This window comes from Somniosus microcephalus, chromosome 20 (assembly GCF_052327205.1).
Source record: "Somniosus microcephalus isolate GS21.2 chromosome 20, FLI_Smic_1.0, whole genome shotgun sequence".
Classification (NCBI taxonomy): domain Eukaryota; kingdom Metazoa; phylum Chordata; class Chondrichthyes; order Squaliformes; family Somniosidae; genus Somniosus; species Somniosus microcephalus.
In genome coordinates, this window is record NC_141006.1 from 65,698,027 (window position 1) to 65,813,529 (window position 115,503).

General features: G+C 46.1%; 1 protein-coding gene across 1 annotated transcript; it reads right to left on the minus strand.

Moving 5' to 3' along the window:
* Positions 1 to 7,103: 7,103 nt before the first annotated feature.
* On the minus strand, positions 7,104 to 74,863 carry LOC147103363 (transmembrane protein 200A-like). The gene is made up of 2 exons (XM_085962882.1): positions 74,480 to 74,863; positions 7,104 to 11,054 (listed from the first exon to the last, which is right to left on the minus strand). Exon 2 carries the CDS (start codon positions 11,033 to 11,035, stop codon positions 9,695 to 9,697), a length of 1,341 nt encoding a protein of 446 aa, XP_085819008.1. The 5' UTR covers positions 11,036 to 11,054; positions 74,480 to 74,863; the 3' UTR covers positions 7,104 to 9,694.
* Positions 74,864 to 115,503: the final 40,640 nt, after the last annotated feature.

Sequence of the window (115,503 nt, forward strand, 5' to 3'; positions counted from 1 at the left end):
AAATGCCATCCCTGTTGGAAAGCATTAAAATGATTTGATGCCAAAATGTTGGCATTATGGCATCTGTTCTTTCGCCATAGGCAGCTCCACAGTGCGGGCTCCGCCACACTTGCGTTGTCAGGTTGGTGGCCTGAGTGAAAGGTGGCCAGAGAGTCATGTCCATTGTCAATGATGTCTTAGGATGAAGCCAAGGACATGTGCCAACTTGGACAACCTATGCAAATCTGGCCAGGATAAGTTCATCCCTTGCATCCCAGGCAGCCATGTGCTCGCGTGCTGCTGCTGCTGGTCGATACACTGGCGCTCTGACCTCCTGCTCCTCCTCCACCTCCTCCTCTTCAGCCTCTTCCTTCTTCTCCTCATCTGAGGAGGGCTGTAACTGAGTCACTTGCTCCTCGGGAAGCTGCAAGCCACAATGCTGTGCGATGTTGTGCAGTACACAGCAGACCACGACCATTCTGGAGACCCTGTACGGTATATACTGCAGGGCTCCACCTGGTTGGTCAAGGCAACGGAAGCGCATCTTCAACAACCCAATGGTTTGCTCGATGATGGCCCTGGTCGAAGTGTGGCTGGCGTTCAGCCTCATTAGCTGGCCTCCTGATCGGCGTCATTAGCCACTTCTTCAGGGAGTAGCCTTTGTCACCAAGGAGCCATCTGTTAAGTTGGTTTGGCGGATTGAAAAGCGGAGGAACACTAGAGTGCCGCAGGATGAAAGAGTCATTGCAACTACCTTCCCTTCTTCTTGGGTAGTCCCTCGGAACCGAGGATGACTTGCTTCCATATTAAAAATGAATTCTCAGGTGACTGATGAGTCCAATGCGGAACCTATAGTCTCTGTCAAAGGTGGGGCAGATGGTGGTTGAAGGGGCGGGAGGGTGGGGTGCTTGGGTTGACTTGCGCTTGGCTTCCGCTTTCTCCCGGTGAAGAGACTCGGTATTCGGTGCCTTCCCGGATGCTTCTCCTCCACTTTGTGCGGTGTTGGGCCAGGGATTCCCAGGTGTCAGTGGGGATGTTGCACTTTTTCAAAGAGGCTTTGAGGGTGTCCTTGAAGCATTTCCTCTGCCCCCTTAGGGCTCTCTTGCCGTGTCGGAGCTCCGAGTAGGCACCACAGAACTTAACGCAAACATGCAAGAACGCCTCCTTGTGGTTACACACCAGCTGTACGTTAAGGGAGTGGAAGCCCTTTTGGTTGACAAAGATAGCTGGATTGTGATGGGGTGCCTGAAGGGCCACGTGTGCAATCTATGATGCCCTGCACCATTGGCATGCCTGCCATATTAACAAAGCCAACCACACACGCGGTTACGCTTGCTTGATCCCTTGAGAACTGGATGTAATTGTGGGCCTTTGCAAAAAGGGCATCGATAACCTGCCTGATGCAACTGTGGGCGGCCGACTGGGAGATGCCATTGATGTCTGCTGATGATCCCTGGAAGGAGCCTGAAGCAAAGAAGTTGAGTGCGGTGGTGACTGACGGCCACTGGCAAGGGGTGTCCACCCGTTCCTCTGGGCGCCAGGTCCTTCTGCAGCAGTCCGCAGATCCCTCAGACAACCTCTCGTGAAAGTCTCAGCCTCCTTTGGCACTGCTGCTCACTCATGTTGAGGTAGCTCATCCTCTGTAAACCCTCTGTCGGGGGTATCTCCTGCGGCGAGGTGCCTCGATGCGCTGGCGCCTTCTGCCCTGTGCAGCATCAGGTGGGAGAGCAGGAGGTTGGGGCTCCTGCTGCTGTTGCTGCTGAGCTGCCTGGTTCTGCTGCTGCCGTGGATGCTCCTCATCCTCATCTGAGGTCCACGGTGACAGAAATCGAATGGTTCCCATGCTGCTTGCAGATGCCTCCGTTGGGGAAGCGCACATAACAAATGGGGAGAGGGTCTTCCAAGGAGGTCCCACAGTTGATAGCTTCAAGCTGCAGCAGCTCTGACTTCGGAAGGCCTTCTAAAAGTGCTCAAACACCTTTTAAAGCAAAGATCTGCCACCTGCAACTAATCCCTGATGAAATAACCAATTTAATGTTGGACTTGCAGCTCTGAGGAGGCAACCCACTTGTCAACCTGCCAGGTTTAGCTGGCGTGGTTTAGAAGGGCAGTGGAACATGCTGAAATGGTCGAAAAATCACAAGGGCCTCGCAAAATAGGCTTCGAGAGGCCCTTAACGAGCATTTAATTATGTTGACTAGTGCTATGGCCAACTGGAGGCGGGACTTTTCCCCGACCTCCAAAACCGGCACCGGCAAAATCCCGTGGAGGCGGGTTCCAAACCTGCCCTCATTGATTCTGATTTTCCCGCCTCCTCCGACGTCAGAAAATCGCCTCCGTTGGGGTTGATTTGTGGTGTACATGGGAAGCGTAATTGCCTGGGCAACTGCTCCACCTGCCAAATCATATCAGCGGGAGGCCTGATCAGGTTCCATGGTTGGGCCCATTTAAATAGAACCAATGAGCTGCCAGCACTAATTGCCATTTGGAAAGGCGGGAAATTGCATTTGCAACTTAAAAGAAAGAACTTGCATTTATGTAGTGGTTTCTCACATCTCTCAGGAATGTCCCGAGCTGCTATACATAGAATTAATTGCTTTTAAGTAGAGTCACTGTTGTTTCACAGGTGAATGTGAGAGCCATTTTGTGCACAGCATAGACCCAAAAAAAGCAATGAGGTGAATGATCTATTTTTGTTGATGTTTGTTAATGGTTGGACACTGGGAGAACTCTCTGCTCTTCAAATAGTGTCATGTGATTTTTTAACATCCACCTGAACCACCATAACAAGAGATAGAGCCTTGGTTTAATGGTTCATCTAAAGGATGACACCTCAGGCAATGCAGCATTCTCCAGTAGTGCACTGAAGTGTCAGCCTGGATTCTGTGTTCAACTAAAACCAATACCCAAACTGTTGGGCAGTGCACCAGCTGGTACGCAACAGGCAACTTGACATTGATCTCTTCACTCAGGTGAGCTATCTGGAGGCAGGACCAGCGCTGGCAGTAAGCTGATGAGGCCCGAGGACCAATTTCCATCGATTCTTGGGTCCTGGTTTGGGCGCACGCTTGTCGCGGGGCCCAGACCAAAATCTACCCCAACATATCAGGTGATGCTATCCAAAAGTCTCCATTGCAACAATGGGATTCAAGGATGAAAAACTGCTTTTTATCGTGAATTCTAGCTGGTGAGCAAGGTCCCTTGTGCAAGGCACCACCCAAGTTGAAGAGAAGAGGAGGGACGATGAGAGAAATTGAGAAATAGTGGTTAGCTGTGCAAAGCCTATAGAGTGCCCAAGAACTCCACAGTATTTAGAAAGAGTTGGAATAGGAGATGGTACGAATAGCACTGATTTCATCACCGTGGGGATACAGGAGTTCGGAGCATGTGTAGAGTCATAGTTATACAGCACAGAAAGAGGCTCTTCGGCCCATCGTGTCCGTGCCGGCCATCAAGCCCTGTCTACTCTAATCCTGTTTTCCAGCACTTGGTCTGTAACCTTGTATGCTATGGTGTTTCAAGTGCTCATCTAAATGCTTCTTGAATGTTGTGAGGGTTCCTGCCTCTACCACCCTTTCAGGCAGTGAGTTCCAGATTCCAACCACCCTCTGGGTGAAAAAGTTTTTTCTCAAATCCCCTCTAAACCTCCTGCCCCTTACCTTGAAACTATGCCCCCTGGTTATTGATCCCTCTACTAAGGGGAAAAGTTCCTTTCTATCTACCCTATCTATGCCCCTCATAATTTTGTACGCCTCAATCAGGTTCCCCCTCAGCCTTCTCTGCTCTAAGGAAAACAACCCCAGCCTGTCCAGTCTCTCTTCATAGCTGAAACGCTGCAGCCCAGGTAACATCCTGGTAAATCTCCTCTGCACCCTCTCCAATGCAATCACGTCCTTCCTATAGTGTGGTGACCAAAACTGCACACAGTATTCCAGCTGTGGCCTAACTAGCATTTTGTACAACTCTATCATAACCTCCCTGCTCTTATATTTTATGCCTCGGCTAATGAAGGCAAGTATCCCATATGCCTTTTTAACCAATTTATCTACCTGTCCTGCCTTCAGGAATCTATGTACATGCACAGAAAGGTCCCTCTGATCCTCTGTCTTTCCTAGGATCCTACCATTCATTGTGTATTCCCTTGCCTTGTTTGTCTTCCCAAAATGCATCACCTCATACTTTTCAGGGTTAAATTCCATTTGCCACGGTTCTGCCCATCTAACCATCCCGTTATATCGTCCTGTAGCCTAAGGCTTCCCTCCTCGCTATTTACCACTCCACCAATTTTCGTGTCATCTGCGAACTTACTGATCATACCTCCTACATTCATATCTAAATCATTAATGTACACTACAAACAGCAAAGGACCCAGCACTGATCCCTGCGGTACACCACTAGTCACAGGCTTCCAGTCACAAAAACAACCTTCGACCATCACCCTCTGCCTCCTGCCATTAAGCCAATTTTGGATCCAATGTGCCAAATTGCCCTGGATCCCATGGGCTCTTACCTTCTTGACTAGTCTCCCATGCGGGACTTTGTCAAAAGCCTTACTGAAGTCCATGTAGACTACATCAACTGCACTACCCTCATCCACACACCTAGTCACCCCCTCTCAAAATTCAATCAAATTGGTCAGACATGATCTCCCCCTGACAAAGCTATGCTGACTATCCCTGATTAATCCCTGCCTCTCCAAGTGGAGACTAATTCTGTCCCTCAGAATTTTTTCCAATAATTTCCCTACCACTGATGTTAGGCTCACTGGCCTGTAATTCTCTGGTTTATCCCTACTACCCTTCTTGAATAATGGTACTACGTTAGTTGTTCTCCAGTCCTCTGACACCTCCCCTGTGGCCAGAGAGATTCTGAAAATTTGTGTCGGAGCCCCTGCAATCTCCTCCCTTGCCTCACACAGCAGCCTGGGATACATCCCGTCAGGGCCTGGGGATTTATCCTCTTTTAATCTCGCTAAAACCACTAGTACCTCCTCCCCCTCAATACTTATTTGTTCAAGTATATCACAATCCCCCAGGCTGATTTCTAAGCCTATATCGCCCTTCTCCATAGTGAACACAGATGCAAAATATTCATTTAAAACCTACATCTTCCGGCTCTACACACAGATTGCTACTTTGGTCCCTAATGAGCCCTACTCTTTCCCTGGTTATCCTCTTGCCCTTAATATACTTATAAAACACCTTGGGATTTTCCTTTATTTTGCCCGCCAGTGTTTTTTCATGCCCCCTCTTCGCTCTCCTAATTTATTTTATTAAGTACCCCCCTGCACTTTCTATACTCCTCTAGGGCTTCCACTGTTTTTAGTCCTTTGTATCTGCCAAAAGCCTCCCTTTTTTTCCTAATGTGTAATGTGCCATATTTGGAGTCTGGGAGGAACAAGAACAGAAAGCTCAGGAGTAATGACCACTTTCGTAATCAGTAAAATAACGAGAGACAGGAAAGGTTGCAAAAACTTTGTCTGTCAGTTGAACACCCCTGCTTGATTTTTTTTTAATAATTCAGATTATTACCTCAAAGACATTCAAGAAATTTGAACCGCAGGATATAAATGAAAATTAATGAAAATAAATTTAAAACAGATATCAGTAAGAACTTCTTTACTCAGAGGGATAAATTCTTGTAGATTATATCAGACGTAGTAGTAGAAGCAGAAATACAGTTGGATGTAATAACTAGAAGTATAGATACGAGAGAAGTGAGCTTCGATGGCCAAATGGTCTTTTCTCACCCCTATTAGTGGCCATTCTTATGTTATTATTTGTGGTCACAGTTTCTACCCCCCCACCCCAATTCCACCATGTACCATTTTACAAGCCATGGAGGCTGTCTAGTAACTTGCTGCTAGGTCTCTGCCATTTCATATTCACCCACTTGCAGATGCATGGGAATAATCTGTGTTGACTCACAGATTTTTCTCCCTCCAAGTTGAGGAGGCTTCTGACCTTTGCTGGGTACTTCCTCTTTACAGGGTTGGCTCACAATGATGGAGAGTTCATTCCCAATTCTGGGCCAGTCCAAGATTCCCGTATTTTAAGCTGGACTGTAGAGTTTGCATTGCCACTTTAAGAACAATAACAGCAACGTATCATTCTGGCCAGATTCCAAAAAGAACATGATAGCAAAATACTGCGGATGCTGGAAATCCAAAATGACAACAGAAAACGCTGGAAAAACTCAGCAGGCCAGGCAACATCCGTGGAGAGAGAAACAGAGTTAACGTTTCAGGTCGAAACCCTTCTTCAGAACTGAGAAAAAAGCAGGAAATGAAACAGATTAAAAGGCCAGTTTGGGGGCTGGGAAATGGTGGAGGGGATGAAAGACAAAAGGGACGGTCTGAGAGGTGAAGAGACATTAAGAGATATTCAAGGCGAGACGAGATGGTAATAGGACAGGTAAAAAGAGATCCCGTCAAAGAGAAGAGCAGAACTTCTTCAAGGTGGGCATTCCGGGTTGTTCTAAACTCATGTGTTAAACTCACGTGTGGGTTCAACTATATAGGTCATCCCAAATAGCTTAAGTCAGCCTTGCTGAGTCGGAAATTCCTATAGGACCGAGTACAGTTTCATCAAACCAGCTCTGAACAACTGGGCAAATTAGGGTGCGACAGGTTTTCACCCGCAATGATCAAAAATTAAATCACGTGCTCAAAACTCCACAGGACCATTCTTCCAGCATAAATGGTGGGGAACGCCCACCCGAAACCTCGGCCAAAGGGGTTGGGGTCGGGGTGGGGTCCCTAATTAACATATCGCTAGTGGGTGCCCGTGCTACTACAGGTGTAACTTGGGTACCGAGAGGGACAGAAAACATGTACATGGCCAAATGCTCAGTGATACCAACAGCCTAATAAGTTTTTCATCTGGCCTCTCGGCTCTCTGTCCGGCAGGTACACTGACGGTGCACCTAAAAACCCTAAAAGATTTTCGGGGCCTTTATATTTAAAGCAAGTGATTTGGAATAGTGCCATATCCCACAAGAAGTTTCTACACTTAATGCATGCAGTACCATTTTGCCCAGTGCCACAATTTTGCATCAAAAGTCCCAAAGGGAGTGAACATGTTGACCAAATCTTAGCGATAATAAATCAGTTGGTGCAACATATCTCTCGCTTCTAGTTTTATTAGGTACTCAGAATAACAGTAATGTAGCTAAATAAAAACAGGTTACAACTATTCGGGCCTGCTACCCATTGTCAGATTTTCTGCTGAGTAGCACATAACAGGATATTGAAAAGCTGACAGAAGGTTGGATCTGTAACTAGAACTTTTATTTGATCATTTCTCACACTCTGTATTGTGGTTCTCTCTTTCAAATACTGTAGCTGAAAACATAAACTTAAAAGTATACTTTTCCTGTCCTTCACACTCTCAGTACGCAGTACTATGGGCCCAAACAATATTCAGTCTGGCAATAATTTGAAGCAGGTATCGGGATCGGCTCACTTGTACCAGATGTTGAGTAAAACTGCTGGAATTTGTTTTAAAGGTGGTGTTTTTGAGCTGTGTCCAAATTGCAATAAATAACCAAGAGATTGAGTAGCGGTAGTTTACCTGATTAGATACAGGATCAAGATTTTCCAGTATATTACAGAAGGATATTGTGTATTGTTCCAAATATTAGAATGTGATTGGTTGAAAGATATCATCAATTTTCAGTTGCGTAAATGGCTATATACCATCATAATGCAATCGTTTTACTCAACTACAGGCTAAAGGGCATAAGGCTATATAAAAAGACCAATATTTGATGAAGGAGCACTGAAAGATATGGAATTAAAATATACAAGTTTTTAAGGTGTACTCAAATAACAATAACTTACAACTAACTGAGTTGACATTTAGCCTTTCAAAAATTTGGCAAGTGAATCCACAAATGTAACCACCAATACGTGAGTAAAGAAGTCCTTCCCTTTTAAGCTGAAGAACATTTTATGGTTAAAGTTATTTTATTTTTTTGCAGAATGTACCAGTTTGGATGCTGGATTTGTACTCCTCAGGTCATGGTACCATGCCCCAGTACAGGTGAACTTTAGACTTTGCACCGTAGACAAGTTCTGTCACATTTTTGACCAGGACTTCCATGCAGAACATTCTACTACAAGTGGGAGTCCCCTCCATCTCTAGAAAGAACGTAAACCCATCTGTCTTATTTCAGTTAACTACCCAAAATCGAGACAAACTGAAAATAGCACTAATGCCAGGGACCACTGAGGAGCCTGTGATCTGTTTGCTCATCCACCCATCCAGCTGAAGGAACTACCAGAAGTGACAACATGACAAAGAAGCAAAAACAAATGAATGAGTTTTCATTAGTGCTATAATCAGGCACTTTTGCTCCTGTAACAACAATTTGTTTTTATCTAGTGCCTTTTAAAGTGGTAAAATACCCCAACTAGGGTAGGTTTTGGGAAGGTTTTAGAAAGTGGGAGAAAGATGGCAAGGAAGAGGTGTTTAGGATACTAGTTCCAGAATATGGCGCCAAGACAGCTCGAGGACCTGCTATCAAAGATGGAGCGAAAGGAGGGGGCTGCTGAGGAAGCCAGTGTTAGAAGAGCAGAGGGCAGATGTAGACACAGTGCTGCAGGAGGTTACAGATGTTGGGAGGGGCAAGGCTGCAGACGACTCTAAATGAGGATGATGATGATTTAAAATTCAATGTGTTGGGGAATGAAGGGCCAATGGATGTTCGTAAGAAAAGGGTGCTAGAGAAGTTGGACATGGTGTGAGAAAGGATGTGGTTGCAGAATGTTAGACTACTTGAGGTCTTTGTAGGATGGAGTTCAGGAAGCCATTGAGCAGAGTATTAATCAAGCTTGGAGGTGACAAAGGCAGAAATGAGACTTTCGATGTTGATGGAGATGAGGTAAGGGCACAATCAGACAATATAGTAGAAGTGGAAATAATTGATTTTAGTAGTGGATGGAATTTAGGAGGTTGAAGGTCAGTTTGGAGTCAAATAGGACACGAGGTCATGCACAGGCTGATTGAGCAGCTGGGGAGGGGCAACATATTATTGGGCTAAGGTATGTCGTCTTTGGGAGGAGCCAAATAGTATGGCTTCAGTCTTGACAATGTGAAAGTTTTTACTTATTCATGACTTGATCTTGAATAAGCAGTTGGAGAGCACAGTGATGTTCGAGAAGTCAAAGGAGATGGCATAGAGGCAAGTCTTGTCAGCATACCAGTATGGCAGCTGACCGCATTCATATGGAAATGTTACCAAGAGGTAGCATGTGGACTAAGGAAAGGACGCAGCCTTGGTCCACTCCTGAGATGACCATGTGGGATAGGAGAAAAATCCACTGCAGGAGAGGTACTGACTACATCGACACAAGTATGAGTGTAGGAAAACTTTTATTCATTTGAGCTATAGGTAGTAGTGTTATTTTCCTAGGAAATCTTTCAGAATCATTTAAGTCCCTCCAGCAGGTCAGAAATGGGTAAGAGTTGTAGTGGTGCAAGGGCTGACACCACTTGCTACAATTGCTTACCTGAACCCCAAAGTCTGTGGAGATAAAACAGTCAGCTTATAGTCAACCAAATATAAGGTGGCCTAATTACTACAACAACCAAAACAGGGGCATTATTTTTGTAAATAATTTCCTGTCAGCTAACAATATTTTCAATTGTCCCCCACCGCAGGTTTTACAGAATGGATAAATCTTGCTTCCAATTTACAACCATCTTTATTTTTTTCATTCCTTTGGGGTGTTGTGCTCCTGAATGTTCAGTTCTTCACTTGCATACTCGCGTTCAATCTTTTCCAGTAATCTGTCCACAGAGTCTTCTCTGTTTTCCAGTTTCAGATACTTTTTTATATAACTGCAATCCAAACGTGGCCAGCTCCTGTGCTTTCTTTCTCCTTTTTGTTCACTGAGTTTACTTGCATCCTTCCCAAGGTCAAATGACTTGGAGTAACCACATGTTGTGTGAAGTTGCATGTCTGAACCATACACTTTCCTGGCAATGCCTGGAGACAGCAACCTTCCAATAAATCTGGTGGAAAATGAATTGCTGGGCAAGGAATAGTCCATGTCCACAACCCTAGTAGCATCATCAGCGCTGCGAATGCTGCTAGACCGAATGTATCCATGGTCCTGCAGCTGGCTTAAGTCTTCAGTGGAAGCTATGACCACTGTCTGGTCCAGTTCAATGTCTTCCACCACAGCAGTAATATCAGGAGTGTTAATGATGCAGTTGTTGAGTTTAATAACGGGTAATAGTACTGATGTGGAAACTGAGGAGTCAGCACTATAGTTCAAAGGGACATTGAGGTTTCTTTCGTTGAAGTTGCAAGAGTCTGACTGTACACTATGAAGAGAGATGGATGGGGAAGGCCTTTTGTGATGCAGCAGTTGGGCAGTCATTTTATGTTTAGCAGACCTGTGACAATCAGCCCATATATCTGTACTTTGAGGGCTTACGCGACCATGTGTTGCCGTGCAGGCTTTTTCAACAGCACAGCACTGTTCTAAACATCTAAAATTGGCATCTATGGAGGAAGGACTGGAACCATGTTGAATCTGTTTTGGTTCTTTATTCTGTCCATTACAAACCTGACCAGCCATAGAATAAATATTTCTTTGTGCTAAAAGTTTTGTTTCCCTGTCCCGATTTTCATGTAACACCGTGTTTGCACAGATGAATATGAACAATCCAATGCCCATAATCAGTGGTCCTATCAACTTCAGCTTCTCATTCTTCAGCACAGGTTGAGATTGAAGCTTTACCTTTACATGTTGAGTCACAACACTCGATTCACTAGAGTTTGTTCCTTGGCGATTCACTGACACCTGAGAATTCTGCTTATGTGGCCAATAGCCAACAACTGCTATAGCGATCCCCACCAGGACAATTAACAGCCCTAATATAATGAAAAGCCCAGAAGAAGAACGCATCTTGATTTTTCCTTTGGCACCTTTATCATCTCTGGATATGCATTTTGGCCTTGGGGCTTTAGGAGGCGAGGGTATACTTGATTGGCAACTGAAGCTTTCGTGGCTCTTTATAGCTGGGTCTTCTTCTGTGGTCGTCATGTTGGCGGTTCTAGTTTCACTTAAAATAAAAGGGGAAAAAGTTACTTTAAAAAGAGAAACTTGTCCACCCAGAGAGACAAGCACACACATTTACAAGCAAAACATTTCTTTCCCATTTAAGATGGAAGCGGGATCATTCTTTCTTCGATGTGGCAGTGTTTACAATCTTAAAATGCTCACCTTGTGCCAACCGTGAAACTAGGAACACACATGGTAGATGAAAAGCATCACCTATGGAGAACCAAGCTACAAGTATCTTAAAGCGAAATAACTGTCAAATGTGACTTTGTGAAAGAGAAAATGGGGAGAACATAACAGAAAAATGAAGATATATTGGATGAATAATGTAAATGCAGAGTTTTGTATGAGCTCAACTTTACAGAGGATGCAAGGTGGGAGGGCAGTCCAAGAAAACAACTCGTGACTTTGACACAACTTTGTAATTGGCCCTGAGCGGATGCCTTGCAGATGTTACAAAGTACATAGCATTTTTTTAAAATTCCTACATGTGTACAAATACTAAAATCTTTGTGTCTGTTTAGGAGTCTGTACATTAAAAACTGACTATTCTAAGAATTTGTTTAGATTTTGTAAAAGCTGGAAAATGTACAAACAGCTTTGGGCGAGATTCTCAAAATGCGTTTTGGAAATGATTGCTAATGGTTACCGCTGTGCGGTTATTTGAGAACGTATTTGCACGGTGTTTTAAAACCAAAATTCAGAGTATGTTTGACAGTTGCACTGTTTTGCTTGATTATTGATCCGATCACCTAGCTGTAAGGCAGGCAATGACTGTATCAAGATCAAAACATTATGAAACAGTCTTCATAACAATAGTGCAGCCAAAATAATCATCAATAATGACGCAATTAGTTAATGTGGGGGGGAAATGTTTGCAGATGTTTTTGAGAGTCTAACGGCAGAACTTTGTGCCCTAGGAAAAGTCTTTGGAATAAAACTCACTTGTTTTTAAATTAGAAACAACAATATTAGAGGTTGCCGGGTAAATATTGTTCTTCTGCTCGGCCAGTGCACGCTGGCAGCACATTCCACGGACGGAAAAATCATGGGCTGAGGGTATTCAATTTCACGAGGTGCGCTCCCACAGTGAGCCAGGGAAGTAGAAGCAGAATTTCTACCACCTCCGCTTCTTCTCTGAGGAAAGAAGGGACTTGCATTATGCCTTATCGTGTCTCTCAGGAAAGTCCCAAAAAACTTTATGTATAGTGAATTACTTTGAAATGCAGCCACTGTTATGTAGGTGAACGTGGCAGCCATTTTGAGTGAAGCAATGCCCCACAAATAGCAACAAGTTGAATCACAGAAACCCCAGAGTGCAGATAGAGGCCATTTCGGCCCATCGAGCCTGCACCGACACGTATCCCACCCGATCCCCGTAACCCCTACACCAACACATATCCCACCCTATCCCCCTAACACTAAGGGTCAATTTATCATAGCCAATCAACCTAACCTGCACATCCAGTTAATCTTGGTCAAGCCTATTGATACAAAAATGGATTCTTTCAAAGCCACTCCTTATCGACTAATTTCAAAGGCACAATTGGAGGCACGCTATCAGAGATGGGCAATGTCTGTGTAATTATAAACCAACAATAAGTCAATGTCTTCAGCAGAAAAAAGGGGAGGGGAAGCAAATTAGTAGAAATAGGATGGAGAAAAATAAAATTGACAAGCTAAGAGAATGAGTTATAAAAAGGATAAAGGTGAAGAAAGAAGTACAGCAACTACACTGAAAGGACAGGGGTATTCTGTATATATTCTGAATATATTTCTATAATGACCTGCACCTAACTTCCATATGAGGCAAAGTGATGGAAACCATTCTATGGAGTAAGTCAGCAACCTAATAAATAGCCAACATTTTTGAAAGGGCAAGATCAAGTCTGACCAGCCCTTTTGACTTTTTGTATGATGTTAGGAAAGGTAAATCTAGAATGTGGTTTTAGAATAAGCCAGGTTAATAGGACCCAGAGATCATAAACATAAATTAACGAAAAGTAAGTCTAACTCGGATAAGAAAGAACTTGTATTTAATAGCGCCATATGTCCCAAAGTGCTAAAATGAATTAGAAGTGTAGTTGCTGTTGTTATGTGGATAAATGCAGCAGCCATTTTGCACAGTGCATGGTCCCAGCAATGAGATGAATGACCAGTTAAGCTGTTTTGGTTGTGTTGATTGGAGGAAGGAGATATTAGAGAGATCTTCTTTACAAAAGGCTGATAGAGTTTGCTAGCAGTGGAGTAGAGACAGGAGCCCCAAAAATTCCACTCCTCCTTGGGGAAGAATTCAGGTGTAGGGGCAGTGGTAATGTGGTATTGATCCCATCCCAGGGATTTGGGAAAGAGTAATAGTGAGATTATGGAATGCATTCGAGACAGATTCCTAGAATACATCATGGAACAGGCTATTTTAGACCTTGTTTTGTGTAATGAGTATTCGTAATCTTATAGTAAAGGATCCTCTAGGGAAGAGTGATCATAATATATGATAGAATTTCACATTGAATTTGAGTGTGACATTCTTAAGTACAAAACTAGAGTCTTAAACTTAAACAAAGCCAATTACATAGTATGAGGGGTGAGCTGGCTAAGGTAGATTGGGAAAAGAGATTAGAAGGTATTAAGGTCACATAAGCAGTGGCAAACATTTAAAGAAATATTCCAAAATTCTCAACGAATATACATTCCATTGAGAAATAAAAACTCCCTGCGAGAAGTGATCCATCCATGGCTAAAGAAGTTAAGGATAGTATTCGATTAAAAGAAGAGGCTTATAATGTTGCAAAGAATAATAGTAAGCCTGAGGATTGGGAGAGCTTTAGAAACCAGCAAAGGATGACCAAAATTTGATGATAAGGGCGAAAATAGAATGAGAGTAAATTAACAAGAAACATAAAAGCAGATTGTAAGAGCTTCTACAAGTATGTAAAAAGGAAGAGAGTAGCAAAAGCAAGCATTGGACCTTTAGGGCTGAGACAGGGGAAATTATATTGGGGAACAAGGAAATGGCAGAGACTTTAAACAAATATTTTGTATCTGTCTTCACAGTAGAAGACACAAAAAGTATACCAAAAATAATGGGGCACCAAAGGGCTTATGAGGGTGAGGAACTTAAAGTAATCAGCAGAAAAAAAGTACTTGAGAAACTAATAGGACTAAAATCCCCTGGCCCCGACAGCCTACATCCTAGGGTCTAAAAGAGGTGGCTGCAGAGACAGTGGATGCATTGGTTGTGATCTTCCAAAATTCCCTAGATTCAGGAACAGTCCCAGCAGATTGGAAGGTAGCAAATATAACCCCATAGTTCAAGAAAGGAGGGATAGAGAAAACCGGGAACTACAGGCCAGTTAGTCTAAATCAGTCATCGGGAAAATGCTGGAATCCATTATTAAGGAAGTGGTAATGGCACTTAGGAAATCATAATATGATTAGGCAGAGTCAACATGAAAAGGAAATTGTGGTTGACAAATTTATAGAAATTTTTTGAGGATGTAATTAGCAGGGTAGATAAAGGGGATCCAGTGGCTGTAGTATATTTGGATTTCCAAAAGGCATTCGATAAGGTGCCACATAAAAGGTTGTTATGCAAGATAAGGGCACATAGGGTTGGGGGTAATGTATTCGCATGGATAGAGGATTGGTTAACGCACAGAAAACAGAGAGTAGGGATAAACGGGTCATTTTCCGATTGGCAGGCTGTAACTAGTGTGGTGCCGCAAGGATCAGTGTTGGGGCCTCAGCTAGTTACAATCTATATTAATGACTTAGATGAAGGGACCAGGGCCTAGAAATTCAGTTGCGTTCGCCAGCCGTTAGCGCCTTAGGAGGAGTAGATCTCGAGCGCTAGGCACTTAGCGGCCGGGCGCAGAACGATTTGCGCCTACGCCCAACTTCAGTAGACATTTAGCGCCGGCGCAAAGTGTTTGCGCGTGCTCAGCTGCGCGCGCAACTTATGACGTCATTTTGTCGTGCAACGCCCTTTGTGCGCCCCAAACCGGAACTTCAGTCGCGCCCGCCCAATGTGGGCGTGGCGGTGTTAAGAACTGTGAAGTGGAACGCAGCAGAGGCCCTGCGTGCCTCGGGGAGCGCTAATCAAAGGGCACTTAGACTGAACTATAAAGGCCAGCCATTTTGCTGCAATGACTTTAGTGCAACGGATTTCTGGACAGAGACCAAGGAAGACACCTTACTGATTTGGCCCAACATAGGAGGTATTTTTGGCTTCTGGCCAGAGCTTGGAAATTTGACTCATTGTGATTTCACTGTTTGCAAGTATATTATGGGGGCTGCATGGGGTTCCAACCCTCAGTTCCAGCATTATGTGCGAAGGGCTCGCAGACGCTGTGTGAGAGGGGCAGCCATGCCTAGACGCAGAGGGGGCATCAGGCGTCGGCAACGTAGGCCTTACCCACTCAGGGAATACCGCCAGCAGGTGTCCTATCTCACCATGACTGCCGCGCAGTGTGTTAAGAGGCTGCGCTTCAGAAGGGAGGTGGTTGCAGAGATCTGCCAGCTGCTTCACAGAGATCTGCGTCCACAGCTGATGTGCAGGACGTCTCTGTCGGTGGAAGTGAAGGTCACGGTGGCTCTGAACTTTTATGCAAGCGGCTCCTTCCAAGCCGCTGCTGGGGACATAGCTAACATCTCCCAGTTCGCCGTGCATCGCTGCATCCGGCAGGTCACCGATGCCCTTTTCACAAGGAGACACCAATTCATCTCCTTCCCCATGACCCTAGAGAGGCAGGAGCAGCGTGCAGTCGGATTTGCGAGGATCGCCGACTTCCCCATGGTGCAGGGCGCCATTGACTGCATGCATGTGGCTTTGCGGGCACCTATCGACAATGCCGAGGATTACCGCAACCGGAAGGGCTACCATTCCCTCAATGTACAGCTGGTGTGTGACCACAGGCAGTGCATCCTAGCTGTCAATGCCCGCTTTCCAGGCAGCAGCCACGATGCATTTATCCTGCGACAGACTACTGTGGCTGACATGTGCCAGGCACAGCCTCCCCCAAGAGGATGGCTTATCGGGGACAAAGGCTATCCTTTGTGTACATGGCTCATGACCCCACTCCGCGCGCCCAGGACCCTTGCTGAGGAGGCATACAATGAAAGCCATCAAGCCACAAGGAACATCATAGAGCAAGCGATTGGCGTCCTCAAGCAACGGTTCCGCTGCCTGGATCGCTCCGGTGGATCTCTGCAGTATTCGCCGGATAGAGCCCCCCAGTTCGTCGTCGTTTGCTGCATGCTGCACAACCTGGCTATCCGCAGGACTCCGGCACTGCCACCTCATGTTGGACCACCACCTCAGGAGGACGAGCAGGAGGACCATGAGGAGGAGGAGTACTAGCCCAGGAGGGAGCCCCAAGGGCCGTCCGGCGGCGGCTTATTGAACGACACTTCTAGGCCCCCTGTCAGGGAATGGCTTGCGGCAATGAACACACATGAATGCAGCCGCTCCGCAAGCCCTCAGCCGGTTAACGCAACAACCACTTGAAACATGACACATAGACAAGCTGAATAAATAAAAAGCTTTATTTAACAAACTCCGGGCCCTTCCCACATGAAACCCAAAAACAGACAACACCCCCAAAAAACACTCAAATACATATCTCACTCCCACAACCTGGGGAGGAATAACAAAACTTGTCCATCCAAATGGCCTTCATCCTCGGCCTTACCAAAAGAACCCCCCCCATAGCCAACACAACCACCCCCATATAAAAAAACATTTGCCAACACACTCTACTTTGTGTGTCGAGAGGGCGAGTCCTTGTCCAGGCTTTTCCGGCCCCTGGCCGACCTGCTGCTCCGCCTCAACCTGGGCCCTGTGGGTGCTGCAAGGCTGGGGGAAGGCTCCTGAGGGGCACATTGCGTGACGGCAGATGCCCTTGGGGGTCGGCCTAGACGAGCTCTGGCCCTCGAGGGGCCGGCTGCTGACTGCTGCAGCTGTGGCTGTGCAGCATCAGTCCCTCCAGCAGCTCGTCGCAGCTTCGCTGGGGGAGTGGCAGTGGCGGCTGCAGCAATGGGGGCAAGCTGGCTGATGCCAGGCGCTCGCTGCTCGCCTGAGACACTGGCATTCGGACGGGCTGGCACTGCAGCAAGCGCAGCAATCTGGTGAAGGCCAGACCGCTGTGCTGCTGCAGCGCGGCGGGTGCCCTGGCGATGCCTGCCTGACACAGCGAGTGTGGCAGCAGTGAGTGCCCGTATTGCCCTGGTCTGTGCCCGCATCAGACCAGCCAGCGACTGCACGGCACCACTGATCAACTGTCCACTCGCTGCCTGTGCTGCCCTGAATTCGTCCCGACTCACGTCCTGTGCTGCCCTGAATTCGTCCCGACTCGCGACCTGTGCTGCCCTCAATTCGTCCCGACTCGCGTCCTGTGATGCCCCGAATTGTTCGAGACCCCTGGCCTGTGCTGCCACGAGTTGTTCGAAACCCCTGGCCTGTGAGGCCCCGAAATCAGACACACTATGAGCCAGGGACTCGATGGCCTCAGGCAACTGTGCCACAACCCCCATGAACTCGGTGTGCTGACGATCCGAGTCCGCGGACATTTGATCAAGGAGGCGCACCTCCTGGGCGAGGACCGTCTCCGGACTGGAGGCCGGACTCTCCCTCTGGGGAGAAGGCCGCCGAGCTGGCCGACCCTTCCCGCGTGGCTGGACGCCACTGGGCCCAGGAGCTACACTCCCCTGCAACACTTCCCCCCTCTGGGGAGAAGGCAGCCGAGCTGCCCGACCCTTCCCGCGTGGCTCGACGCCACTGGGCACAGGAGTTACACCCCCCTGCAACACTTCCCCCTGGCTCTCCTCCAGGGAAGACGTGCCCCCTCCATTGCCATCCCCTGGTGCGGATGAGGGTTCCCCCGATGTGCCGCCTTCCTCTTGCTCCTCCTTGTCCGAGGGACTGACACTCGCAGCTTCAGGGACCTCCTCCTCACCAGCTGAAAGCAGGAAGGCACAAGAGTAGTTTTAGAGTGAGGACAGGGCGTCAGCGAGGGAGGCAGGAGTGGTGGCATTCTGCGCATTGGTCGGACAGTGGCAAAGGATGTAGATCTGAAGCGCAAGGGGAACGAGAGAGGTCCAAACGGTCATGTCCTTACCATTGGGGCCCAGCACAGGGTCGGCATCTCCAATTGCAACGGGGCCAATCACCCGGGCACCCATGAGTCAACCCACGCGCTCCTCCAGGTCACTGAGCTGCTGGAACTGGGCACGGCCTCCCCCGGTGACAGTCCGGCTCTTCAGATTCTGGGCCAGCTTGGCCTGCAAGAGAAAGGACGGCCTCTAAGTACAGTGTGGTGCCCTGTTGTTGTGTGCACTGCCTCCCATGGTCGAATAGCTTGGCCAGTGTGGTGCCCTGTTGTTGTGTGCACGGCCTCCCATGGTCGAATAGCTTGGCCAGTGTGTAAAGTGCAGAAAGTGCAATTGATGTTCATGCCAGTGCCATAGCTGCTGGATGAGGGCTGGCCATTAGGCCTTTGAGGTCCCTTTGCCCATAATGTGAGGTGCACATGCAAGGATGAGGAGGACACTGGAAAGGGTACTCACCCTGACAATCCGAGTGAGGTCGTTAAACTTTTTCCGGCATTGGTCACCAGTCCTGGGGACATCGCAGGTGGCTGTGACCCTCTGGGCGATATCCCTCCAGGCTCTCCTGTACACCCTCTTGGGAGGCTTCTTGCCACTGTCCGGGAACAAGATATGGCTTCTCTTCTCCAAAGCCCTAACCAGCACCTTTAAATCATGGGCAGAGAAGCGCTGCGTTCGCTCACGGGCCCTCTGCATCCTTCCTGGCGCTATTTCTCTCCAGCAGCAGTGTTTAGGCCTAGCTGGAGGGCTGCAGTATCCAGGGCGTGGCAGCAGACCAAGTCGACCCTTCCCCCTTTAAGAGCTGGCCAGCGCCAGGGTGTCTGCTGTCAATCAAAACATGACCGCACCTGCGCTGCGCCCGGCCTCGGCGGTATCCGTCCGCACCGCCGGCTTAGCGCCTAAAGATAGCCGTGCAACGCCAGTTTTAGCGCTCGAGCAAACTCCTTGGCCAAAGCTACTGAATATCGGCGAAGTGGCCTCCACTTTCCGGCGGGCGCAAACTTTAGCGGCCGCCCGACTTTACCGCCCCAAAAGTGGCTATACTGAATTTCTAGGCCCAAGTGTAATGTATTCAAGTTTGCTGACAATACAAAGCTAGCTGGGAAAGTAAGCTGTGAGGAGGACGCAAAGAGCCTGCAAAGGGATATAGAACGATTAAGTGAGTGGGCAATAAGGTGGCAGATGGAGTAAAATGTGAGGAAATGTGAGGTTATTCACGTTGGTAGGAAGAATAGAAAAACAGAATATTTTTTAAATGGTGAGAAACGATTAAATGTTGGTGTTGAGAGAGATTTGGGTGTCCTCGTAGAATCATAGAAATTTACAGCACAGAAGGAGGCCATTCGGCCCATCTTGTCCGTGCCGGCCAACAAAGAGCTATCCACCCGAATCCCACTTTCCAGCTCTTGGTCCGTAGCCCTGTAGGTTACGGCACTTCAGGTGCATATCCAAGTACTTTTTAAATGTGATGAGGGTTTCTGCCTCTACCACCCTTTCAGGCAGTGAGTTACAGACACCTACCACCCACTGGGTAAAAAAAGGTAATTTAAATCTATGCCCCCTGGTTATTGACCCTTCTGCTAAGGGAAATAGGTCCTTCCTATCCACTCTATCTAGGCCCCTCAATTTTATACACCTCAATTCGGTCTCCCCTCAGCCTCTTCTGTTCCAAAGAAAACAACCCTAACTTATCCAATCTTTCCTCATAGCCAAAATTCCCCAGTCCACGTAACATCCTCGTAAATCTCCTCTGCACCCTCTCTAGTGCAATCACATCCTTCCTGTAATGTAGTGACCAGAACTGTACCCAGTACTCTAGCTGTGGCTTAACTAGTGTTTTATACAGTTCAAGCATAACCTCCCTGCTCTTATATTCTATGCCTCGGCTAATAAAGGCAAGTTTCCCGTATGCCTTCTTAACCACCTAGTACAAGAAACACAGATTTAGTACGCGGGTACCGCAAGCAATTAAGAAGGTGTTCGCAAACGTTTGCAACCACCTTCAGCCAGAAGGGCCGAGTGCATGATCCATCTTGGCCTCCTCCTGAGGTCCCCACCATCACAGGTGCCAGTCTTCAGTCAATTCGATTCATTCCACATGATTAAGAAACAGCTGAGCGCACTAGATACAGCAAAGGCTATAGGCCTCAACAACATCCCGGCTGTAGTGCTGAAGACTTGTGCTCCAGAACTAACCGCAACTCTAGCCAAGTTGTTCCAGTGCAGCTCCAACACTGACATGTAACCGACAAAGTTGGAAATTGCCCAGGTATGTCACAGAATCACAGAAACCCCACAATGCAGATAGAGGCCATTTCGGCCCATCGAGCCTGCACCGACACATAACCCACCCGATCCCCGTAACCCCTACACCAACACATATCCCACCCTATCCCCGTAACCCCACGTATTTAATCCCCCTAACACTAAGGGTCAATTTATCATAGCCAATCAACCTAACCCACACATCTTTGGACTGTGGGAGGAAACCGGAGCACCCGGAGGTTTCCTCCCACAGTCCCGGAGGTTGTCCTGTCCACAAAAAGCAGGACAAATCCAATCTGGCCAATTACCGCCCTAACCTACTCTCAGTTATCAGCAAAGTGATGGAAGGCATCGTCAACAGTGCTATTAAGCGGCAATAACCAATCACCAATAACCTGCTCACCAATGCTCAGTTTGGGTTTCGCCACGACCACTCGGCTGCAGACCTCATTATAGCCTTGGTCCCAACATGGACAAAGGAGCTGAATTCCAGAGGTGAGGTGAGAGTGACTGCCCTTGATATCAAGGCAGCATTTGACCACGTGTGACATCAAAGAGTCCTCGTAAAACTGAACTCAATGGGAATCGGGGAAAACTCTCCATTGGCTGGAGTCATACCTAGCAGAATGGAAGGTGGTTATGGTTGTTGGAGGTCAATCATCTCCAGCCCAGGACATCGCTGCAGGAGTTCCTCAGGGCTGCGTCCCAGGCCCAACCATCTTCAGCTGCTTCATCAATGAACTTCCCTCCATCATAAAGTCAGAAATGGGATGTTCGCTGATGATTGCACAGTGTTCAGTTCCATTCGCAACTCCTCAAATAATGAAGCAGTCCGTGCCCGCAGGCAGTAAGACCTGGACAACATTCAGGCTTGGGCTGATAAGTGGCAGGTTACATTCACGCCACACAAGTGCCAAGCAATGACCATCTACAATGAGAGAGAGTCTAACCACCTCCCCTTGACATTCAACAGAATTACCATTGCCTAATCCCTCACCATCAGCATCCTGGGGGTCACCTTAACCAGAAACCCAACTTGACCAACCACATAAATACGGTGGCTACAGGAGCAGGTCAGAGGCTGGGTATTCTGCAGTGTGTGCCTCACCTGACTCCCCAAAGCCTTTCCACAAGTCAGGAGTGTGATGGAATACTCTTGAAGTAAGATTTAAAAATGAGCGTAACAGGGCACGTTTAGTAGAACGCAATTGCGCAGCAAAATGTTTAAAGATGAAATGTACTAATTATTCGTATGTTTAATTGCAGAAATGACCATACCAGTTTAGAGAGATGAAACTTACAAAAAGAGACACTGACATAACCCTTTTCTGGAAAAACGAAACTTAGTAGTGGTCAAGAGAGAGAGGGTCTCGTTTCTCAGAAATCACATGTCCTGATGACTCATTTCCAAGAAATCAGAGGGGCCACAGGCCCATACAGTGAAAAGTGAAACTTATGTTATTGGTTACCTTGTAGAAGTTAGGCACACCTAGTTAGTGATTAATGTATAGACTTTTAAATCGATTGGACCTCTGGAGTAGGAGGTCTCGGAATATGTGTATAACTGCGTAAACCTCAAGAGATTCGGTGGAGTTGGAGCCTTGTGTTGGGACGCAAGAGCCATAGCTCCCCAGGCCTGAATAAACCGTTTTTACTTCAATTATTGGGTCTGTCTTTCTTACAACAAGCCAGTGTTGTCGACTTTGTATATCACTTAGTCCACACTTTGGGGGCTTACATCAATTGGCGACGAGGATGGGATATGCGTTCTGAACCAGACTCTCGGACAGCGTTAACCTAAGACGGGTGAGTATGTTTTAATTACCACCTGTAAAATTAGGGGTTAATCGCTGGCGAGACGTTGAGTCAGAATCGACGTATAAAAGAACTATAAAAAGAAAGACACCTTTAATTGAAGGCGGTTAAAAAGTAAACTGCAGTAGGGGCAGGTAGTTCCCTACCAATCTTTGGGGCAGGTAGTTCCCTAAGGACTGTGAGGCAGGAAAACCTCGGTAGGGGCAGGTAGTTCCCTACCAACCTTTGGGGCAGGTAGTTCCCTAAGGACCGTGAGGCGGGAAAACCTCGGTAGGGGCAGGTAGTTCGCTACCAACCTTTGGGGCAGGTAGTTCCCTAAGGACCGTGAGGCGGGAAAACCTCAGTAGGGGCAGGTAGTTCCCTAAAATCTGTGAGACGGCGAAATCTCAACAATTGAATGAATGGGTGCACCGTGGTGAGTGAATGAGATAAAACCCTACGGTCATAAAGAGGTTAGAACGGACAAGGGTGAGGTCTGTCCCCAGCACCTAGCCTGAGCCTGAATTAAGAGGACAGTAGTCCCACGTGACGGCCAGGATCAAGTAGGACGCCGGGAGCTACAGACCCCACAGTACCGAAACCTCGGAACTAAAGGGTTGGTGTGTGTCTAACGAAACGAAGTGACTAACAGAAAGCAAGAAACTAACTAAGGTGACGCTATAGGGGCGAACAACATAGCGTACAAACCTAATTCACCAATACCGTGAATTAAGCATTAAACATAGCAGTTAGTTATGACTAAGAGGGTGGAAGAAGAATCCTCAAGGGACCTGGATTCTATAAGCCGACTCCTGGGAAATAAAAAGAAACAGTGCAGAGAGCCAAAGGCTTGGTGGGGAGGAGCTAAAGATAAAGAGGCAACAGATAATGTAAGGAATTGAAACAGAAGGGAGAGATAAAGAAGGAAAAAGATCTAATTTGCAGGCGAACCAATTTGAAACCCCAGCAAAAAAAAACAAACAGGGATTTGGAAACTAGGGAAAGCTGTTGAGTCACAGATTTAAAAAGGAAGGAAAAGATAAACTTAAAGCTTTACCAACATGGAAGTTATTAGCATCTGTACCAAGACAAGTAAAACACGAGATTTGCTGAGTGAAAGGAACCTTAGACATATGCTGAAATTACAGTTTGTATAAAAATGTGTGAGTGTGGATGTTTTCCTGATTAGGAATGTTTAAGAGGATTCAATATTCCTTTGTCTGAAAATCTGTCCGTTAAGAAAAAGAACTGTCTGCTGTGTGTTGTAGCTCCACCCACTTCTCTGTGTTAAAGTAAAAGCATTTAACCCCTTTGTCTTGTCGGGGATTTTGGAAGTTTAAGAATGTGCAAATAAGATTGTGCCCTCAGAATGAAAAAACCTATTACAATTTAAGTTAAGCTGGAGTGTAAAAACTGAGAAGAGCAACAAAAAGTTTGTTTAATGAAAGATTAAGTTTCAGTCTAAGATCTAACCTTGAAGTTATGAGGTAGATTAACCTATTAAAACCAGACTTTCATTGTGGCCACAGTGAAATTCTGGTTGATGTAAATTGGTGTAGTCCGAATTGAATAAGATAACTCCACTCCGCAAGAGTATCTGATAGTGGCAGGTCCCTCTACAATATTTAATTGACTATGGTACTGGAAGCCTTATAGAAGGCGGGACTAGAGTTAAACCTTAGAAAGGTATAGGTAGGGAAGGATGAAGTAGTCGACCTAGGATACATAGTGACACAAAGGAAGAGACAAATGCCCAAAAACAGATGGGAGGGGCATTAGGACTGGCTGCGTGCTTTGATTGCTCGCAAGCTTCTAGGGATGGCAGCAGGAAGGGACCGCGCCAGAGAGGGGAGGGGGATCCGAGGATGTTTGTTGATGCATTGGTAGGGGGCCGACAGGGCAAAATGTTAATAGACACAGGAGCCACAATCTCATTGACAGACTTACCCTTGCCCCGAACGAAACTTTCAGTTAGTACAGCAGGAATCGGTGGACGAAGAATCAGGGCTTATAAGAGCGAAACAGTCTTACTAGAAATTGGATGTATAATAATACCTACACAGTTGTGGGTATGCGAGAACACCGAAGGAACAATCCTAGGGATAGATATACTGCGAGAAGTAGGAGCTTTAGTCAACCCTAAAGCGAATGAAGTGTACTGGCCCCCAGATTATAAGTCAAACAAACAGGCAGGCCCGGGAAACAAAGTAGAAATGGCCCAGCCTATACAGGATTTGATCAAAGGGGGGTAGCCAAAGGAAAATGTGTAAACCTATATAGATAGTCGGAATGCCTTTGGGGTGGTGTCTGATTACATGATAGCGGGAGTAGGCAGGGATATATGACACCAGGAGAAGACCCGTAAGAGACAAGAATATAACCAAGGAATTAGTAGGAACCCCTCTCTCCTACCCAAAGAGTGCATAATAATAAATTAAAGCACACAAGAGGATGGGCAGCTAAATGAGCAATTGAGAGAGGGAATCTGACCAATGAAGCCCAAATGTTCATGTTGAATCAAAGTGTGAAACCACAACTGTCTTTCAGTCAGGGATGTTTTTTGGGTTGCGTGAAGTGACGCAATAATGTTTAGCTCCACCTTCAAAAGCCTGCGAAGGAGTTAACCCTTTCCACTGACAGCTGTTTGAGTTCACCAAGTAACAACTTCAGTATTACTGAACAGAATTTAAAGATATTGGACATTATTAGATGTAAATTTCTTAATGTTGAGTTAATATTTCCCCACAGTGATAGAAGGAAAATTAGGATTTGATAAATGGAAGTTATCTTATAAACTAATTGCAGCACCGTCTCAAACGGCCGGGAGACTGCTGGGGAGGCTGTCCGGTTACCCAAAGATAAATCTGGACAGATAGTTAGAGACATGAGGCCAAAGACCAACAGATTATACGGGATCGAGAACAGGATACACGGGACGACCAGAAGGAGGTCTTAGCAATAGATAGCAAAGTGATAGCAGAAATAATACCAGCCAAACCAGGGCTAGCACCCAGATGGTCAGGACCTTATGAAGTATTAATGAATAATGACATGTGCTCATGTAGATGGGTCTGGAACGGGTAAAGGAAGGTGGAAACACTGGACTCAGTTAAAAATATATAAGAAAGACAATGAGTAAACCAGAGATGGTGCCCTTTTTGACAGAGTGAGGAGTATACTAGAAGATATAAAGAATGGGAAGGGGGAGTTACTACATATATCAATGATAGGGCTGTGTATGATGATAATATTATATATGCCATAGTTTGCATCTTCAGGTATGTCTGGGGACAGAGCCACAGAACAAGAAATGAACCAGATGTACAGCATTTTGAACTGATAAAATGGATAAGAGCAGAATAATTCTAACTGGCTGGTGACGACCAGCCCCTTTTTGTAATTACAGGAACATTGGATGTCCGGAATGAGATGGAGCGTCCTCGCCTTGATTCTAGGGATGAACATAAGTATTGCCATTATCAAGGGGGATTAGTAATAAGGAGAACACAGGATGAGGTGTATTTTAGTGTAGCACATAGAGTTACTAAGCTTGCCATTAATATGAGTACTTTTGAGATACAAAACAAACCTGGAACTCCCTGTGGGTAAAACAATTAGAGGATCCACAGAAAAAAATCTATCTTACAAAGGTGTAAGAAACGGGGAGTATTGGAAACGACCGGAGCAGGGTATGCGGCCGGGTTAACAACAGTTAATAGCTTGGACATAGAAGGAGTAAACGAAGGAGTAGAAGAATTACAAGCAAAAATAGAGAAGTTACTAAAACAAGCTACTGGAAATAGCCAGCAATTGACACTGGCAGGGAAACCAAACAATAATGCAATTGTCGGGGGTGGAAGAGATAGTAGCCCCCCATGCAGAAACAATCAATACAATTATTGATAGACTTAATAATGCTTCTCGCCAAACCGATAAGGAACTAATATGTGCCACGTAGGGCTCATGGATATTGTCGAATGCTCAGCATAACATGAGGCAAATAAATAATGGACAGATCCCTGATTGGATTACTAATAAGGATCTGGAACCTAGGATTGACACAAATAAAAGCCTATGTAAGGAATGTAAAATGGGACAAGTATACCGGGCAGGCGATTGTCTGACCCCATGGACTAAGATGATTGGCTTTGTACTGGCCATCCCACAATTCCCAGAAGGGGGACAACCCCGATACGATGTGATTAATATAGGAGAAGTACAAAGAGAAAGTGGGTTAAATATCATGATGTCCCTACCAAGGCGCTTTGGGAAAGGGATGAAGATAATAAACAGAAGAATGAAACCTAAAGGGGGGTGGTAGTGGACGGGTGCCACCACAAGGGAAGGACATGGGTGTGCACACCCCCCCCCACCGAGGGAGACACATCCGAGTGCGGATTTGCGTAAATTACCAATTGCACCCTCGAGGTTCACCCAAGGGGATACACCGGACCTGGGTAGCATCAAGGAACAATGGGACCTGTTGTGTCACCACAATTGAACAGAAATATGAATATCAAGATATGGCTTATACCATTCCCCAACCAAACCGTTGTATTGGTCTAAAGATACCGATACAGATAGGAAAACCTGGTCATTTGATAATATGAGACTTACTAAAAAGGGTTGAAACTTATGTCATACCAGAGCCCAAGGCAATTCCTAAGTTAGAGGAAGCTTGGCAGAAGTTACGGCAGGAAACGAAGGAAATTTTAAAGTACTATCATAAAATAGAAGAAGGCTTAAAGAAACAACAAAAAGACATTAGTACAACATTAGAGGAAACTCACCCACTTCCTCATATTTTGATAATTGGGGATCAGGATGGTCGGGGACTTTGGGCGCCTCGGTGGTACAAGGCATAATGATATTCCTCTTGATTGTTATTCTGATATATTGTGTATTTTTATTTCTCCAGTGCCTTTGTGCCAGAATGAGTAAGGCCGAAATTGGTGCAGTGAAAGAAGTAGAGCCTGAGGAGGGGCAGGTAGCGATGTTAAGAATGGACAACTCCCCCGCCTCTCCAAGGCAAATGGTGTAAGACGCGATGGGAAGCCCTGAAATTATATGGGATTAATTGGGCATGGTAATGAAAGACCGGGCCGGCCAACCGTAAGATGGAGGTGGCAGAAGGAGGGTGGTGAATGAGGATTGGTGTGTGATGACAGTCTCGAATTGGCACGTCACACACCCCACGTGGGAATGAGGGACAGGCTTGAGCAGAAAAGCCTCAACCATTAGTGCAGGGTCTAAGGGGCCCTGGGAATGGTTACACCGGAAGGAGTGCATAAAGGAAAGCCCACCCTAAAGGAAAGACCACCGTAAAGGAAAGACCACCGTAAAGGAAAGATCACCATACCACAGGGGGGGAAGTCGGCCTCCAAATTAATAAGACATATACATGTATAACCTAGACTGGTAGAAGGCCAGGGAGTGCACGCTTTGGCAGACACCAGGCAGTGGAAATACATGTTGACCTGTTTTGGAACAATTGTCCAAAAGGTCAAAAGGAGGGACTGAAGTAAGATTTAAAAATGAGCGTAACAGGGCACGTTTAGTAGAACGCAATTGCGCAGCAAAATGTTTAAAAATGAAATGTACTAATTATTCGTATGTTTAATTGCAGAAATGACCATACCAGTTTAGAGAGATGAAACTTACAAAAAGAGACACTGACATAACCCTTTTCTGGAAAAACGAAACTTAGTAGTGGTCAAGAGAGAGAGGGTCTCGTTTCTCAGAAATCACATGACCTGATGACTCATTTCCAAGAAATCAGAGGGGCCACAGGCCCATACAGTGAAAAGTGAAACTTATGTTATTGGCTACCTTGTAGAAGTTAGGCACACCTAGTTAGTGATTAATGTATAGACTTTTAAATCGATTGGACCTCTGGAGTAGGAGGTCTCGGAATATGTGTATAACTGCGTAAACCTCAAGAGATTCGGTGGAGTTGGAGCCTTGTGTTGGGACGCAAGAGCCATAGCTCCCCAGGCCTGAATAAACCGTTTTTACTTCAATTATTGGGTCTGTCTTTCTTACAACAAGCCAGTGTAGTCGACTTTGTATATCACTCAGTCCACACTTTGGGGGCTTACATCACTCTCCACTTGCTTGGATGAGTGTAGCTCTAACAACACCCAAGAAGCTCTACGTCATCCAGGACAAAGCAGCCTGCTTGATTGGCACCCCATCCACCACCTTAACATTCACTCCCTCCACCACCAGCACACCATGACTGCAGTGTGTATCATCTACAAGATGCAACTGCAGCAACTCACCAAAATCGGCAGCACCTCCCAAACCCATAACTTCCACCACCTAGAAGGACAAGGGCAGCAGGTGCATGAGAACACCACCACCTGCAAATTCCCCTCCAAGTCACACACCATCCGGACTTGGAAATATATCACCATTCCTTGACCGTTGCTGGGTCAAAATCCTGGAAATCCCTCCCAAACAGCACTGTGGGAGTACCTTCACCACATGGACTGCAGCTGTTCAAGGCGGCGGCTCACCACCACCTTCTCAAGGGCAACTAGGGATGGGCAATAAATGCTGGCCTTGCCAGCGACGCCCACATCCCACGAATGAATAAAAAAAAGTCACAGACTGACATGAGACATCATGCTGGGTGCCAATGGACTCAATTTAACAATGAAGCAACCCTGCCTCATTATCAGTTACTTATTCAATGAATTCATGTTTTTCTGAAAGTGTTTTAAAATTCTAATCCTTCAGATATTAAACTGGCCAACATTTCTCAATTGGCAAACAGAACAGTAAAAGTAACAGATGCTGCCTGACCTGTTGAGTGTTTCCAGCATTTTCTGTTATTATTTCAGTAATTAGTTATATTAATTATGGATAAACATCACGGTGGTGCTTTTTAATCTAGGACAGCTGGACCCACTGTAATAGAAATACAGAGCACAAAAGGGTGAACATTGTCTGTTAGATTAAAGTGTTTCACAGAAAATTAAAGCTAGAAGTTAATTTTGCAGAGGTCAGCAGATGGTGGGATACCATATGCCATTTGCCAGCCACTCAACATAAAAACAAAACGCTGTTTACGCTGTTTTAATTTAAATATTAATAATGGTCTTCATTTCATGGCAGATGGATTGTCCCTACTCTGAATGTAGTCAATGGATATTCCTTTCAAGGGTGGAATATGCATGTCTCCTTTTAAAGAATTTATAATAGATTACAAGTATCACCGCTGTTGACCAGGATTGGGCAAGTGAAAAATCTTTCACACCATCAATGTCCATATAAAACAGAAATAACATTGAATCATTTTGTTTCATGTTCATTTCATAACCCAAGTTATGCCAAGGGCAATATTAACTAGTCATTTAAAAGTTTTGGTACATGATGGAAAAAAAGGTTAAATTAATAATCCAAAAGGAAAATAATGCAATTTTTTGTTGCTTTACATTTTATGAACTGAATCTTATGCTGACTCAGATACTCTGATGTAAGATATCACATTATTATTTAAATACTTTGTGTAGATTAAAAAATATTCTAAAAGTTTGGGACCAGGTGAAGGGAGTTACCAAAGGTTAAAGACATCAATTATAGGCAGGTTATGCTATGCAGTTTGGATCAATACAAACCCGTTTTAGCTTTGAGTCATTATTTCCTTTTACTGGGAAAGGAAACTTTTGGGATTTTCCCAAATAACAGCCCAAACTAGAGGTTTCTTGAATTCAGGGGTTCTGGGATCTCCTCAGACAGAGGGCTCTGTAACAATAGTCTCGTATTACATACATCAGATTTCAAATTGAATCAACACACCGATACCAAGGGTGGTACTAGGAGATGGAACCCAGTGAATTCTTCATGCTAGTAATGAAAACTTTGCTTTGTAAAACAGGAAACGACTGTTACATTTTTTCAGAAGTAATTGAAAAGGATATATAGTTTGCTTATTATATTTGTGTCTGATATTATAGTCTATAATATTGCTGATATTGTAGTCTATAATATTGGCTAAATTTTTTAATGTTTTATATTTCCATTTAATTGTAAATAAATATATTAGCTGCTTTAGCCCAAAAAAGCCTCTGGTTCATATCTAAAATCATTTATTCAAAGAGAGGTGTAGCATACATTGCAGCAGAGTTTCCTGTTTAGTGCTTAGTCATAAAGCATCTCCCGGGTGAAGCGTGTATAATGAAAATAAGGCGTGGGATATTACACACCAATAACATAGACCGCCCGATTGTCAATCCACTTAAATTTATGGATGAAGAGGAGGGCAGGCTGCGCTTGGACATGCGATTTCCCCTGCCCCTCCCCAAGGGAGCTTCGATAGGAAAATCTGCTCCATTATGGTTAGTCTAGTAAGAAGATTACTAAAAGTAGGATTACTGTTAATTTTCAGGGACACGCACTCTGGAAGAGCAGATTATTAAAAAGATACAGCCTCTGTATCCTGTTCTACACCAAATCTCGTTTGCTTTAAGTCCCTCCATGGCCTCGCCCCGCCCAATCTCCACAACATCTTATACCCCCGCCCCAAACACTGACTCTGGTCTCGTGTGCATTCCCCCTAACTTCGTCTCACCACTGATATAAGTACCTTCAGCTGCCTAGGATGTACTCTCTGGAATTCCCCCTCTAACTTCACCCCCACCCCGCCCTTGCTCCTTCCTGCTTTGAAAGCCTCCTCAAACCTATCCCTTTGACCATGTTGGTGGTCACCTCCTAACCTCTCCTTTCCTGGCTGTTTTTCATAAATATTCTGTGCAATGTCTGGGATTTTTTTTTACATAAATGGAAGTTTGCATTGTTTCTGTTAATAAGAACCAGAACGGGAACTTTTGTGAAATCACTGAAAGAGAGAATGGCCCGTATTTTCCGATCCCTACGGGTGTGTACAAGGTGTGTACACACCCGTAGGGACCTCACAAGTGCCGGTTTCAGGTATGTGAAGTGCATGCGCTGATGTAATAGCAGAGCACTTGGAAAAAAGTGACCGGATCGGACAAAGTCAACATGGATTTACAAAAGGTAAATCGTGCTTGACTAATCTGGAATTTTTTGAGGATGTAACTGGTAGAATAGATAAGGGAGAACCAGTGGATGTGGTGTATTTGGACTTTCAGAAGGCTTTCGATAAGGTCCCGCATAAGAGATTAGTGTGTAAAATTAAGGCACATGCGATTGGGGGCAAGGTATTGACTTGGATAGAGAACTGGTTGACACACAGAAAGCAAAGAGTTGGAATAAACGGGTCTTTTTCCAAGTGGCAGGCAGTGACTAATGGGGTACCGCAGGGATCGGTCCTTGGACCCCAGCTATTCACAATATATATTAATGATCTAGACAAGGGAACTAGATGTAATATCTCCAAATTTGCAGACGACATAAAGCTGGGTGGGCGTGTGTGCTGTGAGGAGGATGCCGAGAAACTCCAGGATGATTTGGACAGGTTGGGTGATTGGGCAAAAGCATGGCAGATGCAATATAACGTGGATAAATGCGAGGTTATCCACTTTGGTGGCAAAAACAGGAAGGCAGATTATTATCTGAATGGCAATAGATTGGGAGAAGGGGAAGTGCAACGAGACCTGGGTGTCCTTGTGCACCAGTCGCTGAAGGTAAGCATGCAGGTGCAGCAGGCGGTGAAGAAGGCAAATGGCATGTTGGCCTTCGTAGCGAGAGGGTTTGAGTACAGGAGCAAGGATGTCTTGCTGCAGTTATACAGGGCCTTGGTGAGACCATATCTTGAGTATTGTGTGCAGTTTTGGTCGCCTTATCTGAGGAAGGATGTTCTTGCCATGGAAGGAGTTCAGCGAAGATTCACCAGGCTGATACCTGGGATGGCAGGAATGACTTATGAGGAGAGATTGGGTCGATTGGGCTTGTACTTGCTGGAGTTTAGAAGAATGAGAGGGGATCTCATTGAAACTTATAAAATTCTGACAGGACTGGACAGACTAGATGCAGGAAGGATGTTCCCGATGGTCGGGGAGTCCAGAACCAGGGGTCATAGTCTAAGGATAAGGGGTAGGCCATTTAGGACAGAAATGAGGAGGAATTTCTTCACCCAGAGAGTGGTGAACCTGTGGAATTCTCTACCACAGAAGGCAGTAGAGGCCAATTCATTAAATATATTCAAGGAGGAGTTGGATATATTTCTTAAGGTTAAAGGCATCAAGGGGTATGGGGAGAAAGCAGGGACCGGGTACTGAATTTGGCTGATCAGCCATGATCGCATTGAATGGCGGAGCAGGCTCGAGGGGCCGAATGACCTACTCCTGCTCCTATCTTCTATGTTTTTTTTTTAAAACTGGCATTTCCGATCTGTCAAGAATCCTCTTGACAGATCCTGCGCCTGCCCTGGAGAAGGGCCTCTGCGGGGGGAGAGTTCCGCTTTCTGCAGAACCTCCGCCCGCTGAAATCACTTAAAAATCTTACGCCTGGTAAAAGCAGACTTTTTTCACTCATTTATAATTTAAAACTACTTTTAAAAAAGGTAAGTTTATTTTTAGCCCTGTAAAAAATTTTCAAAAAATTAAATTTGTTTAAAATATTTATTTTAATGTAATTTTAACTAATTGTAAAAACGTGATTTAAAAAAAAAAAATTATTTAATCTTTTGATGTGTTTCTGGAGTGATTTCCATTCATACTTTTGACAGATCTAAGCTGTCAATAAGTATGAAGGGAGATTCCCTTCTCTCATTGGTTCCCCATGGCCCACGTGATCCCAGGGCCGCTTGCGAACCGCCTGCGCCCCTGGGATACCCGGGCCCTGCGCATTTCGTCGTGGAGAGGCCCAGGAGCGGAAATGGCCGGACCTCTGGAGCCCTCGGATAAGGGCGTAGATTTTTCCCAGATCGGAGGCCTCCGCACGCAGGAAGCCTCCGATTGGAAAATACGGGCCATTATTTCTATGAGCATCTCAAATTGTAGTACCAATAATTGCACCTCAAAAACAGTACCAATGACAAATCATACTTACGCTTTAATATCGTGCCAAACACTTCTTGTGTGATACCCTTAATTTATCACCTCAAATTGCTCCCACCACTAGTAACAGATCTGTAATCACCAGTACTCCTATGTTGGAGAGCTCAAAATAATTCTGAAAATACAAGCCAAATTTGGAAAAGCAAAATCTATAGTTGTGCTGCCGAGTGTTTTGTGGGTTTTAAATGGTTATTGTATTAAAATTTCACACATGCCAAGCCATTATGCTTTACTGCATTCCTGGGAAAACAATTAAGTAAAATTAGCTGGCAATGACCATCGGTTTGATGTATGTTTAAAATCTTCTGCGTTCATTTCCTGTCAACCTTTTCCCTTATAAATTCCTATGTCCACATTTAGAATGGAACTAATGTTCCCTTTAAGCTGCACGGCTGCACTCTGAAGGTCCCGCGCAGCCAGTGAGCCAGCTTTTAAATAGAAAAACCGTGCATGCGTGGAATTTTGAATGGCCCACGCAGCCCGTTAAAGGAATGGAAACGTGTCACGCTGTAACTAGACTGTCCTTTCAGTGGAAACACTGCAGTGTTAGTGGCGAAAGGATATCATTATAGGAGGACAAGTTGTATAGGCAGTTTCCAATTAAAATGTGGACATAGGAGTTTATAATGGAAATAAAAAAATAAAGACTGAATGTCTGACTTTAAATTGGGTCCAAATGTAAGCAGTTTGATTTCCGACACCTAAATATAGGTATGCAAGTTTCTCAGCTTATTCTAATCGACCAAGTCCAGATATACACTGACATGAATCTTGTCATTCATGTGGAAATGACTTATGTAATGATACTGGGCGGCCTGCTGGTGGCGCTGTCCAGGGAGAGTATAAATACTTGGGCATGGGGCCCAGCTTGCTCAGGACATTCTTTAACAGGAACTAGTGAAGGACACAACTAGATCTCCATGTTGAAAGACAGTTGATTAAAGCCTTGTTTAATACTTAGACCAAAAGCCTAGTAGTTTTCTTACATCATACACAATGGCCTAAAAATTCGGTTGCTTTGCACCTCCCGCTAACGGGCCGCAAAGCAACTAGCGCCCGGGCGCAGCACCGCCAATGCCACCCACCAAATTCAGTGGGAGGTTAGCAGCGGCGGTAACCGTCCGTACCCCGCGGTGGTGCGCCGCTGCCGATGACGTCATCGCCGTGTGCAGCGCCCCACTCGCACCCTGGCCACGATCTTCAGTACCGCCCCCTGACTTACCACCGGACGCTATGTCCGACGGAGTCAGGGGGGGCCTACCTGCGGCCGGGGCAGCGCTAATTAAAGGGAAGGTGCCAGGCGCCCATTTTTGTTGCCGGCCGGCTCTGCCGTCCCCGGCCTCCTCTGCAGCACCCTCCCCGTGGAGTGCCGGCTGCGCTCCGTGAGCCCGGCACTTCTCTTGAGTGCCGGGCTCTTTTGCCAGCACTCCAATCCCTGGTGGCCCAGCTGAGCCCCGGGTCGTGCTGCGCAGGGCCCCTCCCCTTTAATAAGGGGAGGAAGGCCTGCGCTGCGGCATGTAGCGCCGCGACATTCACTCGCAGTGCCCTGAGGGAGGCGGGGCACTTCCAGTAGCACCCCACCTCCCTCTTGGGGCACTACCGGTGAATTTCAGCCGCAGGGGCGCTAATTTTTTCCGGGCACTTTGCAAAGTTAGCACCCCGAAGTGGGCGCGACCCAATTTTTCCCCCCAATGTCTTTAAGCAGTAGAAATACAGAGAATTAACCTATATTACCCTATCCATTTCCCCAGGTAGAAACATAACCTTCGTTGTTGATTTTCGAATCCAACTCTCTCTACAACCTGTTAAAGAAAAGCTTAGGATCTTTATAGTCTGTTTCTCATGAATACTGTCAGTGCTAAGTAATTATGGCATGACAAGTGTTATTGTCAACAAGACCCCAGAAAGGAAGTATTTCCTTCAAAACAACAGGTGCCAACTGTTTACCATTCTATCCTATTGTCTCACTTCCTATTTCAAAACTGTCTTGGCTATCTGTTTTACAATGTGGCCATGAAAATACACGAATCGTACATCCTGTAGTTTTAGCAAAGAATTAAACCACAGTGTCGGCTAAAGTATACCCTGACACATTAAACCCTAAAGCATACTGGGAATGAACAACTTTAAGCATTTTATTAAGTAAAAAGAAACCAAAAACTTTAATCATACAAGATTAAACCAAATCCTAATCCTATGTATATATGTATACACAACTAGGCTATCTTACACAATTATGTTCCGCCCACTAACCCAACTTCAGCTGAAGACCACGGGCTGGATTTTCCAAGCCCCGAGGAGGCGGGCATGGAGGCGAGACAGCACATAAAATCAGAGAAATTGGGGGCGGGTGGCAAACCCGCCCCCATCCCGCCTCTGTGCCCTTTTGCCATGAGGCAGGAGGATGTGCAGCTTTGGGTCCCGTCTCCTGGAGGCGGGAAAGGCTTTTAATCCTTTTAACTGCCTGTTAACAGGTAGTTAACAGGCAGAAAAAGGGATTAGTGCCATTTTACCTTCGCAGGTGAAGGCTTCCCGACCTCGGAGAACCCCGTCGGGTTGGAGGAGACGTGGAGGAGGTCTGCGGCGGTCGGAGGCACCTGGAAGTAAGGTGTAGAGGTGAGTGATGGGTGCAAGTGTGGAGTGGGAAGTATGCAAGGTGAGTGATGAGTTTAAAAAAGTGTTCACTTACCTTTTTTTTTTACTTCTATAGCCTTTAGCCGTGCTGGATCGGGAGAGCGGACATCCACCTCAGGTAATGGCTGATGGACCCTCTGATCCATCAGACATCTGAAATTTACTTTTTTACAATGTTTTTTCAGTCCTCACCACAAAAACAAATCAAACTAAAGAGAATGTCTGTGTTTGACAGCTTCACAGAGCTGTCAAACACTGTCATTTCTTCTCTCAAGAAGTCTTGACAGATAGCACGTCTGACGTTGACGTGATCTGTCAGTGACTTCTTCCCTAATTGACTTGCTGAGCCCGCCAGGTGGGCTTAACAAGCTCAATCAGGGAAAAATCCCTCTGAATGGTCAGGCGAGGATGGAGGCGGGACATTGACACGACAAGCAGCTGTCCCGCCTCCAAGTCGCCTCCATTGACAAAATCCAGCCCCACATGTTCTTGACTCCCCATGTACAACACCATGGTAGATCAATTCATAAGTAAAATATACACTAATGCACATTTTACTGTACCAATTTAATAGCCATATTAGCTTTTGGAACCATAGACTTGTTTTTTTCATATAAAGCAAGAAATTGTTACACAGGCACATACTAGCTGTGTAACCAGTAGAATATCATTGGGAAAATGAATCTCTGTGATTCACAAATATTTTGTTGCTTACATCTATTAAGTCATCGACCACAATATCGATCACAAGTTTCACTTGCATTATGTTAACTAAAACTATCTTGGAGCTTGTGCAAGTTGGTGGGACCGTCTCACAGCATGCCAGTGGCATCAGAATGTAAAATATTGTTAATAGAGGGTGTGCTCTCCCACAGATTTGCTTTCTTGCAAGAAAACAGGAAACTGAACTGTTTTGGTTTTGGTCCCTACAGAGTCAGGCATATGCTGAAAATCCTCCTGCAAAATTCTGCAAGGTGGTATCATTTTAGTTGCTCTCGGCTACAGAGCGTGCGTGATGAGAAGTGGTTAACAACATAAAATAGCCATCAAATAACTCAATTTCCTCCTTTTACTTATTAAAAATATCACCATCCTTTCTTGACTCCTTTTCCCACTTCTAATCAGAGTGCAGGCTGGGAGGAAACGAGGAAGAGAATTACATTAGGACCGGTGACCCAAGGTTAAGCTACACGGAGACAGTACGTCAAGATGCCATCATAGAATGATCATTCCCACATAAACTGGCATCCATTTTGAATTAAGCTTTCTGATCAGAGACACTATACATCAGGCTGCTCAGCTCGATGTCTTCCACAGATATGAAAACAATTTATTTGATTTTATTTAGTTTTTTTAGGGGAAATTTTTATTTCTGAATTTTATGCTCATTGAAACAAGGAATTGCAGTGATGGAGAATATAATATTTTCCACGTTTTGCACCTAGTTCACTCACAACTTATGTGCAGAACAGGTTAGAACCTTCTGCTCCACCCCGACCTCAGAACAGCAGCTCTTCCTGCATTAGTGTGAATGTTCTGTTCTTCACACCAGGTTTCTTTGTGATATTTCTGACCAATATTATTCATTTAGTAGAAATTATGGGTCACCTGTCCTAATATCTCCTTATGTGGCTTGGGGTCGAATTTTGTTTGACAACAATCATGTGAAGTACCTTGGAATGTTTTACTACGTTAAAGGTGCTATATAATTGCAAGTTGTTGTTGTTCAGTGCTGCAAAGATGTAGGCACTAGGAATTGCATACAGACTCCCCAAGCTCATTTCATTTAAGGCAATATGCCAACAGAGCAAGGAGAATGTTAGTCCATCAGCCTTATCCAAATTGTAATGATACATCTGTGCTGCACCTACCAGATTTACAGTGGTGCCAAGTTAGCAGTACTGAATTATACTTCCTGCTGTACCCTGGTCTCAAATTGGGATTAGCTGAGAACTGTGTGTGTGCCTGTTTACCACTAATGCCAGTGAAACAATGTTAGAAAAGCTCCAACCGGACAATCTGACAATGAAACTTTAAAATTAATGCAGTGGACCATCCCAGAGATTTTTTAATTTTACATTTATAAAAGTTGCCTTTGCAATGATTGTAGTTATACTGTAGCCAGTGTGCAGCCTGGTCTCACATTCGACACCAGGTCCTGAACACTCACTAGATCAGTTGGAGTAACATTACACATATTGCGTTAGTAACAAAGCAATTCCAGCTTATCATAGAAATTTACAGTACGGAAGGAGGCCATTCAGTCCATCTTGTCCGTGCCGTCTGACAAAGAGCTAACCACCCTAATCCCACATTCCAGCACTTGGTCCGTAGCCTTGTAGGTTACAGCACTTCAAGCGCATATCCAAGTACCTTTTAAATGTGGTGAGGGTTTCTGCCTCTACCACCCTTTCAGGCAGTGAGTACCAGACCCCCACCACCCTCTGGGTGAAAAAAGTTCTCCTCAACTCCCCTCTAATCCTTCTACTAATTACTTTAAATCTGTGCCCCCTGGTTATTGAACCCTCTGCTAAGGGAAATAGGTCCTTCCTATCCACTCTATCCAAGCCCCTCATAATTTTATACACCTCAATTAGGTCTCTCCTCAGCCTCCTCTGTTCCAAAGAAAACAACCCCAGCGTATCCAATCTTTCCTCATAGCTAAAATTCCCCAGCCCAGGCAACATCCTTATAAATCTCCTCTGCACCCCGTCTAGTGCAATCACATCCTTCCTGTAATGTGGTGACCAGAACTGCACGCAGTATCCTAGTTGCAGCCTAACTAGTGATTTTAAATTCAAAATAACAACAGAAAATGCTGGAAACACTCAGCAGACCAGGCAGCATCTGTGGAGAGAGAAACAGAGTTAACGTTTCAGGTCTGGGACCCTTCATCAGAACTGGAGACGGCTAAAGATGTAACAGATTTTAAGCGGGTGCAGAGGAAGGGAAAGGGGGAGGGGATGGGAGGAGTGTTTTATACAGTTCAAACATAACCTCCCTGTTCTTATATTCTATGCCTCGGCTAATAAAGGCAAGTATCCCGTGTGCCTTCTTAACCACCTTATCTGCCTGTACTGCTACCTTCAGGGATCTGTGGACATGCACTCCAAGGTCCCTCTGATCCTTTGCACTTCTCAGTGTCCTACCATTTGGACAATGTGCAGTCTAAATGACCTATAACACAGGGGCTCGATGTGAAAAGACTGTGTCAATCCTGTTGTGTATGTACCTTTAAGGGAATAACTGGTCTTAGACTGCAGTACTGGCAGTGACCACCCCTGTATAAAAGGCCCCAGCAGGCTTCTGTAGTTTCAGTCTGACGCAGCCTCCTGTTCAGTAAAGTACCTGTTAAACTGTTCTCCCGAAGTCCGTGTATTATTGAGGCGCGGACTTTACAGTGGCGACGAGTAAGTTCGAACTCACCTGCAGTGTGGCATCATCTCACGGGGATCTCGCCGGAAAGGAAGGTCCTGGAAGGTCGTAGTCTGAGCAACAGGCGTCGACCGAGGGCAACCGCCCGAAGAATCCATCGGTGTTTGGAGAATTGCGGGAGAGACTGTGGTTCCAGCGAATCGTGCTGGTAGCAGGTAGCACGCTGACCCTTCCGGACTGCGGCGGGCTCAAGCTCGATAGAGCGGCTCTACAAATTGGGCCGCGCAGCGTCGCCGGGAAAGGAAAACAAGAGAGGGCAGGGCGCACAGGGCACGGTCGGTGCTCGAGAACAGGACAGCGGAGAGAAACTAAACGGGGGGGGGGGGGAAGGAAAGCGAGACGCGCCGAAGCTGCGGGTCGCCGCCATTACCCCGTAGAACGCTAGGAGCAGCGTGGCAGTAAGGGGAAGAAGCAAAAGCGCGGGAGGCGCCATTTTATCCCATTGGGGAAGAAGCAAAAGCGCGGGAGGCGGCATTTTATTCCATTGGGGAAGAAGCAAAAGCGCGGGGAGGCGCCATTTTAAATCGGCCAAGATGCCGAAAATGGCAGTATCACTGCTTTCGACAACGAGGTAGAAGACTGGACCACGTATGTGGAAAGAATTGAAGTGTACTGCAAGGCAAATGAGGTGGCCGATGGAAAGAGGGCGTCGGTATTATTAAATCTGATGGGTGCGAGTACGTACGGCCTATTGCGGAATTTAATTACCCCAGCTAAACCAATGGAGAAAAGTTTTGAGGAGATTGTTCATATCTTACAGGAACATCTAAGCCCTACACCACTGCTGATAGCAGAAAGATTCAAGTTCCATAAAAGAAACCAGCACAAAGAGAGCAATGCTGACTATCTTACGGAACTACGCAAGTTATCGAAGCACTGCCAGTTCGGAGCAGGACTGGCAGACACCTTACGGGATAAGTTTGTCTGCGGGCTCCAGAGTGAAGGAACCCAGAAACGACTACTTTCAAAAAAGGACCTGACGCTAGAACAGGCTTTCAGCGTGGCAGTATCCTACGAAGCAGCAGCACGGGGAGCTGCGGAAATACAACAGAAACCACAAGAATACAGCGCTAACGAAATGGCGTATGGAGCCAAAAAGTGCTATCGCTGCGGCAGAACAACCCATGAGCAGAAGGACTGCTGGTTGAAAGACAAAATATGCAGGCAATGCGGGGAAATGGGACATATAGCAAGAGTCTGCAGGTCGGGAAAGAAGACCAACACGACAAGAACTACTAAGGAACAGTACAGGAAAGTAAAGAAACTGACAGATAGTAGTTCAGAAGATCAGGAGAGTGATAAGGACTCCGGGAGCAGGAGACTAAGTTGTTTAAAGTTACACAATGTGATCGCAAAAGAAGATCACCTAACCATTTGGGTCACCCTCATGATAGCAGGGTCCCCAGTGACGATGGAATTGGACACAGGATCAGCCCTAACTGTCATGAATCGACGAGACTATGAGCGGCTATTCTCACACATACCCTTAAAGGACACGTCCATTGTATTGAAGACATACACGGGGCAAAAGGTCTACCCCAGAGGAAAAATAAGGGTGCCAGTTGAATATGACGGAAAGGAAACACAGAAACTATACATGTATATACTACGAGATGGAGGACCACCATTATTGGGACGTGAATGGATCCGAAGACTACAATTGGATTGGCATTTCATTCTGGCACTAACTGTGACTGACAAAAAAGATGATGACGTCGCACCTGGACGTCTGTCACAATTCTATCTGACGCGGAAGAGGTGTTCCAACAAGGACTTGGGACTCTAAAAGGAGTAAAGGCAACCATAAAGATTGAGGATAACGCAACCCCAAAATTTTTCAAGGCCAGACCGGTGCCATACACGATACACCCAGCTGTGGAAGCTGAACTGGAGAGTCTGGAGCGTTCGGGGGTGCTGTCTAAGGTGGACTGGAGCGAGTGGGCCACACCCATCGTTCCTGTAATGAAGAAAGCATTGAGCAGCACGCCTGGGGAGCCAAGGAAGGTTCGCATCTGTGGGGACTTCAAGGTGACTGTGATCCCAGTCCTGCACACAGTACAGTATCCGCTTCTGCGGATAGAAGATATTTTCGCCTCACTATCTGGAGGGAAACGTTTTACCAAGATTGACCTGGCTCAAGCGTATCTACAAATGGAGGTGGAAGAAGCATCTAGGAAATACCTCACGATAAACACTCACAAAGGCCTTTACCAGTACAATCGACTGGTATTCGGGGTAGCATCGGCCCCAGCTATGTGGCAAAGGGCAATGGAACAAGTCCTGCAAGGGATCCCGGGGACCCAGTGTTATTTGGACGACATCCTGGTTACGGGCAAAAATGACAATGAACACCTTGCCAACCTGGAACAGGTGCTCACGAGATTGCAGGAATATGGGCTACGAGCCAACCGTCCCAAATGCGAGTTCTTCAGGAGACAAATCTCGTATTGTGGCCACATGATTGATGAGGAAGGGTTGCATAAGTCGCCGGACAAGATTGAGGCTGTAGTCAAGGCTCCAGCACCAGAAAATGTGTCGCAACTGAGGTCGTTCCTCGGGTTGGTGAACTACTACCATAAGTTCTTGCCGAATTTATCTACAATTCTGCACCCACTGAACGCCCTCCTTCAAACTGGTGTAACGTGGAAATGGACTGATGAGTGTAAGCGTGCCTTTCAGGAATGTAAATGCCAAATCACTTCAAAAGAAGTATTGGCCCACTACAAACCAACACTACCGATTCGGTTGGCATGTGATGCGTCACCTTACGGCATTGGAGCGGTGCTGTCACACAAATTCCGTGACGGTTCAGAGAGGCCAATAGCCTTTGCATCGTGCTCGCTAACCTCAGCCGAGCGTAACTACGCCCAGATTGACAGGGAGGCCCTCAGCCTGGTGTGGGGGGTGAAGAAGTTCAATCACTATTTGCACGGGCAGAAATTCACCCTACTGACTGATCATCAACCCCTGGTCTCAATTTTTAACCCAAAGAAGGGCGTTCCGGTGATGACGGCGCAACGGCTGCAAAGATGGTCACTTTTTCTAGGGGCACATCAGTATGACATAGAGTACAAAGGTACGAAACAACATGGAAACGCTGATGGGCTGTCGCGCCCACCGTTGCCTACGGCGGAAGAAGCACCTGCAGTGGACCCGGTGGAGATATTCCATGCGACCATAGTCGAATGTTTGCCTGTTACAAACGCAAGTATTGAGAAGGAAACCCGAAATGACCCGACACTCTCTCGGGTCTATGATTTGACGGTGAAGGGATGGCCAGCATATGGCGACTCACTGTTGCCAGCATTCTTGCCAAGGAGGGAACAGCTGTCAGTGTGCCGGGGAACCTTGATGTGTGGATCCCGAGTGGTAATTCCACCTAAGTTGAAAGATAGAGTACTCAATGAGCTTCACGAGGGTCATCTGGGAGGGGTAAAAATGAAGAGCCTAGCCAGGGCGTTTGTGTGGTGGCCGGGAATCGATAAAGAAATCGAGGATATGACCAAGAGATGCACAGGATGCCAGAAGGTCCAAAACGCTCCACCACAGGCCCCGCTACATCCATGGGAGTGGCCCTCATCTCCATGGCAATGGGTACACATTGATTTCGCTGGTCCATTTATGGACTCAATGTTTCTAATCGCTGTGGACGCCCATTCGAAATGGCCAGAGGTCATTAAAATGTCCTCCACCACCACGGAGAAAACTATTGCAGTCCTAAGGACCATCTTCGCCAGGAATGGGTTGCCAGAACAGATCTGTTCCGACAATGGCCCACTGTTTGTGTCTGAGGATTTCCGGAGGTTCCTGAAGAATAATGGGGTGAAACATTACACATCTGCCCCATATCATCCAGCCACAAATGGATTGGCTGAGAGGTTTGTTCAGACCTTTAAAAAGGCCATAAAGGCAATGTATAATGACGACATACCACTGCAACACAAGGTCGATAACTTCCTAAATAACAACAGAAAATGCTGGAAAAACTCAGCAAGTCAGGCAACATCCGTGGAGAGAAATTTGAGTTGACGTTTCGGGTTTGACCCTTCTTCAAAACTGGAGAGAAAAGGAACTAGATCGAAGGCAGGGCTGCGATCGGACAAAAGAATAAAAGAACCAAAAGAAGTAAAAGAGATTAGAAGCTAGACGAGATGGTAATAGGCTGTGATTAGGTGTAAAGTGTACTGGCAGGGCAAAAGATAGCTGCCAGGTGTGAGAGAGAAACAAAAGGAAAGGGGGGGGGGGGGCGGAAAGGAAAGGAGTGGAAAAATATAAGTGAAAATGAAATAGGGGCCGAGGTTATGATCTGAAATTGTTGAACTCGATATTGAGACCGGAAGGCTGCAGAGTGCCTAATCGGAAGATGAGGTGCTGTTCCTCGAGTTTACGTTGAGCTTCCGTGGAACAGTACAAGAGGCCAAGGATGGTGAGGTCCGAGTGGGAATGGAGCGGTGAATTGAAATGACAGGCGACCGGAAGCTCGGGGTCACCCTTACGGACTGAACGGAGGTGTTCCGCAAAGCGGTCACCCAATCTGCGTTTGGTCTCCCCAATGTAGAGGAGACCGCATCGTGAGCAGCGAATACAGTATACTAGATTGCGAGAAGTACAAGTAAATCGCTGTTTCACCTGGAAGGGGTGTTTGGGGCCCTGGACAGTGGGGAGGGGGGAGGTATAGGGGCAGGTGTTACATCTCCTCCGCTTGCACGGGAAGGTGCCAGGCGAAGGGGAAGGGCTGTTTGGGGTGATAGAGGAGTGGACTAGGGTGTCTCGGAGAGAGCGGTCCCTGCGGAATGCTGAAAGGGGAGGGGAGGGGAAGATACGTTTGGTGGTGGGATCACTTTGGAGGTAGCGGAAATGCCGGAGGATGATCCGTTGAATGTGGAGGCTGGTGGGGTGAAAGGTGAGGACAAGGGGAACCCTATCGTGGTTCCGGGAGGGAGGGGCAGGGGTGAGGGCAGAGGTGCGGGAGATAGAACTGACACGGTCGAGGGCAGTGTCAACCACGGTAGAGGGGAATCCTCGGTTGCGGAAAAAGGAAGACATGTCTGAAGCACTGGTGTGGAAGGTGGCATCGTCGGAGCAGATACGGCGGAGGCGCAGAAACTGGGAGAATGGAATAGAGTCCTTACAGGAAGCGGGGTGGGAGGAAGTGTAGTCCAGGTAGCTGTGGGAGTCAGTGGGCTTGTAGTAAATATTGGTCGATAACCTATCCCCAGAGATGGAGACGGAGAAGTCGAGGAAGGGAAGGGAAGAGTCAGAGATGGACCATGTGAAGGTGAGGGAAGGGTGGAAATTGGAGGCAAAGTGAATGAAATTGTCAAGTTCGGGGCGAGAGCAGGAAACGGCACCGATACAGTCATCAATGTATCGGAAAAAGAGGTGAGGGAGGGGACCCGAGTAGGACTGGAACAAAAATTGTTCCACATAGCCCACGAAAAGGCAGGCATAGCTAGGACCCATGCGGGTACCCATGGCAACACCTTTGATTTGGAGGAAATGAGTGGAGTTAAAGGAGAAGTTGTTCAATGTGAGAACAAGTTCAGCCAGGCGGAGGAGGGTCGTGGTGGATGGGGACTGGTCGGGCCTCTGTTCGAGGAAGAAGCGGAGTGCCCTCAGGCCATCCGGGTGGGGGATGGAGGTGTAGAGGGATTGTACGTCCATGGTGAAAAGGAAGCGGTTGGGGCCAGGATAACTTCCTGTTTGCTTACCGGAATGCAACACATGCAGTAACCAACCAAACTCCAGCCGTACTGTTTTTCAACCGGAGACTAAGATGTCGCTTGGATTTGCTCAAACCAAACATAAGACGAGATGTTGAGGATAAGCAGTTCCAGCACATAAATGAGAAGCCAACCAGGAGCTTCAAGATAGGGCAACCAGTCTTGGCCCGCGACTACCGAACAGAAAAATGGCAGCCAGGCACGATATGCACACAGCAGGGACCACTAATGTACACAGTGGACGTTGGAGAGAGCATCGTGAGACGCCATGCTGACCAGATTCTAGAGTCACAGGAACAAGCCAAACCTGTACCACAAGCATGTGCACCTGGTAATGAGCCCGAAGTACAGACTGCGTCTACCTCAGAAACAGGGGTATTGGAAGCTGACGAACCAACCAATGACAATGAGCCAGAATTGACTCCACCGCCAGAACAGGATACTCGAGAAAGGCGCTATCCAGTCCGGATCAGGAAGCCTCCTCAAAGACTGAACTTACAAATGACTATTTCAGTTGATGTATATATTACTGAGAAACTTGTAATTGTAATAAGTTATTATTTAGTTGTTAAATGAATGTTATGTACTGTTTATCTAAAAGGGGAGGAATTGTTGTGTATGTACCTTTAAGGGAATAACTGGTCTTAGACTGCAGTACTGGCAGTGACCACCTCTGTATAAAAGGCCCCAGCAGGCTTCTGTAGTTTCAGTTTCAAGCTGCCTCTTGTTCAGTAAAGTACCTGTTAAACTGTTCTCCCGAAGTCCATGTATTATTGAGGCGCGGACTTGACAAATCCACTGTCCCATTTCAGATATTTTCACTGTACATTATGTATTGCATTTGGGGCATCAATTGTAGGGGAGGCGGAGTTTAGCAGAATTATATGCAATGTGAGATCCTGGGATGAGAGGGCTGTCTTATGAGGAGAAATTGAGCAGAATGGGCCTATACACTCGAGTTTGTAAAGTCCGCGCCTCAATAATACACGGACTTCGGGAGAACAGTTTAACAGGTACTTTACTGAACAGGAGGCAGTGTCAGACTGAAACTACAGAAGCCTGCTAGGGCCTTTTATACAGGGGTGGTCACTGCCAGTACTGCAGTCTAAGACCAGTTATTCCCTTAAAGGTACATACACAACAATTCCTCCCCTTTTAGATAAACAGTACATAACATTCATTTAACAACTAAATAATAACTAATTACAATTACAATTTTCTCGGTACTATATACATCAACTGAAATAGTCATTTATAAGTTCAGTCTTTGAGGAGGCTTCCTGATCCTGACTGGATAGCGCCTTTCTCGAGTATCCTGTTCTGGTGGTGGAGTCAATTCTGGCTCATTGTCATTGGTTGGTTCGTCAGCTTCCAATACCCCTGCTTCTGAGGTAGACGCAATCTGTACTTCGGGTTCATTACCAGGTGCACATGCTTGTGGTATAGGTTTGGCTTGTTCCTGTGACTCTAGAATCTGGTCAGCATGGCGTCTCACGATGCTCTCTCCAACGTCCACTGTGTACATTAGTGGTCCCTGCTGTGTGCATATCGTTCCTGGCTGCCATTTTTCTGTTCGGTAGTTGCGTGCCAAGACTGGTTGCCCTATCTTGAAGCTCCTGGTTGGCTTCTCATTTATGTGCTGGAACTGCTTATCCTCAACATCTCGTCTTATGTTTGGTTTGAGCAAATCCAAGCGACATCTTAGTCTCCGGTTGAAAAACAGTACGGCTGGAGTTTGGTTGGTTACTGTATGTGTCGCATTCCGGTAAGCAAACAAGAAGTTATCCACCTTGTGTTGCAGTGGTATGTCGTCATTATACATTGCCTTTATGGCCTTTTTAAAGGTCTGAACAAACCTCTCAGCCAATCCATTTGTGGCTGGATGATATGGGGCAGATGTGTAATGTTTCACCCCATTATTCTTCAAGAACCTCCGGAAATCCTCAGACACAAACTGTAGGCCATTGTAGGAACAAATCTGTTCTGGCAACCCATTCCTGGCGAAGATGGTCCTTAGGACTGCAATAGTTTTCTCCGTGGTGGAGGAGGACATTTTAATGACCTCTGGCCATTTCGAATGGGTGTCCACAGCGATTAGAAACATTGAGTCCATAAATGGACCAGCGAAATCAATGTGTACACGTTGCCATGGAGATGAGGGCCACGCCCATGGATGTAGCGGGGCCTGTGGTGGAGCGTTTTGGACCTTCTGGCATCCTGTGCATCTCTTGGTCATATCCTCGATTTCTTTATCGATTCCCGGCCACCACACAAACGCCCTGGCTAGGCTCTTCATTTTTACCCCTCCCAGATGACCCTCGTGAAGCTCATTGAGTACTCTATCTTTCAACTTAGGTGGAATTACCACTCGGGATCCACACATCAAGGTTCCCCGGCACACTGACAGCTGTTCCCTCCTTGGCAAGAATGCTGGCAACAGTGAGTCGCCATATGCTGGCCATCCCTTCACCGTCAAATCATAGACCCGAGAGAGTGTCGGGTCATTTCGGGTTTCCTTCTCAATACTTGCGTTTGTAACAGGCAAACATTCGACTATGGTCGCATGGAATATCTCCACAGGGTACTCTGCAGGTGCTTCTTCCGCCGTAGGCAACGGTAGGCGCGACAGCCCATCAGCGTTTCCATGTTGTTTCGTACCTTTGTACTCTATGTCATACTGATGTGCCCCTAGAAAAAGTGACCATCTTTGCAGCCGTTGCGCCGTCATCACCGGAACGCCCTTCTTTGGGTTAAAAATTGAGACCAGGGGTTGATGATCAGTCAGTAGGGTGAATTTCTGCCCGTGCAGATAGTGATTGAACTTCTTCACCCCCCACACCAGGCTGAGGGCCTCCCTGTCAATCTGGGCGTAGTTACGCTCGGCTGAGGTTAGCGAGCACGATGCAAAGGCTATTGGCCTCTCTGAACCATCACGGAATTTGTGTGACAGCACCGCTCCAATGCCGTAAGGTGACGCATCACATGCCAACCGAATTGGTAGTGTTGGTTTGTAGTGGGCCAATACTTCTTTTGAAGTGATTAGGCATTTACATTCCTGAAAGGCACGCTTACACTCATCAGTCCATTTCCATGTTACACCAGTTTGAAGCAGGGCGTTCAGTGGGTGCAGAATTGTAGATAAATTCGGCAAGAAATTATGGTAGTAGTTCACCAACCCGAGGAACGTCCTCAGTTGTGACACATTTTCTGGTGCTGGAGCCTTGACTACAGCCTCAATCTTGTCCGGCGACTTGTGCAACCCTTCCTCATAAATCATGTGGCCACAATACGAGATTTGTCTCCTGAAGAACTCGCATTTGGGACAGTTGGCTCGTAGCCCATATTCCTGCAATCCCGTGAGCACCTGTTCCAGGTTGGCAAGGTGTTCATTGTCATTTTCGCCCGTAACCAGGACGTCGTCCAAATAATACTGGGTCCCCGGGATCCCTTGCAGGACTTGTTCCATTGGCCTCTGCCAAATAGCCAGGGCCGATGCTGCCCCGAATACCAGTCGATTGTACTGGTAAAGGCCTTTGTGAGTGTTTATCGTGAGGTATTTCCTAGATGCTTCTTCCACCTCCATTTGTAGATACGCTTGAGTCAGGTCAATCTTTGTAAAACATTTCCCTCCAGATAGTGAGGCGAAAATATCTTCTATCCGCGGAAGCGGATACTGTACTGTGTGCAGGACTGGGTTCACAGTCACCTTGAAGTCCCCACAGATGCGAACCTTCCTTGGCTCCCCAGGCGTGCTGCTCAATGCTTTCTTCATTACAGGAACGATGGGTGTGGCCCACTCGCTCCAGTCCACCTTAGACAGCACCCCCGAACGCTCCAGACTCTCCAGTTCAGCTTCCACGGCTGGGCGGATCGCATATGGCACCGGTCTGGCCTTGAAACATTTTGGGGTTGCGTTATCCTCAATCTTTATGGTTGCCTTTACTCCTTTTAGAGTCCCAAGTCCTTGTTGGAACACCTCTTCCGCGTCAGATAGAATTTGTGACAGACGTCCAGGTGCGACGTCATCATCTTTTTTGTCAGTCACAGTTAGTGCCAGAATGGAATGCCAATCCAATTGTAGTTTTCGGATCCATTCACGTCCCAATAATGGTGGTCCTCCATCTCGTAGTATATACATGTATAGTTTCTGTGTTTCCTTTCCGTTATATTCAACTGGCACCCTTATTTTTCCTCTGGGGTAGACCTTTTGCCCCGTGTATGTCTTCAATACAATGGACGTGTCCTTTAAGGGTATGTGTGAGAATAGCCGCTCATAGTCTCGTCGATTCATGACAGTTAGGGCTGATCCTGTGTCCAATTCCACCTTTACTGGGGACCCTGCTATCATGAGGGTGACCCAAATGGTTCGGTGATCTTCCTTTGCGATCACGTTGTGTAACTTTAAACAACTTAGTCTCCTGCTCCCGGAGTCCTTTATCACTCTCCTGATCTTCTGAACTACCGACTGTCAGTTTCTTTACTTTCCTGTACTGTTCCTTAGTAGTTCTTGTCGTGTTGGTTTTCTTTCCCGACCTGCAGACTCTTGCTATATGTCCCATTTTTCCGCATTGCCTGCATATTTTGTCTTTAAACCAGCAGTCCTTCTGCTCATGGGTTGTTCTGCCGCAGCGATAGCACTTTTCGGCTCCATACGCCATTTCGTTAGCGCTGTATTCTTGTGGTTTCTGTTGTATTTCCGCAGCTCCCCGTGCTGCTGCTTCGTAGGATACTGCCACGCTGAAAGCCTGTTCTAGCGTCAGGTCCTTTTTTGAAAGTAGTCGTTTCTGGGTTCCTTCACTCTGGAGCCCGCAGACAAACTTATCCCGTAAGGTGTCTGCCAGTCCTGCTCCGAACTGGCAGTGCTTTGATAACTTGCGTAGTTCCGTAAGATAGTCAGCATTGCTCTCATCTTTGTGCTGGTTTCTTTTATGGAACTTGAATCTTTCTGCTATCAGCAGTGGTGTGGGGCTTAGATGTTCCTGTAAGATATGAACAATCTCCTCAAAACTTTTCTCCATTGGTTTAGCTGGGGTAATTAAATTCCGCAATAGGCCGTACGTACTCGCACCCATCAGATTTAATAATACCGATGCCCTCTTTCCATCGGCCACCTCATTTGCCTTGCAGTACACTTCAATTCTTTCCACATACGTGGTCCAGTCTTCTACCTCGTTGTCGAAAGCAGTGGTACTGCCACTTTTCGGCATCTTGGGCGATTTAAAATGGCGCCTCCCGTGCTTTTGCTTCTTCCCCAATGGAATAAAATGGCACCTCCCGCGCTTTTGCTTCTTCCCCAACGGGATAAAATGGCGCCTCCCGCGCTTTTGCTTCTTCCCCTTACTGCCACGCTGCTCCTAGCGTTCTACGGGGTAATGGCGGCGACCCGCAGCTTCGGCGCGTCTCGCTTTCCTTCCCCCCGTTTAGTTTCTCTCCGCTGTCCTGTTCTTGAGCACCGACCGCGCCCTGTGCGCTCCACCCTCTCTTGTTTTCTTTTCCCAGTGACGCTGCGCGGCCCGTTTTGTAGAGCCGCTCGATCGAGCTTGAGCCCGCCGCAGTCCGGAAGGGTCAGCGCGCTACCTGCTACCAGCACGATTCGCTGGAACCACAGTCTCTCCCGCAATTCTCCGAACACTGATGCATTCTTTGGGCGGTTGCCCTCGGTCGACGCCCGTTGCTCAGACTACGACCTTCCAGGACCCTCCTCTCAGGCGAGATCCCCGTGAGATGATGCCACACTGCAGGTGAGTTCGAACTTACTCGTCGCCACTGTAAAGTCCGCGCCTCAATAATACACGGACTTCGGGAGAACAGTTTAACAGGTACTTTACTGAACAGGAGGCTGCGTCAGACTGAAAATACAGAAGCCTGCTAGGGACTTTTATACAGGGGTGGTCACTGCCGGTACTGCAGTCTAAGACCAGTTATTCCCTTAAAGGTACATACACAACAGAGTTTAGAAGAATGAGTGGTGATCTCATTGAAACATATAAGATTCTGAGAGGGCTTGACAGGGTAAATGCTAAGAGGCTGTTTCCCCTGGCAGGAGAGTCGAGAACTAAGGGTCACAGTCTCGGGATAAGGGGTCGATCATTTACGACTGAGATGAGGAAAAATGTCTTCACTTAGAAGGTTGTGAATCTTTGGAATTCTCCACCCCAGAGGGCTGTGGTTGCTCAGTCGTTGAGTTTATTCAAGACTGAGATCGATAGATTTTTGGATACTAAGGGAATCTAGGGATATGGGGATAGGACAGGAAAATATAGTTCAAGTAGGTCAGCCATGATCTTGCTGAATGGAGGAGCAGGCTCGAGGGGCCGTATGGCCGACTCCTGCTCCTATTTCTTATGTTCTTATGTGGAACTCGACACAGAAAATTTAATTAAACTGAATTATTTTATTTTTGTATAAAAGTATACAAAAAGTTTAGAATTTAGAAAATTCACTTGAATTTTGTGCAATTTAAGATTAAAAAACACAGGTAAAGGGCCATAGGACATAGGAAAAGGCCATTCAGCCACTCAAGCCTGTTCTGCCCATCAATTAGATCACGATTAATCTGTACCTCGACTCTATTTACCCACCTTTGTTCCATATCCCTTAATCAACAAAAATCTATCATTCTCAGTCTTGTAAATTTCAATTGACCCCCACCATCCACAGCCTTTTGAGGGAGTGAGTTCCAGATTTCCACTGCCCTTTGTATGAAAACGTGCTTCCTGATTTCACACCTCTTTTGGCCTAGCTCTAATTTTAAGGTTATGCCCTCTAGTTTTGGATTCCCCCACTGGAGGAAATAGTTTCTCTGTATCTAGCCTATCAAATACCTTTATTATTTTAAACAGCTCAATTAGATCACCTCTTAACCTTCTCAGCGCAAGAGAATACAAACCACGTTAATGCAACCTGTACTCATAATATAACCCTTTAAGCCCTGCTATCATTCTACTGAATCTGCACTGTACCTGCTCCAAAGCAAATATATATTTCCTGAGACAAAAATTCTGTTAATATTCAGCAGGTCAGGAAGCATCTGTGGAGAGAGAAACAGAGTTAACGTTTCAGGTCGATGACCTTTCGTCAGAACTGGAAAAAGTTAGAGATGTAACAGATTTTAAGCAAGTGCAGGACTGTATTCACTGCTCGCGATACGGTGGTCTCTACATTGGGGAGACCAAACGCAGATTGGGTGACTGCTTCGTGGAACACCTCCGTTCAGTCCGTAAGAGTGACCCCCGAGCTTCCGGTCGCCTGTCACTTTAATCTGGACTCAAAATCGAGATCAACAATTTCAGACCATAACCTCTGCCCCTTTTTTTTTTCCACATGGCAGTTGTTGATGGTTCTGCCATTCCCATTTATACCTCTTTTAGACATCTTTTGATTCTATACTTGTCCCATTACCATCTCCTTTTGCTTTGTATAATCATACCTTTTGTCATTTCATCTCTCCTGCCTTCCACTCTATCACAGACCTTCCCTTTAGTTCTTTCCTCCCCTCCCCCCCACTTTTCCTGCCCCTACACTTGCCTAAAATCAGTTACATCTCTAACTTTTTCCAGTTCTGACGAAAGGTCATCAACCTGAAACGTTAACTCTGTTTCTCTCTCCACAGATGCTGCCTGACCTGCTGAGCATTTCCAGCATTTTCTGTTTTTATTTCAGATTTCCAGCATCCGCAGTATTTTGATTTTATATATTTCCTGAGGTTTGGTGCCCAAAACTGAATGCAGTGCTCCAGATAGGGTCTGACCATAGATACTCCCCTATTCACCATGCTAGTGACCCCTCAAAACATTCAAATAGATTAATCAGACATGACTTATCCTTTACAAATCCATGCTGACTCTCTTTGATCAGCTGACACTTGTCCAAGTGCTCAGTCACTCCGTCTCTGATGATAGATTCCAGTAACTCCTGCAAATTTGATGTTAAACTGACGGGTCTGTAGCGCTGTTCCCTTTACGACCAAGCGGCCACGCACACGTTCCAGAGCTCCCGCCCACTTCAACTGAAAGGCCGCGCAGAGAGCTGGACAGTAGCGGGGGGGAGGGACCCAATACACAATGGCCCCGGGAATCCAGATAGACTCGTTTGTGAGACTTGTGACCTCCGAGCCGATCCCAATTGCAGCTCTTGAAATGTGTGTTCCGATGGTTGATAGGTTGCTGTGTAACGCCGGGAGGGTTTTGGATTCTCCCTTGAATTTGACCTTTCAGCAGGACAATCCCCTGCGCTCTGATTCTTTGCCTTTCAGCCTTCAGCGCCAGCTCATGGGACACCTAGGCCGCGCAGGTGGGATACCCGGGCTGCGCAGGGACACGCTTTCGGTGGCTTTGTGCAGAGGTCAGGGGAGCCGTTGGTGGCCGGTAGGGGGAAGATCAAGGATCAAAAGGGGGGAGAGAGAGAGAGAGACGGGGGGGGGGGGAGAGAGAAGAGAGAGAGAGAGACGGGGGGGGGGAAGAGAGAGAGAGAGATGGGGGGAGAGGGAGAGAGAGAGAGAGAGAGAGACGGGGAGAGAGAGAGAGACGGGGGGAGAGAGAGAGAGACGGGGGAGAGAGAGAGACGGGGGGGAAGAGAGAGAGAGAGAGAGCGAGACGGGGGAGAGAGAGACGGGGGGGAGAGAGAGGGAGAGGGAGAGGGAGAGGGAGAAAGAGGGGGGAGATGGGGAGACGGGGGGGGAGAGAGAGAGACGGGGGGAGAGAGAGGCGGGGGGAGAGAGAGACGGGGGGGAGAGAGAGAGAGAAAGAGGGGGGAGATGGGAGAGATGGGGGAAGAGAGAGAGAGAGAGAGAGACCGGGGGGGCGCGAGAGAGACGGGGGGGAAAGAGAGAGAGAGAGACGGGGGAGAGAGAGAAAGAGGGGGGAGACGGGGGAAGAGAGAGACGGGGGGAGAGAGAGGCGGGGGGGAGAGAGAGACGGGGGGAGAGATGGGGAGGGAGAGAGGGGGAGACGGGGGAAGAGAGAGAGAGGGAGAGAGAGAGACGGAGGAAGAGAGAGACGGGGGGGAGACGGGGAGGGAGAGAGAGAGAGACGGACGGGGGGGAGAAAGAGAGAGACGGGGGGGGGGGAGAGAGGGGGAGAGAGAGAGACGGAGATGAGGGGGGGAGAGAGAGAGAGGAGATGGGGAGGGAGACGGGGGGGGGAAGAGAGAGAGAGAGACGAGGGGGGGGAAGAGAGAGACGGGGGAGACGGGGAGGGAGAGAGAGACGGGGAGAGAGACGGGGGAGGCGGAGGGAGGAAGAGAGAAAGAGGTGGGAGAGAGAAAGAGGGGGGAGAGAGAGAGAGAGAGACGGGGGAGGGAGGAGAGATAGATGGGGGAGGCGGAGGGAGGAAGAGAGAAAGAGGGGGGGGGGGGAAAGAGAGAGAGAGAGAGGGGAGACCGGGAGGGAGAGAGAGAGAGTCCAAACTGAAAATAAAGAAATCAGGGGACCCTGATAGTGTAACCACGACTGTCAACATGTACAGTAACGGAACAATATTGGTGCAAGGCAACCTCGACAACTTTGAAACAGCCTTCAAGACACTGAAAGAAATAACTGAGAGGGGAAGGAACAGCCCCAGAGTGACTAACAGGGAAAAAGCGACACACACTCCCCCCACCATTTACAACTCACCAGGAGTAAATCAGCCTGGTCAGGAGGTGAACGAGCCACACAGTTCTAACCAGACAGTCACCCCGGGGCCCCACAGCCACATGGTACAGTTGACCAACCCCAGCGTAATTACCAGGGAGGAAGCCACACATACTCCCCCTACCACTTCCAGCTCACCAAGAGAAGAGCAGCCTAGCCAGGAAGTGAGTGAGCCCTCCAGCTCCAACCGGACCCACACCCTGGGATCCTACAGCCAGATACAACTAAAGGAGAAATTTAACCAGCTGGAGACAGAGCTAGTTAAACTTAGAGAGGAGGTCCTTAAACTGAAAACCGACCAAGAAAACAGCATTTTAACAATGAAACATGAACAAAAGCAAGAGAGGGAAAGAGCTGAATTTACTTGGGAATCAGGTGAAAGAGCTGCAGAAAGACAAAGAGAGCCATAGGGGAGAGATAGCACCATTAGCCCAGCAGCCCGAGGCTAGAGATAAGACAATACAGAGCCCGACTGAACAGCTGCACTCTCACACTGAACAACAGCAGCAGACACACAATACAGGGGGTGCCACACAGACCGACCAGCATACTGAAACTCAGTCTTCCCCCACCACTGTGGAACCACAGGCGAGCCGCTCACAAGAGGAGCGCACACACCAGACACGACCACCCCAGTCCAACACACAACCTATGAGTCCAGGCGAAAGCCACCAGCCAGTAAACACCAACAAGGCTGACATCGTAATACTCAGACTCAAATGGGAAATTTCTATGGGAGAAAAAGCTCTTCCCTAGACATACAGTAAAAAAGATCCGGTGCCCAACAACAGACAGAGCCCTGGAATGGCTGACCAAAACCCGATTAGGCTCCCCCCCAACACATAATAATACACACTGGCACAAATGACCTAAAGGCCCAGCAGAAAAGGGTAGCAACATCGCTCAGATCAGTGATTGAGAAGGCAAGCAATACATTCCCAAATACTAGAATCACTGTTTCCACACTATTGCCGAGAACAGACTTTAACAACAAAACAATCCAGGAGATAAATGCCAGCATAGCAAGAGACTGTGAATTAAAACACAACGTGCACCTGGCCCAACACCCCACCCTCGATGTGGAATGTCTTCACGACCGCGTCCATATCCACAGGAAGCGAATATCGATCTTTGCTAAAGCCCTGAAGGACGTCGCTTTTAACCGGGTCCATACCCAGACTCCAGGAGGACCTCCCCCCGACCACCAGAGACCAGCGTGGTACAGACCAGGACTACTACAGAGACCACCACCACACCAACCAGGACCAGAGAGGATCCCCATGCACAACAACAATGTCAGACCTGCACCACTCCTGTCCTACAGGGGAACAGGACCGCCCCCAGCCAGACAGAGGGAGAGATGCTCAGGGCGTACGCATACCTCAGGCAGAGACAATCCATTAAGAGACATAATGCAGACGCGCAGCAGCATCTACTTCCGCCTTATGGATCAGAAAAAGAAAAAAAAAATAAGGACTAGTTGCTAGAAAGAGTTGTAACCAATTAGTATCAGCATTTATAGACAATTGAAATGTTTTTTTTTCCCCATTTAGACACGACAAACACAGGTCATACTTTAACCTATCATAGTAAAAGATCAAACTTAACATGAAGTCCTTATATATTTTGACCTGGAATATCCAAGGTCTACGCTCTTCTGTGCTCGGCATGAAGAGTAGGACCCCAGAGTTCATAGATGAAATTAAAGATCTGGATATTATCATTTTACAGGAAACTTGGTGTAGAGGAGAAGGACACACTGGCCGTCCCCATGGGTACACAGAGCTGGTGGTCCCCTCCAATAAATTGCCAGGAGTAACCCAGGGCAGAGACTCTGGAGGCATACTGATTTGGTTTAAAACAGAGCTTAAGAATTGCATCAAATTTATAAAAAAGGGCGAAAACCACATATGGCTCAAAATTAAGAGGGGCATCATCTCTAACACTCAAGATGTTTTCATTTGCGCACTCTATATCCCCCCGATGGAATCCCCGTACTTTAAAGAGGACACCTTCTCCAACATTGAGAGAGAAATTATCCAATTCCAGGCCCAGGGGAACGTGTTGATCTGTGGTGACCTCAATTCAAGAACTGGCGAAGAACCAGACTTCACCAATAATCAGGGAAACAATTACATATTCGGGAATAACCACTTCGTTATCCCTTCCCATCCATACAGGCATAACTGCAACAGACAAATGCTAACGGAAAACCGCTCCTGCAGCTGTCGAAGCCTGGGTCTGTACATTGTCAATGGCAGGTTCATGGGAGACCTCCTAGGAAGATCGACCTATTGCTCACCTCTTGGCTGCAGCACCGTAGACTATATGATTACGGATTTGGACCCATCCTCTTTCAGAGCATTCACAGTCAAACCACAAACAACACTGTCGGACCACAGTCAAATTACTGTGTATCTTAAAAGGACAGAAACAACCAACACAGAAACACAACCCAGTAGGCTGTACAACACCAAAAAATCCTACAGATGGGCCAAAAACAGCACGGAAAAATACCAGAAAGCAATAAGCAATCAATCAACTCAAGCTCTCTTGGACACCTTTCTGGAAAACATATACACTCACAATAAAGAAGGCGCAAACCGGGCAGTGAATAACCTAAATAATATTTTTGATAATTTGGCAACATTGTCAAACTTGAAAGTGCGCAAGAATAAACCCAAAACAAAAAACTATGAAAAATGGTTTGACCCAGATTGCCATAACATGAGGAAAAAACTCAGAAAAATATCAAACCAAAAACACAGACAGCCAGAAAACGAGGAATTACGCCTTACTTATTGTCAGACACTAACACAATACAGAAACACACTCAGAACCAAAAAAGAGCAGTATATTAAGAATACACTCAGCTCCATTGAGGAATCCATTGATTCCAATTGTTTCTGGGACAACTGGAATACATTACACAAAAAACAACACGACGAATTGGCCATTCAAAACGGAGACACATGGGAAAACCACTTCGAAAAATTATACCAGAAAAACACACTAAGCCCAGAGCAATACCAAATATGCAAAAAACTGGAAAAGCTCGAATTGGCCATAAAAGATAACCAAAACCCGCTAGACTCCATAATAACAGAAAAAGAGCTATTTGAAAAACTCATGGACCTGCGACCAGGAAAAGCTTGCGGTGCACAAGGCATCCTAAGCGAGATGATTAAACACACGGACGATAAAATGAAATTGGCTATCCTAAAACTCTTCAACTTGGTTCTGAGTGTCGGTTACTTCCCTGATATCTGGAACAAAGGACTCATAACGCCCATATACAAAAGTGGGGACAAAGTTGACCCAAATAACTATCGAGGCATCTGTGTAAACAGTAACCTGGGGAAGGTATTCTGTAGTATCATAAACAAAAGACTTATAAACTTCCTTGAGGAGCACAATGTCTTGAGTAAAAGCCAAATTGGATTCCTACCAAACTATAGAACATCAGATCATATCTTCACCCTACAGACCCTAATTGGCAAACATGTTCATCAAAACAAAAGCAAAATTTTTGTCTGCTTTATAGATTTCCAGAAGGCTTTCGATTCCATCTGGCACGACGGTCTATTCTTGAAACTTATTGAAAGTGGTGTAGGGGGAAAAACATATGATGTAATTAAATCAATGTATACAAACAATAAATGTGCAGTTAAAATTGGAGACAAACAAACAAAATACTTCCCACAGGGGCGTGGTGTGACGCAGGGCTCGCCCATCTCACCGACACTCTTTAATATTTACATAAATGAATTGGCAAAACTACTTGAACAATCGACAGCACCCGGCCTCACCCTATATGAATCCAAGGTTATATGCAGATGACCTGGTTCTACTGTCACCAACTAAGGAGGGTCTACAGCAGAACCTGGATCTGCTAGAGTCATTCTGTCAGACCTGGGCCCTGGCAATAAACCCCCAAAAAACCAAAGTCCTTGTGTTCCAGCAAAGATCCAGACATCAGGGACCCAAAATAAATTTCACACTAGGAACAACTAAAATTGAACAAACCACTAACTACACATACTTGGGCTTAAAAGTCAGTTCTACGGGAAATTTTCATCTGGCTGTGAATGAACTGAAAGAGAAAGCAAGAAGGGCTTTCTATGCCATTAAAAAATCAATCCAAATAGAAATCCCAATTAGCATTTGGCTCAAAATTTTTAAATCAGTAATTGAACCAATTGCACTCTATGGCAGTGAGGTGGGGGACCGCTAACACAACAAGAATTTGCAAAATGGGACAAACACCCAATTGAGATCCTACATGCAGAATTCTGTAAAAGTATCCTCCGGACTCAAAGGAAAACCATAAACAATGCATGCAGGGCAGAACTAGGCCAATATCCATTAATAATTACTATCTAAAAAAGAGCCACCAGATTTTGGAAACACCTAAAAATGAGCAACCCCCACTGCTATCATTACGAAGCCCTGAAATGCCAAGAGAGGACCATAAAGAAGAATACCCTCAGTCAACTAGTCCTGGGACTCAGTGAAGTTACTACTAACACTACTAACAATAACCAGCCCCAGGACAGTGACATCGTAACACAGAGAATTCGACCCAACACAATCGTCACTAAGCAAAAGGAAAAATATCTGTCATATTGGGCAGAAACAACAAAAACCCAAAACAAACTCAATTGCTACTTGGCCCTAAACAGACAATACAACATGGCTGATTACCTGACCATGGTAAAGGATAGCAAACTGAGAAAAACCTTGGCAATGTACAGACTTAGTGAACATAGCCTGGCCATCGAAAAAGGCAGACACAGGCAGACCCGGCTACCAAGAGAGAACAGGATATGCTCTCACTGCAGTCAGGGAGTGGTGGAGACAGAGATGCACTTCCTCACAGCTTGTAGAAAATATCAGGGCATAAGGGAGAATTTCTACCCAAAATTCACAAAAATATGCCCTGAATTCAGAAATTTGAATGACGACCAAAAACTCCCATACCTACTAGGGGAACAGAGAAATTGTGTAACCTTAGCGGCACACTATGTTACAGCTTGCCATAAACAGAGGGACAACAATTAAATCTAAGAAAAGAGTATATACAAATTATACGAATGTATATTTATACACTCAGGGATATATCTGTTTATACACTGTATGGATAGATCTGCGTTTATGTGTTCAACCATAAATGTTTTTCGATGCTTTGGCAACATAAGATGTACCTTGTCATGCCAATAAAGCGATTTGAATTGAATTGAGAGGGGGGAGACGGGGGGAGAGAGAGAGAGAGAGAGAGGAAGGGAGGGAGGGAGGGAGGGAGGGAGAGAGAGAGAGAGAGAGAGAGAGAGAGACGGGGAGGGACAGAGAGAGAGAGGGGGAGACGGGGAGGGAGAGAGAGAGGGGGAGACGGGGAGGGAGAGAGAGAGAGAGGGGGAGACGGGGAGGGAGAGAGAGAGAGAGAGAGAAGAGGGGGAGACGGGGAGGGAGAGAGAGAGAGGGGGAGACAGGGAGGGAGACGGGGAGGGAGAGAGAGAGGGGGAGACGGGGAGGGAGAGAGGGGGAGACGGGGAGGGAGAGAGAGAGAGAGAGATGGGGAGGGAGAGAGAGGGAGACAGGGAGAGAGAGAGAGAGAGAGGGGAGACGGGGAGGGAGAGAGAGAGAGAGAGGGGAGACGGGGAGGGAGAGAGAGGGGAGACGGGGAGGGAGAGAGAGGGGGAGACGGGGAGGGAGAGAGGGGGAGACGGGGAAGGAGAGAGAGGGGGAGACGGGGAGGGAGAGAGAGAGGCAGAGAGATAGAGGGGGAGGGGAGGGGAGAGACACGCTGAAGATGAGCTCCTGAAACTTGTGTTTTTTGTCGTTAAAAATGGGGAAAAAAGTTAAATTTCAAGTTAATTTCAAGTTTAAAAATTTAATTTCAAGTCTAAAAGTTTAAAAAGTTTAATTTTATTTTATTTAAGTCTAATTTCAACATAATTTCAACACAACCATAGACCAAAAAAAACCCGCCAAAAAAAAAACCCGGAGAGAAAAAAAACCCGGAAAAAAGGAAAAAACCCGGAAAAAACCCGCGAAAAAAAGAAAAATAAACTCGGGGAAAAGCCGGGGGAGCGAGGTCCAAAAACGGGGGAGCGAGGTCCAAAAACGGAGAAAAGCCCTGAGAAACAGCCCGAGCCCGGAGAGCGAGGACGGGGCCTGGAGAGTGAGAAGCCCGGAGAGAGAAACAACCTGAGCCCGGGGGCCTGAAACCCGGGAAAAACCCGAGAGGCCAGGCCGAGACTGAGGCCCAGAGACCACGGGGTCGGAGAGGGAGAGCGGCCCAGAAACAACGGGAAACAGCAGCTCCCAGACCCAGACCGAGGAAAACAGCCTGAACCTGGAGAGTGAGGCCAGGGCCTGGTGAGTGAGGAAAACCCGGGGCCTGAGACCGACACGAGAAAACCCGCCCGGGGCACGGAGAGCGAGCGAGTGCGGGGCACGGAGAGCGAGCGAGTGCGGGGCACGGAGAGCGAGCGAGTGCGGGGCACGGAGAGCGAGCGAGTGCGGGGCACGGAGAGCGAGCGAGTGCGGGGCACGGAGAGCGAGCGAGTGCGGGGCACGGAGAGCGAGCGAGTGCGGGGCACGGAGAGCGAGCGAGTGCGGGGCACGGAGAGCGAGCGAGTGCGGGGCACGGAGAGCGAGCGAGTGCGGGGCACGGAGAGCGAGCGAGTGCGGGGCACGGAGAGCGAGCGAGTGCGGGGCACGGAGAGCGAGCGAGCGCGGGGCACGGAGAGCGAGCGAGCGAGTGCGGGGCACGGAGAGCGAGCGAGCGAGTGCGGGGCACGGAGAGCAAGCGAGTCCGGGGCCTGAGAAAGTCCGAGAGTCCGGAGAGGGAAACACCGGGCCCGGGTCCTGAAACCCGAGAAAAGTTTAAAAAGTTTAATTTAATTCTATTTAAGTTTAATTTCAACATAAAAAAAAACCCGAAAAAAAACCACAAACCCGCGAGAAAAAGAAAAATAAACTCGGGGAAAAACCGGGAGAGCGAGGCCCAAAAACTGAGAAAAAGCCCGAGAGAAACGGTAGGGAGAGAGAAACAACCCCAGCCCGGGGCCTGCAAAAATGAGCGAATCAGAAGAGCCGCAGCAGCTCCCGTGCTGCACTGAGAGCAACCTCTTTCAGTTTCCCCCTGACATCAAATACAACACAAGAAAACAGTTCAAGCAAAGGCGGATGAGAGAGAAGCCAGAAACTCTTTTTGCTGACTTGTACAAAAATGGGAATATGTGTAATCTTATTTTTTACTCAGATCAGTCCGATGCTTGACGCAAAGCAATCACCACACACTATCCCCGTGTTCAACAGGAAAAAACCAATAATGGGTTCAAACTGAAAATAAGGGAATCAGAGGACCTTGATAGTGAAACGACAACTGTCAACATGTACAAAAACGGGACAATAATGGTGCAAGGCAACTTCAAAGACTTTGAAACGGCCTTCCAGACACTGAGAGGATTAGTAGAGAAGGGAAGGACCAGCCCCAGTGTAACTACCAGGGAGAAAGCTACACACACTCCCCCCACCACTTGCAGCTCACCAGGAGTAAAGCAGCCTAGCCAGCAGGTGAGTGAGCCCCCCAGTTCTGACCATGCACACACCCTGGGGCCCCACAGCCCCATGGTACAATTGACCAGCCCCAGTGTAACTACCAGGGAGAAAGCTACACACACTCCCCCCACCACTTACAGCTCACCAGGAGTAAAGCAACCTAGCCAGGAGGTGAGTGAGCCCTCCAGTTCTGACCAGGCACACACCCTGGGGCCCCACAGCCCGGTACAACTAAAGGAGCAGTTCACCCAGCTGGAGATAGAGCTGGTTAAGCTTATAGAGGATGTCCTTAAACTGAGTCCCCTTGGAATGAGTGACCATAACATGGTTGAATTCCATATTCAGTTAGAGGGTGAGGAGGCTGTATCTCAAACAAGCGTGCTAAGCTTGAATAAAGGAGACTATGAAGGTATGAGAGCGGAATTGAGTAAAGTGGATTGGGAAAATAGGTTAAAGGATAAGACGATACATGATCAGTGGTGTACATTTAAGGAGTTATTTTACAAATTCCAAAAAAAGTATATTCCACTGAGAAAAAAAGGGTGTAAAAGAAAAGACAGCCATCCGTGGCTAAGTAAAGAAATTAAGGATAGTATTCGACTAAAAACAAGGGCATATAAGGTAGCCAAATCTAGTGGGAGGATAGAGGATTGGGAAAACTTTAAAAGACAGCAAAAAATAACAAAAAGATTGATTAAGAAAGGGAAGATAGATTATGAAAGTAAATTAGCAAAAAATATAAAGACAGATAGTAAGAGTTTTTATAGTTATATAAAAAGAAAAAGGGTGGCTAAAGTAAATGTTGGTCCCTTAGAGGATGAGACCGGGAAATTAATGGTGGGAAATATGGAGATGGCAAAAACACTGAATGAATATTTTGTATCAGTCTTTACAGTAGAGGACACCAAGAATATCCCAACACTTGACAAGCAGGGGGCTATAGGGGGGGAGGAGCTAAATACGATTAAAATCACTAAGGAAGTAGTACTTGGTAAAATAATGGGACTCAAGGCGGATAAATCACCTGGACCTGATGGCTTACATCCCAGGGTTTTGAGGGAAGTGGCGGTAGGGATTGTGGATGCATTGGTAATAATCTTCCAAAACTCCCTGGACTCAGCAAAGGTCCCGGCAGACTGGAAAACTGCTAATGTAACACCCTTATTTAAAAAGGGCAGTAGACAGAAGGCTGGAAACTATAGACCGGTTAGCCTAACATCTGTGGTAGGTAAAATTTTGGAGTCCATTATTAAGGAGACAGTAACAGGACATTTGGATAATCATAATTTAATAAGACAAAGTCAGCATGGTTTTATGAAGGGGAAGTCATGTTTGACAAATTTGCTGGAGTTCTTTGAGGAAGTAACATATAGGGTGGATAAAGGTGAACCAGTGGACGTAGTGTATTTAGACTTCCAAAAGGCATTTGACAAGGTGCCACACAAAAGATTATTGCTTAAGATAAAAAATCACGGGATTGGGGGTAATATTCTGGCATGGATAGAGGATTGGCTATCTAACAGAAGGCAGAGAGTTGGGATAAATGGTTCATATTCAGACTGGCAATCAGTAACCAGTGGTGTTCCGCAGGGGTCAGTGCTGGGTCCCCAACTCTTTACAATCTATATTAACGATTTGGAGGAGGGGACCGAGTGTAACACATCAAAGTTTGCAGATGATACTAAGATGGGAGGGAAAGTAGTGAGTGAGGAGGACATAAAAAACCTGCAAGGGGACATAGACAGGCTAAGTAAGTGGGCAGAGATTTGGCAGATGGAATACAATACTGGAAAGTGTGAGGTTATGCACTTTGGCAGGAAAAATCGTAGAGCAAGTTATTATCTTAATGGCAAGAAACTTGAAAGTACTGAAGTACAAAGGGATCTGGGGGTCCTGGTGCACGAAACTCAAAAGGTTAGTATGCAGGTGCAGCAAGTGATTAAGAAGACCAATGGAATGTTGGCTTTCATTGCTAGGGGGATAGAATATAAAAATAGGGAGGTATTGGTGAGACCGCACCTGGAATACTGCATACAGTTTTGGTGTCCATACTTAAGAAAGGACATACTTGCTCTCGAGTCAGTACAAAGAAGGTTCACTCGGTTAATCCCGGGGATGAGGGGATGGACATATGAGGAGAGGTTGAGTAGATTGGGACTCTACTCATTGGAGTTCAGAAGAATGAGAGGCGATCTTATTGAAACATATAAGATTATGAAGGGGTTGGATCGGGTGGATGCAGGGAGGATGTTCCAGATGATGGGTGAAACTAGAACTAGGGGGCATAGTCTTAGAATAAGGGGCTGCTCTTTCAAAACTGAGATGAGGAGGAACTACTTCACTCAGAGGGTGGTAGGTCCATGGAATATGCTGCCCCAAAAAGCTGTCGAAGCTACATCATTACATAAATTTAAAACAGAAATAGACAGTTTCCTAGTAGAAAAAGGAATTAAGGGTTACGGGGAGCGGGCAGGAATTTGGACATGAGTCTAGGTTCGGATAGGTCATGGCCCTGTGGGTAGCGGAGCGGGCCCAGGGGCCGTGTAGCCTGATCCTGCTCCTGTTTTCGTGTGTCTAATGCTGTTAGATTCAGGAGATAGTCCTGTCATAGTGGATTGGCGGTTAGGATCAGATCAGCCATGATCTTATTGAATGGCGGAGCAGGCCCGAGGGGCCAATTGGCCTACTCCTGCTCCTATTTCTTATGTTCTTATGAAAAGCGATCAAGAAGGCAGCATTTCAGCACTGAAGCAAGAACAAAAGCAAGAGAGGGAGATCTACAGGAGAGAGCTGACTTTACTTGGGAAGCAGGTGAAAGAGCTGCAGAAAGACAGGGAGAGCTACAGGAGAGAGATAGTGGCATTGGCCCAGCAGCTACAGGCCGGAGACAAGACAGTGCAGAGCCCGACTGAGCAGCTGCACTCTTCCACTGAGCAACAGCAGCAGACCCACACTACAGGGAGTGCCACACAGACCAACCAGCACACTGAAGCCCAATCTGCCCTCCCCCACTTTGGAACCACAGCCGAGCCGCTCACAAGAGGAGCGCACACACCAGACACAACCTCCCCAGTCCAACACACAACCTGTGAGTCCAGGCGAGAGTCACCAGCCAGTAAACACCAACAAGGCTGACATTGTAATACTCATAGACTCAAATGGGAAATTCCTCCTGGAGAAAAGCTCTTCCCTAAACATAAAGTAGCCAAGCTCTGGTGCCCAACATCATAAAAAGCCCTGAAAATGTTGTCCACAAGCCAATTAGGCTCCCCCCAACACATCATAATACACACCAGCACAGAGGGCCCAGCAGGAGAGTGTGGCAACGTCGCTCTGAACAGTGATTGAGAAGGCAAGCACCACCTTCCCAAACACTAGAATCACTGTTTCCACACTGTTGCCGAGAAAAGACTTTCACCACGGAACAATCCACGAGATAAATGCCAGCATAGCACGAGATTGTGAATTAAAACAAAACGTTCACCTGGCCCAACATCCCACCCTCGATGTGAAATGTCTTCGCGACCACGTCCATCTCTACAAGGAGCTAGTGCCGGTCTTTGCTAAGGCCCTGAAGGACGTTGCTCTTAACCGGGTCCACACCCAGACTGCAAGAGGAAAAGGACACGCCCCCGGCCATCAGAGCCCAGCGAGGTACAGCCCAGGACCACTACAGAGACCACCACCACACCAATCAGGACCAGAGAGGATCCCCACGTACACGCCATCAGAGCACAACACCAATGTCCGACCTGCACCACTCCTGCCCCCCAGGAGAGCAGGACAACCCCAGCCCGGCAGAGGGAGATGTGCTCAGGATGTAAGCGATACTACAGGCAGAGACAATCCATTGAGAGACATAAAGCAGATGCTCAGCACCATCTGCTCCTGCCTTGTGGATCAGGAAGCATAATGACTAGCCCTTTTCACAACTGAAAAAAAAAAGGGGTATGATTGTTAGAAAGAGTTGCAGCTATATATTCTCAGCATTTATAGACACTTGAAATGTTCTTTTTTCCTCATTTAACACGACAAACACACATACACCTATCACAGTAAAAGACCAATCTTAACATGAAATCCTTGTGCATCTCAACCTGGAATATCCAAGGCCTATGCTCTTCTGTGCTTGGCCTGAAGAGCAGGACCTCAGAGTTCCTGGATGAAATCAAAGATCTAGACATTATCATTTTGCAAGAAACCTGGTGTAGAGGAGAAGGGCCCACTGGTTGTCCCCCTGGGTACACAGAGCTGGTGGTCCCCTCCAATAAACTGCCAGGAGTAACCCAGGGCAGAGACTCTGGAGGCATACTGATTTGGTTTAAAGCAGAGCTTAGGAATTACATTGAATTTATAAAAAAGGGTGAAAACCACTTATGGCTCAAGATTAAGAAAGACATCATTTCGAGCATGCAAAATGTTTTCATTTGCGCACTCTATATCCCCCCGATAGAATCCCCGTACTTCAAAGAGGACACCTTCTCCAACATTGAGAGGGAGATTAACCATTTCCAGGCCCAGGGGAACATGTTGATCTGTGGTGACCTAAGAACTGGCGAAGAACCAGACTTTATCAGTACTCAGGGGAATAATTACATATTTGGGAATAACCATTTTGATCTCCGTTTTCATTCACACAGGAATAACTACGACAGACAAATGCAAATGGAAAGCAGCTCCTGCAGCTCTGCCGAAGCCTGGGTCTGTACATTGTCAATGGTAGGTTCAGAGGAGACTCCCTAGGAAGATCGACCTATTCTTCACCTCTTGGCATCAGCACCGTAGACTATATGATTACAGATCTGGACCCATCCTCTTTCAGAGCATTCACAGTCAAACCACTAACACCACTGTCAGATCACAGCCAAATTACTGCATATCTTAAAAGGACAGAAACAACCAACACAGACCAGTAAGCTGTACAACATTAAAAAATCCTACAGATGGGCCCAAAACAGCATGGAAAAATACCAGAAAGCAATTAGCAGTCAATCAACTCAATCTCTCTTGGACACCTTTCTGGAAAACACATATACTCACAATAAAGAAGGCGTAAACCTGGCAGTGAATAACCTAAATAATATTTTTGATAATTTGGCATCAATGTCGAACTTGAAATCTCACAAGAGTAAACCCAAAGCACAAAACCACGAAAAATGGTTTGATTCAGACTGTCATAACATGAGGAAAAAACTCAGAAAAATATCAAACCAAAAACACAGACAACCAGAAAATGAGGAATTACGCCTTGCTTATTGTCAGGCACTAACACAATCAGAACCAAGAAAGAACAGTATATTAAGAATACAGTCATCTCCATTGAGGAATCCATTGATTCCAATTGTTTCTGGGACAACTGGAATACATTACACAAAAAGCAACACGACGAATTGCCCATTCAAAATGGAGACACATGGGAAAACCATTTTGAAAAATTATACCAGAGAAACACACTAAGCCCAGAGCAAGATCAAATATGTAAAGAATTGGAAAAGCTCGAACTGACCATAAAAGATTACCAAAACCCGTTAGACTCCCCAATAACTGAAAAAGAGATATTTGAAAAACTCATGGACCTGCGACCAAGAAAAGCTTGCGGTGCAGATGGCATCCTAAACGAGATGCTTAAACACACTGACGATAAAATGAAATTGGCTATTCTAAAACTCTTCAACTTGGTTCTGAGTGTCGGTTACTTCCCTGATATCTGGAACAAAGGACTCATAACGCCCATATACAAAAGTGGAGACAAAGTTGACCCAAATAACTATCGAGGCATCTGTGTGAACAGCAATCTGGGGAAGGTATTCTGTAGTATCATAAACCAAAGACTTATAAACTTCCTTAAGGAGCACAATGTCTTGAGTAAAAGCCAAATTGGATTCTTACCAAATTATAGAACATCGGATCATATTTTCACCCTACACACCCTAATTGACAAACATGTTCACCAAAACAAAAGCAAAATTTTTGCCTGCTTTATAGATTTCCAGAAGGCTTTCAATTCTATTTGGCACAACGGTCTATTCTTAAAACTCATTGAAAGTGGTGTAGGGGGAAAAACATATGATGTAATCAAATCAATGTATACAAACAATAAATGTGCAGTTAAAATTGGAGACAAACAAACTAAATGTTTCTCACGGGGCGTGGCGTGGCGCAGGGCTCATCTATCTCACCGACACTCTTTAATATTTATATAAATGAATTGGCAAAACTACTTGAACAATCTACAGCACCTGGCCTCGCCCTATATGACTCCAAGGTTAAATTCCTCCTCTATGCAGATGACCTGGTTCTGCTCTCACCAACTGAGGAGGGTCTACAGCAGAACCTGGATCTGCTAGAGTCGTTCCGTCAGACCTGGGCCCTGACAATAAACCCCCAAAAAAACAAAGTTCTTGTGTTCCAGCAAAGATCCAGACATCAGGGACCCAGAATAAACTTCACATTAGGAGCAACTAAAATTGAACAAACTTACAAACTTAGGCTTAAAAATCAGTTCTACAGGAAATTTTCATTTGGCTGTGAATGAACTGAAAGAGAAAGCAAAAAGGGCTTTCTATGCCATTAAAAAGTCAATCCAAATAGAAATTCCAATTGGCATTTGGCTCAAAATGTTTAAATCAGTAATTGAACCAATTGCACTTTATGGCAGTGAGGTGTGGGGTCCGCTAACACAACAAGAATTTGCAAAATGGGACAAACATCCAATTGAGATCCTACATGCAGAATTCTGTAAAAGTATCCTCCAGACTCAGAGGAAAACCGCAAACAATGCATGCAGTGCAGAACTAGGCCAATATCCACTACTAATTAATATCCAAAAAAGAGCCATCAAATTTTGGAAACACCTAAAAATGAGCAACCCCCACTGCTATCATTACAAAGCCCTGAAATGCCAAGAGATGATCATAGAGAAGAGTCCCCTCAGTCAACTGGTCCTGGGACTCAATGAAGTAACTACTAACACTACTAATAATAATCAGCCACAGGACAGTGACATCCTAGCACAGAGAATTCGACCCAACACAATTATTACTAAACAAAAAGAAAAAAATTTGACCTATTGGACAGAAACGACAAAAACCCAAAACAAACTCAATTGCTATTTGGCCCTAAACAGACAATACACCATGGCTGAATACCTGACCATGGTAAAACCTTGACAATGTACAGACTTAATGAGCATAGCCTGGCCATCGAAAAAGGCAGACACAGGCAGACCTGGCTGCCCAGAGAGGACAAGATATGCTCTCACTGCAGTCAAGGAGTGGTGGAGACAGAGATGCACTTCCTCACAACTTGTGGAAACTATCAGGACATAAGGGGAAATTTCTACCCAAAACTCATAAAAATATGCCCTGAATTCAAAAATCTGAATGACCACCAAAAACTCCCATATCTATTAGGGGAACAGAGAAAATGCGTAACTTTAGCGGCAAATTATGTTACAGCTTGCATTAAGCAGAGGGACAACCAGTGAGCATTAAATCTAAAAGATTATATGTATATTATATGTGCGTATATTTATGTATACGTGGGTATATTTGTCTATACACTGTATGTCTAGATCTGCGTGTATGTGTTCAACCATACATGTTTTTCTGTGCTTTGGCAACATAAGATGTATTTTGTCATGCCAATAAAGCAATTTGAATTGAATTGAGAGAGACTGGGAGACGGGGAGGGAGAGAGGGAGAGAGAGAGAGAGAGAGAGACGGGGAGAGGGGGAGAGAGAGAGACGGGGTGACGGGGAGGGAGAGAGAGAGAGAGAGAGAGAGAGAGACGGGGAGGGAGCGAGAGAGAGGGGGAGACGGGGAAGAGGAGAGAGAGAGAGAGGGGGAGACAGGGAGGGGGAGAGAGAGAGGGGGCGGGGGAGACGGGATGGGAGAGAGAGAGAGAGAGAGAGAGAGAGACTGGGGAGAGAGTGGGACAGAAAGAGAGAGAGAGAGGGACGGGGAGAGAGAGAGAGAGAGAGAGAGACTGGGGAGAGAGTGGGACAGAAAGAGAGAGGGGGACGGGGAGAGAGAGAGAGAGAGAGAGAGAGAGAGAGAGAGTGAAACAGGGGGAGAGACAGGGGGAGAGGGCGAGGGAGAGAGAGAGGGGGAGACGGGGAGGGAGAGAGAGAGAGAGAGGGGGAGACGGGGAGGGGGAGAGAGAGAGGGGGGGAGACGGGGAGAGAGAGAGAGAGAGAGAGAGAGACTGGGGGAGAGAGTGGGACAGAAAGAGAGAGAGAGCGACAGAGAGAGAGAGACAGCGAAAGAGAGAGAGACAGCGAAAGAGAGAGAGAGAGACAGCGAAAGAGAGGGGTGAGGGTCCAGACACGTGTAGTCCATTCCTGGGGACTGAGTAGTGGCTGCACTTTGGAACAACACAGGTGGAGGTGCAGCACATGTACAATGGCCGCTGGAAGGAGGTTGAAGCAAACAAGTTTTAGGCCCCCGGTGAAACAAAAATGAGAATTTTTTTAAATTCAGAAAATTCTTTAAAGCCGGAAAAATATACGAGAAAGTGACGTTGAATGTCCCGTGTTAAGTTGCAGTTATATTTTGCCAGGTGTTGTACTCTTTTTGAAAGAGTCTATCAGGGTTGTTTAAATCATGTTATGAGAGGGGGGGGGGGGGGAAGTTTGTGCCCCCATTTGTACTTCAGAGTCTGTGAGAGACGGAGGGAACGGCAGCAGAAAAAGAGGAAACAATTTCTCCAAAACTGATCCCAACTCATCACCAAGGCTGGGGATAGATAACCTCACCACCTTCGTAAGAAGTTTAACCACTTTATTCCCTTTCCTATTTGAGCTCCGTTTGGAAATAGAGTTTATTTTATTATTTTTTGTTGTATGTTTAATGACAGCATTGAAGAGGGAAAGATAAACTTGGAGCAACATCTGTCAAAGCTGCAACGAGACTTGAAAGAATTTAAAGATTTTAATGAACTTTTAACAAAAAAATGTTAAAAACACTTTTCCCCCCCCCTAAGTTTTGAATATGATTTTGGAAGAAACAGAAATAAAAATCAATTTTCTCCTCATCGAAACCAAGTTTCAACTAGGTCTTGAAGTCCAAACGCTTTTAAAGAGGCTCTGAAATGCTTAAAACATTTAAAAATTGATATTTCTCAATATTTGATTTTGAATGATCGACTGAAGTGAGTAGCTTTTCACAAACATGCAACCATTCTGTTGAGGGGGGGGGGGGGCGGGGAGGGTTTGTAGCCGTTGCATATTACTTTCTATTGACTTTTAAAAAAATATTAAGATGTTTAGGAAGAGAACCAAAAAAGGGGAAAAACACAAACCATTTTATTTTGTCTGTCGTTCTATAGTCCTAACAAGTCCCAAGAATAATGTAAATATAGATTTCCTCTTAAACGTTTAGTGGAGTGTTAATAGAAACATGAGTTATGTAATGATGTATAAAAATTGCAAGAAGCTACTTTAGAAGAAACTACTATTTGTTTATTGAGAAAGACACAGAAAATACTTTGATTAAACTGATAATGTACAATTTTGATTTGGTATAAATGTTTGAAATAGGAGATTAAAAATTGAGTGTACAGTGAAGTTTGTTTCCCACTATTTAATTGGGAAGTACCTAAAATAATTCAACACTTTTCATGGTAAGAGCAGGGGTTAATATTGTGGAGAATGTTTGAGAGAAATACATTGGAAGCGAAATTCGTAAATTAACATCTTTACGTCAAAATATTAGTAAACATTTCCAAGTCAGCCTGATTGGTTCTCCTGTCCAAGAAGAAAGATAAATATTTATTCTGTTAAATCATAGCTTTTCCTGCTTTTTGTTTTTAATTCGGTGGCGCAAATTGTGTATGTGTTTTTCTGCACTTGTGAATAAGTGCTGCATTTCTGAGATGTTACATGGAGGGTGTGCTGGTTCAAGTAGACATTTATTAATGGAAGTGATCGATGTTGGAAATACGGATACCTGTTTTAGTTCAATTCTTTTTAATACTGTGAACTAAAGAACCACAGCACTTTATATTTGTTGGTTGTCTGGTTGCATTGTGATTAATAATCTAATTATTTATGTGGACGTACAGCATGTCAGTACCGTAAGAAAGCCGCTGCTTGTGCAGCCACTGCTATAGTGACATGAGGGATGAGCTAATACGTTGAAAACCTTTAAAATTAATACAGATTGCACAAATAGATGTGGCTCTTTCAGCTCACCTTGGGCTTTTGGATTGTTTGTCGATGCATAACCGTGTAACTGAGTGACGTTTCTGAAGTGTTAATGCATTATTTTGCAGTTCTTTTATACCCCAGTCATTTCTGACAAGTAATTTTTTTAAAATAGAGTTTGTACATGACGAACTAAAAGCTTTTAATTAATTCTACCGTAAACAAACTTGCAGAATGGGCATGTAAATGACAAATGAATTTCAATATAGACAAGTGTGAGGTGGTGCATTTTGTTCGGAGGAATAAGGAGGCGACCTACTCCTTGGAAAATAAGAGACTAAATGGGGTAGAGGTGCAAAGGGATCTAGGGGTAGAGATTCACAAATCATTAAATGTAGGTTAAAAAAGCCATAAAAGTGCAAATAAAGCACTGGTGTTCATCTCTAGAGGAATAGAATTCAAAAGCAGAGAAGTTATGTTAAATTTGTCTAGAACCTTGTCTGATTGTCTCATGATTTGAGACGGTGGAGTGGGAATATAGCATTACTGTATGATTTGAGACAGTGGAGTGGGAATATGGTATTACTGTATGATTTGAGACAGTGGAGTGGGAATATGGCATTACTGTATGATTTGAGACAGTGGAGTGGGAATATGGCATTACTGTATGATTTGAGACAGTGGAGTGGGAATATGGCATTACTGTATGATTTGAGACGGTGGAGTGGGAATATGGCATTACTGTATGATTTGAGACGGTGGAGTGGGAATATGGCATTACTGTATGATTTGAGACAGTGGAGTGGGAATATGGCATTACTGTATGATTTGAGACGGTGGAGTGGGAATATGGCATTACTGTATATATGCTTTTACGTGACTGCTGTTGTAAAAAGGGTTGTTGTTGTTTTAAAATCTGCCCACGGACGAAAAGGTTGCGCTCAAAGGAGTTCATGGCCCGCTCAGTACCAAAAAAAATTAGAGGGAGTATTGGTCTGTAGTTACCTGGTTTCTCCCTCCCTTCTTAAATAACAGGGTGACATTTTCAATTTTCCAATCCAAAGGCACAATTCCTAGCTCTAGAGAGCTTTGGAAAATTAAGTGTAATGTTTCTGCAATTTTCTCACATTTCTTTTAATACCCTAAGGTGGAAACAATCATGTCCTGGAAATTTGTCTATCTTCTCCATTACTGTTTTCTTTACTTCTATTAAATCCACAAAGTTCCTCCCCATGTCTTATCTTTAGGCTCCCTTGTACCATTGCTATTGTATGGGCTAACATTCCCCTTTACCGCTCTCTCTCTCTTCATATACAGTATTTATTAAAAACAGGACAGCCTCAGAACTGAACAGAGTCCAAAGATGATTGGATAAATCACAAATAGTGGTTAGGTGACACCAAGGTAATGCTTTAGAAGCCCGAGATTGTAGGCGACGGGAAGACTGGTGGAGGCAAGGAATTCCAGTTTTGACATCTGGATAAAGAATGAGTTAGAGCAGAAGGAGGTTGCAATAAGTCATCATTCCAGTACATTGAAGATATGGGAAGTGAAAGAGCATTTAAGATGGCATATTTGGAGTTTGCGAGGGAAGAGTGAATGTTGATCACAGTGTAAAATTGATAAATTTAAGACAAACAAGGTTATGATAAAACGAGGTTGAAGGCTTGAGATAAGAGAACCAGGCCACAAATTGACCCTGCATAAGATAAAACAATAAAAAATGCTTGTATTATGTATCGCTTTAAGATGTAATGAAAGCAGTTTAGGTACAATAGAGAATAATTGCCATTTTTCATTCAATTTCGACTTTGAATTTAAGTCATTGAGGCTGGCGACCAGTGACTTTCCAAACAGTGAAAGCGGGAATTAAACAATTCGGGTCTAAATCACTCTATTGATACAGGTTTAACATTTTTGATTCCCGTACTCAAACCTTAGTTAAGTTGTTTAAATGAAAATGCAATCTTAAACTTTCTGTCGGCAGCGCTGAACAGTATTAAAGAGCTCGGTCATTGTGTTTTTCAGAGGTCATGTACCGGTTGTTACCCAGTATATCCATTAAACTTCGCTTTCACTGTCCGGCATTTCACTTTATTCATATTATTACTGTAAAACAAACTGAATAGGATGAGAAACTCTTACCTTCTCTCGGGATGAATTTATTCTCCTAGTCCTAATCTCTCCCAGGATCGATGCTGATTTCGGCGGAGCATTTCGTTAGCAATCGTTTTTACATGGAGCTTTCCCACCCCCATATGTTGCGGTTGGTAACATTTATAAATTATTCCTCGTGTTTATATACGGACATCAGAGGCTTGTAGTAATATTCTTTGAACGCTTCTACACAAAAGAACTGGCGAGGAAAACTGACTAGACAGGAAACTGACAGACAGGCGGACTGTCAATCACAAAGTGGGCGCAGCGAGGCCCGGGACAATGCGGGGTCCGGCGGGGCTGCAAGCGGCACCGGGGGCATTGATTCCGCTCTCGACCGCCCTCTCTCTACCCCACATTGCGCGTTTTCAATTGAACCTTTTCGCTGGGCGTCAACCTATCCCAAGTTTCCTTCTCCGCGTTTGTCAGTAACGCCGTCTCTTAAGTAAAATTATCCGTTTGCAGCACATTCCTTCGTCATTTTTCACTACTGTCTTTTTTTTTTGCCGAGTTCTACCGCGTTGGCGTAATTTTTTGCAAACTCCTACATAAAATAAAGTCTCAATGTTTTTTTCTTTGTGTTGGGTGAAGACACATTTTGCTAATAGATACTGTACACCTTTTGTAACTTTAGTGCCCATATTTAAAAAAAAGGAAGGTTGTTTTTTTACTTAGTACTTAATTGCACTGTTTCTTTTTAATGCTGGCGAATCTCCAATGGCGTTGCTCATCTTTAGGGCAAAGTTTTGTGATGTTTAGCTGCTCATTGGCTCTGCCCCTTTAAGGTTTCTGACTCGCGGGCACCCTGCAGGAATCCAAGAGTTACAGCTTCCTGTAAATTCCTCAGGTCAACTACAGTTCAGTAAATTACTTGTAATTTTCAGGCTGTGGGGTGAAATGATTTGGCGTAATTTCTCTTTTTAAAGAAGGTTTGGTTTGCATCTTGTCTGTTTGAACTTTCGTGTGTGCAAATTGGCTACTGTATTTGCCTACAAAACAGTGACTACACGCCAAAGGTAATTGATTGGCTGTAAATGCAAGTCCTGATATGTAACAAAGCTTGGCCCCTGGAGTGTGATGTGTCTTGTTTCGCACACTTTGTACAAAAATAATAAATTGCAGGACAACTGAGTATTACAGTTTAAACTCTTTTAATGAAGCATCAGGTCTGTAAGCTTTCATACATACAGCACCATGTGGACAAGATGGAGTTAGGACCCCTGGGTCTTCTAAACAATAGCAGTCCTTACAGATGCCTGCAGGTCAATGACAACTCAGCATATGATCACGTGAATATAATAGGTTTTCCTTACAGATGCCTGCGGGCCAATGATAAATCAATATGCAAATGTTACATCCCCTTTCTTTTAAAAGAAAAATGTAATGCATTACTTTCGAACCTTTCTTCTACACAATGTTCTCAGTAGCAACTACATATAAGTAAACTCAACATTTAACTAGCACTGAAAATATCTCAATGTTTCAATAACGATGTACAGTTTTTTTTAGGGCAGCGATCCGCCTACACCCTTTGGCAGTTCACAAGTCAAGGATAACTCTAGGCTTGACCTTTCGGCGGAATGACAGTGTTGTTCCTTGGTGTTCAGGAGGTGCCTGCGATTGCGGCGGTACACCTGTCCTTCTGGGGTGCGGATGTGATATGATCGCTGGCTGGATGACGACTGCAGGCTTCCAGTAGCCATGCTCCTGGATTCTGACGGATTCTCCATTGTGCAGTGGCGGCAGTAGTCTAGCTGACCTGTCAGAGTATCTCTTTTGGTGTTGCTGTCTCTGTACACGTTTTGGATGCACTTGCTTGCAGCTGACGACCTGCCAGGGCCTGTCTGGGATACGGTGAGGTATCATGGGCTCTTTGACATTTGATGGGTGGCGTTCTAGACAAATGGAACATTTTCTGACAATGTCCTCAATGTGTTTGCACATTCCGGGCCAAAACATAATGTCACGTGCTCTTTGTTTGCATTTTTCCATGCCCATATGTCCAGCATGAATTTTTGTCAACATCTCTTCTCTGAGACTGGTAGGAATGATGATTTTCTCCCCTTTGAAGACGATTCCATTGATTTGTGACAGTTCGTCTCTGTGGTTCCAGAATTCAGATATGCTCTGAGGGCATTTCCTCCTTTCCTCAGGCCATCCTTCATGTATGACTTTGCTCAGCCGTGTGAGTTGTGCATCTTTCTCTGTTCCTGCTCGGATCTCCTTCAGTTTTGAGTCACTCACAGGTAAGCTGTTGTACAACATGTGCACCTGCACATCCATGCCTTCACTGAGGCTGCTGTCCTGGTAGCTAAGAGACTTTCTGGAGAGCGTGTCTGCGACAGGAATGTCTTTGCCTGGACGGTGAATGATTGTGAAGTCATACTTCTATAGCTGAAGGATCATTCTCTGTAGCCTTGGTGGGGCTGCGGCTAGTGGTTTCCTTACGATTGACTCGAGGGGCTTGTGGTCGGATTCCACAATGACTTGTCAGCCATAGACGTACTGGTGGAAACGCTTACATCCAAACAGAATTGCATATAGCTCTTTCTCGATTTGAGCATAGTTGATTTCACTGTCTGAGAGAGATCTGGAAGCGTAGCCGATGGGCTTTCCTTCTTGCAGTAATACTGTGCCTAGTCCGTACTTTGACGCGTCCACTTGTAGTCTGAGCTCTTTGTTGGGGTCGAAGTAGGCAAGAACTGGTCCCGGTTCTCTGGTGATTAGGTCTTTCATTTTCTGAAATGCTGTGTCATGTTGTTTGTCCCACAGGAACTCATTGGATCGTTTGAGCAACTGACGCATGGGTGCATTGATTTCGGAGAGGCTCGGGGCAAACTTGGCTAAGTAGTTAACCATGCCTAGTACTGTCTCTAGCTCTGCGCGGTTCTTCGGCGGCTCCATCTTCTTGATGGCAGAGATTTTCTCTGGATCCGGCTTAATGCCATCAGTTGAGAGGCGATGCCCAAAATAACTGATCTCGGTGGATCCGATTATGCTTTTCTCGGGGTTGAGCCGGATACCTTTCTCCTGTGATCTTTGTAGCATCGCACGGAGGTTCCTGTCATGTTCCTCTCTATTCCTGCCATAGATGAGGATGTCGTCTACGATTGCGACTACTCCGTCGAGGCCTTCATAGGTTTCGTCGATCTTCCGCTGGAATTCATCCTGAGCTGAGATAAGACCAAATGGTAAACGCAGAAATCGGTAGCGTCCAAATGGTGTGTTGAACGTTGTTAGCTTAGATGACTCTTCCGTGAGCTTGATATTCCAGTATCCTGATCGTGCGTCCATTACACTGAAGTAATGTGCTCCCGCTAGCTTGGGTGTGATGTCATCTAGCGTTGGTAGAGGGTAGTGAGGGCGTTTGATAGCCTTGTTCAAATCTCTGGAGTCGAGACAGACTCTGAGCTTGCCTGTACATGGTTTCTCAACCACTACTAACGCGTTGACCCACTCTGTCGGTTCTGTTTCCCGGACGATGATTTCTGTATTCTCCATGCTCTGCAGCTCCTCCTTCAGGCGACTATGTAGAGCAAGGGGTATCCTTCTCGGTGGGCAAACCACAGGGGTTGCTGCTGGGTCAAGGTGAATAGTGCATTCACCTGGGAATAGTCCGATCCCTTTGAAAACGTCAGCAAACTCCTCCATGACTGTCTGCTTCTCAACTGGTGCTGTCAATGATAGCACTAGCTTGACGAGGTCCATGTCTAAACATGCCTTTAGGCCTAGCACTGGCGGTGCTGGAGTGTCAATAATGTAAAAGTCCAGCATCATGTCGCTTTCTTTGTACTTACATTTCATCACGCATGTGCCTTTTACAATGAGCTGCTCACCTCCATAGCCGGTCAGTCTGCATGAGGTGGGCTGCAGCTCACACTCATCCTTCAAGCTGTGATACTCACTCAGAGGAATTACGTTAACCGGAGATCCAGTGTCTAGTTTAAACTTAAGCTATTTGCCCTGTTTTCCTATCTCAATATCGGCATAAGCTTGCTCAGTCTCTGAAATCTGTTTTTTCTGTGACACAGAATCAATAAACAGTTCCTCTGCATTTGGCTCTCTATCTGGCATTTGGCTGTCACTCACTGTGTGTACTGCTTTTCCAAAAACAGTCTTGCAAACTTTAGCAAAGTGGTTCCGTTGACCACATTTAGTACATTGCCTTCCTTTGGCAGGGCAGTACTTCTTTTCTCCATGCCAGTTGTTTCCACAATATCCACAGTTTTTGAAGTGTTTTATGTCTGTGTCGCCCATTTTTAGAACTCCCGCTGTTGTTTGTTCTGAAACACGTTCTCTGGGCAGTGTTCTTTGGTGTGTATCTATTAACTGCGTGCACTGTCTGTTCACTCGAGCTGCTCGTGGCGCCGGTTATGGTTTTCAACTGTGCTTGGGCTATCTCGTGCGATCTAGCTATGTCTATAGCTTTGTCCAGCGTTAGCCCAGACCCAACATTCAAAAGTTTCTCTCTCACTTTAGCTGAATGTATTCCAAACACGATGCGGTCTCTGACCGTCTCATCTTTATCTGCATATTCACAGACTTTTACCAGCAGTTTTAACTCAGTCACGAACTGTTTAAACGACTCACTAGCTCCTTGTACTTTCTCCTGAAACTTGTACCTAGCAAATATCGTATTTGTCTTGGGCATCACATATGCTTCAAAACGGTCAAAATAACTTTTCAGTACCTTTGCTTCATCTGCGGTGAGAGACCATGTGTTAAAAATGTCTCTCGCTTTTTCTCCGATCCACAGGAGTAGGTAGCTGCATCTTTCTTCCTCCCCTTTGCTTTTCAGTGGACCCAAGAACATTAATTCCACGTGTTGCTTGAACTTGCACCATTCTCTATGTAAGTTCAAAGATCCCAATTCATTCACGCTAAGGGAGCTCCAACGATGTCCATTTCAAATCCCTGTTCTGACACCATGTCTTGTTTTGCACACTTTGTACAAAAATAATAAATTGCAGGACAACGGAGTATTACAGTTTAAACTCTTTTAATGAAGCATCAGGTCTGTAAGCTTTCATACATACAGCACCGTGTGGACAAGATGGAGTTAGGTCCCCTGGGTCTTCTAAACAATAGCAGTCCTTACAGATGCCTGCAGGCCAATAACAACTCAGCATGTGATCACATGTGAATATAATAGGTATTCCTTACAGATGCCTGCGGGTCAATGATAAATCAATACGCAAATGTTACATGATGGACATGTGGCAGATGCAAGAATTCGCTGTGTAGATTAGCCAATTCCCTATGGCATTGCTCACAGCAAGTCAGAGGATACTTTATTTTACAGCAATAGGGATTGTTATCAATACAATGCAATGGGGTTTGTGTTACAGGAAGTAAGGGTGACTTAACAAAAAAACCCCATCACACTTTTAAGACCTCTAATATAGTAATTGGATATAAGGAATGGTCCAACTTGTCTAATCGAATTGCAGTTAATCTCAGGGCCATGGTGACATTGAGCACAGTAGTTAACGATGAACATTTGGATCATTTAGAAATTAACCGTACAGAATTTGGATTATCTCAATTGAAACTGTAAAACTGTATAAAGAGTGAGAACATTGCCAATTCACCTCGGGTATCTGGGTTTGAATCCAGAGCAGGCTATGAGATGAAAGATTTCTTTCATTCCTGGCTATAAGGGTCCTACCTGAAGTGCCTAATTCCTAGTGAACTTGACCCGACAGCACAAAACCATCCTAATTTAGCACTAAATTAGCAACCTCACTGAGATCATAACAATTGCTGTTGCAGAAAGTCAAACAATGTCACATTGGTGCAGCAGAGGCTGGTCTTCTGCGGTTGGGTCTAAGATACATTGTAAGGAAGAGCAAAGCGAGCTTTATTTTGCAGCTAGCAGTGCTAGAGTGGGCCTGGAAGTGTTTGAATCTGATGCTGACTGGTAAAAGTGTTCCGCTCCCCAGCACTAACATCCCTGACCTTGATGAGAATAAAACATAGCCAATTTTAAATATATTAACACATGGTGTGCAATATTAGCATAGATAACTGAAGCCAGAGAGATGTTAAGGCATTTTTAGATTCTGAAGGTGAACCAGGAGGACAGAGCTTGAGAGGAGACTCATGGCCTACTTATGTGATTTTACAAAAAATCTATTCCATTTGAGTTTCTCTGTTCTACACAGCATTCCCTGGCAGGCTGACTTGCACCCTAGACTCCTGCCAATCCTGCTTCTCAGTTGGCTGATAAGAGTTACATGGAAAAGCCCGGTAAATTTTCTCTCTTTCTTTAAATGGTGCTTTAGCATTTCGCATGGGGTCCAAATCTCAGCACAGCAAGCTACATGTGCTACTCTCCCCCTTTAAGAAATGAGCTGGTACCCGTTCTCAGTGTAGGCAGTGTCGAAAAGCTCACAGTGCTCACTTGTTTTCAGGCTGTCTCTGAAAAATGTGGGAGCCAAGACCCAGGAAAAAGTAGATCTGGGGGATAAAAAACTGTCTGGTAAGTTTATCTTTGCTGGTGCTGTTGAATTCCTGAGAATTACACATCAGGACTCAGCAACGTAGAAGCATCATTATATTCCAGCTTTGTGCCCTGTTCTCCCCAAGTTGCTGTCTGGGGGTTTCACAGGTACATCCCCGACCCCTCGACCTCATCCAAATGGCCATTCTTCATCTGTGAGCTCAGTCAGTGCTTGATTGGCACCCCATCCACCACTTTAAACATCCACTCCCTCCATCACCGGCGCTCCGTGGCTGCAGTATGTACCATCTACATGCACAGCAGCAACTCGGCAAGATTTTTTCGACAGCACGTCCCAAAACCCACAACATCTACCATTTTGAAGGACACGGGCAGCACCTCCAAGCCACACACCACCCGGACTTGGAAATATATCGGCCGTTCCTTCATCGTTGCTGGGTCAAAATCCTGGAATCCCTCCCTAACAGCGCTGTGGGAGCACCTTCACCACACGGACTGCAGCGGTTCAAGAAGGGCGGCTCACCACCACCTTCTCAAGGGGCAACTAGGGATGGGCAATAAAAGCTGGCCTTGCCAGCGACACCCACATCCCAGGAATTAATTTTTTATAAGGCAATGACTACTGGCAAGCTGCTCGACGGAGCAGAGCATGACCGAGGAGCCTGACCCCGTCCACACCCAACATCCACACGTGCACATTCCAGCGCGTCATTAGATAGAAATCATTGTGGGAACTCGAGCTAGTTGTTCCCCTTCCTGAGCAATTGTAGATACCCCAACTGTTGCTCTGGGTGAGATCGACAAAGGACAGACTGGGGATTGAATCTGGGGCCTACTGCCTGGGCTGAGTACCCCCACTGCACTAAACCATCAAGAGAGCTCTCATAATCTGAATTGTACTTCCTCCCTGTGGGGAGCTGCCCAACTTCCACTTGTTTCCTCCTCTTCATAACTGATTGAAAAAATTAAAGTGTGGAGCATTACAGAGACAGAACATTGGTTGCAGCACTCTCACTCATAATGTTGTTAAATGTTAGTTATTTACCTGAATAAGCTGCCAGCTTATATAACCTGTCCACATTTATTACAGTCCCTGAAATGGCTATTATTTTGAAACCCCATTAATGTGTCAGCTGTGACTCAAATCAGTTTAATAGACTGCTTAAAAAAAACAATCACTCAATGGATTAATTTTGAGAGTGATGCATTTTAATTAATTAGAGAACATTCTAAAATAAAATGTAATAAATTAATGTAAAGTCTAAAAGCACATGATGCCACCAAATTCAATTACCTGGAGTACTGGGACATCCAGATAATTACAAAAACAAATTGTATTTTTTGAAGTCCCAAGTCTGAAGACAATCTTAATTATCTGTATTCAGAATGCTAATACGGGAGGCATTAGCACAGTATCATCTCGTAGCTGCTGTTTAGTGTATTAATCAAAGTGCTGATCTGGACAAATGTTGTGCCCAGATGTTCAACCCTTTTCATTCACTGTTTTGTACAAATTGTAAAACTGGCTGCAGTTTGTGTGTCTGAAAATCAACAAGTAAGTGCACTATTGCTCATTTTCTTTCGTGATTACTCTTTTTCCACTGTAAGACTTTGTTCTCTCTACTTCTCTGCTTTGTTTTCAGTCTCACTCCATCACATTTAAGAATCTTTTAACTATTTTCCATAGAAAGATTTTGAAAAAAAGTTACCTTTAAATGTTGGGTTTTAAAGCATAGTGCATTTTCACAGGTTAAATAAGGGGTCTGAGAAAGTAAATAGATCAGGTGCTGAAGAGCTAGTGTTGATGTTGTTTCCCCATGGACTGCAATTAATAAATAATTAGTTAGGCTGTCGGCAATCACAAAACACCTCACACCCATTATGTTGGATGGTCATAGATGCAATTAAGTGGAAGCTAAATAAGTACGAGGGAGAAAGTAATAAAAGGATATGTTGAAAGGGTGGGATGGAGTAAATAGTGGGTGGAGGCTTGTGTGGAATATAAACACTGGCATAGACCGGTCGGGCTGTTATGGTACTGTAAATTCTATGTCTCTGATCCCTTTCTGACCATGAACGAAGTAAGATAAAACACAGAGAGATTCAAGCAGCCAGGCTGGCCAAAGATTACAAGAAGGTTAGAATGCAGGAGAAGATTGTTATGTTGTTATTCTGTTTAAGTCAAGCACGATGTGGGAAAGCATAGCGTGTTTGTTATTTTATATTATTACATGAAGACAAGTTGTACTGATTGAAATATGTGAAACCAGTCATAACTATTAATCTGTATATTCATGTGCTGTGACATAAGCAATTTAACGACTTGTCCCTGGCCTCATCTGTGTTTGCTTGATCCGTCTTCAGAGAAATTGAATTAATGTAAAAGAGACACACGTATCGACGTTGGATCGCAAGGGTTACCCTATCATGTAGTTGGATAGTCATCAGCGTACATGTAGAACCTGATATCAAGTCTTTGGCTGATGTCGCCGAGGAGCAGCATATAGATGAGATCAAAGAGGGCGCCAAGGATCTATCATAGAAACATAGAAGATAGGAGCAGGAGTAGGCCATTCGGCCCCTCGAGCCTGCTCCGCCATTCAATGAGATCATGGCTGATCATCCAAATTCAGTACCCTGTCCCTGCCTTCTCCCCATATCCCTTGATCCCTTTAGCCTTAAGAAATATATCTAACTCCTTCTTGAATATATTTAATGAATTGGCCTCAACTGCCTTCTGTGGTAGAGAATTCCACAGGTTCACCACTCTCTGGGTGAAGAAATTCCTCCTCATCTCTGTCCTAAATGGCTTACCCCTTATCCTTAGACTGTGACCCCTGGTCCTGGATGGTGTCAAGCTTCTTGAGTGTTGTTGGAGCTACACTCATCCAAGCAAGTATTCCATCACACTCCTTACTTGTGCTTTGGTAGATGGTGGAAAGGCTTTGGGGAGTCCAGAGGTGAGACAGTCACCACAGAATACCTAGCCTCTGACCTGCTCTTGTTGCCACAGTATTTATGTGGCTGGTCCAGTTAAGTTTCTGGTCAATGATGACCCCCAGGATGTTGATAGTGGGGGATTCGGCGATGGTAATGCCATTGAATGTCAAGGGGAGGTGGTTAGACTCTCGCTTTTGGAGATAGTCATTGCCTGGCACTTCTGTGGTGCGAATGTTACCTGCCACATATCAGCCCAAGCCTGCGAGGCCCGACCACTCGGAGCAGCAGAGAGCAGCGAGGAGGAGCCCGGCTTAAAAACCGGCGGCAGTTGCGAGGCCCGACCACTCGGAGCAGCAGAGAGCAGTGAGGAGGAGCCCGGCTTAAAAACCGGCGGCAGTTGCGAGGCCCGACCACTCGGAGCAGCAGAGAGCAGCGAGGAGGAGCCCGGCTTAAAAACCGGCGGCAGTTGCGAGGCCCGACCACTCGGAGCAGCAGAGAGCAGCGAGGAGGAGCCCGGCTTAAAAACCGGCGGCAGTTGCGAGGCCCGACCACTCGGAGCAGCAGAGAGCAGTGAGGAGGAGCCCGGCTTAAAAACCGGCGGCAGTTGCGAGGCCCGACCACTCGGAGCAGCAGAGAGCAGCAAGGAGGAGCCCGGCTTAAAAACCGGCGGCAGTTGCGAGGCCCGACCACTCGGAGCAGCAGAGAGCAGCGAGGAGGAGCCCGGCTTAAAAACCGGCGGCAGTTGCGAGGCCCGACCACTCGGAGCAGCAGAGAGCAGCGAGGAGGAGCCCGGCTTAAAAACCGGCGGCAGTTGCGAGGCCCGACCACTCGGAGCAGCAGAGAGCAGCGAGGAGGAGCCCGGCTTAAAAACCGGCGGCAGTTGCGAGGCGTACCAAATCAACAGCAGAGGAGAGGGGTAAATAGTAATCAGTGTGTGACGTCACCAGGGAGCAGCTGGTGCAGTCGGGAGAGCAGGAGGCCAGTAACTCTTATATAGGTGGAGCTGTTGCTAAACCCGAAACACTACAGTGTAGTGTCTCCCACCCTTCCACCTCCTCTAACCTTTTAGGGGTTAGGGGAAGTTGAAAAGGTAGGTTCAATTTATTTTATTTCAGGAGCCTAACCTAGGTGGAAAAGGTTCCAGGACAGGAGGCGGCAGTGAAAATACAACACCAGAAAACAGGTAGGTGACTGGTTGGTGAGTACTTTCACAAACTTATTCTAAGTAGACTTCAATAATTAAGCTAAATCGTAGTAAATAAAAAGGTATTGTAAGGGTTAAGTCATGGAAGGGCAGCTCAGACCCGTGTCATGCTCCTCCTGTGCCATGTGGGAAATCAGGGACACTGTCCCTGACAACTATGTGTGCAGGAAGTGTGTCCAGCTGCAGCTCCTAGCGGACCGCATGGCGGCGCTGGAGCTGCGAATGGACTCACTCTGGAGCATACGCGATGCTGAGGATGTTGTGGATAGCACATTCAGTGAGTTGGTCACACCGCAGGTAAAGGCTAGCTCAGACAGTAAATGGGTGACCAAAAGGCAGGGTAAAGGCAGGAAGGTAGTGCAGGAGTCACCTGCGGTCATCTCCCTCCAAAACAGGTTTACCGTTTTGGGTACTGTTGGGGGAGATGACTTATCAGGGGAAGGCACCAGCAGCCAGGTTCAGGGCACCATGACTGGCTCTGCTGCACAGAAGGGCGGGAAAAAGAGGGATAGGGCTATAGTGATAGGGGATTCAATTGTAAGGGGGATAGATAGGAGTTTCTGTGGCCGAGACCGAGACTCCAAGATGGTATGTTGCCTCCCTGGTGCAAGGATGTCTCGGAGCGGGTGCAGAGCATTCTGAAGGGGGAGGGGGATCAGCCAGTTGTCGTGGTACATGTAGGTACCAACGATGTAGGTAAAAAGAGGGAGGAGGTCCTACAAGCTGAATTTAGGGAGTTAGGAGCTAAATTGAAAAGTAGGACCTCAAAGGTAGTAATCTCTGGATTGCTACCAGTGCCACGAGCAAATAAGTTTAGAGAGAGTAAGATAGATAAGCTAAATATGTGGCTTGAGCAGTGGTGCAAGGGAGAGGGATTTAAATTCTTGAGGCATTGGAACCAGTTCTTGGGGAGGAGTGACCTGTACCAAGGGGACGGTCTACACCTGAACTGTGAGGGAGCCGATGTCCTCGGGGTAATATTTTCTAGGTCGGTTCGGGAGGATTTAAACTAATTTGGCAGGGGGATGGGAACCTAGGTAGTGGAAAAGAGGGAAGTCATATGAAGTCAGAAATAGATGGTAGAAAGGTGAGAAGCAATAAGCAAAGGAGAGAAACACAAAGGGCCAAACTAATTCATAATGAGAGTGTGAAAAAAGCAAGCCTGAAGGCTTTGTATCTTAATGCTAGAAGCATTAGGAACAAGGTGGATGAATTAGTTGTGGAAATAGAGGTAAACAAGTATGATTTGATTGGGATTACAGAAACGTGGCTGCAGGGTGGGCAAGGCTGGGAACTTAACATCCAGGGATATACAATATTTAGGAAGGATCGGCAAAAAGGTAGGGGAGGTGGGGTAGCATTGCTGGTAAAGGAGGGGATTAATGCAATGGAAAGGAAGGATATTAACTCGGATGAAACGGAATCTGTATGGGTAGAAATGAGAAATAGCAAGGGGAGGAAAACGTTAGTGGGTGTGATATATAGGCCTCCAAATAGTAATATGGAGGTGAGGGAAGGCATAAAAAGGGAAATTAGAGAAGCGTGCGATAAGAGCACAGCTGTCATCATGGGTGACTTTAATTTACATATTGATTGGACTACCCAAATTAGTAAAAATTCTGAGGAGGAGGAATTCCTGGAATGTTTTCGGGACGGTTATCTGGACCAATATGTCGAGGAGCCGACTCGAGATCAGGCCATTTTAGACTGGGTATTGTGCAATGAGAAGGGACTTATCAGCAATCTTGTTGTACGAGGCCCCTTGGGTCAGAGCGATCATAATATGATCGAGCTCTCAGTCGAGATGGAGAGTGAGGAAATTGAATCAGAGACTAAGGTCCAGAACTTAAATAAAGGGAATTACGAGGGTATGAGACGGGAATTGGGTAAGATTGATTGGGTGGTGTTTCTGGGGGGATTGACAGTGGAGAGACAATGGCAAGCATTCAAAGATAGAATGGAAGAATTCCAGAACATGTTTATACCGGTTTGGCATAAAAATAAACCTAAAAAGGTGACTCAACCGTGGATAACGAGGGAAATTAGGGACAGCATAAAATCAAAAAAAAGGGCATATCAACTGGCAAAAAAAAGCACCAGACCGGAAGATTGGGGGCAGTACAGGATACAGCAAAAGAGGACAAAGGGATTAATCAGGAAGGGGAAAATAGAATACGAAAGTAAACTTGCAGCAAACATAAAGACAGACTGCAAAAGCTTTTATCGGTATATCAGGAGGAAAAGACTGGTAAAATCCCAAGTCGGTCCCTTGCAGTCCGATTCGGGAGAATATATAATGGAGAATAAGGAAATGGCAGACCAATTAAACTCATACTTTGGTTCTGTATTCACAAAGGAGGACACAAATAACCTCCCAGGAATATCGGCAAACATAGGGACTAATGAGAGGGAGGAGCTGACAGAAATTAGTATCTCTAGGGATATGGTGTTGGGTAAGTTGAGGGGACTGAAGGCCGACAAATCCCCGGGGCCTGATAAACTACATCCTAGGGTACTTAAGGAGGTGGCCCTGGAGATAGCAGATGCTCTAAGGATCATCTTCCGGAACTCCATTGACTCGGGAACAGTACCCGTGGATTGGAGGGTAGCTAATGTTACCCCAATATTTAAAAAGGGGGGTAGAGAGAAAGCAGGGAATTATAGACCAGTAAGCCTTACATCGGTTGTGGGCAAAATGCTAGAGTCCATTATTAAGGATAAAATAGCGGAGCACTTGACAAATGGGGAAAGGATCGGACAGAGTCAACATGGATTTACAAAGGGTAAATCGTGTTTGACTAATCTGCTGGAATTTTTTTGAGGAAGTAACTGGTAAAATAGATGGGGGAGAGCCAGTGGATGTGGTGTACCTTGACTTCCAGAAAGCCTTCGATAAGGTTCCACACAAAAGATTATCATGCAAAATTAAGGCTCATGAAATTGGGGGCAAAGTATTAACGTGGATAGAGAACTGGCTGGCGGATAGAAAACAGAGAGTTGGAATAAACGGCTCGTTTTCGGAGTGGCAGGCAGTGACCAGCGGGGTGCCGCAAGGATCTGTCCTGGGACCCCAGCTGTTCACAATATATATATAAATGATCTGGATCAGGGAATTGGATGCAATATTTCCAAATTCGCTGACGACACTAAACTAGGAGGAGGGGTGGGCTCTGATGAGGATGTCAGGAGGCTACAGTGCGATTTGGACAGGTTGGGGGAATGGGCGGATACGTGGCAGATGCACTATAATGTGGATAAATGCGAGGTTATCCACTTTGGGGGTAAAAACAGGAGGGTAGATTATTATCTAAATGGCAATAGATTGGGAGATGGGGAAGTGCAGAGGGACCTGGGTGTTCTTGTGCACCAGTCACTGAAGGAGAGCATGCAGGTGCAACAGGCGATTAAGAAGGCAAATGGTATGTTGGCCTTCATATCAAGGGGGTTCGAGTATAGGAATAGGGATACCTTACTACAGCTGTACAAGGTGCTGGTGAGACCGCATCTGGAGTATTGTGTACAGTTTTGGTCGCCCCATCTGCGGAAGGATGTTCTTGCCATGGAAAGAGTGCAACGGCGATTCACCAGGCTGATACCTGGAATGGCGGGAATGACCTACGAAGAGAGATTAAATAGTTTGGGCTTGTACTCACTGGAGTTTAGAAGATTGAGAGGGGATCTCGTCGAAACATATAAAATTATGGCAGGCCTGGACAGGCTGAATTCAGAGAGAATGTTTCCAATGGCCGGGGAGCACAGAACCAGGGGCCACAGTCTAAAAATAGCGGGCAAATCATTTAAAACAGAGATGAGGAAGAATTTCTTCACTCAAAGAGTGGTGAGCCTGTGGAATTCCCTGCCACAGAGGGCTGTGAAGGCTAATTCAATAAATATTTTCAAGAGAGAATTGGATATATTTCTGAAGGCTAAGGGGATTAAGGGTTACGGAGAAAAGGCGGGGACGGGGTACTGAACTGGTAAGATCAGCCATGATCTCATTGAATGGCGGAGCAGGCTCGAAGGGCCGAATGGCCTACTCCTGTTCCTATCTCTATGTTACTATGTTACTATGAACGTCATCCAGGTCTTGTTGCATGTGGGCATGGACTGCTTCATTATCTGAGGAGTTGTGAATGGCATTGAACACTGTGCAGTCATCAGCAAACATCCCCATTTCTGACCTTATGTTGGAGGGAAGGTCATTGATGAAGCAGCTGAAGATGGTTGGGCCTAGGACACTGCCCTGAGGAACTCCTGCAGTCATCTCCTGGGGTTGTGATGATTGACCTTCAACCACCACAACCATCTTCCTTTGTGCTAGGTATGACACCAGCCAGTGGAGAGTTTTCCCCCCGATTCCCATTGACTTCAGTTTTACTAGGGCTCCTTGATGCCACACTTGGTCAAATGCTGCCTTGATGTCAAGGGCAGTCACTCTCACCTCACCTCACCTCTGGAATTCAGCTCCTTTGTCAATGTTTGGACCAAGGCTGTAATTAGGTCAGGAGCCTAGTGGTCTTGGCGGAACCCAAACGGGAACATCCGTGAGCAGGTTATTGGTGAGTAAGTGCCGCTTGATAGCACTGTCGATGACACCTTCCATCACTTTGCTGATGATTGAGAGTAGACTGATGGGGCGGTAATTGGCTTGGTTGGATTTGTCCTGCTTTTTGTGGACAGGACATACCTGAGCAGCTTTCCACATTGTCGGATAGATGCCAGTGTTGTAGCTGTACTGGAACAGCTTGGCTAAAGGCGCGGCTAGTTCTGGGGCACAAGTGCGCTCAGCTGTTTCTTGATATCATGTGGAGTGAATCGAATTGGCTGAAGACTGGCTTCTGTGATGGTGGGGACCTCAGGAGTAGGCCGAAACAGATCATCCACTTGGCACTTCTGGCTGAAGATGGTTGCAAATGCTTCAGCCTTGTCTCTTGCACTCACGTGCTGGGCTCCACCATCACTGAGGATGGGGATATTCATGGAGCCTCCTCTTCCCGTTTGTTGTTTAATGGTCCACCACCATTCCCGACTGGATGTGGCAGGACTGCAGTCCTTCGATCTGATCCGTTGATTGTGGGATCGCTTAGCTCCGTGTATAGCATGCTGCTTCCACTTCTTAGCATGCATGTAGTCCTGTGTTGCAGCTTCCTCAGGTTGGCACCCCATTTTAAGGTACGCCTGGTGCTGCATTTCTACACTCCTTATTGAGCCGGGGTTGGTTCCCTGGCTTGATGGTAATGGTAGAGTGAGGGTTATGCCGGGCCATGAGGTTACAGATTGTGGTGGAATACAATTCTGCTGCTGCTGATGGCCCACAGCACCTCATGGATGCCCAGTTTTGAGCTGCTAGATCTGTTCTGAATCTATCGCATTTAGCACAGTGGTAGTGCCACATAACACGATGGAGGGTGTCCTCAGTGTGAAGACGGGACTTTGTCTCCACAATGACTGTGCGGTGGTCACTGCTACCAATACTGTCATGGACAGATGCATCTGTGACAGGTAGATTGGTGACGACGAGGTAAAGTAGATTTTTCCCTCGTGTTGGTTCTCTTACCACCTGTCACAGGCCCAGACTGGCAGCTATGTCCTTCAGGACTCAGCCAGCTCGGCCAGTAGTAGTACTATCGAGCCACTCTTGGTGATGGACATTGAAGTCCCTCACCCAGAGTACATTCTGTGCCCTTCCTACTCTCAGTACTTCTTCCAAGTGGTGTTCAACATGGAGGAGTACTGATTCACTAGCTGAGGAAGGATGGTAGGTGGTAATCAGCAGGAGGTTTCCTTGCCCATGCTTGACCTGAAGCCATGAGACTTCATGGGGTCCGGAGTTAATGTTGAGGACTCCCAGGGCCACTCCTTCCCAACTGTATACCACTGTGCCTCCACCTCTGGTGGGTCTGTTCTGCCGGTGTGATAGTTGTATAAATAAGGAAGGCTAGTGTGCAGTTTGTCATGGAGTGCAGCTTGGAACAGTGTGTAAACATGCGAGTTTGGTGAGTAAGGGATTTGCTGAGTAAGGGATTTGGTGAGGAGGGGAGGGAGGTGCTCCTTCCTTCTTTTTCTATCTTTGTCAGCCTCCAAGAGAGCCGGAGTTAAAAATCTGCACAAGAAGGGACAGAGAACCAATGGCAGTTCGGTTCTGTGAAACCCCCCAACCACATTCAGAGGAAAATAAAAGGTGACATCACAGGGAAAAGGCAGAGGCAGCGGACCCGAGCGGGAGTGAGAGTGGAGGTGCAGCAAATAAACATCGCGGCAGAGGAAGGCCCGAGAGCAGAGGCAGCAGACCTGACGACAAAAACAAGGAGTGACATCACAGGAAAGCAGGGAAGTGATTGGTTGGTCAGTATTTCTCTCTTTTCTTGGGCATTGGTTTAAATTAAGAGCCGAGATTAAAAACTAAACGTTCAAAATTTAAACACTTAATTAATTAAATACATTAGAGATGGCAGGGCAGGTGATGTGTTACTGCTGCAACATGTGGGAGCTGGTGGACACCATTGAGGTCCATGGCGACCACATTTGCAGTAAGTGTTGGTTGCTTGAGGAACTTCAGCTCCATGTTGATGAGCTGGAGTCTGAGCTTCAAACACTGCAACGCATCAGGGAGGGGTAGAGTTACCTGGACGCTGTGTTCCAGGGGGCAGTCACACCCCTTAGATTAATTCATTCAAATTTGGACCGTGGTCAGGGACAGGTGGGTGTGACTGCGAGCAAGGCAGGTATGGGGACCCAGGAGGTAGTGGTGGAGGAGCCTCAGCCTTTGCTCTTGTCCAACTGTTACGAGGTTCTTACTCTCTGTGTGGACGAGAGCAGGGAGGATGAGCAAACTGACCACAGCACCATGTTACAGGGAGCCATTCAAGTGGGGGGAGCAAAAAGAAATGTGGTAGTGGTAGGGGACAGTATAGTGAGGGGGATAGACACTGTTCTCTGCAGCCAAGAGCATGAGTCCCGAAGGCTGTGGTGTCAGGGTAAAGGACATCTCCTCTGGGCTGGAGAGGAACTTGGAGTGGGAGGGGAAAGATCCAGTTGCCGTGGTTCATGTAGGTACCAACGACATAGGTAGGACAAAGAAAGAGGTTCTGCTGAGGGAGTATGAGCAGCTAGGGGCTAAATTAAAAAGCAGAACCACAAAGGTAATAATCTCTGGATTACTACCTGAGCCACGTGCAAATTGTCATAGGAGTAAATAAGATCAGAGAGATGAACGAGTGGCTCAAAGATTGGTGTGGGAGAAATGGGTTTCGATTCCTGGGGCACTGGCACCAGTACTGGGATAAGAGGGAGCTGTTCTGTCGGGACGGACATCATTTGAACCAGGCTGGGACCAGTGTCCTGGCGAATCGAATAACTATGGCTGTAGATAGGGCTTTAAACTAAATAGTGGGGGGGGGGAGGGATATGCTGAGTGGAAATTTAAAAGTCAAAGAAAAACGAGAAGGCAAAAGTGCAGGGTAGCGATAGGGGTAATGATAACCAGAGTATGACAGGAAGGGACAGAACATATACACATAAGAGAGCATCAGAAAGAGGGGTCAGAGTAGGGAAAAATGGTAAAAAGACAAAATTAACAGCTGTATATCTGAACGCACGCAGCATTCGTAACAAGATAGATGAGTTGACAGCACAAATAGAAATAAATGGGTATGATCTCATAGCCATTACAGAGATGTGGTTGCAAGGTGACCAACGCTGGGAACTGAATATTCAGGGGCTTTTGCCATTTCATAAGGATAGGCAGAAAGGAAGAGGAGGTGGTGTAGCTCTGTTAATAAGGGATGAGATCAGTGCAGTGATGAGAAATTATATTGGCCTAGAAGATCAAGATGTAGAATCAGTTTGGGTGGAGATAAGAAATAATAAGGGTAAGAAGTCACTGGTGGGAGTGGTCTACAGGCCCCCAAACAGTAGCCACACTGTAGGACAGAGAATAAATCAAGAAATAATAGAGGCTTGTAAGAAAGGTACAGCTATAATCACGGGAGATTTTAATCTTCATATTGATTGGACAAAGCAAATTGGCAAAGGTAGACTTGAGGAAGAGTTCTTAGAATGTATACGGGATGGTTTCTTGGAACAATATGTTGTGGAACCAACCAGGGAGAAGACTATTTTAGATCTGGTAATGTGTAACAAGCCTGGATTAATTAATGATCTCGAAGTGAAGGATCCTCTTGGGAAGAGTGATCATAGCATGGTAGAATTTCAAATTCAGTTTGAGGATGAGAAAACTTGGTCTCAAACTAGTGTCCTGAACTTAAACAAAGGTAATTACAAAGGTATGAAGGCAGACTTGGTTAAAATGGACTGGGAAAATATGTTACAGGGTAAGACTGTAGAAAAGCAGTGGCAAACATTTAAGGAGATATTTCATAACTCTCAGCAAAGATATATTCCAGTGAGAAAGAAAGACTCTAAGAGAAGGATGATCCATCCATGGCTAACTAAGGAAGTAAAGGATGGTATCAAATTGAAAACAAAAGCATACAATGTTGCGAAGAATAGTGGAAGGCCAGAGGATTGGGAAATTTTTAAAAACCAGCAAAGGACGACTAAAAAAATGATAGAGAGAGAAGATACCTTATGAGAGTAAGCTAGCAAGAAATATAAAAACAGACAGCAAGAGCTTCTACAGGTATATAAAAAGGAAGAGAGTAGCTGAAGTAAATGTTGGCCCCCTAGAGTATGAGTCTGGGGAATTAATAATGGGAAACACAGAAATGGCGGAGACTTTGAACAAATATTTTGTATCGGTCTTCACGGGAGGAGACACTAAAAGCATCCCAATAATGGATAATCAAGGGGCTATTTGGGGGGGGGGGGGAACTTAAAACTATCACTAGAGAGAAAGTACGAGGCAAACTAAAGGTGGACAAGTCCCCTGGATCTGATAGCCTGCATCCGAGAGTCTTAAAAGAGGTGGCTGCAGAGATAGTGGATGCATTGGTTGTAACCTACCAAAATTCCCTGGATTCTGGAGAGGTCCCAGCGGACTGGAAAACCGCAAATGTAACACCCTTATTTAAGAAAGGAGGGAGACAGAAAGCAGGCAACTATCGACCAGTTAGCCTAACATCTGTCATTGGGAAAATGCAGGAGTCCATCATTAAGGAAGTGGTAGCAGGACATTTAGAAAATCATAATATAGTCAAGCAGAGTCAGCATGGTTTTATGAAAGGGAAATCATGTTTGACAAATTTGCTGGAGTTCTTTGAGGGTGTAACGAGCAGGGTGGATAAAGGGGAACCAGTAGATGTCGTGTATTTGGATTTCCAGAAGACATTTGATAAGGTGCCACATAAAAAGGTTACTACACAAGATAAGAGCTCACGGGGTTGAGGGTAATATATTAGCAGGGATAGAAGATTGGCTAACTAGCATAAAACAGAGTCAGGATAAATGGGTCATTTTCAGGTTGCCAAACTGTAACTAATGGGGTGCCACAGGGATCAGTGCTGGGGCCTCAACTATTTACAATCTATATTAATGACTTGGATGAAGGGACCAAGTGTAATGTAGTCAAATTTGCTGATGATACAAAGATAGGTGGGAAAGCAAATTGTGTGGAGGATGCAAAGAATCTCCAAAGGGATATAGATAGGCTAAGTGAGTGGGCAAAAATCTGGCAGATGGAGTTTAATGTGGGAAAATGCGATGTACAGAGGGATCTGGGGGGCCTTGTACATGAATCACAAAAAGTTAGCATGCAGGTACAGCAGGTAATTAGGAAGGCAAATGGAATGTTGGCCTTTATTGCAAAGGGAATGGAGTATAAAAGTAGGAAAGTCCTGTTACAACTGTACAGGGTGTTGGTGAGACCACACCTGGATTACTGCAGACAGTTTTGGTCTCCTTATTTAAGGAAGGATATACTTGCATTGGAGGCAGTTCAGAGAAGGTTCACGAGGCTGATCCCGGAGATGAAGGGGTTGTCTTATGAAGAAAGGTTGAGCAGGTTAGGCTTATACTCATTGGAGTTTAGAAGAATGAGAGGGGATCTTATTGAAACGTAAGATTCTGAAGGGGCTCGACAGGGTAGATGCAGAGAGGATGTTTCCCCTCGTGGGGGGAATCTAGAACTAGGGGGCAACATTTCAGAATAAGGGGGCACCCATTTAAATCGGAAATGAGAATGAATTTCTTCTGAGGGTTGTGAATCTTTGAGATTCTCTTCCCCAGAGAGCTGTGGAGGCTGTGTCATTGAATATATTTAAGGTGGAGACAGACAGATTTTTGAACGAAAAGGGAGTCAAGGGTTATGGGGAGTGGGCGGAGAAGTGGAGTTGAGGCCAAGATCTTATTGAATGGCGGAGCAGGCTCGAGGGGGCCAAATGGCCTGCTGCTGCTATGTCTTATGTTCTTATTATGTTAGGAGTTTGGGACATTGGCTGAAAGGTATGATTCTGTGAGTACGACTATGTCAGGCTGTTGCTTGACTAGTCTGTGGGACAGCTCTCCCAATTTTGGCACAAGTCCCCAGATGTTGGTGAGGAGGACTTTGTAGGGTCGACTGGGCTGGGTGTGGCGTTGCCATGTCCGTAGTCAGTGCTGAGATCGATGCCAGGTGGTCCATCCGGTTTTATTCTGATTATTGTGTTTCATAGAAACATAGAAGATAGGAGCAGGAGTAGGCCATTCGGCCCCTCGAGCCTGCTCCGCCATTCAATGAGATCATGGCTGATCATCCAAATTCAATACCCTGTCCCTGCCTTCTCCCCATATCCCTTGATCCCTTTAGCCTTAAGAAATATATCCAACTCCTTCTTGAATATATTTAACGAACTGGGCTCCACCGCCCTCTGTGGCAGAGAATTCCACAGGTTCACCACTCTCTGGGTGAAGAAATTCCTCCTCATCTCAGTCCTAAATGGCTTACCCCTTATCCTTAGACTATGACCCCTGGTTCTGGACTCCCTGGCCAACAAAAACATCCTTCCTGCATCTAGTCTGTCCAGGCCGGACAGAATTTTATAGGTTTCGATGAGATCCCCTCTCAATCTTCTAAACTCCAGTGAGTATAAGCCCAATCGACACAATCTCTCCTCATACGTCATTCCTGCCATCCCAGGTATCAGCCTGGTGAATCTTCGCTGAACTCCTTCCATGGCAAGAACATCCTTCCTCAGATAAGGCGACCAAAACTGCACACAATACTCAAGGTGCGGTCTCACCAAGGCCCTGTACAACTGCAGCAAGACATCCTTGTTCCTGTACTCAAACCCTCTCGCTACGAAGGCCAACATACCATTTGCCTTCTTAACTGCCTGCTGCACTTGCATGCTTACCTTCAGCGACTGGTGCACAAGAACACCCAGGTCTCGTTGCACTTCCCCTTCTCCCAATCTATTGCCATTCAAATAATAATCTGCCTTCCTGTTTTTGCCACCAAAGTGGATAGCCTCACATTTATCCACATTATAGTGCATCTGCCATGTTTCTGCCCAATCACCCAACCTGTCCAAGTCGTACTGGAGTTTCCTGACATCCTCTTCACAGCATACCCTCCCACCCAGCTTTGTGTCGTCTGCAAATTTGGAGATATTACATCCAATTCCCTCGTCCAGATCATTAATATATATTGTGAACAGCTGGGGTCCTAAGACCGATCCTTGCGGTACCCCACTAGTCACTGCCTGCCACTCGGAAAACGACCCGTTTATTCCAACTCTGCTTTCTATCCACCAACCAGTTCTCTATCCAAGTCAATACCTTGCCCCCAATCCCATGTGCCTTAATTTTGCACGCTAATCTCTTATGCGGGACCTTATCGAAAGCCTTCTGAAAGTCCAAATACACCACATCCACTGGTTCTCCCTTATCTATTTTACCAGTTACATCCTCAAAAAATTCCAGTAGATTAGTCAAGCACGATTTACCTTTTGTAAATCCATGTTGACTTTGTCCGATCCTGTCACTGCTTTCCAAGTGCTCTGCTATTACATCTTTTATAATGGACTCTAGCATTTTCCCCACTACCGATGTCAGGCTTACCGGTCTATAATTCCCCGCTTTTTCTCTACCACCTTTTTTGAATAGTGGGGTAACATTAGCTACCCTCCAATCCATGGGTACTGTTTCAGAGTCTATCGAGTTCTGGAAGATGACCAGCAATGCATCTACTATCTCCAGGGCCACTTCCTTAAGTACCCTAGGATGTAGATTATCAGGCCCTGGGGATTTATCGGCCTTCAATCCCGTCAACTTCCCTAACACCATTTCCCTACAAATACTGATTTCATTCAGTTCCTTCCTCTCATTAGACCCTATGTTCCCCGACAACTCTGGGAGGTTATTTGTGTCCTCCTTTGTGAAGACAGAACCAAAATATGTATTTAATTGGTCAGCCATTCCTTTGTTCCCCATTATAAATTCCCCTGATTCTGACTGTAAGGGACCTACGCGTGACTTCACCAATCTTTTTCTCTTCACATATCTATAAAAGCTTTTACAGTCAGTTTTTATGTTCCCTACAAGCTTGCTTTCATAATCTATTTTCCCCCTCTTAATTAATCCCTTTGTCCTCCTTTGCTGAATCCTAAACTGCTCCCAATCCTCAGGTTTGCTGCTTTTTTTTGGCCAATTTATATCTCCTCTCTTTGGATCTTATGTTATCCCTAATTTCCCTCGTTAGCCACGGTTGAGTCACCTTTTTTGATTTGTTTTTATGCCAAACTGGGATAAACAAATTCTGTAGTTCATCCATGCGATCTTTGTCCACCGTCAACCCTTTGAGTGACATTACCCAATAAATCCTACCCAACTCGCGTCTCATACCATCATAGTTCCCTTTATTTAAATTCAGGACCTTAGTCTGAGTCAACTACTTCACTCTGCATCTTAATGAAGAATTCTATCATATTATGATCGCTCCGACCCAAGGGGCCTCGCACAACAAGATTGCTAATTAATCCTTTCTCATTGCATGATCTGATGGCCTGATCCCTAATTGGTTCCTCGGCATATTGGTCCAGGAAACCATCCCGTATGCACTCCAGGAATTCCTCCTCCACAGTATTGTTACTAATTTGGTTAGCCCAATCTATATGTAGATTAAAGTCACCCATGACGACTGTTGTGCCCTTATTGCACGCTTCTCTAATTTCCCTTTTAATGCCATCCCCAACCTTTGCATTACTGTTTGGGGGTCTATACACCACTCCCACTAACGTTTTCTGGCCTTTGGTATTTCTCAGTTCTACCCATACAGATTCCACATCATCAGAGCGAATATCTTTCCTTACAATTGTGTTAATCCCCTCTTTAACCAGCAATGTTACCCCACCTCCTTTTCCTTTTTGCCTATCTTTCCTGAATATTGAATACCCCTGGATGTTGAGTTCCCAGCCTTGGTCCCCCTGGAGCCATGTTTCCGTAATCCCAATCAAATCATATTCATTTACCTCTATTTGCGCTGCTAATTCATCCACCTTGTTACGGATGCTCCTTGCATTAAGACACATAGAAACATAGAAGATAGGAGCAGGAGTAGGCCATTCGGCCCCTCGAGCCTGCTCCGCCATTCAATGAGATCATGGCTGATCGTCCAAATTCAGTACCCTGTTCCTGCCTTCTCTCCATATCCCTTGATCCCCCTAGCCTTAAGAAATATATCCAACTCCTTCTTGAATATATTTAATGAACTGGCCTCTACTGCCTTCTTTGGTAGAGAATTCCACAGGTTCACCACTCTCTGGGTGAAGAAATTCCTCCTCATCTCTGTCCTAAATGGCTTACCCCTTATCCTTAGACTGTGACCCCTGGTTCTGGACTCCCCAACCATCGGGAACATCCTTCCAGCATCTAGTCTGTCTAGTCCTGTTAGAATTTTATAAATTTCGATGAGATCCCCTCTCATTCTTCTAAACTCCAGCGAGTACAAGCCCAATCGACCCAATCTCTCCTCATACGTCATTCCTGCCATCCCAGGTATCAGCCTGGTGAATCTTCACTGCACTCCCTCCATGGCAAGAACATCCTTCCTCAGATAAGGCGACCAAAACTGCACACAATACTCCAGATGTGGTCTCACCAAGGCCCTGTACAACTGCAGCAAGACATCCTTGTTCCTGTACTCAAACCCTCTCGCTACGAAGGCCAACATACCATTTGCCTTCTTAACCGCCTGCTTCACCTGCATGCTTACTTTCAGTGACTGGTGCACAAGGACACCCAGGTCTCTTTGCACTTCCCCTTCTCCCAATCTATTGCCATTCAGATAATAATCTGCCTTCCTGTTTTTGCCACCAAAGTGAATAACCTCGCATTTATCCACGTTATATTGCATCTGCCATGCTTCTGCCCAATCACCCAACCTGTCCAAATCATCCTGGAGTTTCTCGGTATCCTCCTCACAGCACACACGCCCACCCAGCTTTGTCTCATCTGCAAACTTGGAGATATTACATCTAGTTCCCTCATCCAGATCATTAATATATATTGTGAATAGCTGGGGTCCAAGGACCGATCCCTGCGGTACCCCACTAGTCACTGCCTGCCACTCGGAAAAAGAGCCATGTATTCCAACTCTTTGCTTTCTGTCTGCCAACCAGTTCTCTATCCAAGTCAATACCTTGCCCCCAATCCCATGTGCCTTAATTTTACATGCTAATCTCTTATGCGGGACCTTATCGAAAGCCTTTTGAAAATCCAAATACACCACATCCACTGGTTCTCCCTTATCTATTTTACCAGTTACATCCTCAAAAGGCTTGTTTTTTTAACGCTCTTAGACCTTTTAGAATTATTATTTACTGTGGCCATGTTTGTTTTAAACCCTTGATTTCTCTGATTGCCATCTTTGTTTTTCTCCTTCCTGTCTTTTGCTTCTATCCTCGTTTCCCTTTCCTTTGTCTCCCTGCTCAGGTTCCCAACCCCCTGCCATTTTAGTTTAAACCCTCGCCCACAGCACTAGCAAATACTCCCCCAAGGACATTGGTCCCGGTCCTGCCCAGGTGCAGACCGTCCGGTTTGTACTGGTCCCACCTCCCCCAGAACCGGTTCCAATGTCCTAGGAATTTGAATCCCTCCCCCTTGCACCATTCCTCTAGCCACGTATTCATTTGAAGGTCCTTCTATTTCTACTCTGACTAGCACATGGCACTGGTAGCAATCCTGAGATTACTACCTTTGAGGTCCTGTTTTTTAAATTTACCTCCTAACTCCCTATATTCAGCTTTTAGGACCTCATCCCAGTTTTTACCTATATCGTTGGTACCTATATGCACCACGACAACTGGCTGTTCGCCCTCTCTTTCCAAAATTTTCTGCAGCTTCTCGGAGACATCCTTGACCCTTGCACCAGGGAGGCAACACACCATCCTGGAGTCTTGTTTGCTGCCGCAGAAACGCCTATCTATTCCCCTTACAATAGAATCCCCTATTACTATAGCTCTCCCCCTCTTTTTCCTCCCGTCCTGTGCAGCAGAACCACCCCTGGTGCCAGGAGGTTGGCTGCTGCTGCCTTCCCCTGTTAAACCATCCCCCCCAACAGTATCCAAAACGGTATAACTGTTCGAGAGGGGGATGACCCCAGGGGATTCCTGCACTACCTGCCTGCGCCTAGTATTCTGCCTGATGGTCACCCATTCCCTTTTTGCCAGTGCAACCTTTACCTGCGGTGTGACCACCTCTCCAAACGTGCTATCTACGACTTCCTCAGCCTCGCGAATGCTCCAATATCTATCCATCCGCTGCTCCAGTGCCGCAATGCGGTCTGTCAGTAGCTTCAGCTGGGCACACTTCCCGCACACATGGTCGTCAGGGACACAGGAAGTGTCCCTGATTTCGCACATAGTGCAGGAGGAGCAAACTATGGGGCTGAGCTGTCCTGACATGACTTACCCTTTACTTCCTTTAAATTAAGTTAAATTTTTGGTTACCAGCAGCCCCCGCTACACCTGAGAGCTTAGAAACTATAAACCACAGAGTTTTAAGTTTGGAAAAAAAGGAGAAAGAGAGAAATACTCACCAACCAATCACTTACCTGCTTTCTGGTGACGTCACACTTTGATTACTTTTTACCTCTCTCTCCCATTGCTGAATTGGTTGCTGCTCGCTCCTCACGCCACACCCAGGTCCGCCGCTGTGGTCAGGCCTCGCTGCTAGTTTTGTATTGTACTCGCCTCGCTGCTCCTCACGCCACACCCAGGTCCGCCGCTGTGGTCGGGCCTCGTTGCTCACTGCCGGTTTTGTACTCGCCTCGCTGCTCGCTCCTCACGCCACACCCAGGTCCGCCGCTGTGGTCGGGCCTCGCTGCCGGTTTTGTACTCGCCTCGCTGCTCGCTCCTCACGCCACACCCAGGTCCGCCGCTGTGGTTAGTTACAACTGCTAGGCTATTTCAGAAGGCAGTTAAGAGTCAACCACATTGCTGTGGGTCTGGAGTCACATATAGGCCAGATCAGGTAAGGACGGCAGATTTCCTTCCCTTAGTGAACCAGGTGGGTGTTTATGACAAAACGATAGTTTCATGGTTACCATTACTGATACTAGCTTTTTATTCCAGATTTATTTAATTAACTTAATTTAAATTCCCCAGCTGCCATGGTGGGATTTGAACTCTCATCTCTGGATCATTAGTCCAGGTCTCTGGATTACGAGCCCAGTAACATTACCACTATGCTACCGTTCCCGGTGAAGGAGGCCATTTGGCCCATTATCAGGCCTCCTTCCGTGCTATATCATTCTATGATTCACGTAAAGAATAGTAGAAATCTGGAACACTGCCCCCCAACAGGCTGTGGATGTTGGTTCAATTGAAGCTTTCAAACCAGTGATTGATAGATTTTTGTTGGGTAAGGGTATGAAAGGATAAGGGTCAAAGGTGGGTAAATGAGGTTAAGGTGCACATCAGCCATGATCTAATTGAAGGGTGGATCAGGGTCAAGGGCTGAATGGCCTACTCCTGCTCCTGTATAACGGAGGATGGTGTGTTCAACTATGTCAAAGGCTGCAGAGAGGTTGAGAATGATGGAGGGATAGTGCACCACAGTCACAGAGGATGTCATTTGTGACTTTGATGGGGCTGTTTCAATGCTGTGGCAGGGGCAGAAATGGGGAAGATGGGCATGGATTTGGGAAGCGACAACACATTCAAAGACTCTGGTGAGGAAAGGGAGGTTGGAGAAGGGGGGGGCAATAGTTTGCAAGGATAGAGGGGCCAAGGGTGGGTTTTTTGAGCAGGGGGGTCATGATGGCAGATTTAAAAGGGAGGAGGACACTACCTGAACAGAGAGAACCAATTAGAATCTCAGCTAGCATGCAGGCCAGGAAGGGAAGTTGGGTAGTCAGCAGTTTAGTAGGAATAGGGTCAAGAGAGCAGGAGGTGGGTCTCGTGGACAGGGTGAGCTCAGAGAGGGCATGACGAGATATATAAGAGAAACTAGATAAAAATGTTGAGTTCAGGGCTATGGCAGGGAGGAACCTTGCCTTGGTGGGAAATGGGAAGGGAGGAATGCGGCAGAGGCAGCTGAACGGATGGTCTCAATCTTCGTGACAAAGAAGTCCATGAGCTCCTCGCACCTCTTGTTAAAGGTGAGGGTGGATGGGGAAAAAGAGGTTTATGGAGACAGTTGGTTGTGGAGAAACGATTCCAGAGGTTATCTTTGCATTCCAGGAGCACAGTGCCCAGCACAAGACAATTCAAAGGAGTCAATCGTAAAATGACTCCATTTAGAACCCGAGTTAGTGAGTGCAGAAAGGTTGCAGAACCAGTGTCGGGTTGCAGGGCCCCTGACTAATGATCTAAAACCCTAGTGAGTTGTGACGTTGTTTATATGGAACCAGAGCATTGCTCAGCTGGACACAAACACAAGCCACATGGAAGGTGACCTTTCACAATCCTCAGTTCACGTTGTTAGCCTTTTAAAGCAACAGCATTACTTCTCAAAGCTACTTGTGGGTTCATGAATTTTAAACATCAACAACCATTGATCTCTATAGATTGACACATTCAGGAACTGGCTGATTTGTAAACAAGACTTCCAAAAATAAACTAACAGCTGTTACAAATAAATGATCCTGGCTAAACTGAACACTTTCAATTAAGCTGGCAAAACAGCTCACTACTCCTGGAATGCAAAGATAACCTCTGGAATTGTTTCTCCACTACAACTGTCTCCATAAACCCCTCTCCCCATCCACCCTCACCTTCAACAAGAGGTGTGAGGAGCTCATGGACTTCTTTGTCACGAAGATTGAGACCATCCGTTCAGCTGCCTCTGCCGCATTCCTCCCTTCCCATTTCCCACCAAGGCAAGGTTCCTCCCTGCCATAGCCCTGAACTCAACATTTTTAACACAGCATCATTTAGGGCATTTTAATTAAGACTTTGTTTCTCAATATTGAACGTGCAGTGCACCCACTTGTCAGAGCAGTTCTCTCCCAAAATATATATGTAGGAACCAACAGGAAAAAAAGAAGTTCTGAAGTGTTGCCGCCCCCGTGTTTTTATTGAGAAACTAGCTGGTCCCACCCAACATGGTTGCTAGTGGATATTCTTCGGTTTGTTGAACGTCACATTTAGCAGGTAAGCTTGTCCCTTTAAGTCTACTGCTGGTATTGCTTGAAAGGGGGAATGAAGATGTCTGGGGGTTGGTGTGGAGCGGTGGTGCATGGTGGGGATTTAGCTCTGTGCCGGGGGTGGTCGGGAGAGGTGGTGCACAGCATTACCTCACATCATCGCGTAACTGGGCTGGCTACAAGATATAATCAAAAGCAAAGAAATGCAAGTGTTGCAAGACAAAAGGGATGCTCAAGATGTGTAACCGCCCTAGAAACCAGACGGCCTAACAATATCCCAAGGACATTAAGTAGATCAGGAAGCAGACACAAAGTCAACAATTCTTGGGACTAGGACAAAGGGCCAGTAAACAAATGCTGATAAGAGCTAAAATGATGTCATAACACAGAACATTCTAGAAGGTAGGCGGGAACAATGTACAGCACATCAAACTGTATGTACCTGTATAAATATCTACTAACTGCTGTAGCAATTGGGAGAAGCTTGACGAAGGCGGAAGCAGGCTGTCTCCCCCCCCCCCTCCCCCCAGTGGCTGCCCCACCAGAGCGAATAAAGGCTGTTTGGACCCTCGATCTCGGACTTGTGTTGAGTGATTGGAAATTACTCCACAACAATTGGCGTAGTCGGCAGGATCTCGCAGCGGATGGCAGACACCGGCAGACGGAAGGAAGCATGTCAATCGCGTGAGTAAGTTTAAAATTACCGCGCATCGTTAGGACAAAGTAGAAGTCTGCTACATGTCGGCTGCTCGAGAGATCCGAATCTGCAGGTCTGAACGAGACTCCGCACAGCCTACGGATAACAACCCCAGGGGAAACGACTCTTACTAATACTGTGTTATCCAGATTGAATCGGTAATGTAGCATAACGGTGTGAGGTCGGTATAAGTTGCAAGTATCTGTCTCACTCGGGAAGAGTCTTGGCAAAAAAGGGAAGATACCGCTGACAACAAATAGCCATGGGGGAATGTTATCCAGATTAAATCAGCAACATAGAGTAACGTTGTGAAAGTCGGTATAAGTTGCAAGTATCCGTCTCACTCGAGAGGAGTCTTGGCCTCTGAGAACAAATAACCATGGGAGATTGGGGACCAAAGGGTCCCTGACTGAATATGTGGCCAAAAGGAATAAGCCAGGATGCTAGCAAGTAATTGGGATCCCAACACTGTCCCCGCCAAGCAAAAAGAATAGTGGGAGGCGAAAAGAAAAACAAAGAGAAGGCGGTGATAATAACCCGATCGTATTGTGAATTAAGTAAGAGAGCTAATGAATTCATAATAGCCCAGAAAAAGGAAAAATAAGGATGTCAAAGGATTAGTATGAGCAAAAATGCCAGAAGATAAATGGGAGTAACACAGAACAAAGGAGAATCGGCGAGTGAATATGGGGAAAGGAAATTCCAGAGCTTCCAAACACATTCAGGAATAGTGGCAGGCCTTACTCGAGAAATCTAGCCTTTCTAAAAATGTTTAAAGAAGGGTTCGCCCCGGAGTGGACAGGACCCTATGAAGTGATAATGACCAGTGATGCGTGTGCATTTGTGGATATGAATGGTAAAGGACGGTGGAAACACTGGTCCCAGCTTAAAAAATATAGTGCATAAGAAACTGCTTTAATAGATGGCCACTAACTCCTGGTGACGACCAAGACCACATTCTGTTCCCACAGATAAACCACCACGATGGAGTTACTACTGATATTTGCCGTAGCTTTAACTTTAACCGGCAACACGGAGGGAGCACGGGCATGCGCTGGTGTAACATCGGGACGCTCGTACACCAAACACCAATGTGCATTCCCTGCACAGAGGGGAAACCGGTCTGCCTCGAGGGCTGGAACGAGACCAAATGCCAGTGGTCAGCCTGCTGGAAGAGGGGCGATACTACACTAGTGCTGGCTCTACCCGGAAACCCTGAAAACGAGCAGACACCCTGCAGGGGTGGAGCAGGAGAGAATCCCTGGTGGAAGGCCTGTAAGCCAAACACAACAACTACCCCAGCGCCTACAGCATCATTACAACAAAACCAACGACGTTACAAACCACAGCCACCATGCCAAAACCCTCGGAATGTCCAGAGGCACCCCCAGCACCAAAAGGAGGACAATTAGTGGGCAATGGCAGAATATATGATAACGTGCACCATGAGCTTGTACCGGTGGTATTAAATTTGTCAACAATTTATCCCCCAGCGTGGTGTAGCCCACAAGCCCAGCGGTTGTATAAAATAAAACCTGATACAAAATGTTATAGACCAAGCTACCCAGGTGTTGGGAATGCGGAGAAGGAGGGTCAGAAGGAAAAGAAGTGTGCTAGGAGATGTGAGAGCAGTATTTAACAAAGGGACATCATTAGTTAATGCCTTAGACATCGAGGCAGTAGATAGGGAACTCGAAAGTCTGAGTGAAAAACTGAAACAAGTATTGAAGCAGACAAACACTGAGGCTCAACAAGAGAGTCCGCTAGGGACCCACATGGTGGAAACCCCATTGGGAATTACCCATATCCTAGAAGCCCATGCAAAAACCACTAACCGTCTAATAAATGCCATTGAGTATAATGAAGGGCAAACTAAGGTGGAAATGTTGGGTCATGGACAACAGGCCAAGTCCATGCTAACATGAACCAGCTACATCAGGGGGAGGTCCCCAGCTGGATAAGCAAGAAGAAATTGAAAGACTTGGCCAGTAGCTCAGGCAACATGACGGCAGGTCAATTACGAGGCCTGATCCGAGTATATCCTACAGACACAAACTGTATAACTAACCTCCCACAATACCTCGAGTTCGTTATGAGGATACCGGTATCCCCTGTGCCAAGTAGAAAATATCGGGGTGAATCAGGGAAAGGCCCATGTACGGTATTACCCAACCCATAGCTATGCCACAAAAAAGGAACCAACGCCCGGCGTAGGAGAAATACTGGTAGGGATATCTCTGACAGGGTGCAAAGAATATGAAAACACAGTAATGTGCCCGCACCCAGTAGGGACTGGAAAACAGGCACGGTGTGGATTCAATAAGACTACAAATTGTACTGTAGAAATCACACAGGCCCAATACGAGCCAACTCGTGTTGCATACCGGGGCAGAGGGGAATACTGTGTGCCCAGAAAAGAGAAACCGTACAGTTATGGGCCTCTCATGTGCCCAATCTACAATGCAAGCTTCTGCTTGTACCCCCGAACCCCTGGGACAATTGGGCACCAGCATTTAGTGGCAATATATAAAAGAGACCACAAGTCAATGACAAAAAGAAATCACAAGTCAAGACCTCAATGCCATGGAAAACATTAAAGGGGAATTGTGAAGTTACATAATACCTGAAGGACCTAAAATCCCAGAGCACTTAACTGAGATTAACCACAAACCCGACAATATGGCTAAGCAGTACCACAAGTTACAGTGGGAAATCAAGAAAACTGAGAGGGAGATCAAAAACTTGGACAACGCTCCATGGTGTGAAACAATCTGGAATTGGGGCCTAAATGGGCAGGTACACCCTTGGATAAGAATATCACACATACTGGTATGCCTACAAGTGATAGTCGTGATATACCTGTTATTAAACTGCTGTCGCAAATGTAGAAAGCAAAAGGTAGAGACTAGAAAGAGCCATGAAAAAGGTGGAAAATGGGGAACTTGAGAATCCGTATCAGTTGCAAGTACCTGTATGGCCACCTTGGGCCAGCGTGGCCAAGGGCCAAAAGGGGGGATTGAAAGGGGGAACAATGATGTATGGGGGTTGGTGTGGAGTGGTGGTGCATGGTGGGGATTTGGCTCTGTGCGGGGGCTGGTCGGGAGAGGTGGAGAAATGGTCTCAATAGGCCCGGAGGCAAAACATTGGGCATTTCTCCAGATTGTCAGCTGCTTGGCTCCTTCCAGTGTTATCGCAACAAGCTCTGCCGGTTACTTCAAGGAACAGGAGCAAATAATTAGGTTTCTTTCTCTTTTTGCATACTTAAAAAAAAAAGTTTCTATAAAACACTAGTGTGTGAGATACTTTACATATCAATAGAAACTCGTCTCAGCTGTATCAAGTCAGAGCGTAACAGTTAATTGAACTAAAATAACAGAAAACGCTGGAAAAACTCAGCAGGCCAGGGCAGCATCGGTGGAGAAAGAAACACGTTTCTCTCTCCACGGATGTTGCCTGGCCTGCTGAGTTTTTCCAGCATTTTCTGTTGTTATTTTGGATTTCCAGCATCCGCAGTATTTTGCTATTGAGTTAATTGCACTAGGCTAGAGGACTGGTGGCAGCTTGAAGACATGGAAATTAGGCCGATTTAATAAAGGTAGAGGGAAAAAATACACTGCAAGCTGGAGAGTGGTTTGGTTTTCTCTAGAACTATAATCACTCTCCGCTAAACGGATTTACTAACTACACCGGTTCCTGCAGCTCCAAGGACACCATAGTCTGAGCATGTGCAAGATCTCCCAGCTACAATCGGCAGGATTCTGTCACTAGAACGGGAAGGATATTTAACTAGAGGCTGTAATAGTATGTAAGGCTGTAATAGTATGTAACAATTTCAGATCATAACCTCGGCCCCCATTATATTTTTCATCCACACTTTTGGTTTGTGCCTTTTCCTCTCTCCCCCACATGGCAGCTGTCTCTCACTCTGCCAGCGCATTTCACACTTCATCTAGAGCCATTGTCTGTTTCTTTACCTGTCCTATTACTATCTCGTCTCACCTTGAATATCTCTTAATGTCTCTTCTTTCATCCCCTCCCCCATTTCCCAGCCCCCAAACTGCCTTTTAATCTTTTCATTTCTTGCCTTTTTTTTTCTCAGTTCTGTAGAAGGGTTTCGACCCGAAACGTTGGCCTAGAAATTGAGTTTGCGCTGCGCCAGGGCTTTAGCGCCGGAAGTTAGCGCCGGCGCCAAGTCCCTTTGCGCGCGCCAAAAATTCAGTAGCGCCGCGCCCAAACGGCTGCCGGCGCTACCGAAGGGTTTTAGCGCCTGAAAACTGGCGCAACGCGCCGCATTGCGGCGCTGCAGGCTCGGGAAGTGCAGGCCTCCTCCTTCCGTTGAGGAGCTGCCTGCACCCGGCCGCGGCCCGCGCAAATCTCTTCAAAAATGAGCCCGGCACCTCGGACAAGTGCCGGGCTTGCATCTGTTCCGGGGGGGGGAGAGAAGTCCGGGGAGGGAGCTGCGGGCAGGCGGCCGGCGGGAAAGCGGCCGGCCGCCGCGCCTCCTTAAAGCGCCGGCGCAGACTCCGGCAACACTCGTTTGCCGGAGTCTTAGTTGCGGCTGCCACTGGCGAGACGGCCGCAACTGAATTTCGGCTTGGGGCCGGGTTACCACGGCAAATGGGACGCTGCGCACACCGATGACATCATCGGTGCCGGCGCAGCGCTACCGGTCTACCGCCGCGGAAGGGCCCCAGGCAATTTAGGAACCGGCGCCAATTGCAGCGCTAGGCCCTCTAGCGCCGCAAAATCGGTGCTAAGGGCACTGAATTTCTAGGCCGTTGACTCTATTTCTCTCTCCACGGATGTTGCCTGGCCTGCTGAGTTTTTCCAGCATTTTCTGTTGTTATTTCGGATTTCCAGCATCTGCAGTATTTTGCTATCTTAATAGTATGTAACTGTTTGTTTCTTCAGCTGATTTGAAGAAAAGCCAGAGAACAAATTTCCAAAGCCATTTCCAGGTAAAAGTTTCCCATAACTAATATTTCAGTGGCCATTTGAGGCCGAGATTGAGAGACTGATAAATGGGGCTTCCTTTTGTTTATATTTAAGCTCTAAAGGAATCATTGTTCACAGAACATGTATTTTTCCTCAGGGAAACAAATAGTGCCTGCACAGGTTATAACAATATTTCAGCTTTTTTTTTCCCCAAATGTGAAAATATTGAAAGGTGAATTTTTAAAATTTTCTTAGTGAAGCTGCAGAGAAAATGATGAAGATTGTACTTTTTGCTGCAGAGGCTGAGGGCAGAAGGAAAATGGGATGATTGAACACACTTGTACTTCAGAGAGGGTTGTTACTCAGAACTGCAAAACATTAATAAATCCAGGTACAGTGGGCCAGGGCAAATCATCATTTTGAGGAACAATGTTTCAAATTAAAACTTCCAGCATAGTGCTGCTAAACCCCACTGCTCTACTCTGCAGGGCCGGATTAAGATTTCTTGGGGCCCACCTGCACTCTGCCCAATCCATTAAGCACAAACATGTAGTAAAAGGCTGCAACTATTTGTAACACCGAAGTTTTGATTGGTCCCCTTGGAGGGCAAGACCAGATTTCTGATTGACCCCCTTGGAGGGCAAGACACATCCAGCAGTTTGTCTGGAATGTGTAATTAGATCCTGCCTGCCTGAGTAATCAAGGTGTAATATGATCCATTCATTGTGACAGCCAGCTCCAGAGCTCAACAGTGCGGTTCTTCTTCTTCTTAGGCAGTCCCTCGGAACAGAGGATGACTTGCTTCCACACTAAAAATGAGTTCTCAGGTGACTGATGAGTCCAATGCGAGACCTACAGTCTCTGTCACAGGTGGGGCAGACAGTGGTTGAAGGGGCGGGTGGATGCGCTCCTTGCGCTGCCTGCGCTTGGCTTCTGCTTGCTCCCGGCGAAGAGACTCGAGGTGTTCGGCACCTTCCCGGATGCTTCTCCTCCACTTTGTGCGGTCTTGGGCCAGAGATTCCCAGGTGTCGGTGGGGATGTTGCACTTTTTCCAAGGAGGCTTTGAGCGTGTCCTTGATGCATTTCCTCTGCCCACCTGGGGCTCTCTTGCCGTGTCGGAGCTCCGAGTAGAGCGCTTGTTTTGGGAGTCTTGTATCGGGCATGCGGACGATGTGGCCGTCCATCGGAGCTGATCGAGCGTGGTCAAAGCTTCGATGCTGGCCTGAGCGAGTACACTGATGTTGGTGCACCTATCCTCCCAATGGATTTGCAGGATCTTGCGGAGGCAGCGTTTGTGGTACCGCTCCAGTGCTTTGAGGTGCCTGCTGTACATGGTCCATGTCTCTGAAGCATACAGGAGGACGGGTATCACTACTGCTCTGTAGACCATGAGCTTGGTGCTGGGTTTGAGGTCCTGGTCTTCAAACACTCTCTTCCTCAAGTGACCGAAAGCTTCACTGGCACACTGAAGACGGTGTTGGACTTCGTCATCGACGTCTGCCCTTGTTGACAGTAGGCTCCCGAGGTATGGAAAGTGGTCCACGTTGTCCAAGGCCTTGTCCTCGATTTTGATAATCGGGGAGCAGTACTGTGTGGCGGGGGCAGGTTGGTAGAGGAACTTTGTCTTACGTATGCTTCAGTGAAGGTATTGACAATGGTTTGGAGTTCGACCTCCGAGTGTGTGCAGACACAAGAGTCATCTGCATACTGTAATTCAATGACAGAGGATGGGATGACCTTGGATCTGGACTGGAGGCAACAGAGGTTGAACAGTTTCCTGTTAGTTCTGTAGATTAGCTCCACTCCAGCGGGGAGCTTACTGAGGGTGAGATGGAGCATTGCAGCCAGGAAGATCAAGAAGTGCGTTGGTGCGATGACACAGCCTTGCTTGACCCCAGACCGTACGTGAATTGAGTCTGTGGTGGATCCGTTGGTCAGGATCATGGCTTGCATGTCGTCATGAAGCAGAGGGAGGATGGTGACAAACTTTTGAGGGCATTCCATAATCCCTCACGGTTGACGGTGTCGAAGGCCTTTGTGAGGTCAAAGAAGGCCATGTAGAGCGGTTGGTGCTGTTCCCTGCATTTCTCTTGTAGTTGATGCACGGTGAAGATAATGTCCATTGTGCCCCTTAGTGGGCGGAATCCGCATTGCGACTCTGGGAGGAGCTCTTCAGCCACTGGGAGAAGGCGAGTGAGGAGGATTCTTGCGATGACTTTCCCTGTGGCAGACAGCAGGGAGACTCCTCTGTAATTACTGCAATCGGACTTGTCACCTTTCTTGAAGACGGTAACGATTATGGCGTCTCCGAGATCTCCTGGCATGCTCTCCTCCTTCCAAATAAGGGAAATGAGGAGCACGCTCACTGCCAAGTTCAGCTAGGAAGGGGTGAGGCAATGGAGGAATTTAACTTGAGGACTTTTAAAATCAAAAAGGTGTTGGCGGACAGTGCTCCCCCAATACAAATTAAAATACTGCGGATGCTGGAAATCTGAAATGGAGCGGAGGAAAGCATGCCGCCGCCGCACCATTTGGTACTGCGCATGTGACACCGGATTGAGTGCGCATGCGTGGTACCAAACGGGCGCACATGCGCAGAGTCAGAAAGACATTGCAAATAATCACTCCAGAAGTGGCTACAATGCATGAAGAAATAAGCCCATAGAGTGTTTACACACACTGCACTAACAAAGCAAATCATCTCACAATATACTGCACTTGAATGAAATTGATCCAGCGGTTTTTCCTCGTTATGATGTTACCAGGGACCCTGGACACATGCCCTATAGGCCCATGCGATAATCCGCTCCATTTGCTGCAAAGTACCAGGTACTTACCTAAATCCTTTTACATCTTGCCCAACAGCTCAGCTGTCAACTGTGGCTCAGTTGGTAGCACTTCAGAATCAGAAGGTTGTGGGTTCAAATCCCACGCCAGGGACTGGAACAGAAAAACCTAGGACTGAGTGCAGTGCTGAGAGAGTGCTGCACTGTCGGAGGTGCCATCTTTCTGATCAGACATTAAAACCAAGGCCCCGTCTGCTCGCCAAGGTCAACGTAAAAGTTCCCATGGCACTATTTCAAAGAGTGGGGAGTTCTCCCCGGTGTCCTGGCCAATATTTATCCCTCGATCAACATAACAAAAACAGATTATCTGCTCATTATCACATTGCTCTTTGTGGGAGCTTGCTGTGCGTTTCCTATATTACGACAGCGACTACACTTCAAAAAGTATTTCATTGACTGTAAAGCACTTTGGGATGTCCGGTTGTCGTGAAAGGCGCTATATAAATGCAAGTTTTTTCTTCTTTTTTGTTGTATATTCTGGACTTTTAAATGGCAAGAAATAAAAATTGAGTACATAGGTAAAGGGATATATAATATAAAGGCCACTCAGATTTTATCCCAGAATACCAATGCAATAACACAATTTACAAAGTATTACAAATATGTACAGTACAGAAATAGGCCATTTGGCCCAATAGATCTATGCTGAACAAAAGACTTGCATTTATACAGCACCTTTCACGACCACCGGACGTCCCAAAGTGCTTTACAGCCAATGAAGTACTTTTTGAAGTGCAGTCACACTTGTAATGTGGGAAACACACAGCAAGCTCCCACAGACAGCAATTGATAATGGCCAGATAATCTGTTTTCGCCCCTGAACAGAGGCCCAACCACTCCCCATCCACCACCACCCTCCTCCGCCTGGCTGAACTCGTTCTCACATTGAGCAACTTCTCCTTTGACTCTACTCACTTCCTGCTAATTAAAGGTGTTGCTATGGGAACCCGCATGGGTCCCAGCTATGCCTGCCTTTTCATGGGATGTGTGGAACATTCTTTGTTCCTGTCCTACTCGGGTCCCCTCCCTCACCTCTTTTTCAGGTACATTGATGACTGTATCGGTGCCATTTTCTAGTTCAGGCTGAGAGCAGAAAATATCATTCACTTTGCTTCCAATTTCTACCCTTCCCTCTTGTTGGAATGTACCTAGCCTGTACTTGGAACATCTCCTCCTTAAAGATCACCCACTGTTCCGTTACAGTTTTTCCTGTCAGTCTTTAGTTCCATTTTACCCTGGCTAGATCCTTTCACATCCCATTGAAGTTAGCCCTATTCCAGTTTAGAAGTTCCACTCTAGATTGTTCCTTGCTCCTCTAAATCTTATGATACGATGATCACTCGTACCCAAGTGTTCTCCCACAGACACTTGGTCGACCTGGCCCACCTCATTCCCCAGCACCAGATCCAGCAATGCCTCCTTCCTAGTTGGGCCAAGAACATATTGGTCAAGAAATTCTCCTGAACACATTTCAGAAATTCCTCCCCCTCCTTTCCCTTTACCCTAGCATTATCCCAATCGATATTTGGGTAATTAAAGTCCCCCAATATCATCACTCTATAGCTCTTGCATATTGCTGCGATTTGCTCCTCTCCCTCCCTCTCACTATTTGGAGGCCTGTAGAATACTCCCAATAGTGTAATCATACCCTTTTTGCTCCACAACTCTAACCAATTGGATTCTGTCCTTGTCCCCTCAAGAACATCCTCCCTTTCCAACACTACAATGTCTTCCTTAATCAGCACTGCCACCCCACTTCCCTTTCTTTGTTTCCCTATCTTTTCTGAACACCTTGTACCCTTGAATATTAAGGGCCCAGTCCTCACCGTTTTTAAGCCATGTTTTCCTTTACTGAGGATTCCCCTCGACCATGCCTGTTCCCGTACTTCTGCTCTCACCCCTTCCCCTCCCTCCCAGAACCACAATAGGGTTCCCCTTGTCCTCGCCTTTCACCCCACCAGCCTCCACATTCAACAGAACATCCTCTGCCATTTCCGTCACCTCCAGCATGATCCCACCACCAAACACATCTTACCCTCCCCACCCCCTTTCAGCACTTTACAGCCTTCTGGACTCAAAATCGAGTTCAACAATTTCAGACCATAACCTCTGCCCCTATTTTTTTCACATGGCAGCTGTTGATGATTCTGCCATTCCCATTTACACCTCTTCTAGAGTCATCTTTTGTTTCTTTACTTGTCCCATTACCATCTCCTTTTGCTTTGTATAATCAGACCTTTTGTCATTTAATCTCTCGTCTTCTACCTTATCACAGACCTTCCCTTTTGTTCTTTCCTCTCCTCCCCTCTTCCCTGTCCTTGCTTAAAATCTGTTACATCTCTAACTTTTTCCCAGTTCTGACGCAAGGTCATCGACCTGAAACGTTAACTCTTTCTCTCTCGGTGGCTGTTGCCTGACCTCCTGAGTGTTTCCAGCAGCCGCAGTATTTTGCTTTTAGATCTATGCTGGTGTTTATGCTGCACACGAGCCTCCTCCCACTTGGTTTCATCTAACCCCATCAACATATCCTTCTATTTCTTTCTCCCTCATGTGCTTATCTAGCTTCCCGTGAATGCATCCATGCTAGTCACCTCACATTCTAACCACACTCTGGGTAAAGTTTCTCCTGAATTCCCTATTGGATTTATTAGTGACTACCTTATATTTATGGCCCCTAGTTCTGGTCTCACCCACAAGTGGAAACATTCTCTACATTTTCTTTATTCGTTCATGGGATGTGGGCGTCACTGGCAAAGCCAGCATTTATTGCCCATCCCTAATTGCCCTTGAGAAGGTGGTGGTGGTGAGCCGTCTTCTTGAACCACTGCAGTCCGTGTGGTGAAGGTACTCCCACAGTGCTGTTAGGGAGGGGGTGCCAGGATTTTGACCCAGCGATGATGAAGGATCGGCAATATACTTCCAAGTCAGGATAACATCTACCCTATCCGAACCCTTTCATAATCTTAAAGACCTCTCAGGTCACCCCTCAGTCTTCTGTTTTCTAGAGAAAAGAGCCCCAGCTTGTTCAATCTTTCCAATAGGTAGAACCTCTCAGTTCTGGTATCATTCTAGTAATTTTTTTGCACATTCTCCAGTGACTCTGTCCTTTTTATAATATGGAGACCAGAACTGTTCACAGTACTCCAAGTGTGGTCTAACCAAGGTTCTATACAAGTTTAGCATAACTTCTCTGCTTTTCAATTCTATCCCTCTAGAAATAAACCCTAGTGTTTTGCCTTTTTTTAAATGGCCTTATTAACCTGCATCAATACTTTGTGATTTATCTGTAGCCCCAGATCCCTCTGCTCATCTACCCCATTTAGACACTTAGGCCCCGATTTTCTGCCAGATGTCGGTTGACCGCCACCACCCACCCCCCCCACCCGCCTGATTCCCCGCCCCAT

Coding starts and splice junctions, on each gene's coding strand:
- LOC147103363 (XM_085962882.1), bottom strand. CDS start 11,035: ATGACGACCACAGAAGAAGACCCAGCTATAAAGAGCCACGAAAGCTTC.